General features: G+C 46.4%; 5 protein-coding genes, 1 non-coding gene and 1 pseudogene across 15 annotated transcripts in view; 5 read left to right on the top strand and 2 right to left on the bottom strand.

The window, feature by feature from the left end:
- IFT122 (intraflagellar transport 122) overlaps nucleotides 1–64,661 on the bottom strand; it is a 72,321-nt gene extending 7,660 nt beyond the window's left edge. Inside the window, exons 1-23 of one of the 5 annotated variants that reach the window (XM_042979542.1) lie at nucleotides 64,394–64,661; nucleotides 57,005–57,071; nucleotides 55,574–55,658; nucleotides 50,103–50,181; nucleotides 48,289–48,365; nucleotides 45,616–45,682; nucleotides 44,529–44,675; nucleotides 43,289–43,465; nucleotides 41,071–41,146; nucleotides 35,509–35,700; nucleotides 35,214–35,352; nucleotides 33,827–34,029; nucleotides 32,406–32,543; nucleotides 30,649–30,813; nucleotides 27,838–28,035; nucleotides 22,883–23,023; nucleotides 18,810–18,863; nucleotides 15,281–15,442; nucleotides 11,069–11,235; nucleotides 8,109–8,280; nucleotides 5,987–6,089; nucleotides 3,944–4,084; nucleotides 2,705–2,799 (exon numbers count right to left, since the gene is read on the bottom strand). In XM_042979542.1, the coding sequence (XP_042835476.1) occupies nucleotides 2,705–2,799; nucleotides 3,944–4,084; nucleotides 5,987–6,089; nucleotides 8,109–8,280; nucleotides 11,069–11,235; nucleotides 15,281–15,442; nucleotides 18,810–18,863; nucleotides 22,883–23,023; nucleotides 27,838–28,035; nucleotides 30,649–30,813; nucleotides 32,406–32,543; nucleotides 33,827–34,029; nucleotides 35,214–35,352; nucleotides 35,509–35,700; nucleotides 41,071–41,146; nucleotides 43,289–43,465; nucleotides 44,529–44,675; nucleotides 45,616–45,682; nucleotides 48,289–48,365; nucleotides 50,103–50,181; nucleotides 55,574–55,658; nucleotides 57,005–57,071; nucleotides 64,394–64,434 (2,886 nt within the window). In that variant the 5' untranslated portion in view covers nucleotides 64,435–64,661. Of the gene's footprint in view, nucleotides 1–2,704; nucleotides 2,800–3,943; nucleotides 4,085–5,986; nucleotides 6,090–8,108; nucleotides 8,281–11,068; nucleotides 11,236–15,280; nucleotides 15,443–18,809; nucleotides 18,864–22,882; nucleotides 23,024–27,837; nucleotides 28,036–30,648; nucleotides 30,814–32,405; nucleotides 32,544–33,826; nucleotides 34,030–35,213; nucleotides 35,353–35,508; nucleotides 35,701–41,070; nucleotides 41,147–43,288; nucleotides 43,466–44,528; nucleotides 44,676–45,615; nucleotides 45,683–48,288; nucleotides 48,366–50,102; nucleotides 50,183–55,573; nucleotides 55,659–57,004; nucleotides 57,072–59,678; nucleotides 59,698–64,393 lie in introns of those variants that run through there. The other 4 variants (XM_042979541.1, XM_042979544.1, XM_042979543.1 and 1 more) reach the window with 4 other exon arrangements.
- LOC122236478 lies at nucleotides 50,934–51,588 on the top strand (annotated as a pseudogene).
- Nucleotides 64,662–64,725: 64 nt separating the features above from the next.
- Nucleotides 64,726–73,803, top strand: MBD4 (methyl-CpG binding domain 4, DNA glycosylase). Of its 3 annotated transcripts, none has more exons than XM_015545141.2 (8): nucleotides 64,726–65,012; nucleotides 66,028–66,258; nucleotides 66,860–67,698; nucleotides 70,441–70,515; nucleotides 70,593–70,727; nucleotides 71,849–71,998; nucleotides 72,496–72,599; nucleotides 73,511–73,803. In XM_015545141.2, the coding sequence occupies exons 1-8, from the start codon at nucleotides 64,924–64,926 to the stop codon at nucleotides 73,586–73,588; spliced, it is 1,701 nt and encodes a 566-aa protein (XP_015400627.2). In that variant the 5' UTR covers nucleotides 64,726–64,923; the 3' UTR covers nucleotides 73,589–73,803. The 3 variants fall into 3 exon arrangements, with proteins under 3 accessions (XP_015400627.2, XP_015400620.2, XP_042835480.1); XM_015545134.2 differs by having other exon boundaries at nucleotides 66,860–67,722; XM_042979546.1 differs by lacking the exons at nucleotides 64,726–65,012; nucleotides 66,860–67,698 and having other exon boundaries at nucleotides 66,159–66,258.
- Nucleotides 73,804–76,349: 2,546 nt separating this feature from the next.
- EFCAB12 (EF-hand calcium binding domain 12) lies at nucleotides 76,350–100,016 on the top strand. Of its 3 annotated transcripts, none has more exons than XM_042979539.1 (10): nucleotides 76,597–76,813; nucleotides 77,609–77,714; nucleotides 82,159–82,607; nucleotides 85,477–85,659; nucleotides 87,475–87,631; nucleotides 90,529–90,722; nucleotides 92,318–92,531; nucleotides 96,756–96,915; nucleotides 98,536–98,592; nucleotides 99,467–100,016. In XM_042979539.1, the coding sequence occupies exons 2-10, from the start codon at nucleotides 77,630–77,632 to the stop codon at nucleotides 99,723–99,725; spliced, it is 1,758 nt and encodes a 585-aa protein (XP_042835473.1). In that variant the 5' UTR covers nucleotides 76,597–76,813; nucleotides 77,609–77,629; the 3' UTR covers nucleotides 99,726–100,016. The 3 variants fall into 3 exon arrangements, with proteins under 3 accessions (XP_042835474.1, XP_042835473.1, XP_042835472.1); XM_042979538.1 differs by having other exon boundaries at nucleotides 76,597–76,915; XM_042979540.1 differs by lacking the exons at nucleotides 76,597–76,813; nucleotides 77,609–77,714 and adding an exon at nucleotides 76,350–76,428 and having other exon boundaries at nucleotides 99,467–100,015.
- Nucleotides 100,017–101,340: 1,324 nt separating this feature from the next.
- On the top strand, nucleotides 101,341–106,133 carry RPL32 (ribosomal protein L32). The gene is made up of 4 exons (XM_007075436.3): nucleotides 101,341–101,442; nucleotides 102,929–103,029; nucleotides 103,627–103,808; nucleotides 105,956–106,133. The coding sequence occupies exons 2-4, from the start codon at nucleotides 102,934–102,936 to the stop codon at nucleotides 106,083–106,085; spliced, it is 408 nt and encodes a 135-aa protein (XP_007075498.1). The 5' UTR covers nucleotides 101,341–101,442; nucleotides 102,929–102,933; the 3' UTR covers nucleotides 106,086–106,133.
- On the top strand, nucleotides 102,724–102,863 carry LOC122236818. Its single transcript, XR_006215065.1, has one exon. It is a non-coding gene; the product is annotated as a small nucleolar RNA SNORA7 (small nucleolar RNA).
- Nucleotides 106,134–106,235: 102 nt separating the features above from the next.
- On the bottom strand, nucleotides 106,236–140,257 carry CAND2 (cullin associated and neddylation dissociated 2 (putative)). Of its 2 annotated transcripts, none has more exons than XM_042979536.1 (15): nucleotides 140,144–140,257; nucleotides 135,057–135,200; nucleotides 132,322–132,476; nucleotides 131,507–131,630; nucleotides 127,836–128,101; nucleotides 126,338–126,443; nucleotides 126,018–126,160; nucleotides 123,684–123,976; nucleotides 122,457–122,598; nucleotides 120,623–122,125; nucleotides 118,152–118,247; nucleotides 114,662–114,831; nucleotides 113,234–113,398; nucleotides 111,365–111,472; nucleotides 106,236–109,016 (listed from the first exon to the last, which is right to left on the bottom strand). In XM_042979536.1, exons 1-15 carry the CDS (start codon nucleotides 140,209–140,211, stop codon nucleotides 108,789–108,791), a joined length of 3,711 nt encoding a protein of 1,236 aa, XP_042835470.1. In that variant the 5' UTR covers nucleotides 140,212–140,257; the 3' UTR covers nucleotides 106,236–108,788. The 2 variants fall into 2 exon arrangements, with proteins under 2 accessions (XP_042835470.1, XP_042835471.1); XM_042979537.1 differs by lacking the exon at nucleotides 140,144–140,257 and adding an exon at nucleotides 139,515–139,572.
- Nucleotides 140,258–140,708: the final 451 nt, after the last annotated feature.

Raw genomic sequence — 140,708 nt, 5'->3', positions numbered from 1 at the left:
AAACATGTACATGTAGTGGAGCTCCTCAAGGGCTCAGCCCCGTGCCCCCAGCACCTGGCACAGGCCCTAAGAGACCAGGCACTAACACACATGAATAGGTCTTCTGTACCTAGAGGCTGCCAGAAGCTCAGCATGGTAGAGCACAGGGAATTTTCTATCAGGGAGGGGTCCATAAAAGGTTAAGAATACCATTTTGAAGGAATCTGGCACATTGTGTGCAAACTGAGACTACTGAAGATGACAAGATGAAAGCAGGCCAGCTCCCCCTCAAGCACTTCAATGGTAATAAACTGACATTTCCTGAAGGGTCTTGCTAGGCTGTACTCATCAGGGAGCCAGGAGGACTTAGACCCTAATTGGTCTACATTTGTGAGGACTTGCTTTATACTACTTCTTGGGTTTGGAGCCCAACATTCTCTTGTTAGCTCTCATTTAAATTTCTACAGCCTCTGTTAGTTCCAAGAACCCAAGAAAACCTGAGACTGCATCCTTTTCTGGGTAAGAGCCAGGGAGAAGCCTGCCTCTGGTTACATCGCACTAGGTGTGGAAGCTAAGAAATGTCCCAGAAAGAACAGAATGGGGGGAGGGTCCTCAAGATTAACACTTCTCCTCTGGGAAAGAAGCCATCATATCAGGATAGGTCTGATGCTCCCCTTTCCAGTCTGCTCTGACTCAGAGCTGCTCTGCTGGGCTTTGATGCCAGACCCTAAAATACCACCCACCTCCAGGCCTTTGCACATGCTGTGACCTCCGCCAGGAATGCCATTTCTTCCCCTCCTCTTCCCTTGCCCCATTCTTACTAATCTCCCTCCTCTTTGCTTAGGATCATTTCCTCCAGGAAGTCCTCCTGGTCTTCTAAGCTTTTCTCTTGAAGGAACTGGACTACAACTGCTTGTTCACAGACTGTGAGTTCCTCATGGGCAGGGATGTCTTGTTCACCACTGTGTCCCAAGGCCTCAGCACAGGGCCTGTCACACAGGAGGGATTTGTTGAATAAAGAAATGGCCCAATGAAGAAGCCTCAGCTAGGATGAAAAGCCCCAGCTGGTGTGAAGATGCCACAAGCTCACAGCTGCATGTAGGTCCTGGAGAAGAGCTCAGTTATTACAGAAGGGAGATAAAGAGCTGAGCTCCAGAGTGGCTCAGGCAAACCAACACTGAGCTGGGGTCCTGACTTTCAAGCTGAGTTGAGTTTAGGATCTGTTTTAGGGTGGCTTCTTTCCACATGAGCACCTAATAGAAATGAGGGGCCTTGAAAAGACTGTAAGGGAAGATGAGGTACCTTGAAACCACTGACCTTGGTGTGAGGAAGAGATGAGATGAAGGACTGACAGCTGTCTCTGCCTAATAGAGGAGTCTCTCTTGCCAGACTTTCCTCAGAGACAAAGAACGTGCTGAGTGCCCAGCACAAATGTGGGGTAAAGACCCGGTGTAAAAGGTAGGGCCTTTGAAGATGGGCAAAGAACTGTGAAATGCTTAGCCTGCAGGGGAGAAGGCCCACGGAAAACTGGCTGGAAGCCTCCGCACAGGGCAGGAGGAATAGCTGACACTCATCTAGGGTCACTCTGTGCCAGGCTCTCTTCCAAGTGCTTTTCCAATATTAACTCATTTAATCCTCACAAGACCATCAAGTAGGTACTATTATCATCTCCATTTTACAGAGAAGGAAGCTGAAGCACAGAGGAAAGTAAACAACCTGCCCAAGGTCACACAATGGAGCTGGGGTGTGAGGCTGGTCGTTGGCCTTCTCCACGTTAGAGGGGGTGGAGGAGCAGAAGCTAAGAGCACAGGCTCCGGAGCCAGCCCTTCTGGGCTTGCATCCTGGCTCTCACGTACTAACTGTGGGATCTCTGTGTTCAGCATCTCAGTCTCCTCATCTGTAAAATGGGGATGACAATACTTACTTATCTCACAGCATGATTGAAAGGATTAAATACATCGATACAATAAAGTCTTTGGCACATTGCTTGCTAAGTAGTAAGTATTCAATAAAGGTGGGTTATTGGAATTATCCTCTTAGTTTATTAGCACAGGATAAGCTCACATTGTAGGAGCTTAATCAACATTTGCTGAGAGATTGAGGATACACAAAATGAGGGAACTGATAACAACCTATCACCTGTTCCCCATTGTCAGGAGACAGATTTAAAATGCTTAATCAAAAGAATCAGGGAGTGACTAAAAAGAACCATTTGGGTCTCTGGAGATCAAGCCAGCCCTCGTTTTATAGAGAAGGAAACTGAGAGCCAGAGAGAGAAAACAAATTGCTCAAGGTCAAATTGTTCAAGGTCACATAGCAATTGAGTGGCAGGGCCTAGGAGAGACCTTGGGGCCTTTGGTTAGAGCTGGGCCTTCACCCATCTAGAGTAGAACATCCACCCCTGATCATTTTAGAGATAGCCCTTTGTCTGGCTAACCCAGAGTCTGCCTGAGTTTTACAAACCTAAAGCTGGCAACTAGCAAGGCCCATGCTAGCCCTGGCTTATTAATTCAGAAGCCCACAGCTTGCTACAGGTCAAAAAGTGGCTAACTGAGGAAAATTAAAGTCCCAAACTCTGTCTCCCAGAAGATCAGAATTTCTCAGCAGGACATCCTGCCCAGTCGGTTTACTTTCCATCCAGAGGTCTGCTGCTCTGTAAGCCATGCCTGGGTCCCTAGCTTAGTAGGCAGCACCCTCACCAGACCCCATCTCCTAGCCACCTTACCGTATACTGATGAATGGCATGGTAGCCGTGGTACAGCTCGGCCAAATGCTGGAAGTGGTGGAACTTGTCGAGCATCACATCCTTCTGGGCAGGGTCTGAGGTGTGGAGCAGGAGGGGGTAGGGCAAGAGGGGAAAATGTGTCAAGCCGTGTCTACAAGGCGAGGCAGTGGCAGCATTGCTAGTGTCAGCTCTCCCCCGACATCAGGCTTGTGCCAGGGAGAGTGACATGGAAGTGCAGTGATGGGAAAGGTGCTGCTTAGGAGCTGGGACCATCTCAAGACAGGAAAAGTCTCAGCTGGGCAGAGTATGTAGCCAGGAAAAGTCTGAGGACATTTTTCGAAAGTCCTCCTGGATCCCACACTGCAGCCTACTGGGTCCTTCCACCGGGGAAGTGCCAGCTGCAGCAAGAAGCAGGTGATTACTGGCACCGGACACACCAGAGGAGTCTGGCATGGAGGGTGGGCAGACGTCGGCTTTACTCATCTCACCTCAAGCCTCTTCCCTCTGTGCCATGCCTCATCCAAGGCACAGACCACTGGCCGGACAGAAACATGCCACCTTACACCTGGGCCTGACAGTTTCCAAACTAGAACCACAACTTCGGTAGGCTCACAGCAGCCTTACGAAGGCAGCAGGATAGGATTATCCCCACACCACAGATGGGGATATAGAGCTTAGGAAGAATTTGTGACTTGTTAAAAGTCACCTAACTGCCTCAATTCCAGTGTTTTTCCCATTCCAGCATGCTGGCCTTAGTCCAGTGAAAAACATCTCCCAGTCCCCTCTGCTTCCAGAACTCCCTCGGTGCATCATGGGAAATCTCAAGAAAGCAACACTGAAACTATTTTTCTGCCTGGGCTGAGTGAGAATCTGGAGTGTATTACTGTAAAGTGATCTCTTCTTCATCTTTCTATTTAATTAAGTTTTTTTTAAACCAGTGCTCACCTGGGTCCAGTTATAGGCTCCCAGGTAGCAGGGGAGAGATATGTTCTGAATCAGCAACACAGGGCAGGACCTCCCAACCACAACCCCAGGATGGCCCTCATACCATCATTAAATTTATGGGCAAACTGGAAAAAGATGACACACCAGATTATGCTGCTGCAAGACAGGGTTACGGACAATACACCCAGTAAACAAGCCCAGGGCTTTAATTAAAACGTCCCAGCTCTTTCGATGTTTATCTTGGTGCCAGAGCAGGGCTGGGGAAAACAAGCGGCCTGGCCGATGTTTACTTACCTTGAGCTATATCAAGGCACTGCATGGACAGCATCCAGTAATAATAGGCAGCGTCATTAAATCTGTTCTCCACCACAGCATTGTGTGTGAGCTGCTCCAGCACCTTGACTGCTTCCTGCTGCCGCCCGGCCTTGTGGAATGCTAGAGGGGCAAAAAAAAACACAGTTTGAGGAGTGGGATGGAATTCTGCGGGGCTTGCAAGGGGCTGCTGTAGAAGTAGGACATTCATTGGGAGCATCTGCAGCACTTCGTTGCTGGGATGCGCCTCTCAGGCCGAAGGCTATAAATAGCCAAAGCTACATCCTGAAAAAAAGTACAGTGAGATATATTCCTTTTTGGCAGGGAAAAGGCAGCTGACTTTGGAAAGGCATGGCAGAAGAGAAAAATCCTAGGGGGCAAACTGCAGGGCAAAGTCTGAGGACAGCACTGTTGCCCATCACCAGTGAGGTTTTACCCTCAATCCATTCCAGGACAAAGTTTTGTGACATCTGGGGTGACACTCATAGCACCTGACACTTTAACAGGTTTGGTAGTTTACAGAGTGTTGCTGATTCCTTGATGGAGGATCACAACAGACCTACTAAGGTGGAGGTAAAGTGGCATACCCAAGGTCACAGAACCTAGCTCAACTCAAGTCCTCAGTCTTCAATTGTGTGCTTTTTAATGACAACCTTGAAAAATATGGCGCAGTTCTAGCAATCAAACATTTGTGAAAACATGCAAAAAAATCTCTCAATAGTTTCTATATCCATTTAACAGAAACTTCCTGAATCTTGACTATGTAGACAGACCCTCAGGATATTGGGGGCTGCCAGGGAAGCACTTGTAGCTATGACACTTGCCCACATATGGAGACTCAGATGATCCAAATCCTCTGCTTTAGAGAAGGAAAAGGTCTGGCCTTTGTTCCAGTCTCATCTATAATCTCTTGTCTGAGTACCAAGTTACTATGGCGATGGATTCTTGGAAGGGCAGACACAGACAGATGGATAGGTTGATGTGTTTTGCCCAAACATGCACATACTTCAGCAACTGGGTGCTCTGGAAATGCTAAAGCAGAAGAGAACATGCTGTCTTTCAATGGGGGCTTTTAGCTGAGGAGCTCCAACAGGGAGACATTTGTTCCGCAATGTGTCCGGAGGTGGCAACTGTTACCATATAGAAGTGTAAATGAGATGCTATGGAATATGACACACCCAGCTTCAATAAGAAGACTTCTTAAGTAGGCAGCAAGACCTAGTCACAAGAATCCGGTTCCCAGCCAGCCAGATCCTGGTCCAACCATGGCTTTCTGACTTTGCAGGGCACAGTTAGCCTTGGTGTCTCTGCAGGGCTGCTGGCAAGGTTCAGGGTTATATAGTTAAGCGCCTAACCAGTGCCTGACACAGAGAAGGAAGTCACATTTTAAAATTATTACCACCAATTAAAGCTCTGTGCTTCCTTTCACTCCTATCTCAGATACTGCCATACCTGAAGTACAGTCCACTTTACCAATGGAAATGCCAAAGAGCAGAGGTCACCCCATTTATCTGAGCCAGAAACAGAACCCAAATTCCTATTTGCGGTAGAGGAAAGTGGCAGGTGAGACCATGCCAGACACTCTGTGGGAGTCCTCACATTTTGTCCCCACACCAGCCTGGCTCAAATTCCCTCTCTGCCACTTCCTTGCTGTGGGACTTCAGGCAAATCCCTTCACCTCTTCCAACCTGTTTCTCATCTAGGAAACAGTAGCTACATTATAGGGCTGTCGTGAGGATTGAGTGGGAAGCTATATTTGAATGCACAGTGCTTTGCTCAGAGAAGAGACAGGACCTGTCTAACGTCCGGAAGCAAGTGAGTGATGGACCCAGGTGTGTCCAACTCCAAAGCCCATGTTCTTTCCACTGCTCCCCAGTCTTTCACCATGAAACATGTCATATCCCCAGGATGAAGTCATCCATCATCAAGCCCACAATGGGAGGGGCTTGGTAGCCTTCCTGAAATGTACGCCTTGGCAGTGCCATCTCCTGCCCCTTCTGCAAGGTGGCAGTCTGTGTGGCCTACCTTTCTGGGATTCCTCAAAACGATCGTTCTCTGCTAGCCACTGAGCGTAGGGCACATAGATGTCATCCTTAAACTCAGGATGCTTCTCACCCAAAGCAAAGGCCTGGAGGAAGGAGCAAATGCATTCTTAATAAAGCAGCCCCGACAGCCCCCATGAAAACATGGCACTTGGCTGAATCCATTAGGAATGTGTCATATTTTGCCAGCCTGACAACTCAGAGGGGGAGAGTGCCTCCCCCTACCACCACCCCCAGAAACGCAAAAACAAATCAGCTCTTTGAAAACAAAAGGCAATTAACAGCAATATGCAAGCGACTGGATTCAATAACAACACAGTCTGTTTCTGGACCACAGAAGCGGCACAGAATCGGAAACATTTTATTTTAAGGATTTGCGTGGGCTCCTGTAGGGCTGCAAACAGATTTCTTTTAATTGCAGGCGACACCTAAGGAAACAGAATTGACATTATCATCATCACTGCTTATTAGCTGTCAAAGATGACTGTGGACTTGGTGCTGTATAGGACCCAGTGACTGCTTTATCTAAGCCCCAGAACCACCTGTCAGGCCAGGAGAATTAGAAATGAGTCATGGGGGACAGTATGTGGCAACAAGGAGAAAGTTTGCCTGATGCACAGTTAGGACTGAGTGGTTCGTTCGTTTTCTTTCTTTCTCTTTCTTTCTTTCTTTCTTTCTTTCTTTCTTTCTTTCTTTCTTTCATGATTCTATCTATCTATCTATCTATCTATCTATCTATCTATCTATCTATCTAGGCTTCAGACCCACCGCAGAGCCCAATGCAGGGCTTGAACTCATGACCCAAAGATTAAGACCTGAGCTGAGATCAAGAGTCGGACGCTTAACCGAATGGTGCCCCTATTAATTTTTTTTCTAAGTAACCTCTGAACCCTACATGGGGCTCAAACTCACAACCCCAAGATCTGTAGTCACAAGCTCTGTGGACCAAACCAGCCCGGTGCCCCAGGACTTAATGGTTCTAAAATGCTGTAATATATGCTGCTAAAGAAATCTCCTAATAAATTTATCTTGAGAAGCCATTGTTGCCTGTCCTTGGCCCCACCTCTTCTCATCAGTAACCTTGTCACCTCAACAAATGGAGCCATTCATAAGGCAGATGAGAGTCAGATAACTTTACTCAGAAAAGGTCTTGCTATGGCTCTGTAAACTAGACCTCAGTGGGTGGGTGGGGTAGAGCGAGGACCATAGGTACAGCCTCCGATCCTCTTGGGAATGAATTTCAATCCAGGGCACAGGTAGCCAGTGAGCTACAGGGTGGGAGTCAAGCCACAGAGTGGGCAGCACATCAGCTGCTACTGCCAGCCCGGCCCTAGCTATCTTTGCTACTAGCCCGGCTAATTCTTCACACCCACCCCTCATGCCAGAGATATCCAGGTTAGGAAAGAGCGGAGGAGAAGGAGCTGCCCATGAAAAAGCTCTGGCAGCTTGCACATGGAGAGTATGGGTGGCATTTTCTGTTAAAAGGCACCCAGCAGGTTTTGAATGTTACACATGTGTCAGAGATCCATCAGTATGTGGCGTTGGTGAAAAGCAGTTCAGACCAACAGCAGACAGTGAGGGCTGTTAACTCTCATGTCCACAGTGTGTACTACAGGGCTGGCACAAAGCCAGCAATGCATAAAGATTTTCTGAATGGGGCATCTGGGTGGCTCAGTCAGTTAAGCTTCCGACTTTGGCTCAGATCATGATCTCAGGCTTCATGGGTTCAAGTTCCACATCGGGCTCTATGCCTACAGCTCAGAGCCTGGAGCCTGCTTCAGATTCTGAGTCTCCCTTTCTCTCTGCCCCTCCCTTGCTCAAGCTATCTCTCTCTCTCTCTCTCTCTCTCTCTCAAAAATAAACATTAAAAAATTAAAAAAAAAAAAGATTTTCTGAATGAATGATTGAATGAGCAAATAAATGGAAAGCTCATACTGAAAGGGCCTCTAAGACATTCTGGCTCAGAAAATTCGAGGCTTAGTCTCCTGATTGCCAGGCCAATGTTCATTCCCATGATGAGGGGCAGCTGTTCCCCATACAAACCCCAAAAAACTGACTATGGCCAGGTGGGGCCCCCTGACCCATTACGCAGGCTCTACCCTCACCTCGTCCCAGCGCTGGGTCTCCACGTGCAGCTGAACCAAGGACTTCAGGTCGCCAATCTTCAGATAGGTCTCAGCAGCATAGCCAGGGTTATCCAGCTTCTTGAAATAATGAGCGCACATCAGCAGGGGCTCCCGCTCAGCCTTGTCCAGTTTACGGGCAATGTCGATTAACCTGGAGAGATGAAAGCACAGGGAGAAGATGGACTCCTGTAAAAGGGGCCTGATCGAAGGAAGCAGCATTAGCTTTTGGGTCTTCTTGAGGGTGAGCTGCGTGTCGACTCATGTTGATGTCCCCAGTGATCAATATGGTGCCATGGCCCCTGGTGTCTGATGGGTGGTTATTAAATGAGTGAATACATAATCCAGAAATGTTGCCCAGTGACTGGGAGAAGTCACCTGCTAAAGGACACCATTCTCCCCAACCTTGTGTGCCTTTCACAGAGTCACTATCTATACAGCAGGATCTGGGGATAGAAACAAACATCTACTAATCACCTACTGGTACCAGGCATAGTGCCATGAGCTTTCCCATGTGTGATCTCATTGAATCTTCACCGCCCTAAGAAGTGGTACTATAATTCTCATTTTACAGATGAGATTAAAAGCTACGTGGAAGATGAAGCAGGGTGCTCAAGACTCTGAAGCCATGAAGTGGGAGAATGTTCTTTCTACCACCTTTTCAGGAATTCTCCTAGGAAAGTAGAGGCAGAGGCATGAGAATTCTTCAGCTGATAGGACCTCAAAGGAAGAGGCATGTGTGGGGCTCTGGAAGAAAGGCCCCCAGGAAATCTTGGCTGTGCCTCTCTTGCTGGCCAAGGTGCTGACCACAGGTGAGGGGACACAGGGATCACTGGCCACCACTTCTTCCCAGTGGTAACTGCACTCCCCCCTCCCCCCTCCCCCCCCCCCCCCCCCCCCCCCCCCCCGCCACTACTCATGGGGCAGGAAGGCTGGATGGAATGTGCTCGTTCTTTCTGGTCAGGCGGGATTTGGAGTAAAACCAGCTCTCTCAGAGGAAAGGGGTTCTACCCAGCTTTCTCTTTGTGAGAAAAGAAGGGGAAGCAGCTGTAACAGATCCCTGTCTCATAGACAGGCAAGCTCAGGGAGGCCTGTCAATCTGTACTTAGAATAATGACATCTAAAAATAACACTTCTCAGTGGAGAAAGGTGGCACAGCCAACCCCTAAGAGGCCCCCAGCCCCACCCATCAAACCAAATGTCCCTGGGGAAGAGGCACCTTTTACAGCCAGACCTGGAAAAAGAGGGAACATGCTTAAATATCTCTTTCCCAAACTAGTTAGGTATCTCCAGGATAACCTGATACATGTCAGTTGCAAATGAAAGTGACATGAAAAACCAGAGGGGAGAGCAAGGCCACAAATCTTCCTGGCTTTCTCCTGTAACATTCCTTCTGTGAAAAGAATAATTTGGGGGGCAAGATCTGTTGCCTCTGTCTCCAAGAAACTGTATTCTTGCACAAGAGAAAGATGGGATGGTAGGTCATCCACCAAAGTTCCTTTGTGAGGGGCATACACGCAAACTACATGGTGGAGTTCAAGGAGGTGACATAATCATTAACCAGCCCTCTCCTTCCTCAGGTCCTGCCTAGGCCACTACTGGACCACAATGTGGCTTTCAGAATAACCAAAAGCCTTTAGGGCTCAGACTGAGCCACCCTCAGGAGCCACTCCCTCACCTGTTCTTTGCCAGATATGGCAATGTGCACCTGTGCGCGCGCGCGCACGCGCGCACACACACACACACACACACACACACACACGAATGTGAAGCCTACTTTCCCTGACTGAGGGAGAAGAAAGCCATCCTCTGGAGGTCTGATGCTCTAAGATTCTCAAGACTGAATCCATCCTCTCTCTGGGTGGCCCCACCCCACTCTCACTCCTCTTCTGTTTTCTACCTTGGAAAATGGCATTACTGACCATCAGGCCCAGAGTTCAGAATCGGTCTTCAACTCCCTTGCTGGACCAGCCTCAAGTCCACATCCAGCTGGGTCCTGTCAGCTGTGGCTCCTCCACGTCTCTTTCATTCCTGCAGCCACCATACTTCTCTCTGGTAACTAACTGCACTGGCCATTTGTCTGGCCTGCCTCCCTCTCATTTTCCCTCCATTCTACACCCACTGCCTGAGTGAGCTTCCAGCAGCACAGCCATGACCAGGGTTCTTACTCCTACTGACAAATCTCAATGCCTCAGCTTAGCGCCTGAGGCCCTCCCGAGGTGGCCAGCCCAGATCCCCCTGCCTGCAGCCAGTTGTCTATCACCCTCTTGCCCCCACTTGTGTATTCCAATCTCAGCTGACTCCTGGTTTGTGATGTTCTTTTGGCCTCATACCCTTCCCCTTCCTACCACCTCTACCTCTTAAAATTTATCAAGGCCCTTCATACAAAGACCACCTCCTAGGAGAAGATGGCCACAGTTCTTCCCCTGAGAATTCATGTCTCCTTCCCTGATGTGCTTAGATCTGTTCTTGTTCTTTTTTAGTTCCTACCATTACACATGTTAGGAGCACTGAAATCAGCCAGGTCAGTTTGAAGCCCAGCTCCACCGTTTGCCAGCTGTTTTGCCTCACGTGATCACTTGGTCCTTGAGCCTTGGTTTCCTCATGGAAACACCACAGCTTTGGGTACGGGAGAGAATCAAATGCCTGCAAGATACTGCAGTGCCTGACTCCTAGGGAGGCTCAGTCAATGGCAGCTCTAATGCCTGGGTATCTCCCCCTACTTTCCCCCCACCCCCGACCCTTTCCCCAGGGACTCACTAAGCTCCTCAAAGGCAGTGCCTGCCTTGTTCAATCTCTGTGTCTCCCCCAAACCCAGTCACTATAACATTTGGATTATATATTTAGAGAAAAACTATTTTTTCCCTTGTCAGTCAAAACCAAGAGGTGACATGACATGACATGCTGCCAAATGCTTCTTGGGGCAGGGACTGAAAACCCACGTGTCGACCCAGCCATGGTCACCGCTGATCTCTATGGCCTTGACATGCTCTCCCGCTGAGATGTACATCTCCACTGCAGCTTTAGGCTCGTTGATATTTCTAGCCCAGTCAGCCTGTTTGGTGATTAGCATCTTTGTTTCTTTGGGGTCTCCAGATTCAAGGAAATCCTGAGGAAGCACAACAAACAAAAACACTCCGGATTAGAACTTCCTGCTGCCAGCATTACGTCAGGCTGCCGAAAGCTGGAGCAAGGAAGGGCTCTGTTTGGCTGAAGTAGGCAATCAGGATGCAGGCGTGAGCCCATCCCTGCATGGCTGACTGGGGGGGGGGGGGGGGGGGGACGGGGGGCGGGGCGCAGTCCCAGGTATCAGGGAGGAATGCTCACAGGCTGCTCCACAGGTGCTCCTTGGGGGTACCGGAACGGTGTCAAGGACTGTAGCCCTCCATGTTTCCTGCCCCTCCCACTAACAGACATTTGTCTTTCAGTTAAACAAGACTTTCCTGACTCTCTCGAGTACTGTACACAAACTCTGCAGTGCTGGGGTTTTGTGATCAGGTAGCTCTGTCTGTCTCTCATATAGAGTTGGCTATTTGTGTGACTATTCCTATATGTGACTCCACAACCTGGTTGCCTAATTTCAAATATTCAGATCTAGGATCTTTATTCAGGTAATAGGAATGATACCATGTGCCTCAGAGTGAGGCTAAGGACGTAGTCCCATAAACTTAAATGGACAAAATGATGTACAGAGTTCTAGGGGAGCCTGCCCTCTCCTCAACTACCACACCACACTGGAAGTACTGTTTCCATCTGTGTTCTGATTCTGTTCACACTCTGTTGCCTGAACTTAGGGTATCATCCCATTGGCTTTTTCCTCAGTTACGTGGCTAGGGCAGAGAACACTCTGTTCTGGATATCAGGTCTGTAGGGAGAGGGACAGCAGGAGGCCATGGTAGGGTGGGGTCGGGGAAGAGGCCTAGAGAGAACCCAGAAAGGAAGAGATGTCCTTCCACCACAACAGGAGGCCTCTGAAGCTCTATGCCCAGCTTCCCTGGGTTGGCCCTGGAATGCATGAGAAACAGCCTCAGAAAATCACCTCTTTTCAGGATATAGTTACCCCAACTATATGCGTGGGAGTTTGCCATAGTTGAGAAGCTTTGGTGCTGACATTTTTAAAGGTGGGGCTTTTCAAAAAGGGAAATTAAAAGCGCTTAGAAGCAGATCTGCATTACTAGTAAGAAGCGGTTTGTCTTAGGAATAATGTACCCTGCAGAGAGTGCGCTGTGTCAACCTCATAAAGTATAAAAAAAGCACTCCTTTCCCCATGATTAGCACTCATTTGTCAGGAAAGTACAGTCAATGTATGCTAAAAACCCACTTGAACAATTAGCTCTCCTTTTTTTCCATTTGCTTTCAGGGTAATTGTGTAGCCCCTAAAATAATACATTAGGTTGGCCTAAGACAACCAACTGTTGTAAGGGGAGGAAAGGGCATCATTTACTCTGATGCTGGAAATCCAATAAAATACAGGCCCATCTTGCTGGCATCTGGTCTCTCTGGAGTTCACACAGAGAAAGAAACTTGGAAACAATCACTGACTATCTGAAGATGCCTAGTTTGGGCCGTTACACACACAGCCTTTACAATGCATACCCTTTATGCCAGTGCAAAGTCAGAAACACTGCTAACCTGGTTGGTTAGATGAAGTTAGCAACTGGAGAAAACAGGCATCCTAAGAGAACAGAAATATCCTTCAAAGTGAGTGCTCAGTGGACTCAGGGCGACTACAGTGAGAAGGGTCAGAGGCCACGAGCAAGCCATAAATTTGGATCATCAACAAGGAGACCAGCCAGGCACACAGCTCACATGCTTGAAGCAGCCACCTCTAGCCCAACAGCCCAGCTCCAGGAGCTCTGACATAACTGAAGCTGAGTCGAAATGGTTCCTTCAAGGCCCAGCAAACTCAGTTTTCAAAGGTTCTTTGGTTCCATGAAGCTAATTTACATGTTATCTGGGGCCATGGCAAAGACTGTGTCCTGGAGTGGACAGAAAGAGACTGTGCTGAGTGATGAATGAGACTAAACAGTGTTCTCATGCTTGGTGATTTTGATAAGGACATACTATATAAGAGTTAAGAGCATTATAATTCCCTTTATCACCATATAAACATGTCACTTATCCGGAAAGCATACAATTTATTTGTACGTGGGAATGTAATTTAAAAATTTTCCAAAAACCAGATTGAATCCTGGGAAGCAATTTTCAAGTAAACAAAAACATGCCATGTTAATAAGCACTGTATTCCGCACCCCCCCCCCCAACATAATGTGTACATACACATTTCCTCAAAGTCAGACTACTGGGGGGTGGGGATTGAAACAGAACCAACTTACTTGGAATTGCGATCAAACACTAAAACCAAAACAACCCCCAGAATATTTACCTTCATAGAGAGGCAGACCAGATGGAGTGTGTAAGTGGGCTGCATTTCTGGATGGGAGACTGTGGTGCCAAAGCCCAGCCGAGGTGTGAGGAGGGGCCTCAGCGCAGGGCGAGGAGTGGGGCTGGCCGGGGAGAGGCCTAAAGAACAGCCAGTCTGTGCTCATGCTAGGCTCCTCATATGTTCCCAGCCTTTCTATAGTTTGGTCTTTACAAAGGGCTTCCTCATACATTATTTTGTGCAATTCTGAGCTGAGTTGTAGCTATGTTAACCTCTGAGAAGAAAATTAAGGCTCAACGAAGTGAAGAGGCTTTCCCCAGGTCACCCAGAGGAAGGACTAGGACTTTCTCCAGCTCTGCAGATGCCAAGGCGAGCACCAGGGCTGCTGACTAGGAGGTTTCAGAAGTTCCAGGAGAGGCTGCTGGCTCTGAAGAACAACCACACCCCATTGTTCCTAATGCCTAAATTTCACTCCTAGGCATTTAATCCTTTAGTTAAGGTTTTGTCCTCAGGTTATGTTGTTATCCCTAGAAAATGATGCACTGATTTAGCTGTTCTCAGTATGAATGCGGTGTTCAATCATATGTACATGGTGGGAGTATAAGGAAAGGGTAAAAGAGTGGAAGAGGGCAAAGTGGGGGAACCTCAAGCACTCCGATCTGACGGATGGAGTAAAGGGAGCACCAAGGTGAAGAGGCAGGCTGGGACCCAGGTGCTCATTCAGATATTGATGATGAGAAACCCCTGAGCCACATCCCAGTGACTGAGATGCAACCTTCAGCCCCAGGATCTCACAGGTGGAAGATAAAAGAGCATAGCCATCTTTGGGAACAGCAAAGGAGGAAAAAAATGGGGAGGATTTTCCATCTTGAACTTGTGAGCTAGATAATTACCATTAATAGCCACTAATTGGTTGTAGCTGATGACTCATTTAATAACATTCTGAAGTGTCTTTTGACAGTACCAGGAAAGGCAGGTTAACAAAAGCATCTCTGCGGAAGGAAGAGCCTCATTGCTCGATGCACCCAAGGCTCTTTTCACCTTGCATTAGGCTAAACTACAAATGTCTTGACGGCCTGGGCTCCCCAGTGGGACTCGTTCTCACACAAACCATCAGGAGCCTGCTCTGGGAAGACCCCTGTCATGTACACAGACCGACTGGAAACTAACCAAAACAGAGGATCTACAAACGCAAGAGGAAATCTCCACCATCACCCTTACAGATACATCCTTGGGGTGACAGGAGGCACACTGTACTGGAGGGCAGGGACTCTGTCACGGTGTCTCCAAGGCCTAGTGGGAAGCCTGGTAGCAATCTGAGAGCAGACACTTAGGAAACCGTGGCTGAAGTGAACCATATTGTCCTGTATGAAAATGGTAGAACCAGCTCATGTCTGAGGATGTGGGTTCTCGGTGGCTTCTACAACAGTTTAAGAGAATTTGTGGGAGAAAGACCTGAAACCCTGAACCCTGAACAATTAATGAAGGGACATGTTGGTTCAGACTCACAGTCCAGCCAGCTCTGGCACTGACAAAGGTTTGAACTGTCATACTCTTGTCCCTTTGATGTCAGCCTGAAAGGTCAGTTTTAGGTCAGCCTGAACCAGTGGCCATTGATGGTTCCTTTGCCAATTTGCCCAAACCCTTTCTAATAAGGCAGTTGCTATTTTCCATCTATAACATATCTTAGGGTACACAACTTGGGCACCATGGTGGCAGAACACTGGTGGGTTCCACATGGCAGCTTGGGCCCAGGATGTGGCTGGATTACCTTGGCATACTCAAACATGCGAAGGTCGGTATACATGTCGAGTGCGAGGTTCTCGTGCCCACTCCTCTTGTACAGTTTGGCAGCTTCGTGGAACTTCCCTTGGTAGGAAAACACATCTGCCAGAAACAGGTCATTGTTGGTCTCTCCCCGCTTCTTCCTCTCCTGGAAAAATTAGAAGCACAGGAAATAGCCTCTGCAGCCATGGCAGGAAGCAGCCTTTACAAAGGTTAGATGTTGCTATTTCAAGTTAAGCCCCTGGGCTTTTCTACTGGAACCTCCACTTGGCTCCTGGGCTGTTGTGTCTCTCCCCTAGGTTTCTGGTGGGAATGCCTGACAACAAAAGCAGATTTTTTTTCCCCCAGATGAGTGAAGATCAAAAGTAACGCAAACTTTTGTTTGTTTAATGGAAATTCCTCAGGGCTGCTTTCTTGTATAATCTTCCAAGGAAACAACTGGCTAGTTAGGATGGTGTGTATTACCCACTCTTTGGTGGCCCCCAAGCTCTCAGGATCTCCCAAGTCCCCAGGCCTGGTTTGGCTGAGCTGTGACTCATGATGATGCAGACAAGGAGAAAGCTTAGGGTCTCTTCACAAGGAGACAACAAAATGGGATAATGAGTCTTAATATGTCCCTGTCTCTAAAGAGAAGGCAAGTAATGCCACATGCTGAGCATCTGCTAGGTGCTGACAGGACCCACAGGTAAGTGGTACCACTGAGAGAGCTGAGATTCAGAAGAGGAGCAGGTCAGGGTCATAGAGAACTGGCATTTGGACTCAGTCTGTCTGACTCCAGATGCTCTTTGTACCACATAATACCACCTTCAGAAACATGTGACAGTCCCCAACAACATACCTGCACAGGCACACACACAGACGAGCAGCACTGAGGATGAAGAGCATAACTGACATATTCCTTCCTCTGGTGTTAGGGAACATTCATTAGTCTACAGCTCAAGTATTTGTAAACACTCCATAGCACCCAAAGTCTCATCCCCAGCAGTTTCCTTTTGCTTGTTTTCTAGCAAGTGTATCACAGTGGGGGAAGATGAGACATTGAATCAAACTCCCAGACAAGCTGGTGAAAGTTTTAACAGCTGGAGGCAACATGCATGCTTCCCCACTGACAGAAATAATTTTTAAAAACCAAAAAAAAACCAAAAAAACAAACAAAAAAAACCCAAAAACCCACACCCAAAATTGAAAAATAAATTTAGCTAAACTATGTGTAGTTTAGACTAATTAATCAAATAAACTAACTACTAACTGTATGGAGTGAATCAAAATCTTGCCATAAGATTAAAAAAAATAGGTCTTACTAGGCATGGAATTTAGGCCTGGGCCACAGAATATCACCATGATCAATAAAAAATGATTTACGTCTATTCTGTATGTACGTAGCCATATGGGCAGATTCTCTTCCTCCTGTTATCAGTATAGTTACATCTCCCCTATCCCAAAGGAGCCTAGCATGGAACTCAGTTCTCTGGAATGATGCTGAATGCCTAGAAGCAAGCTACTAAGGCTTCAGATCAGCCCAAATGGCTCAACGCTTGAAGGCAATTTACTCTTTTTCAAGAGGCAATTCTTTTTTTTTTTTCAAGAGGCAATTCTTACAAGTTTAACCAACTGCCCAGCTCCTCATAGCACACTAGAAGAAGCAGTGAGACATGATAAATGGCGAGAGGTGGTCCTCACAGAAGTCAGTTACCTTTGCATAAAGAACATATTCCATGGTTTCATGTTAAGGCCTCTAGATCCAGACCAGTGGATTCCCAAATGCCAGCCCCTATAATAAGCAGTACTGGGCATTTCAAGTAGATGGCTCTGAACAAACCCTTCACCATGCAGGTAAGTAAGCTCCTTAAGACAGTGCTGGGGTGGGGGTTATAGAGGCGGTGCATCAGAAGCAACTTAGATGGCAGCAGGAACTCAGGTAAAGATAGCGTGAAGGGCACCTGGGTGGCTCAGTTGGTTGAGCGTCTGACTTCAGCTCAGGTCATGATCTCACAGTTCGTGGGTTCGAGCCCCGCATAGGGCTCTATGCTGACAGTTTACTCAGAGCCTGGATCCTGCTTCAGATTCTGTGCCTTCTTCTCGCTCTCTGCCCCTCCCCCATTCGTGCACTGTCTCACTCTGTCTCTCAAAAATAAATACATGTAGAAAAAAAAGAAAAAAAAAAAGGTAGCTTGAGCTTGGGAATTAGAACTGGCTTTGAATTCCAACCAAGCTTTTGCCTCTGGACCCTTGGGGATGTGGCATAGGATTTCTGAGCCTTAGTTTCATTATTTATCAAACAGGGATAAGAACAATATCTGCTTCATTAAGTCACTGTGAGGATTTAAAATGCAGCTGACCCTTGAGCAACAGGGGTGTTAAGGGCACTGACCCCCTCACAGCTGAAAACTGAGGTATAATTTTTGACTCTCCAAATTTTAACTACTAATAGCAGTTAGTCTCCTGTTGACTGGATGCCTTACTCACAACATAAATAGTTAATTAACACATACTTTATAGGTTGCATATATTATATACCATATTCTTATGGCAAAGTAAGCTAGAGAAAAGGAAATGTCATTAAGAAAATCATAAGGAAAATACGTTAACAGTTACTGTACTATATTTACTGAAAAGAAAATCCACATATAAGTGAACCCATGCAGTTCAAACCCGTGTTGTTCAAGGCTCAGCTGTAGTATACACATTGATCGTGCATGGGGCCCAGAGCAGGCACTCAACAAGTGGCAACTATCATTAGGCTTAGCAGTCTGTGAGCTCCCACAGGCCTCTCTTCCACTCAGCTCTTTGCCCACTGGGCTCAACACAAGGCTTGGCCCATGACAGGTGTTTATTATGCTGAACTGAATCACAAGGACAAGACATTTGCTGATTTCCTCACTACTTCCATATGGGAATTCAAATGTATCTCACATTCCCCTAGCCTCACAATAAATCTGTTCAGGAGAAAAAATATGTACGCCTTTTTACAGACAGTCACAGGAATTAAGAGTATTGTCTACTGCTACCCAGCAAATGGAACCCATAGAACAAGCCTTTTTTGCCCACCCCACTACACTGGCTCCCTCCCCAGGTCCCATTGCTGTGGATGGGGCGTAGCTCATGTGAGTTTGGAAAATGACTCCTGTACTGGCACATTGTTGAGCCCTACAGGATGGTAACCACCTAACAACCACTACAAGGATGAAAACCAGTTACTAAGAACCTATTTAATCCTCCTAGCAACCCTGGGAAAACAGCCCATTTCACAGATAGAAAACAAAGCTCAGAGAGATTAGGAACCCACCTGCCTTACCCCACTACCAAGTGACAAATGGCTTTCCTTGCTCCCATGTGCTGTCTCCCTGCCCCCACAGCATTCTGTTCCCCCAGGCCAAGGCTGTGGCCCAAATACCCAGACACCAGTAGGCTCTATTTGTGTGCCCTTAACGTTCTCGCCTGCTAGAATAGCTCCCTATAAGCCATTGACTGCGAGTCTGTGCTTTCTTGAGAAGGAAGAACATTTTGTCATTTACCTCAATGCTGTTGATGAGCTCTAAATATCGGAGGTCTTGTACTCTGGTGAAGGCCTACAGGGGAAGAAATAAAAGAATGAAATCAACTGCCCTCTGGGCTTCAAAAGTGGGTGATTGGCTGGGGGTGGGAAGTCAAGCATTAGAAAGTGAGCCAGTAACGAGGGAAAAGAAGCAAGCATTGATTAATCGCCATGTGTTCAGGAGGGTTATACCACCCAGTGAGGCACGGCTTTATCCCTGGGATTAGTCCACACAAAGAACAGCAAAGAAGTCTCGGTTGCATCAATCACTTTGGGATTAGTTAAAACAAAACTATGATACTGCAGTCTGTGATGGTGCGTGCTTGGAGAAATCTCTATGCAAAAGAAAAGAACAGGGCGGTCTGATACTCTGAGGCAGTGGCATTGGAGTGGGAGTGGGGAAGGTGTACTGACTGAAGAGACACTGCTATGCATCTAGATGACTGGGACGGAAAGTGGGAGACAGCTAAGCTTACCAACTGTGCATAAACACAGGGCACCCAAAGCCCACAGTACTGGCACAGAGGAGGAGGAAGCGGGGGGGGGGGTGGGAGGAGAAAGTTAAGAAGGAATAAAAATGGTTTCTAGATGGGAGGGGGACGTTAGGGAATAAATCACTCCAAGTTCCTGGAAGGCAAACTCTTATGTAAATCCTAAAAGTGTAGCTCTTGCCTTCCACTCACAGTAAACCCAGAGACTTTAACCCATAGGTTGCTACAAGTTTCTAGGCAGCCTTCCTCAGGAAGATTGGTGTTAGGTAATTTTTTTTTTCTGCCTTCTGATTCTGCAAGGGGTTTAGAGAGGAACCTGACCCATCATGTCAGGCTGATCTTCAGGTGGCTTTGCTGTCAACATTTCTACCCAGGTGTGCTGCTTTGCACTGTCCCATTTGAAATGGACTGAGATACACCTAGATGAGACAGCAGGTCCAGGAGTCCTTTGAATATGAAATGCGGAAGAAACACCCTGACCACTTGCAACCTCTACTTTGCTGCATGATGCCCTCCATCCTAAAAAGACTTGGGGAAATGATCAAGTCATCTGGCCTCTGGTTGCCTCGCAGATGACCACAATGTGACTTCATCTTTTCATCCTGCAGGGCTACGCATCCTATCAGGGACTGAGGATCCAGAGGTGAATGTGACCTGTACCCCTCCCCATTTCACTGGTCCATACTCTAAAAGGAGAGGCAAGCAGATTAAACAGATCATCAAATCTCTGTGAGCTAGGAGCTATACAAGTATGAACTAGATACTCTAGAGAAAACAGATTCACTGTCTGAGCATGGGCAGTGGCAGGAGGCAGGATTAAGAAGAGTATCACAGAGTTGGAACCTGGCAAATGGGTATTCTTGAAGAGGAATTCTTTGAAAGGATAAAGTAGGCATCACATGAGCAAAGGAGCACCAAGAGTTCTTGTGTTCCTCACTGGAGATCTTATAAGCTCTCTTCTGGATCAGGGCTTCCTTAAAACCATAGGAAAGGGGAAAACCTGGAATGTCCACAAAGGGGCAGAGAGGAAAGAGGGAGCATTCCAGGTCTCAGTCCTAGCTCTGAGACTTTCCAGCTGGGGGCCCCTGAACTTCTTCCTTGCCTCTAGGCTCCCAAGTCTGCCTTATGGAAAGGGGCAAACTAGCGATGTCTTCTCCAAGGTCTTTCTAGCTCTGCTCTGCTAGGATTCTAGGATTTGCCACCTTGAGAAATCTGCTTCAGAGTTCCTTCGACCCTAACACATTCTATAGAGTCAGAGGTGCCCTGGTCTGAGTGGTCAGAGTCACAAGGTCCGTGAATAACCTCAGAAGAGGGAAGGAAGCATGGGAACCGGGAAGCATCTGCAGTTCTGCTCAAGGCAGCAGTCCCCGGTGCTAAACAGCTCTCCTCTGCCATCTAGTGAGGGCACTACTTTATCTCCCGCACCACCCTCCACCTCCTGTTTGCTTGAGTGAGTTGGCAAAGCATAAAAGGAAAGGCTGGGGATTCGGGATTTGGATAAAATGGTCAAGCTCAAGTCTATGGTCAAAATCTTGTGGGTTTAATAATTTCTATTTCCAGGAAGTGTTTGGGGAATACAAGCTTGGGGTTAGTGTTAAACAAATGATGGTTCATTCCAGCTTTGTTTTGATCCATTTAAACATTTGCTGAGCACCTAACCCCATGCTAGGCAGTGTTGGCTGAACTAAAATGAGGTAGGTGTTTAGTTCTTGGGTATGAGGAGATGACAATCTATAAGGAAGACTTTAAATTTCATTCCAGGCTAGGGGGACTTGGATGGCTCATTCAGTTAAGTGTCCAACTTCAGCCATAATTAAGGTCACGATCTCCTGGTTCATGAGTTCAGGCTCATGTGCTAACAGCTGAGAGCCTAGAGCCTGGAGCCTGCTTCAGGCTCTATTCTGTCTCCCTTTCTCTCTGCCCCTCCCCCGCTTACGCTCTGTCTCTCTCTCTCAAAAATAAACAAACATTAAAAAAAATTTAAATTTCATTCCAGGCTGAAAACAAAACATAGTCTAGGAATACTTTGTTATTCTTCATCCCTCCTGGTATTTTGGCAGGGAGGTTTGGGGGAGGAGGGGGAGGTGGGGATGGGGGACAGGAGAAGGAAGCTCCCTCCATAAGAATGTTTCCTCCTGCCTCTGAATTCTTAAAGCCCTCCTCTATTACCAGTTTTCTGACACTTAGTAGATCTAAAAACATAACATAATTAAATAACAGAAATTTTACTTATTTTAATAACAGCTAGCATTTGTATAACCATTGCTAGTTCTAGAAGCCCTTTTACAATGTGGTAGGTAAGCCTAAGGACCCTGTGTCAGGAGGGCAGGGCAGCTAGTGCATTCACCATCCCCACTGCAGACATGGGAGGATGGAGTCTCGGAGAGAAGCAGCTAGCACAGGGCCATCCAGTCTATATATAGCAGAGCTGGTATCTGGCCTCAGATCCTCTCTCCTTTCATGCCTAGAAGTCTGGACCCAACACAGGGCAAGCATCACATATTCCTGTAATTCCTTCCCTGAATGCTCAGTAATATGGACAAAGGAGTATTTGATTAATTGGCTATGGAAAGATAAAGAGGGAAGGGAGGAGTAGGGGAAAGGGAGTTGAAGGCCATTCCTTCTCCCCACATCAGGTTCCAGATGAAAACCCAATTCAGACAGAGCTGGGCTTTTTCTGATGTGTAGAAAGGGGTCAAATGTTGTCAGCCAGTTTCTGTAGCTTTAATATACTGGCCAGTAAATGACACCATGTATCAAGGCCATGAAGGTATGTGGGGAGTAACACTGCTGTCAGAATCAGAGAGCTTGACCATCTCTTCACCATACCTAGTAGAGTACCATGAAAAATAGCATTGTGTAATTAATGGCTAATACCAATAAGTATTACACCAATAACAAAACACCAATAATAAAAACTACCTTTGGGGGGCCTGGGTGGCTCAGTCGGTTGAGCATCCAACTCTTAATTTCAGCTCAGATCATCATCCCAGGGTCATGGGATCAAGCCCTGCATTGGGCTCCATGCAGGGTGTGGGGCCTGCTTAAGATATTCTCATTCTCATTCTTTCTCTCTCTCTCTCTCTCTCTCTCTCTCTCTCTCTCTCTCTCTCTCTCTCCCCCCGCCCCTCCCCCACTCATCTGTGCTCTCTCTAAAATTAAAAAAAATTTTTTTTAAAGCTACCCTTTAGTATGTCCCTATTATTGTGCTAGGCTTTCAGCTAGGTGCTTTACATAAATGATAGCTAATAAGAGTGACAGCTAAAATCTATCCGATATTTCTCCTATATCTGGCCTTACAGACATTATCACATTAGACCCTTTGAACTTTGTGAGGATGAAGCCAATCACCACCCTATTTTTAGAAACAAACAACCTTAGAAATGAGTTACTTGCCCAGACCCAGTTAGGAGATAGCTGAGCTGAGATCTGAACACAGGTCAGCCTATCTCCAGAGCTCTCTACTGTATGCATCTGCCTCTCCATATGTTACCTGGACTCACTTTTGCCTCAAGGGACCCTCCAAGGGTCAGATTCTAGCTCATGCTGACTAGATGCTTACCTTCTTTGCTGTTTCAAACTCTAATCCTTCTAAAGCTTCCATGGCCAGCTCACGCCAATCAGTGTCTGTCACACCCAAGCAAGCAATCTGGTAGGCTTCTTTGAACATTTTCCTATCCAGGTACTGGTACATTGGAGCAGACTGCAGGATTTCATCAAAAAGAAAGAAGACTGAGACAATGGAAAGAATCAGATTCATACAAAGCCTGACTCCAGATGTGTGCACTGACTTAATTACAAATGCCTATAGAGGAATACTATAAGGAGTAATCAGTACCCTTCTCACCCCAAATGCCTTCCATTTGTCACTCCTTTTCATAGCCAAATAATTGTGTTCAGCAGCACAAACTTCTTGCTTATCCTTCCCTCCACCACTAGCTTTCCCCACCTCCAGGTCTGTTTTACCACAAGGTATCAACCCTCATCTAGAATGCCCTTGTTCCTCTTCACCCACTGGAAAGTACCTATTTGGCTTTGAGGGTCCTGTTAAAATGTCACCTCTTCTGGAAAGTCTTTGCTGACCCCTCAAGGAAAGGAGTCTGAGCTTTCTCTGCCCTTTATCCAGAAGTCAGTTGTGTTATAATGACAAGCCCCTCTCCTCCACAAGTCTGGGCACAACCCCTGAAGGCACTGGTGGGCTTGTACTCACCTCCCCCAGCAGGCCTTCAGTCTCTGTTTGGTGGAGGAAGGAACAACGTTACTGTGAGGAAGGGGTCTGAGATGGTCTCTTACAAAGAGGGCCAAGAAACCAGCTTACCCAAGAAAGGTAAGTGATTTGTTCCAGGTTACCTGGGAAGGCTGGGAACCTTCCTGCCATCCCTCCTCCCAGACGGGGCTGCCTCACTGTGATACCTGTGAATGGTTCCTAATAATTTCTCTTCTTAGGTTTACACATTGCTTTTGCATCTGTCCCAACAGGTCTGTGTTGCAGGTTATTATCACTCTCTGATTACAGTCTGAGGACACATAAGTGGCACAAGGAAAACAAAAGGAAGAGCACTTTCCTGGCTCTTGGATGTGGGGTACATGAATGTGTGCACACAAGAACAAGTCTGAGCTGGATCTGGCGTCCTGAATAAGAAGGCCCTGCCCTTGTTTTAAGCCAGTGTGCTGAAGGGAACTGAATCTCTCTGGGGCAGTAGAGATCAATCAGCCAGTACCTTATGCTAATGGTTCTCAAATGTGGAGCTGGAAGTGCTGTTTTCTCCATTTGGGGTCTTTATCTTTGAACTTTCCTGTCTCATTTTTTAGCTTCAGAGTTAAAGCTTTTTTTTTTTTTCTTTTTCTTTTTAAGCCATTCTGCCCTCTGACAGCAAGATGTGGCTGTTTAGGAGTGCTCATCTTTTCTATCATACCATTCCGTCTACCTTTCCTTCCTTTAGAGGGGTAAAGGGGTACGGACAGGGGAGCAGCTGAGCCAGAAGCCAGGCCTGGCTCAGTCACATCCTAGCTGGGTGCTTTTTTGGGTAAACTGATTAACTTCTGTTTAGATGCCCTGCCCAGCTCACAGACTACTATGGGCAAACAGGACATGATCAGTACATCCACTGTATTTTCTCAGCACCAGCTCCTCGCCATCTCCCCAACTCTCCAGACTTGTTCCTACCTCTACCTTTCTCTCTGAAACACCCTTGCTGCTCCTCTCTATGTTCCCAGACCTTTCAGGGCTCAGATCAAGTGTCACCACCTCTTGGAAGCTTTCCACACTCCCTGTGCACAATGAGCTTTCCTTTCTAAACTCCTTAGTGAGCACCCTGTTCCAATTTAGTTCTGTTTCATAGCATTTGTACTTTAAGATTGCTAATAACAATAACAATAGGAACTGGGCCAGACAAAACCCATAAAACAGGTATATTAACCCCACTGCATAGAAAGTGAGGCTCCAAAGAGTGAAAGGAGTTGCTCAAGATCCCAGCTGGTTCGGGCAGCAAAGTCAGAACTCAAAGCCAGTGTTCTTTCCCCTAAACTGCACACTTCTCACCATGATGAATACCCCATGAGGACACAACAGGCACATGAGAATCGAGGAGACGATGAATGATTAACATTCGGGCTTGCTTGGGAAGTACAATCTGAGAGTGGGAATTTTAAAAATATCCTAACTGAACAAATGCCCTCTGAGTTCTACTTTATCTCACTATTGCATTCCAAGCATGAAGTCACCACTCACCCCAAGAAGCCTGACAAGGGCTTGCCGCCCTACTTGGCAGCACTAACAAACCAGTTCTTGCACAAGATGATGTAAATTTCGAAAGGAAACCAGAAATCCCCAGAGTGGTCTGATGCTTTCTCCCTCCTTTCTAGGCCAAAACCACAGGATGGCTGGAGGCAGAGGCAACAGATAAATAGCCTTTGTCTTGAGGCTGCCTTTCCTAACCCTTGGCAGTTCTGACCTGCTGCATCAGCAGGATGGCCTTGGTGAAGCCATGGGGGGCTGGCGGGGGGGGGGGGGTGAGGGAGGGATGACTCTGACTTCTGAATCTTAAGGGCTTGGCAGAGGAAGCCCCAGGCCCCCCTTTTGGCTCTTCTTGGTCAGCCAAAGTCAGGGAGCAGCAAACTGCATTTGTCTTTGAGGTTGGGATGGCAGTCTTGGGAGAAAAACTTTCAGTCGACATAGTGTGTTTGGCATGATTAAGAAAGACTAGGTTTCTGGTGGATGTGGTGCATGGATCTGGGACGGGGGGCAGATGAGGACTATTAGGAAACAGTCCAGTAGGGGCTATTCTTGCCCCTCCTCCTGACGCCACTTCCACCCACCTCTCTCCTTCCTTTCTTTCTCTTTCCTTTACCTCAAATCTGAATTCCATTAATGTTTACCAAATAACTGCTCTGTGCCAGGCACTAATAATTTCTGCATAATGAGTAGCAAGGGTATCAACAACTTAGAGGAAGAAGTGGACTCCAGCCCCACCCTTTGTAAGAAGCCAGGCCAGGATTTTGGTGACTATAAAGGTGGGGAGATCTTGGCCAGCCTGAGGACGTAGGATCTCACTGTCCTGCCAGCCCTTTGACCATCCTCTGAAGCCCCTCAATAAAATGGTATCATGCCCTCCACCCTCACCCAAAAAAAAAAAAAAAAAGAAGGTGAGCCGGGGACAGTGAGCAGGGCACGTGTGTGTGGAGGGCAAACACAGACTGATGCAGTCTCTCTGAATGGCAATCTAGAAATGTGTCTAAAAATCTTTCAAATGTATGTGGCGTTTTACCTAGCAATTTGACTTCAAGGAATTCATACTGAAGAGCTAAGTTGGGACAGGTACAAAGACTTAGCAAGAAAGATGTTATCAACAATAGCAAAAAAGCTGTAAGCAGTGTAAATGTCCAACAAAAGATAGTGGCTGTGTAAGATGTGGAAGGAACATCCATGTGATAGGACAAAAAGCAGTCATTAAAAACAATGTGGGGGTGGGAACAGCAGGGAGTCAGGAATGGTTATAACAAAAGGGCAGCCCATGGGGCACCTGGGTGGCTCAGTCAGTTAAGCATCTGAGTTCGGCTCAGGTCATGATCTCACAGTTTGTGACTTGGAGCCCTGCACCAGACTCTGTGCTGACAGCTTGCAACCTATAGCCTGCTTCAGATTCTGTGTCTCCCTCTCTCTCTGCCCCTCCCCCACTCGTGTTCTGTCTCTCTCTCCTTCAAAAATAAGTAAACATTAAAAAAAAAAAAAAAGAAAGAAAAGGCAGTCCAACATTAGAGATCTCATGGGTTGGTGGTGGGAGACACATGAACCTATCCAGGTAATACATGTGTACTATAGTTTTGCAGACTGCTACCAGTGGGGAAACTGGGCAAGTTGTACAAGGGATCTCTGTATGGTTTCTTATAACCATAAGTAAATCTACAGTCATCTTAGTATTTTAAAAATGCTAGGAAAGTATATTTATTGATGTGGAGCCATGTTTCCAGTAGACTGCTGAGAGAAAAAGCCACACTGCTAGCTGACAGGCAATAATTCATATAGTGATGGGCCGGCAATATGTAAATGTTAGGTTAAATTGGAAGACAATGATAAAGGAAGATGACTAAAAATCTCTCTCTTTTATAGTCCACATTCAGTAAAGGAAGAACAGCAAATCTGAGGTTTCATCGATTAGATTTATAATATTTACAGTAGATTCCACTTTTGTTTACAATGTTCATATAAAATTATATACTCCTAATTGTATGTCCTGCATATATTACATATACATATAGAAAAAGCCTGGGTGGATATGTTCTAAGACGTTTAAGAGTGATTCTCTTGAGGATGGGATTCTGAGAGCTAAGTCTTTCCTTCATGCTTGCCTCTATTTTAGGGCATTTCTACAATGGGCATGATTCACTCACAGAGCAGACAGGCAGCCTGGACAGCTGGGATTAGGCCAGACCAGACTTAGGTTGTCAATCTCTGCCCTCCTGTGTTTCTGTCCTCCTGTTTGTGGCTCCAGGTCCCCATTTCTGTTCTGGCCTCCTCCTAGTTTGAGAGACTTGTGCATAGTCCCATGCTCCCTTCTTGGCTCACACACCTCAGCGCCCCACCCCTCCATCCGACCCACATTCTCTTTCCCTCACACACACTACCATGCTCACACATCTGCGCATATACCCAGCTAGACTCCCAGCTTTGCTGGCTTGCTCCCCTCTGCCCCATGCACGGCCCTCAGTGAAACAGACTCTGTCTGCAGACAGACAACCCTGAATACCCCTCCCTGTCCCAACCAGGAAAGGGAGACCAGAAAGAATTGGAGGCTCAATAGGGTGGAGCTGTTTGTCCAAAGACACACAGGTTGTATAAGGTAGAGACAGAGTTTCAGGTTCTCGTCCAGAGTACCTTCCATGACATCATAACTGCAACTCCTCTCTCTTCCCTCTCTCCTCACCATCCATCCCCCACCCAATACACAAATGCGTAGCCTGGCTTCCTGGGTCTTGTCTGCCCTGCCACGGCTGAGAGCTGACAAGCACCCTGGTTACCTGTGGCACCTCCACGGCCGACATGGAGAAGACATGGAGGCAGAAGATCTTGGAGCCATGGTAACCAACCACAAAGCCCTGTAGCTTCTGCTGGTGCACAGGGAAGGTGCTGGCTTTGATGTTAAGGTAGCCTCCTCCCGAGAAGCAGAGCATGTCCTCACACTGGGTGTTCCAGGCCACGCTGTTGGCATTTGGCTCCTGAAGAACAGGAATAGTAAGGATCCTTTGACAACCACCCTGGCCTTTGCCACCATTCCTGCATTCAGCTAGGCACTTTTTAAAGCCTGAATCAAACTAAATTGCTAAGAGTGGGATGGGGGAAAAGGGAGGAAAAGGGAAGCAGAAGAAAAGGATAGAAGCATAGAAGCAAAATCCTCTATGCCTCTATGCACTTGTTTATGTTGGAATTTTTTTAATAAACAAGCATTACTTTTGAAAAAAAAGTATTATTATCCCAAATATTAATCATTACCTACTGAGAGAATGAGCAAAGTGGCTTTACTTCTGTTACAGAATGAGTACACACAGCTATACACAGATTTAAAGGGATATGTTCCAGGGCTCCTGGGTGGCTCAGTCAGTTGAGCATCGGACTCTTGATTTCAGCTCATGTCATGATTCCACAGTCATGGGATTGAGCCCTGCGTCAGGCTCCGTGCTAAGCATGGAACCTGCTTGGGGTTCTCTCTCTCTCTCTCTCTCTCTCTCTCTCTCTCTCTCTTTCCCTTCCTCTTTCCCTCTCTCCCTCTCCCCAACCCACATGTGCACCTGCTTTCTCTCTCTCTAAAATAAAACAAACAAGCAAGGGTGCCTGGGTGACTCAATTGCTTGAGTGCCTGACTCTTGACTTCAGCTCAGGTCATGATCTCACAGTCATGATCCTGTGGTCATGAGATAGAGCGTTGCGTTGGGCTCCACACTGAGTGTGGCACCTGCTAAGATTCTCTCTCTCCCTCTCCCTGCCCCTTTCCAGTGTGTGTGTGCTCTCTAACTCTAAGTAAAAACAAAAATAAAACAAGCAAACAAAAATAAATAAAAGGATATGTTTCAAAGAATTAACAGTGATTGTTTTGGGGTGGGTGGAATTGTGGGTGCTTTTTCATTTGTTATGTTTTTTGTTTGCCTGAAATTCTCTTTTGATCATAAACATCTATTATTTTTTATAATAAGGAAAAAAACTTATTTTTACATTATAAAATAATATATCATCTCTGCATTTACAATTCTCATGCTGTAGAAATACAGTCACCCTGGGGGGCACTCCCTCTCCTATACATTTTCTGCTTAGCAATGGAGCCCCAGGGAGCAGATGTTCATACCTTTCTGCCTAGAATCTTTTACAATGTCTGAATCTTTTATAATGAGCATGGATTACTTTTATACTAAGCAAAAACAATAGAGCTGTTTTAATTTTCAGGGGGCAGGGGCAGTGGAGAGAAAAAAAGATAGTTGGGAATGCTTATATCTCCTGACAAGGTCTGAGAATTACCCTCCCTAGCTACTACAGAACCTTCAGTGGAGATGGGGAAGGACACACACCCTTGCATTCCTATATGGTTCTAGGCTCAGACACAGATTCACAACTGGAGGCCTTGCTAACCTACCTACAGGAGTTAGTGTTGAGGCTGAAGAGAGGAAAAGTAACATTTAGGGCCATGTTTTGTAAGGCACTGAGCTACTTACTGTAGTCTCTTATTTAGTACTGTAACAATTCTGTGAGGGGGCAATTACAAGTTCAATTTCAGAGAGAATAAAAAATTCAGGTTCAATGAACTGTGCTAACTTGCTTGACATCACACTGTAAGTGGTGAGGGTAGGACTGGAGCCCAAGTCTGTCTGAAGACAAAGCCTATGCTCTTTCTTTCCCCTTAACCACTCTGCCTCCACAGTGATATAAATGAGTTGTTATCTACTGGAACCACCTTGGGCTAGCAGTAGCCAGGTGGCCCCTTCTAACTGACTGAGGCAGCTCCCTACACTCTAACATCCCTCTGTCCTGCTGATTCTGCTCCCAGGGACAAAGAAGAGCCCTGAGAAGGGGACCTCAATCTGCCAATTAACACTGGGAGACTTGAGGCTGAAGAAGCCAGTCAGCTTTAGGGGAAGCTTGCTTCAGGCAAATGGGCCCTGACCTCTTATAAAGCCCTATACAGGCAAAGAGTGGCACTGAGTCTGGCAGAATGCCAGCCAGGTGGTGGGCATGAAGCCTTTGGGCTCTCTTCTCCAGTGACACACTTCCACCGGCCACAGGACCAAATGGTATGTAAACAATGCCTATGCCCCCAAACAGTTCACATTTTGCTGGCTCTTATAGCATCTTTGTGAAATAAACAGAAGGGAGGGCTTCCCCCATGCCTTCCCTTCTTTCAGATGACAAAACTTGTCCTATTTCTTTACTACGTCTTAGGTCACTCATAGATACAGGCATATCTCCAATAGGTGAGAAGCCCTTTTGCAAAAGAATCATCATCTCATTGAACAATACACTGAGACCCTATCACATGCCCCACTGATATTTATTATTATTTCTTTACTGTTCACAGAAAGAAAAGTGTTATTTGCTCATCTTATCTGTGAGGAAACCAAAGTTCAAAGAGACTTTTTCCAGCTCCTGCAGCTCATGTGTGGGAGGGGGTGGGCTGTGCCCTGGGGCCACTTGGGCTCTGCACCCCTGCTCAAAGCCTATACCCCTCCATGTCACCACTCCTCCCAGAGATCTGCCTGGGAGCCAGAGCGTGAGTACCTCCTGCAGGAACTAGGAAGCTAAAAAAGAAGTCAAAGGACCATGTCATGGAAACTCTGGGATTTCACCTGAAAAAGCAACTCTTTGGTATGGATGTCATACACCAGGCACATGTCATTTTCATCCACCACGGCCAGCTTCTTACGGGAGGCACTCATGTCCAAACAGCGCACAGCTGTGGCCTGCTTTAGCAAGACGATGGCAAAGAGATTGTCCACAAAGATCTTTAGGATCTGGCAAAATTTCAGAGAGAAAAAAAAAAGTGAGTTACCATGGCAACAAGACTCTGGAACTCTGCCAGGTATTGGAATCCCATGTGTTCTACAAGAACAACTCCCACTAACTTCAACAGAGGCTCTGTGCAGAGAAAAGAACTCATCAAAAGAAGGGAGCGGGGACTTATCCTTAGGAAACCAGAAGTACAGTTCCTCAGAGGTTGCCAAAGTAATGACAAGCCCCAAGATGCAAGAAACTCTCTTAAATGTCTGCTTGACGGGGATTTGTTAATAACACTACCCAAACTTCAGAGTTGGGAGATCTGAGTCACACTAACACAGGAAGAGGCTACTTTATTTATTTTATTTTTTTAATGTTTTATTTTTTATTTTTGAGACAGAGAGAGACAGAGCATGAACGGGGAAGGGTCAGAGAGAGAGAGACACACAGAATCTGAAGCAGGCTTGAGACTCTGAGCTGTCAGCATAGAGCCTGACGCAGGGCTCGAACTCACGAATCATGAGATCATGACCTGAGCCGAAGCCGGACGCTTAATGACTGAGCCACCTAGGCGCCCCAGGAAGAGGCTACTTTAAACACTGACAAGACATCTGGTGTAACTACAGCAAAATAATGATGATGATGATGATGATGATGATGATGATGATGATAAGGATGACGACAGCTATCAGTTATTGACTATTTTTGACAGCCTTATGCAACATGAAGCATTATCCTGATTTGTAAAACCTCAGTCTCAGAGTGGCAATGTGACCTGCCTAGGGTCATACAGCCAGTAAGCAGCTAAGCACAAACATGACCCCAGGTTGACCTGCCCCCAAAATCCATGTTCTCAGGTCTCACAATGGAAGTGACAGCTGACCGTGAGAAAGAAGCAGACTTTCCACCCTTTGGTATTGCTACCCTGCAGCCCGCACTAATTCATACTTCATGACTTCTGTCCCCAGGAAAGGCCTGATAAGCCTCAGCCACAAGCCATCTGCTAGACAGCTTGGCTCTCAGGCTAATGCGGTTATATTTTCACTTTCAAATTTCCATGTAGCCCACTTAGAACTTTTCTTATTTTGAGCAAAGAACACACACACAAATCTGTTTAACTTTGTATAACCTAGATTTTCCACATCTATATGAGCAAAGGGCCCAGTTTTCTTACAATATCTAGTAATAATTGCCTGAAGACCAGTACCCTCTAAGACACAAGCTGAAACTCACTGCCTTAATCCATTCATTGCCCTAATAGGGATCTCACCTAAGAATGAGCTATGCCTCCCTCCTTAGCAAGCCACTGAAACTGCACCTCTAACAAATCTCCCACCTTCTGGATACCCTTAAACCCACTAATCCACTCTACAGGCAGCCCAGAGGCCACAGTGCCAACCCTGCCAGGATGCGCATGCTAGAAGTCTTTGGCCTGAAGCTGTTCTCAAAACATGAAAATCTGGGTTGCCCTCCAATGTGCCTATGGCAAATGTGGGGTGGGGGACACCCTTTTTCCTGCCCCAAGAAACCATTCAGGGTCGTAATGAGACTGGTCCCTGTGTCGGTACACAGATTATCAGCCTGATGGGAGACACATGAGAACACTCACCTGTCCATTCTTCAGGCCTACTAACAGACCTTCCCTTCCTGGAGGGCCACCAATCACCTTGATATAGCGAATAAGAGACTCCATCTGCCACTCCCGCTCCTTCACTCCACTGAAGGACAGGCACTGTAGCCGTTTCTCCTAGAAAGCAAACCCAGTTCTGCATGGATATTTGACAGAGTAAGTGTTCCCAGCCCTCCCCAGGAGGTGTTCCTGCATGTGAGGGATGAAAAATACCTCAGGGTCTATTGGATCTAGTCCCCATGACTGGCATTGTTCGTTAATCCTTCACACAGCCTTCACCACAGAGCCCAGCTCAGCCTCACATCTTCTGTGCAGACCTCTAGGCAGCCACAGCCAAAGGCAGCATCCAAAAGCATATCTTTTTGCCACATCTATCCTATAACTTGTTGCACCTCAAAACTGCTTTTAGTTCTAGACATAAGAGAGATTTTAATTGTATTTTACATACAGTGGTTTTTAAGTTTATTTATTTTGAGAGAGACACAGTGTGAGTTGAGGAGGGGCAGAGAGAGAGGGAGAGAGGCAGAGAGAGAGAGAGAGAGAGAGAGGGAGAGGGAGAGGGAGAGGGAGAGGGAGAGGGAGAGGGGGAGGGAGGGAAGGAGGGAGGGAGGGAGGGAGAGAGAGAGAGAGAGAAAGAGAGAAAGAGAGAGAGAGAGAGAGAGAGAGAGAGAGAATCCCAAGCAGGTTCCATGCTGTCAGCACAGAGCCTGATGCAGGGCTTGAACCCACAAAGCTGTGAGATCATGACCTGAGCCAAAACCAAGAGTCAGACACTTAACTGACTGAGCCACGCAGGTGCCCATACATACAGTGATTGCTAAAGGATTTCTTAAAACTTTATCACTTCCAACAGGCCTACTTTTATGAATCCAAATCTACCTCTACTTCCAAGAAAGATGCTGGGCTGGCCTTATCTCAAAGTCTTTCCAAACTTCTCCTGGCATTGACTTAGACATTTTCTAGGAAGCTCTAAGTTGAAAAATTTTTTTCTGTGAAAAAAATCTCTCAAAAAGTAAAACTTCCTTTACTATTTTTGACTTGATATCATAAATATTTTTGTTTAACAGATAGTAAAATATACATGTAATATATATATTACATATATTTACCAAAAAATTGATCATTTCTATCAGTATATGCTTTAAGTCATTAAAATATGTATGATCCTAGTATAACAAAGTGCTTTGCAATACAAAAAGGTATTTTCCTAGTTATGGTCCATGACTTTCCGGTAGAGTCCAACTCCTCTAGATGTCAATAAAATGAAAGCAATGAACAGCTACTGAGTTTGAGGGAAAGGGACTTTCTTGGTGTCCAACTTTAAAACAATGAGTTGGGTACCCTATCCTTAGAGGAAACATGAAGAAGATTCAGCCCGATTCCTCCAACCTGGTGCCCACCTGGCAGAGGATGATGTGATCGGCACACACCACCAGGAGGTTGCATTCAAACTTCTTGACAATCCTCTCCTTCACCCGATAATGCATGTCTGACGAGTCGTCTGAATATAACTCATAGATGAGGATTTTCTCTGGCAGTTGGATAGCTAATCGATTTTTGTAGATGGCAATTTTCTTGACAAGCTCTTTGCATTTAATCCGAACTGTCAAAGAAAAAAAAAAATTCCAGCTCTAGCATGACGTTAAGTAAGGTAGAAGGCAGAGAAATTAAAAGCTATCATTTAATGGCAATTAAAGGAGACACTTTCATCAAAAAAAAAAAATCTTTACAGACTGTCTAATACGTACAATCAGCTCTACTAAATATGGGAATCCAAAATCGTATACAATCTTTGTGGTCCAAAGCTTACACCTGAGTACGGAAAGTAAAATTCTTAGCATTACCATCACTTACTGAATATAAGTTTAAAACTCCTCTGCACAGCATTAACAGCCCCTGATGATCAGAAGTCCATCTGAATAAATACCCACATCTCTGGCCACTCCCCACCCACCACCCACAATAACAGGGAAATGCATGTAGTTTCTGTATACACTAGGCTCTCACACTCTAACTGCAGACCAGGTGGAGAAAGTGTCCCCAATAAGGGAAACTGGGGAACTGCCCAAGTAGCTATACCCTCACCAGCACAGCTGGAATCTTCAAACAGAGGTGCTCCCAGATGGGAACCAAAGGATGCCACTGAATCTGTAAGACAACCCTCAGTGTGCATACCCACACACAGGCACCAGGCAGTGTGCTGTGGCCAAACATCTGTATATGAATACATCTGAAATAAGTGGATCCTTAGCCCATTTAATCAGCATGGCTACTGGGTGGACAGCGGAGGAGGCTGAGGTTCAGACTGACTGTGCTAGGCCTGGAACCCAGATCTTCTAAGCGTGTGATGACCCATTATCCCTGCTTACCTCTGGGGTAAGGACCCACCAGGAGGCAAGTGGAGATGAAGGTGAGAGAGAAGCATTCCAGTATATCCACACCAGAGAGGATACACATCCACAAAGACTGATGCAGCTCAGCCACCTTGGCTCTGATGTGTCATACATTATCCTTCCCTTAGTCAAGAAGTCCACGTCCCCCTTGGAATTGGCAGCAGCAAAATTATGTGAGTCTGTGCCTTTTTTTTTTTTTGAGACAGAGGGTTTATTGCTTTCTTTAGATTCTCAAAGACATGTACATCCTCCCCTTACCCTCAGAAAAAAAACAAAAGAAGAACCAGTAGTCCAATGTGTTTCCAAAAGACTGAGGAGGAACATTTCCTATCATTTTACTTGCTCTGTCAGCAGTCCTCTCAACCTATCCCTCTTCCCAAAGTCTGCCTTTTACCTTTCTGCTCAGTGATCAGGTGCTGCACGATGACATCAGTCATGCTATCCCTGTAGGCATACCGGTCCTTGTAGAGACCGTGGACAGTACTGAAAATAAGCTGGTAGAAGGAAATGGTGCCATCTTGGCAGCCTACCACCTGTAGGGAAAGAGAGTTGTCAATTCCCAGCTCTCTCTGGAGAAAGAGTCTGCCCTCCCATTTGTCAGGAGCAAATGTCAAGGATCTGACTGGCTAAACATGGCTGATGTCTGTGCCTAGTCAGGCAACAGCCCAACAGAATGGACTTCTTCTTACCACGTAGTTGGAGTCAGGTTTCACTTTACACGTCCACACCCAGGAGTTCTGCTCCCCAACAGTCCCAAGCCGTACTCCGTCCTTGGTGAAAAGGGATACTTGTTTGTCTGACCCTCCCAGCAAAATGTACTCCCCTTTAGTAAAGTAGCTGAGGCAGCAGGGGTCAAAGTTCAGTGACCGATCCTTCCCAATCTGAGGAAAGAGAACACACACCAAGGGAAAAACCACTCCTAAATCCATACTATTCACAATACAATTAAGGGCTTTTCCTAATGACTTTAATGGGGCGAGTCAAGAAGACAAGGGCAAGCTGGCCAGAGTTAACTCCTGTGTGATTCCATCATGAACACAGGCCAACCTCCTCTGGAGCACCCTACTTCTCCCCTCCACACAGCTGAATCCTCCACTGCTTGAGTTGGCAGTTATCTCCCGGAGTCCCACTAGGTGCTCTAGGTGTGTATCTTAGCTCCTCAGCCAATCTGGACCCTCCTCCCACTCGGACTTTCTCCCACAGGCCTCCTCCACACACAGCATTTGCAAGGATTTCAATGGTTCCCCTCAGGTCCGTCCTTCCTTCCTTCCTTCCTTCCTTCCTTCCTTCCTTCCTTCCTTCCTTCCTTTCTCCCTCCCTCCCTCCCTTCCTTCCTTCTTCTTCTCCTTCTCCTTCTCCTTCTTAAGTATTTCATAAAGCTAAATTCATCTGGTTTAAAAAACTGTCCTCTATTCTGAAACTACACCCATCATACTTCTCTTTATAACAACCTTACTGAGGTATAACTCATATACCATACAATTCACCCACTTCAAGTGTATAATTGGGATGCCTGGGTGGCTCAGTTGGTTGAGCATTCGACTCTTGATTTTGGCTCAGGCTCCCTGTGTCAGTGCAAAGCCTGCTTGGGATTCTCTCTCTCCCTCTCTCTGCCCCTCCCCTGCTTGCTCACCTGTATGTGTGTGTGTGCACGCATATGGTGTACACATGTGTGTGCATTCTCTCAAAGTAAATATACATTAAAAAAAGCGTGCAGTTAATTATGCAAACAGCATCACTAATTCAGAACATTTCTATCACCCCAAAAAGAAACCACATACCTGGTAGCTGTTGATCTCAATTCTCTTTTCTTTCCCTCCTCTGTCAACCACTAATCTACTTTCTGTGTCTATAGTTCTGCCTACTTTGCAGATTTCACAAATCTCCAAATGGGAGATGGGATCTCACAATTTATGAATTGGATCACACAATTTGTGGCCTTTTGTGACCAACTCATCCATATTGTAGCGTGTATCAGTACTTCATTCTTTTTCATTGCTGAATAATATTCCATTACATGGAATCCATTACATGAATATACCACATTTTATTATCTATTCATCAGTTAATGGCCATGTGTAATTTTTGACTATTATGAATAATGGTGCTATGGATATTTGTGTACAAGTTTTTATGCAGACATGTTTTCATCTCTTATGGATACATATATCCAGGAGTGAAATTGCTGTATCAGCTGGTAACTTTATGTTTAACCTTCTGAGGAACTGCCGTATTTTTCAAAGTGACCCGTAACATTTTATATTCATACCAGTAGTATGTAAGGGTTCCAATTTTTCCAGCCCAGTGGGTATGATTTTGATTTGCATTTCCCTGATGTCTAATGATGTTAAGGACCTTTTCATGTGCTTATTTGGCCACATGTATATCTTGTTTGGAGAAATCTCTATTCAAATCCTTTTTCCAGTTTTTAATTGGGTTGTCTTTTTATTATTGAGTTGTAAGAATTCTTTGTATATTCCAGATATATGTCCCTTATTAGATATATGATTTGTAAAAATTTTCTCCAATTCTATGAGTTGTCTTTCAGTTTTGGTACTGTCCCCTTAGCTTTTAGGATGAAGGTCAAGCTCCTGAGCTCTCAGCTCCCTTGGCCAAGACAAACATCTTATAGTTTGCCAAGCAGACCATGCTCTTTCAGACCTTCATGTCCTCACAAGTGCTATTCTCCACCACCACCCCAGCCAGAACTATCCTCCCTCTCTCTCTCTCCACCAGGTGTCATCTCCTACAAAAAACATCCCCTATCTCTTCACCCTACCCAAGGGTGCTCCCTCCTTTGTGCTCCCATGGCCCTGTGCTCACCTCCCCCACAGCACTGCTCTCAATGCTCTGTAGTTATAGGTTTAATTTGATGTCCTCTCTCCCCTTTTAACCTGTTAAAACCCAAGCTCCTTATTGTCACTGGAGTTTTTTGCTGCCCTGAGGGTGCTTTTCGTAAATAAAAACACTATTTATGATTACCATTGTTAAACTAATAGTCAAAAAAAAAAAAAAAAAACCTCACAACAACTAACAGTTTATTAAAGAAATAATCCTAAAAACCTGGTTCTTCATTAAGTTTTTAAGTTCAATTTACAAATATTTTCTATTTATAAGTCTAGCAAAAGTAAACAACTAATTGAAAAGGGGCCTCTGATTATCATTTACTGAATTAAATTTTGAACAGATTTTAAAATCCCTTAGTTTAAGGGATTTTAGTTGATTCCCTTAAACTAATTTAAATTGCAATAATTTTGGGGCACCTGGGTGGCTTAGTTGGTTAAGCATCTGACTTTGGCTCAGGTCATGATCTCATGGTTTGTGGGTTTGAGCCCCATGTCGGGCTCTGGGCTGAGAGCTCAGAGCCTGGAGCCTGCTTCAGATTCTGTGTCTCCCTCTCTCTCTGCCCCTTCCCCACTCACACTCTGTCTCTGTCTCTCAAAAATGAATGTTAAAAAATTGTTTTTAATTAATAAATTGTAATTATTAATTTTATATATTCAATTTTCCTTTATAAAAATTTCAAATGCCTAACACCAAAATTCCCCTAGCACTTATATAATGATAGTAAATCCCCTAGCACTTACAGTAATGATAGTAAATGATAGTAAGAAAACTAAAAAAATCTTATGAGTCATGACATAGAAGGTTTGCAGCTTCTGGTAATGGCTCACTAGTTCCCACTAGGCCAACTCTCCTGCAGGTAACAACTATAAATGCTGAACCAACTATAAATTACAACCACCTGAAGGCACTACAGAGCAACCAGAAGCAGACAAAAACTGAAGACACATGAGCATTTGGAAGAAAGGCCTGGCCCTAGGTGAGTTTCTCATTTTTTTAATGGCTTTTTGCCTGAGGGCAGGCCCTATCAGCACCCTGTTGGATGAGCACAGAATTTCAAGCCATGACAGCTTAAAAATGAGGTGGGAAATCCCAGAAAAGAGACATGCAGAGGGAGAGCCAAAATTCTGCACATACACTCTGTTGAATATCTGGAGTTCCCTGAACTACACACATGTGGGGCAGATGCCAAGCAGCCCATCAAGGCTAAAGAGCTGAATAGAGACTTCAGCTGCTGCTCACACTAGAAAGATGGAGTTTGAATGTTGAGTCCAGCAAAGTTAACTACCTGTTTTAAAAAAGCTCAACTACAGCGTGCTCTCTCTCTCTCTCTCAAAATAAATAAACTTAAAAACAAAAAACAAAAAACAAAACAACTACACAATAATCCTCAGAGGAACATGACAGAAATTAATCCCTATGATGTATCATTTACAATGTCCAGAATATAACCCAAAATTCCAAAAAGCAGAAAAATATGAACCATATTCAAGAGAAAAGACAATGAGTAGATACTGACCCCAAGATAATTCAGATACAAATTAGCACATAAAAATGTTAAAATAGCTATTATACTATGGCCAAGGATATAAAGGCAAATATACCTACATCTATAATGAATGAACAAATAATAAAAAAGAATCAAATGAAAATCTAGAACTGAAAAATGAAATAACTGAAACAAAAATTCACTGGATGGGCTTAACAGAAATATTACAGATGACAGAAGAGTCAATGAAGTTGAAAACTGAGCAACAGATCAGAGTTGGGGGGGGGGGAGATTTAAAAAATGAAAAGGGCCTCAATGACCTGGAGAACAGTATCAAAAGGTCTAATGTGTAATTGGAGACCCAGAAGGAAAGGAGAGAATGAAGAAGAAAAATTATTTGAAGAAATAACAAAGAATTATTCCACATTTTCTGAAAGAATAAAGACATAAATATATAGATTCAGGAAGATCAGTAATCATCCCCCACCCCACCCCAAGACAGAAAATATAATGAATCTCTTTAACATTCCAATATTACTTAGGTACTTACTAAAAATTTCTTACATCTTTCAATTTAAAATCGGACATATAAATTGATTACTCAATTACAACTTCTAAATGGTCATCACAAGACAGATATGATAGATATTCTAGTATGGATTCTAGCATCAGTCTGCCTGGGTTCCAAACCACACTTGGGCACTAACTATACTGTATGACTTTGGGCAGTCATTGAACCTCTCTGTGCCTCAACTTTCTTACATGTAAAGTGGTGGTAACAGTACATACCTCACAGAGTTGTTACAAAGATTAAAAGAGTTAACCTTATAAAGAGTTTATACAATGCCTGAAACCCAATAAATGTTAGCTATTATTATCATTAACCCAGATACCCTTAAACATTATAAACACTTAAATAGCTAAAAATACACAAATTATATATACCTAAGACCAACACAAAAGTATAGGTTTGATTTACTTCATCATCCTATATTTAATTCTAAATCTTCCCAGATTTAAAAGACAACCACTAAGGAAACAATTTTACTGTCCCAAACCAAGTGGGTTATCTCAGCAGTTAGGTTGCTTATCATTCAAAAACTCTGGGCCACAACATGAGCTCTAGTGCTACATACATGCAAGATATTTCCCATGGCCCTGACCACCAGGTCAATTTCTTTTTTATTGTCACTGTAGCAACAAGACTCCATTCTCTCTCTGTGTACTGTGGTTATTTGTTCCCAAGAACTTCCAATACCTATGCCCAGTGCCTGGTACACAATAGATGTACCAATAAATATGTGTTGAATGATGATATACACACATCAAGTGGATGAACAGATAGTCCAGGGCTAAATACAAGATAATTAAAGTGAGGGTTTGGGGAAATCAGCCATGGGAAACTCAGAAGACACTTCACTATTTTTATCTTGTCTTTACTCAACTATGAAAAAAAAAAAAAAAAAGACAAATGATGAGGTAGAAAAGAAATGGCCCGCAAACTAGGCTACATAACTGAAACCCCTCTTAAGGACTAAGAATATTACTAAACAAAGGCTCCATTGAACAGGCTGTATTTCTCACCTGTTAGGCTGTGGTACCTAAGCCATCCCCACCACCTTCAGTAGTAATGAGGTGTATAATCTTTATTTGGGTATAATCTTTATTTCATGTTCTGAGTCTTGTCTACTCGTTTCTAAAAAGTTAATAACCAGTGTACCTACTTTGCAGGGTTTTGTAAGAATTAAATGAGATAAAGTATGCAAAACCTGGGCATAGTACCTGGTATCAAAGTAAATGTTCAATAAACAGGAGCCAACAAGAATAATAATGTATAATTACCAAAAATATAACCTCTAAAAGTGAACAAGCATGACTGCAATTGTATCTCCCACTGGGTTTGTACAGAACTACATACCTGTTTTCCACTCAGTTGGTAAAAGGATAGTTTCTGTCCCCAGTCAGCTACAGCCAGGATGTCATTATGTTCCTCTCTAATCAACAGAAGACAAAAGAGGTTATGTGGGGCCATGGCCTGAGAACTGTAGCCCCAAGGGTTTAACAAACAACAGGAAAAAGAAACCCCTGGCCAGACTGTCAGATTACCAAATGTTATATAGCAATACTGAGGCCAAAAGTTGTAACATGGGCCAACCCATCAATCAGTCCAGTGGGATGAGGCAAGGTGATCCTTCTTGGATCTGTTATTTCATTGAATGCCCTACCATAGGCTGTTGGTGCTGGGCCTCTGCCACAGTGAAGAAGCTAAACCCCTCATTTCAAAGCTTCCTGAGAGCAGTGCTAAGAAAGCACAAGGTTGTAGAGCCAAGAGTGCCTTTTAATGGACAGAGAGGAAGTTTGCTTGCGCTTCCTGAAGAGGGAAAAATCAACACCTAAAGATCAGTTCTCTCACAGTTAGGGTCCTCAAACAGGTGAAATGGTTTCTGACTAGATGAATAAAATATAGTGTGCTCTCTGAAGACCAGCAATTGCCTTTGAAACTGACCACCTATCAGAATCAGTGCCTTGGGACTAGGGCCGTAGGACCAGCACACCGGAGAAAGCTCTTCAGCTGAGGCTGGGGATCAAGCTACTTGGGAATCTAGTTCAAGAGACAGACATTCTCAGCCCTTGAGACCTGGTCTTACTCCACCTAATGTTGCCTCCTCTTTGTTTATTAATTTTCAAGCCCAGGGCCTGAGGTCATCTGGTAGCACCATTAGATATGCAGGCAAGGCGGGGTGCAGCCTCACCGGCAAAACATAGCCAAGGGTGGCAAACTGGCAAATATACGCACTAATTCACAACTAAGGGAAAAAAGATGAAGATGGAGAGGGATGTTAACAGGAAGGGACCTGCAGGTGAACTCTGTAGGATTCATATGAGGTCCAAACACAGTCCAGGAACCCAGCCCATGGTGAACCTTCTTATGGAGGTCACATGTATCAATTGGGTTGATAGTTTTCAACCTCCTTTTTCCCTTTTCTCTTTTTTATTCCTGGAAGTGGGACAAAATCTCATGTCAAGCAATAAAAGGGGCCGATCTGACTGAAGCAAAAATAGGGACCTGAAGCCCACCCTTTGCTCCTTTCCTTGTCCCTCATCTCCCACCTCCTTCTTCCAAGGAACCCCAGATATCAAAGAGCACAGTTTGCAAAGTCCCAAGCTAGATCACTTTTGCCCAATCAGAATATCCTGGCTACCCCAGGTTTCCCCATTCCAGTATGCCAATGTTTTCCTTATAGGTAAACTCGATCAAAAACAAGAGAGAATGCCTAGACAGCCAGGATTTGGGTGTGAGGATTGTGGGTAAGGCAAGGGCTTCCTCTCCGATACATGTCCTGTCAAATACAAGGTAAGGTACACTATGGGAACAGGCTAAGAAAGGTGTCTAGTAATAGAGGAAGTGTTAAATGAATTATGATGCATCCACACAGCGTATCCTATGCAGGTATTAAAAATCCTCTTTTTAAGAGGACCATTAATGTTACCAGAAAGAGACTGCTTTATGGCGGCTAAGTGGAAAAAAAGAGTCAGATATGATTTTTTTTTTTTCAACGTTTTTTTTTTTTTTTTTTTTTTTTTTTTTTTGGCACAGAGAGAGACAGAGCATGAACGGTGGAGGGGCAGAGAGAGAGGGAGACACAGAATCGGAAACAGGCTCCAGGCTCCGAGCCATCAGCCCAGAGCCTGACGCGGGGCTCGAACTCACATACCGCGAGATCGTGACCTGGCTGAAGTCGGACGCTTAGCCGACTGCGCCACCCAGGCGCCCCGAGATATGATTTATTTAATCATATGAACACACTGAAAGACTGAGGGGGAAATACACTGAAATGCTAATAATGATTCCCTCAGCGGATAGGGTTTTACAAAAAAGTTGAACCTTTTTAAAAAGTTGAACCTTTAAAAAGTTCTCCTTTAGATTTTCAGTATTTCCTAAGTTTCCCAAAGAATCATTTTATGACATAAATTATAAGGGTGGGCTCTCCCCCTTGCTGGGGGAGCTTTCACCAACAATTCCCCCAACCCTCTTAGAAAGGAACTTCAGAGCAGTGTCTGCCTGGCAGGTCTATGCTGGGGCCTCGACCCTTCCAAGGGGGGAGGGGGGCTCTTGCTCCTCAGGACACACTCACGAGTTGTCGTCCCTGAGACTGTCGTCCTCTTCCTCTGGTTCTTCCTCCTCTGCCTCACTACCCTGACTACTGTACACTGCTGACTTCAGAGTGGAAGGGATTTCCTGAAAATATCTGTCGACCATGACTTCCTGGTCATCCTCGTTTTCTCTGTTCATCCAGAAATTCTCCCATCGGCTGTAGATAGTAAGTGGTTGTTCACAATCATGTTGCCTAGAACTGCACTAAAGCTATAATTTCAAAACCTGTCAAGAAGCCCCTGAACCCTGCCCGGAAGAGGACAGCAACCAGGTATACTGGGCATCCTGCTTCTCATGAATTAAAAATGGTACCGTGCAGCCACAAAGTCATCTGTGGCCACAAAATCAAACAGCAGGAACTCTGGGGTAGGCTAATGGCCTTTGAAGGCATTAGATATGCATGGTACAGCCCTGGGCTGGACACAATTATTCAGGAAGAAGCATAATAATCTGGTGTAAGAAAGGCAATGGAATCAAACAACCTTGTAAATCAAGTAGGTACCACCTGTAAAATGACATTGGGCTGGTAAACAATTAAGTCCTTTACTTCAGAGGACTTTGTGGGGGATACCAGGAATTTAATAATATTAGAGGATTATACAAATAGCACCTAAAGTTATTAGTCTACCCTTAAAGTCACATGGGCAGAAGAGGGAAAGTGTGTGTAAGGTTTGAGAAGGTAGATGCCAATTGTTTGTGGAACTATAGGCTTTGAGGACATTTCTAGACTTAATTTTTACTTTTTTTTTGGCAAGGGCAGCAAAAAAGGCTCATGAAACAGCTATTTATTATTGGGTGGGCACATGTTCTGCCCAGAATTGAAGGGAAGAAATGAAAAAGGGAAAAGACCCAAATAAAGCCACAGCAAACAGGTGAGCTATTAATTCATAAAGAAATGGGCTTTCTGTAGCATATGCACACACAAACACACAAACATACACACACACACACACACACACACACACACATGCGCGCGCGCGCATGCTTTGGGCTGGCCTAGATAGTTCATCTGCTTAGCTAAAATCTCTGGGATTCATTCCAAAACTCAAGATGGGCTCTTAAAAAATTCCATTCAAATGGAATGGGTTCCAAAACAGATCAGTCAAATGAAGTGAGAAGCTTTTGAATGGAGGGACACCTTAGGAAGAGAATTCAGCCTGCTGAGAAAGCTCTTTTTCTTAATAGTATTTGTCCTAGAAGGAGGACAGCTATAAGATTACCTTGAAGGGTTCCAGCAGATGGACCATATGGGGGAGAGGGAGCCCCCTGGCCGCTCAATCTTCACTTTTTCCTCACCATTTTTGTTCCGTATGCTGATGATCCCATTGAACATTCCTAGAGCCAGGTACTGACCATCATTTGTCCAGCTGTTCATACAACCAACGAAAGGGCATGGGGAGAGGGAAAGGAACACACAGAAGGTAAAGCCAGTGAGGAGGATGCCCTGGTCAAAATATAGTCTAATGAGGCAGCAACAGAAGGGCTCATCCTGGTCCTGATATAAAAATCAGAGGACCAAACATCAAGCCCCATTTATTTTTAAAATCGACAGTGAGATGTGAAGGCAGTATCACCCTTTCCTGAGCTCCCACGGTTTTCTGTACATACCTCCATGAAAGCCCTTAGCTTGTGCTTGCAACACTGAGCCAGCCTCTATTCTCCACTCACCATTTCAACCTCCTCCTACTATAAGAGCATCTAAGAACAGAATCTGTGTCTTGGTGTATACCTAGCTTCTCAAATAAGTAGTTGTTTAACAGATATTGAATGAAAGAATGGCTACACTCAGAATCTGCACAGCCAGAATAGCTCCTATTTATAGAGTCTTTAATGCATCAGGTACTGTGTTGTTTTATACTCAGTTTGTGCACATTTCACAACAGCCCTATTGAGTATTTTTATCTCTATTTGTAAAATGAGGAACCTCCTAGGGTCACAGAGCCTATCAGTGACTAAATCTGGATTTAAATCCAGGTCTAGTATCAAAGCCTATGCTTTCTCTTAGCACACATGCTGCCTGGACAAGGACAGCCTCGCACCTCCAGAAAACCTCCACTGAGTATAGCTTTCTAGCTGAGGAGACTTATTACTAGATAATTACAGGAAGGCAACTTGTAGTTCTCTTTTGCTTGATGATCAAAGGCACAGGTCCTTCCCATCAAGGAGACAGTAAAAGAAAAGAGAAAACATAGGGGCCCAAACCAACTAGGTCACACAAGAACTTTTCCACTGTGTGACCTAACCAGATTCTAAGAGTCTGTTTAGAAGAGGAGGGAATATAAAGCTTCAGAGCTGCCTTTAACTCACCTGCAGCAAGTGATCTTGCTACTGGATTTATGTTTGGAGACAGACTTCTGTTCAGGAGACCACAAGCCTTCAACACAAAATATATAAAGGAAGATAAGATTAGATGGAATATTACTCAGCAATAAAAAGAAACAAACCATTGATACACCTCCAGGGCTTTATGCTGTATGAAAAAGCCAATCTCAAAAAGTCATGTACTATATGCTTTCATTTTATAACATTCTCAACATGGCAAAATTCTATACATATGGAGAACAGCTTAATGGTTACCAGATGCCAGGGATTAGGGATAATAGGAGGGGGATGGAGATAAAGGAATGTCTTTGTGGCAATGGTAATCTACACACGTGATGAAATGACAGAACTATATATACATGTTGTGCCAGGCCTCATTTCCTGGTAGAACTCTACTATCTTTGCAACTGACAGCAAATCTATAATTATTTCAAAAGAAAAAGAAAAAACAGCAAGGTAGATTGGTGAATTTCTAGATTGGTGAATTTCATTTCTTTTTTTTTTTCTTTTTTTTTTAACGTTTTATTTATTTTTGAGACAGAGAGAGACAGAGCATGAATGGGGGAGGGGCAGAGAGAGAGGGAGACACAGAATCGGAAGCAGGCTCCAGGCTCTGAGCCATCAGCCCAGAGCCCGACGCAGGGCTCGAACTCACAGACCGCGAGATTGTGACCTAAGCTGAAGTCGGACGCTCAACCGACTGAGCCACCCAGGCGCCCCTAGATTGGTGAATTTCAGAGGTTTAACTCAAAGAAATGGCAACATCACAGTTCATAACTATTACATTACAACCAGGGTACAATCAGCATCCAAAGTAATGAACGATGCTTCCTAAAAATCAGTTTCCTCTCTCAGGCCTCACCAACAGCACATGACCCTGTCTAGACTGTGCCTTGTCCAAGGCACACTGGCCACTTTTGGTTTACTGCCTCTTGCTAGTGGCTCAGTGCCCTACAACAGGCGTACATCTAGGCAACACGAACAAGTTCTACTCTTTGCCTGAGCCATGAAGTATGATCAAGAAAATAAATCCAGGGCAATAATATACTTACATAGCAAGGTGCAACATCAAACAAGCTATTTGTTTCTCCCTCTCCCTGGTCTAGAATGCCTCCTGCAAATGTTCAACTTTTATACATCTTGTCTATGCTCCACTGAGCCTGCCTGGAGCCTCCAGCAAAGGAAACCTCTCCCTCCTGGGCCTCCCTCAGCACTATTTAAAAGCAGATCATGCCTTAGATATAATTGCATGGCCGAGGTCCAAGCCCTGGTTCCACCACTTATCAGCTGGGCAACCTCAAGTGAGTCACCAAACCACTCTAAGCCCCAGTTCTTTTTCATCAGTGGTGTGGGAATGAGAATATCTGACCTTAGGGGTGGTCATACAGCTCAAATAGGAATTCATTTTAACTCTCAGTACAGTGCCTAGCACATCACAAGCATTCAACAAATATTTTATTATTATTATTATTATTATTATTAATTATTATTATTATTATCATTATTATTACTTGATATTCTATTTTTACAAATTCTACCTCTCCACCTGCCCCAAACCACAAGCTCTTTGAGGGCAGGGATTCTATGTTGTCTTTTTAATCACAAAAGTAAGCACAAAGGGGCATCTGGGTGGCTCAGTTGGTTAAGCGTCCAACTCTTGATTTCACCCAAGTGACGATCTCATGATTCATGGGATCAAGTCCTGTGTCAGGATTCTCTCTCTCTCTCTCTCTCTGTCCTTCCCATGTTCACATATACACCTGTATATGCTCTCTCTCCTTCAAAATAAATAAATAAACAACAAAAAAAGTAAGCACACAGACCAGTGCCTCACATAGGGGTTAACATTTTTAATGAATGACAGTCCCTTTCCCTTTTATACAATGTGCTTTCAATTATATTCTCTCTTGAACCTCAGATCTCTGTCACTCTGGCAGTGAGGTACACAGGTAGGATAAGGACCGTGAAACACTGAGAGGGATTACATGGTCTCTCACTCCTCAATAATGGCTGTTCTGTTGTACCCACTGTCAGCAAGGAAGACAGAACTGATGAGCTGAAAGCAAAATTGGTCTTGACAGAGATAACCTAGAGGCCTCTGCTCCTTCCCTCCCTGCCTCAAGGGCCATTTCACTGGCCTCTCCTCTGTGTCAGCACCATGCCAATGCCATGAGTGGGGCCACAGTAATCTCCTCAGGGTATCCAGCCCCTCAGGAAGGACAGCTACAGCCACCAGACAAGTAATGGTGACACACTACACAAGAAGCACAAGTTGAAATAGTGAAGAATTTCACACATACAAGGATGCTGGGGGACACAGAAGTGGAGACAATCACTGGTTCCTGCCAGGTGAGGTGGGAAGGTTCCCCAGAGGCAGCAGCATAACGTTATGTCTGTGCTCTCCCACCCTTCTTACCATTTCCCTCCCTGGGGCCCTTCCTGCTGTCTCCCAGATTTTGTACCAGATTCAATGTCACCATTCACTCTTTTGGTTTCTCTACAATTTAAAGATAACTGTCAGCCTCCCCTCAGCTATTAAAGGCAGGGAAGTAGCATGAACTCTCTCAGGACAAAACCACCACATTCTGGATGGATTTCAACATTTTTTGCCCAGATTTTCAGTAACTCCAGGACAAGACATCAGGAATCAGAACTTACCAAAGTCACTAGAGGAACAAGATGCCAATTGGTGGGTAACAGGGTTGTAGGAGACACACTGGATAGAATCATTGTGCCTAACAAGTAAACAACTATAGATTATTATGCAGCAAACCACAAATGCTTCAGTGGCAACAAATGAAGATTTTATGATGAGCCCACAGTCTCTCTGACTACACACTACAGGCTCTTATGCCAGTGATCAACAAAAAGCACAGGGATGAATTCTCCTCTGCTGGATTGCCCCTCACCCACCATTTTCCTCTCTTAAACATTACCCACCAGACTGGCCTGGTTTAAATGCAACCTCCTCCAGGACCAGCGCTCTTGATACCTCTGGTTTGTGAGCTGATAAGATAATGATGTACAGTACCTAGCCTAGCACCAGGTACACAGGAAGTGCTTTATTCACAGCTGTTAATTATTGCTTTGTGGAGGCCTGGAAATACAGGACGGAGATGCAATGAAGATGTTACAGGCCAAGATCTGGAAACACGGCAAATCCTGAGACAATAGCGAAAGCTGAGTGAGTCACGTATGTCATCTCAGCCTCTATTTTATTTCTTCGCTTCTAGGTAACGTTTTGCTTATAACTTCATTCATTCATTCGTTCATTTATTTATTCACTCATTCAAAAGTTGTTCATTGATGTATATACCCATGTACACAACAGCATTATTCAAAATATCCAAGAAGTAGAAGCAACTCAACGTCCATCAATGACAGATGAATGGATAAACAAAATGTGCTATATCCACACACTAGAATATAATTCAGCCTTAAAAAGGAAGGGAATTCTGATACATGGATAAACTTAGTGGACTTTAGGCTAAGTGAAATAAATCAGTCACAAAATGACAAATACTATATGATTCTGCTTACATAAGGTGCCTAAAGAAGTCAAATTCATAGAGACAGAAAGTAAAATACTGATTGCCAAGGGCTGAGGGCCCAGGGAATAGCAGTTGTTTAATGGGTACGGAGTTTTAGTTTTGCAAGATGAAAAGAGCTATGGAGGTTTTATATAACAACATGAATGTACTTAATACAACTGAACTGTACGCATAAAAAAACGGTTAAGATGATTAATTTATGTTATGTGTATTTCATCACAATTAAAAAGAAAAAAATCATTTGTTAAGTACTGATTATGGGCCAGACATTGCACTAAGCACCAGGAACACATGGGTAAGCAAAAATAGATGCAGTGTTTGCCTTCACAGAATTTACAGGCTGATGGGAGACAGCCATCGATCACCAGAATAAATGTAAAACTACAACTGTGAGAAATACCAGGAAGGAGACCTGACTGAGTCTAGAGGGGCAGGAACGGCTTCACATAGAAGCAACACATGAGCCTAAGATCTGCAGAGCAAGTAGGGTTAACCTGGCGGAGGAGGAATGGGAAGAACGGGAAGAACATGAGCAAAGTCTCTGCAGAGAGGAAGCCTGGTGCACACTGACTCCAAGTTTCTGGCTGTTGAAACTGGGTGGATGTGACGCCATTCCCTGAAATGGGGGCATTAGAAGGGGACAAGTTGGACTCAGGTGGAATCTGTGGTGTCAGAGTAACTAAACTGAGCTATATGAAAACACCTAGCTCAGTGCTGGCCAGGCTAGTTGTGCTCAAATGTTCATTCATTTGTTCATTACCCAACTTTCCTATACCCACCATATACTCCTATCTATAACTTAACCTCAAATTCAATTGCAGAGAAAAAAAGTTCTTCCTTATATTATTTCTAAGGGGCTTTTGCTACAGTAGCTCAATCAGAGCCAAACCAATAATACTGCACACCTAAATGGTTACTTACGTGTATTTCAGAATGCCTTCCAATTTTGAGGTCCAGATAATAACACTTTTATCAGCCGATCCAGAAGCAAAGCGCTTGCCTAAAAGTGTTTTAAAAAGAAAACTCATATTTGTTTTAAACCAGCATTTCTCAAAGAGTATTTCCTAGAAAGGAGTTTCTTAGAAAACTAGTTCTTTAAGGTTAACTAGCAAGTGTCAGCTGCTTCTCTACTTGTTTTTGTTTTTTTAGAGAGAGTGGGGGGGGGGAGAGGAGCAGAGGGAGAGAGAGAAAGAGAGAGAGAATCTTAAGGAGGCTCCACACTTAGCATGGAGCCCAACATGGGGCTCAATCCCACGACCCTGGGATCATGACCTCAGCCAAAATCAAGAGTCAGATGCTCAACCGACAGTCACCCAGGCGCCCCTCTACTTCTTTTTCTTATCAGTACTGGGTGGCAGTTCAGGAAGTTTGGGTTCAAATTTTACTTTTTCTGGCACTGAGTAAACAAAGATGTATTGAGGGCCTACCACATGTTAAGTATCATGTTCTGTGCTAAGGATTAAGTAGTAATTAAAGCACATGTAATCCCTACCTTCACAGAGTTTAGTGTAGTGGGAAAAGTAGGCATTGAATGAATTTAATCTAACATGAACATAATGTGCTAAGAAATGAAGTGAGTCCTAGGAAAGAGAATAACTGGGGGACGTAATTTAGATGAGGGAAAAGCTTCTCAGGAGGAGAACCTTCAGTTGAGACCTAAAGGATGAGCAAAGCTTAGCCAGGTAGAGGCAAAAGACCCATCCACATGGATAGAAAAGATATACAAAGGCCTTGAGGTAAGAAAAGCCTGGTATGTCTGAGTGGCTGAGAGGCAGCAGCATGGAATACCAAGAGCCAAGGGGGAGGTGGGTAGAGGATAGATCTCTAGCAGCTTCAAGGCCATAGTCAAGATCTTGTTCTTTAACTCAAAGAAAGGCTTTAAGCAAGAGCAACAAATGAGATTTTCATGTCCACACTACTTGGGCTTTATGAAAGAATGGACTAGGTCTCTCGGGTGGTGCCAGCTGCACGCTCCCTTGTGCCCCTCATAGCCACGCCTTGCCAAATTGAAGAAATCAAGGATTTTCTGCTCACAGCCAGATGAAAGGATGCCAAATCCATCAAGATCAAGAAAAATAAGCATGGGGCGCCTGGGTGGCTAAGTTGGTTGAGCACCCAACTTCGGCTCAGATCATGATCTCACAGTTCTTTGAGTTTGAACCCCACATCGGGCTTGTTGCTGTGTGCACAGAGCCCACTTTGGATCCTCTGTCCCCTTCTCTATCAAAAACAAATAAAACATTTTTTAAAAATAGAATAAATGAAATTAAATAAAGATAAGGATAACATGAAGTTTGATGTTCGATGCAGTAGATACCTTTACACTTTCGTCATCACAGACAGAGAGAAAGAAGAGAAACTGAAACAGTCCCTGCCCCCAGGTCTGGCACAGAAGGACCTGAAATGAACCTGGCACACTGATTTGAACTGTATTAAAGTTTTTAAAATTCTTTGAAAACCATGAAAGAATGGACTAGAGAGGCAACATATAATAAGTAATTACTTATTAATTACATTGTTGCAAATTTGCAAGTAGTACTTAAGAGGTGGAGCAGAGTATCAAGGCGCAAACAATAAGGAGTCTTCACCTACTCTGGAGAGAGATAAGGAAGAATTAACCATGATAATTCTGAGTGAAATAAGTCAGGCAGAGAAAGACATCATATGTTTTCACTCATATGTGGATCTTGAGAAACTTAACAGAAGACCATGGGGGAAGGGAGGGGGAAAATAGTTATAAACAGAGAATGAGGGAGGCAAACCATAAAACACTCTTAAATACAGAGAACAATCTGAGGGTTGATGGGGGGAGTGAGGAAGAGGGGAAAATGGGTGATGGGCATTGAGGGGGGCACTTGTTGGGATGAGCACTGGGTGTTGTATGTAAGTGATAAACCATGGGAATCTACCCCAAAAACCAAGAGCACACTTTACACACTGTATGTTAGCCAATTTGACAATAAATTATATTAAAAAAAAAAAAAAAAGAAGAAGAATTAACCATGGGCCAGATTTTGTAACCTTTGTTAAGGATTTTTAGACTTTGTTCTTAAGGCAAATAGAAGTTGACCTGTTTTCTGAGCAAGTCATTGTTTTCTGAGCTTCTACATCTGAAACAAAAAGGGGTAGTAACACCTTCCTCAGAGACTTTGTGCAGGGCGACAACTAGGATGATATTTGTAAAACACCTTTCACAATGGCTGGAACAGTAGATATTTGGGTGAGCCATATGATACTGCTGCATCTATTAAATACACAGAAGCTGCATGTATGTATGTATGTATGTATGTATTTATTTTTCAGAAGCTGCTTTTATTTGTTATTATTCCTGTCACTACTCCCCCAACACTGGCAGACAGTAAGACATGGTGTTGAAGAGTATGGGCTATGGGCTCAGAGTCTGAGTTGGAATTCCCAGTGATGGTACCAGCTGCCGGACCTGAAATAAGTTCCTGAACATCTCCATGCTTTCATTTCCTCATCTGAAAAACGGCTGCAACAATAGTATTCACCTCACAGTTGTTGTGATGATTAAATGAGATTAAAGTATTTCAGACAGTACCCAGAATATAATCAATGCTAAAAAAAATATTAGCTACTATTACAATTATTTCTTCATATTGTCATGTTTTTCTTGAACCAAAAATAACTAGTTCTTACATACCTTTATATCATGGCTGTTCATTAAGTATTTGCTAAACTTAAGGGAGACACTGGAAACAAGCAAACTTAAAGAGCAATACCATAATTGAGAGCATTTCCCTTTCTAGATCCAAGGAGAAAAGGCCGATTGAGAGGAATTAAAAGACTTCTCAATCATTATGTGTCATGAAGAGGCAGCATGAAATACTAGAAGGCATGAGGGCTCTGCAGTCAGGAGGATCTGGGGCAGGCACATATGTGCCACCGTCACCGGCTGCCACTATGACCGGCTGCCACCGTAATTGCTCCAAACCTGTTTTCTCCTCCGTGAGAGGAGCTGAGAACTTCTCTGAGTGCTCCAGAGGGTTGTTGGGAAGATCAAATCTGATGATATGTGTGACAGGACTCTGCAAATGCTGACAAATGCCACTAATGGCAGGCCACACTCTGACACCCTCAAGGGCCCTAGTGGCATAGTAAGCCAAAGAGTCCCCAGGCTTATAAACTCCAGAGGACCCCAAGGCCTTCTCATGGCATTACTCTGAATTTGAACTCAAACACACACATAAAAACAAAACAAAACAAAACAACCAAAAAAAACCATGGCTACTGTGGCACAGCACACTTGACTATGAGGCAAGAAATAATGTTTTTGCCACTGACTTGCTACATGACCTTAGCAGGTTACTTGACTTTTCCATGTCTTTATGATGGGCTAAAATGAAGACATTGGGCTAGATGACACTAAAACTATACCCACAAAATCGTGTGTATATATGAAGAATGTGCACTTTTCTACGAAGAGGTCTATAGCTTTCATTGGATTCTCAAAGAGGTTCATCATCCAAAAGAAGTTAAAAACCTGGAACCTGACTGATCTCCAAAGTTTGTTCAAGCATTGTAACATTCCAATTTTGTGCCTTCTCAGCAGTGGTCACAGAATGTTACCTCTCATCCTATATCCGTTTGACACATGAGGAAATTGAGACTCAAGAAGACTCAATAACTACCTCAAACTCCCAGAACCTTTGGGATTGGAACGTAGAACCATCTCATTCCAAAGTCCATGTTCTTTCCACTAATCCCACATAGAGAATGCACCCATTCTCTGACTGCCACCTCTCCTCTTTGTCACCTTACCACATCCAATAACCCTCTTCAAGTCCACCAGAACCTCTCCACTGCCCACCCCCCTGTGGTCCTCTAATCCCTCATTACAATGGCCGACAGTTCAAAGTCACTGTATATGATCACTGCTTCACATACATCCTCCACTCCCTTGCCCTCTTATTTCATCTTCAGAGGTGCCTGCAAACCTACCAACCTGGTTAAATCCAAGTCTCCACCACCCCTGTCCCTGCATCTATGCAGCTCAAGTAGTGGAGAGAAAGACATAATCACACCAATGAATCTCATTTTCAATTCATAACCAGCTTCAAGTGGGCCCTTCGTATTTCTTGGGATTTCACAGTACATTTACTCAGCCATTCTCCTAAATGGCAATTTGCCAGTTTTTCCTTTCTCCTCAACTCTGATACCTCCCTCCCCATCCTCACTCTCAGGTGACATTGCTTCCTACTTCACTGAAAGAATGGAAAAGAATTTCCATTAGATTCCTAATACCACATGCCCCCACTTGCCAACATCGTGGTGGTACCTTCTACCTTCCCACCATGTCCCATCTAGGTCATAGATCCCATCTCCTCTTGCCAACTCAACAACTCTTTCCTGGCAAGTCCTTCCCCTCTCCCCTCCAGCATCAATGTTTCTCGAATTCAACATGTCCTAAACTGAACTCCTGATCTTCCACTGTAAGTTTTTCTACCTGAAACCTTTCCCATCTCAGTGGAAAGCAACTCCAACCTTTTCAGTAGCTCAGGTCAAAACCCTTAGAGTCACACCTGACTACTTTCTTCACACCACACACACCGTCTTTCAGGCAATCCTGTTTGCTCCACCTTCAAACCATATCCAGAATCTGACCACTCCTTACTACTTCCTTTGCGCCCACAGATCTGAGCCACCATCACTAGTGTTACAAAAGTTGCCTGGATGATGCTTTCTTCACTCGTCTCCCTGCTCCAACCCTTACCCCCTGCAGACTGTTTCTAAAACATCAGCTAAAGGGATCCTTTTAAAAATATAAATCAAATCAGATCTCTCCTCTGCTCAGAAGTCTTTAGTGGTTCCCCATTTTCACTGAGAATCTAAGTCAAAGTCCTTATAACAGCCAACATGATCTGGCCACCCCATCCATACCTATTACCTCTCTATCCTTATCCCCTACTGTTCCCCCTGACTCACTCCACGAAAGCCCCTGGAAGGCACACTCCCACCTGAGAGCCTTTGCTATGGTTTTTCTTCTTCTGGATGCCCACTATCAGAATCTCACTGCCTCTCCACCTTCAGGACTTTGCTCATCTGTCCCTATCTCAATAAGCCCACCGTCACCACCCTTTCCTTTCCCATACCCATCCCCTGCCCCATCCAGCATTCTCAATTCCCCTTATTCTGCCCTACTTCCAGCATACTGTTTAATTTACTTCATTATCTCAAGCACCTAGAATAATACCTGGCACATAGATGGCCCTTATTGACTTGAATGATTGAAATAAAGTAAGAAACTTAACTATCTTCTGTGATTGTGAGTTGTATGTCAGCTTACTAACACTAATTAAGGAGTGACTAAGGAGAAAAATGAGCAGCTATGAGACCATTACAGAGGGTATAAAACCAGAGCAGCCTCTTACCATCCTTTGCATACGCCACACAGTACACAGTATCTTTGTGTCCCTTTAGGGGCTGAAGTAAGGTGCCATCAGAGGTGTCATAAACCTGGCAAAAAGACACAAAATTACACATTATCCACATGACATCTATTAGTCAGAATTCCTGCAGGTTGCTGCTGCTTTTTGTTGTTGTTGTTGTTTAAATGACAAAACATTTGTCAATATTCTAAATTTGCATCAAGTAAAAACTACACCAAAAAAACCCAGAAAGAATGTGACTCTAAGTGGAGAAACCCAAAAAGTAGAGGTCCCAACTCTGTGAATTACATGGCCAGGAACATATCATTAATTCTTGAGAAATAGAACTTCACTCTGTGGAACTTCACTACAAAGTTCATTCATCTTATGTGAATTTGGATATGTGACCAATCAAGCTAAACCCTCCCAAATAAAGCCAACACACACAAAGAGTCTGCTACAACATGATTAAATTTTAGTTCTAGCCTGACTCCAGTATCAACATAATAGAGAAATGTTTCATATTTGCTATCAAGAGTTTGAAAGTCATAGACCTGAACTCCAGGTTTACAAATCAGAGGAAGTATTATAAAACCCAGCTGTAACATGGATTTAGGATATTTTGTAGCACTGTAACATCTATAAATGTGTGGATATTTAAAAAACACACTATCTGAGTAATCAAGGCAAAACCCTCCAAAAACAGTGTTAGAGAAGATAACCTATGAAAAAAAAGTAAAAGAATTTGGATTGTTTACCCTGGCGAGAAGAAGTCTGCAGAACAATGTAACCAAGGCTTTAAGATTATGTAGTTACCATAAAGAGAATGGAGATCAGTCAGTGTGCATATCTAGAGACAACAGAGCAAGGGGAAGTGGACTTACGCAGGAGGAAGGAGAGATCATACAAAGGTTTTTAGGTCAAACATAAAGAGTCCTCTGAAAATTACTTTTATATACTGGGATAAGTTCCAAACTAGCTATATTCTTTGAAAATATGAAAAAAGGACAGCATCCATATGGAATTGTTTAGGTAGGCCAATGCCTAAAAGTTGGGGTCAAGCTATCTGGCTTCTCAGGGAGGGAAACCCTTCAATCTTGTTGCTTAAATTTTTCAGGGGGACAAAATGTGAACTGACACTAGCCCAGTTTCAAAGGCATTTTGATTAATTGTTTTCAACTCTTTCATGGGTGTCTCAAAGTAAAAAGGGAAAGATTAATGACTCCAAAGGAGGTATTGTTCACAGGTTCCTATCTGATAGACAGTTTACTTACCTGTTTTAAATAGCCCATTTCCTTCCCTATTAAAAAGTAATGACTGGTTTTTCCGCCCTTGCCTTTTTTATCTTAAAAAATAAAGGGTCAAATTTCAGAGCACTTACAAGAGGGAGAGGGGAAAAAAGCACTTAAAAAGGAAACTCAGACAAAATCCTACCAGTAATCTGTTTCCTGCAGCCAAAATCAGTTGCGTTCCATCGGGCTTAAATGCGAGGTCATATATACTAAACAGGAGACAAGACAAGACAAAAGGACAATTAGGAACCAAAAGGGTGAGGTCTGCTAATGGCCAGGAAAGCAAACTTTATTTCCATTATGAAATACTGCTTGTGTATGAGAGAGAAAAATAATGGCTAAGAATTGCATTTGGTTGCAAATTCCGTTCAGCCACCGCACCTTGGCAGTCCATTCAATCACGATTTACTTGGCAGTTAGCTTCATGTCCCAGTTTCCACTTGTCCAGACGCCAGAGATGATTCAAAGGGTCAACAGTTGAAGGCACTAACTCTCCTATAAAGACTACACAAACTGAGAGAATGCGTGAGGGTTACTAAATCCGCATGTCTCTGAAAAACTGGTCATTTATTAAAATATCATTATTGGGGCGCCTGGGTGGTTCAGTCGGTTGAGCGTCCGACTTCCGCTCAGGTCATGATCTCACAGTCTGTGAGTTCAGGTCCCACGTTGGGCTCTGTGCTGACAGCTCAGAGCCTGGAGCCTGCTTCGGATTCTGTGTTTCCCTCTCTCTCTGCCCCTCCCCCACTCACGCTCTGTCTCTCTCTGTCTCAAAAATAAATAAAAACATTAAAAAAATAAATAAAATAAAAATATCATTATTATTTCCAACCAACTGGATATTTAATGAATGCCTTTTAGGTGCTAGGCAATAGTAACTGATACAAAATGAGTAAATCACATTCGCTCCCTGCCCTCAAAGAAATCCCATCCACTGGGAAGATATGACTCAGACACGTTCACAAAGAACTACCATATGTCATCAACTCTGAAGCATACATTTTTTTCACATTTTAAAATCTCTGAGGTTGGGGGCGGAGGGTGTGCCTGGGTGGCTTGGTTGGTTAAGCATCCGACTCTTGATTTCAGCTCAAGGTTCATGAGTTCAAGCCCCGCATCAGGCTGTGCACTGACTTAACGAAGGCTGCTTGGGATTCTGTCTCCCTCTCTCTATCCCTCCTCTGCTTGTTCTCTATCTCTCTCAAAATAAAATCTCTGAGGTTATGTATCTTATAATTGATGATGTGTCAGCTTAACTGGAAGCATTTTTTGGTTTTTTAGTGGTACTTAAAATAACGGTATTTTACAATCAGTGACCTCTTAGATTAGATGACTACAGAATAATACTGTGTAAAGGTTTTAGGAGATACATTAAAACATATATTACAGGATTCAAATGAGGAAGATGCAGAAAAGATTTGGAGAAAGGATGAGAAAAAGCTTCATGAAGAAAAAAGTATGTGAGAAAAATAGGGCTTTTGAGACATGCAGGAGGAGATTTGGAGGGTGCAGCATTTCAGGCAGAGAAAACAGAACAAGCAAAGACATGAAGGTGGGGAATAGCATATAATCTAAATAATCAAATTTGACTGAAACTTTGGCTATATGTAAGGCAGTAGGGGGAGATCAGGCTAGAAAAACAACAGGCTGGAGCCATATTGCAATGATTCTTGAATGCCCTCGGCAGGGGATTTCATTAGTTCAGGTGACTCTAGTAAAAATGTGCTAGATAGCACTGCCAAATCAGCCTACTGCAAAGGTTTAGCATGGGATAAATTCACCTGATACCTGAAGTCATCTAGAAATACAGACCCCGGGTAAGAGTACTTGGAGCATTTTGCAGAGATACTCTGTGCTGAGCTCTTCCAATGCATTATTTCATTTCATCCTCACAATTCTATGAAGTAAGAATTATTACTCAGTTTTGTAGTTGAGGACACCATAGCTCAGAGGAATCAACTATCCCACCCAACATTACACGACCAGCAAGTGGCAGGGCCAGAATTTCAACTTGGGTCTGACTGTAGAGTCTGTGCTATACTACCTTCTACTCTCTACCTTCTACTTGAACTATTGTCAAATATGACAAATCTCTGTTATCTTTAATACTTTAACAATAACAGTGGATAACATTTATTAAGTACATTTATTTACTATGTGTGCAAGTACAATTTAAATGTTTTACATGTATCAGCTCACTTACCCCTCACAACCCTATACCTATTTCACAAATGAGACAAATTAAGACGGAGAAGCTAAATAACTTGCCAGGAAATATACTGCTACTGAGTGGAGGTGGAACCAGAATTCAAACCCAGGCAGTCTGTCTCCAAAGCCCAAAATCTAACCACTATGATCTGTGGCCCTTATTTTCATTATTATTAGCATATGTCACAGTCGATAATATAATAGCAACAGTTTCCATGCTTTATCAATGGGGGAAAAAAGGCATTACATGTAGAATCCAAAAAAATTTTTATATAGGCTCTGTGGACAACAACAGCCTCCTTTAATAAAAATAATTTTTAAAATAATAGTAATTCTTCACATATATTCAACAGCTGGCTGATGAATATTACACCCTTTCCAGTTAGGCATCCCTCTTGATAGAAGCAAACACAGACACTGAGTTCTTCAGCTTCCTCCTATTAGTTGGTAACAGATCTGGGCCTTACTGTTTCCTGGGCTTTCTTTCTCTGAACCTATGGGGAAATGTGCTTGGCATGTATCACACTGAGGAGAAACAGGGTGGTAAAATGAAAATCAGAAGGGAGTTGGGGCTAGAACTGATGCCCTGTCCAAGCTTTAGTCCTCACCTACAACACAAGGCAAGAGAGCTGCCATCCCACCTCTGAGTGCACAGGCCACCCTTGTGCAAGCACCTGACACCTGTGGGTTGCTGTGATGAGGTACCAGATTTTGGAAAGGATCTGCACCACTCTTCTACAGTCATCCGTGGTCCTGTGGCTCCCTTTCTGCAATGTAGATAATGTAAGCTCATTAAAGTGGTTCCTGTGGGGATCTTCTTCATAAGGATCATTTGGGGTTGAATTCTCAGAAAATCATTTGAGTGTCTGATTTGGGCCAAGTCTTAAACTGTCTTCCTCTCAGATATGAAAATTCATTTTCTCTAAATGTCTTGAAATTTGGGGCGCCTGGGTGGCTCAGTCAGTTAAGTGTCCAACTTTAGCTCAGATCATGATCTCCTAAGTCCAGAAGTTCAAGCCCCACATCTGGCTCTGTGCTGACAGCTTGGAGCCTGGAGCCTGCTTCTGATTCTGTGTCTCCACCTCTCTCTGCCCCTCCCCTGCTCACACTTTCTCTCTCTCTCAAAATTAAACATTAAAAAAATGGGGGGGGGGCATGCCTGGGTGGCTCCGTCGGTTAAGCGTCTGACCTCGGCTCAGGTCATGTTCTCACAGTTCATGAATTCGAGCCCCACATCAGGCTCTGTGCTGACAGCTCAGAGCCTGACGCCTGTTTTGGATTCTGTGTCTCCCTCTTTCTCTGTTCCTCCCCTACTCGCACTCTGTCTCTCTCTCTCTGTCTCAAGAATAAAGATTTTAAAAAATTTTTTTAATTTTTTTAAATCAAACATTTAAAAATAAATAAATAAAAAATAAACGTCTTGAATTTTGCCTTCCTAAAGTACAACATAATGTTCAATTTACCCCAATCTAAACTCTTAAGGTACTTAGGATCTGTATAATTTATCATAGCTCTGAATTACATAATCGTCTATATTTTACACTGTTTCAAATACTATCTTGTCCCCTTAATTACAGTCAATTATAGTCCCCTGCAGTTTAAGGGCAAGGACCCCGTTTTAGACATTTATGGGCCTTTGGTGCATGGCATGGTCCTAGACACAAAATGAATATAACCAACAACCTGACAATGTTTTATCTTGAACCCTTCAGACTTTAATTACATCATGAGACTATGAAACCAAATAAAGGAAACCTCATTTAAAATGGAGCTAGGAGGCCAGAAGGGGGAGCTCTCATGGTGTACCTTTATTGCAGCCCTTTGAAGACTCAACAGGAAGAAGCTTATGCCTCATCACCACCCTAGATGAAGGAAGATTTTTCTCCTTGCCCAGCAACAGCCCAGCCAATGAGAGACTGTCACAACTCAGCCAATAAAAAGCCACTACACTTTGAGCTCCCAGTTTAATGGACTTTTTGTTTATAACAGCCCCTCCCAATTCCCCTTTTTCCTCTATAAAAGAGTGCTCCTCTGTTTTCTGGACTTACCTATGGTTCACCATAGCTTGCTTGTCCCAATTGCTGTCCTGCTTGCAACTGCTCTCCTACTCCTGAATAAACCCACTTTGCTGGCAAAATAACTGGCTGTTTTATTTTCAGGGTTGACAAGAGCACAGAAATTCAGAATTGGGAAAGACCCTAGAACTTGTCATGTAGTCCAACTCCCCCACCAAGGCAAGAATTCCCTATGGATGGCCATCCAGCCTCTGAACACTCCCAGGGTTGGAGAAGTCACCAGTATGCAGAGTTTATTACACTACAGGATGGCTCTCTCTACACATCTGCCACCTTTTATGAGAAAGATACATTATCAAATTACATTGCAGAGAGACAGAGAGCAAGTCCTGCAAATTGTCCTCTGCCAACTTTGTGCCCACCCCACTGTAAATGAAGTCCCAAGGTCAAGGTGCCTCTCCAAATCCTGCCCAACCTGACCCACCCCAACTTACCTGCTTGGAATCTTAGACAAATTATGTTACTTTAAGTCTCAGGTTCTTCACCTGTAAATAGGGTAATTATTCTAACCTCATAGGTTGTGTGGAGGTTAAATAAAATAATGCGTGTAAACACTGTCTGGCCTATAGCAAGTACTCACTAAATATGAGCTAGTGTGACTGAAGGGTAATAGCAGATGCTGTCCTTACTGGAATAAGGCAGTCTAGCCAGAAAAGTCACCATGGTTGAGGGAAACCTGGAGCAGTGGTTTTAAGGAAAAAATGAGGGAGTTCAGAGAATAAGACAGCATCTAGGAAGGAGCTTTGGATAGAAAAATGGAGATTTCAGCTGAACTGGAAAGCATAAATTTAAATGTTAGCAAGCAGTGGGGGAGGAGGGATGGTAACAGGACCACCTAGTTAAATGCACAATCTGATTCAGAAGGGAAATGGGAGTCAATCTAGGATTATGCAAAGTAGAATAATGGATCACAGCAGCAGGACTCAAAAAAGAGAAATCCTCCTGCCATGGGAAGGTTAGACTGGAAGCAAAACAGCAGACCAGGAGACAGTGGCTGGTTCAGTTGTGGAGGACTAATCTCAGATATTTGGGATCTCTTAGATCTACTACCTATTTTTTTAAATAGTTTTTGTTTTGCTTTGTCTTATTCTGGGCTACCAGCTGGCATATGTTGCTGCCACCAAGATCGCTGGTCTATAGAACCCCTACACTGCCTATTCTAAACAGTTGTTTTCAAAGCTGTAATGGGTCAAAACCCAAATAACCAACCTTCATTCATCATTCTTTCACTCATTCATTAATTCATGAGTACATATATCCATCAAATAGTCACACCAACCACTGATTTGTCTAATCTGGAATATGCCTTTGAAATGAATAAAAAGTAGCCCTTGCTTCTGAAGGGTTTATAGACTTCTGGGATAACGGATTCACAAATAACTCTCATACTAGACAGATTCTAAGTACCACAAGAGAGGAATGAACAAAATCTATGCCTGGGGTTGAAAACTGGGAGCAAATCAGGCTGTATTTGGCCAGCAACTGTTTTGTTTGGCTCACATGGTGTTTTATTTCAGTTTTTTTAAATTAGTTGCCAACACTTAAAAATTAGGGCATTTCACATAAAAATCCGTAGCTTCTGGTGGAAACAGGAAAATCTGAGCACTCGAGGCCAAATTCCTGCAGGGGAGTAATTGGCAGGAGCTGAGCAGCAGCTGCCCCTTTTAGGCAGAGCATGAGATCTCTAGTTTGCCACACTCCTTGCCATTCCCTCTTACTCCCTGACCTCAAAGCCAAATGTTCAGTTGCTAGTTTTCAGCAGCTTTATAAGAAAAAAGTAAAAAGAATTTTTTAAGCTCAATTTTCTATTAAAAGAAGTGAAAGATATACTGCGAAGGCTATCTGTTTCAAGAGAAATGGGGTGTAGAAAAGCAGAATCCTCCTAAGACAGACAGGCAATTCTGTGAGTTTAAGATGCAAATAAACACCTCCCATGATACTGCCTGCCTGACTCCTGCAGGCATGTGAGTTTGCAGTCTCTGTAACATGAAGAAAATTAATGTAGTAGCTAACAAACAGCACTGGCTCTGGAGTGAGGAAAAAAGCTGGCCCCACCACTCATTCACTGTGTGACCTTGGCAAATTAATGACCCTCTCTGTGCTTCAGTTTCATGTAAAACAGAGGTAATTACAGTACCTACCTCAGAGGAATGTTGTGAAATGACTGAGATAAAAGACATAATTCTCAGCCAGTGCCTGGCACATAGTAAGCGTTAGCTATTACTAGTGCAGAATACAGAAGAGGGAGAAACCGTCTCTGAAGGGAGCCTTACAGAATGTTCCGAATTTCAGTGTGAGGAAATGAGAAAAGAAGGCATGCTAGCTTCACACAGAAGAGACTAAGCAAAGACAGAGAGGGAATGGCAAGGGCCCTGTTCCAGTGGCCAAAACAAAGGCTGCACAATGAAGCTTGAAAAGACCATCTAGGAAGATTTTTAAAGTCAGGCTGAGGAGAACGATCCAGTAAGTCAGCATTTCCCAAAATGTTTCATTGTATGATGGATTTCGATGATAAAAATGGAATAGAACATTAACATCCGCTCCTAAGGCGAGAAAGTCATTCTCTGGTGATTCTCTTTCAAGCCTTCTAATTAAGCACAGGAGAAAGTCTTGGTTTGACGCTATTCATCTCCAGCACCTCTCTGACGGCGCTGGATAAATTTCCTTCCAGTTTTCCAGACTATAGACCAGGGGCTTAAAGGCTTCCTAGTTGCCAGTATCCAGCTACAACTTAATAATACCGTTTTGTTTCTCGCTGCTTTAAGTTTCACAGTTATCTCAAAGCAAGTGGTACTGATTTTCAAATACGGAGCAATAGTTTCCTTGTAAAATCATATTTGAGTGAAAGTAAGTGAGACAATTTAGAGAAAAAACGCCAAAGAAACAAGAGTATGGGTAACATGTGGATGTGGCAAAGATCGTGACGTTCGAGAAACACTGCCGTGGGTGTAAGCTGAACCCAGAACGGACTTGGACAGGGCCAGACATTGATTCTGTCTGTGTAAAACGGCCTCGACAGGCCACTACCTCACGCGTGGTACACCCCCTTGCTCCCGCGCCAGGCCTCAGTTTCTCCATCCGCAAAGGGGTGGGAGGGCGACCCTGCAGTCGCGCAGACCCGGGGTTCAGTGCCTTCAGCCCAGGCCGCAGGCCCGTTGCCCTTGGCAACCACGGGGGTTCCCGCAACGGTTCCCGCACCCCCGCCAGGGTTCGGCCTCCCGCTCCTCCCGGACCGCCCCGCTCCTCACCAATGCTCGGCTTTATCTCTCCACGTCAACACGGCCCTCATCGCGGTTTCCCTCACGCCTCAAGCCCCTCCTCCCGCTTCAGTAACAGGCCCTATTCCCCTAACGGCTTTCGTTACTGCGCTACCCCTGGCAACACACATGCGCAGTGAGCCTCGGGCGCGCGGCTGAGTTCCAAGTGCGCAGGTCTAAATGGAAAGGCTTAAGAAAGAAGCAAAAGCGAAGATGGAACGGGGCCTAAAAGGTGTCTGCGCGACTAGCGCTCGCTCTACTGGTCCGAACGCGCGGAAGGCGGTACGTCTTCCTCGACGAAGGATTTGATTGGCTGAGCCGTGGAAATGGCGCCTGTGGCTGAGGGGGAGGTGAGGGAGCTGCGGTGGGATCTGACGGACATTCACTCTCTTCGGCTTTGGTTTCAGCTTTGCTCTGCGAGCTGAAGAAGCTTCCGAATCTTATTCTGCTCCACTCCTTGGTTGTCGTACCCTCTTGGCCAGTTGCTGCCGCCGGAGACCCCCTTGAAGGGCACGGCTAGGATGGAGAGTCCGAGCCTGCGGGACTACGGAGCTGCCCGCTCGGTCACTTCCAGTGAGCGCCTAGACCCAGACCGGCCCAATGACCTCCGGCAAGTCATTGTCCCCTTTCGGGACTCATTTTCACCAACTATAAAAGGGGAGCGGGCTGGGGTGGATAGAAGGCTGGTGGTCCTTTCTAACCTAGGATCGACAGAGCTCGAGACCCACAGGGTTAGTTTACTCGGAGCAATGGCTGTGGCTCAGATATTCTCTGTGAGGTTCAGCCCTAGAGTGCTCCCTACTTCGTTACCCGAAATGACGAGGGAGGTGGAAGGAGCAGGGAGGTTTTGTGCAAGGGGAGCAAGGAGAGATCTGCTTGGGTTGCAGGGTCCCAGGAAAACCTTGTAGGAGATGTCACGTTAAGCAGCCAGCGCCGCTGACCCCAAAATGGAAGTCCTATAGGAAGTTCCAGAGGAAGCCACAGTCTTGTTTCAAGTACAGTACTTGTATATGTGAGATACGGGGTTAGGATGATTTATCTACTGATTTGTTTTTTTCAAAATTTAATCCCCAGAACTACCTTTAAGAAAGTATTACCTCCTTTTTACAGGTGAAGAAAGGAGACTTTAAGAGGTTAAGTAACTTGCTCTTGGACGCATAGCTGGTAAATCGCAAGAGCTGCGATTTGAACCCAGTTCACTGACTTTAAAGTTTGTGCTGTTTTCATCAGGCTTCAGTTTCCTTATTCCTAAAATGTGAACTATATAATTTATTAAGACCCACCCAAACCCCCAAAATTATTAACCCCAAAATATTTCAGAAGAACTTGGTTCTAATTCTAGTTACTAACTCTTGCTTAGTTTCCCTATTTGTAGAAAACAATCTGGGTTAGATACCTCTATAGATTATACAGAGATTTCCAATCGTTTTTAACCCATGTTGCAGGACAGAGAGATAATCACATAGCATAAGACTGGTCCATACTGATTTTAATCTCTCCTATAATCTAAATAGTCCATATGGTTCCTGCTCTGTCATGGATTGAAATTGAATAAGCAGAGGAAAATAAATTTTAAGTAAGCCAATCACCTGTACTTTGTTTTTGTTTTTTGTTTCTTTGTTTAGTAAGAAAGATGTTACTCTGGAATTGGAAAGAGTGGGAGAAGATGAAAAGCAAATGGTGATAAAAAACAGCAGTGAGTGGAATCCCCTGCTGCAAGAATCCATTGCTTCCAGTCAGATTGGTGGTAGTACAATGACAGAATGCCGTAAGTCTGTCCCATGCGGATGGGAAAGAGTTGTGAAGCAAAGGTTATCAGGGAAAACAGCAGGAAGATATGATGTATATTTTATCAGGTGAGCATACAATGTGGTACCGATAGCACAGCCAAATCATTTTATCTAGATAGGTAGCAGGAAAGCATAACAAGAACTTGGCTTTTTTCTATTTTTATCATAACAGCCATTATGGATTCTGTTCTTTGAGTGTCACAGGTTAGTTATATCAAGTGATTTGGGAACAAGTACGTACTACATACTTCTACTTCAAATGGGTGCCTTTAAATTTGTAAGTTTGTAAATATTTATAAAATTATACTATCATAGAGAAAACTATTTAGAAGTACCACTTTATCACTTTTTTAAAATTTTAAATGACAAATACCCATGGCAGAGAGAGAAAGAGTACATGCAAGTGGGGGAGGGGAAGAAGGAGAGAGAGAATCTTAAGCAGGCTCCACGCCCAGCGTGGGGCTTGATCATGACCTGAGCTGAAATCAAAAGTTGGACGCTTAGCAAACTGAGCCACCCGGGCACCCCGTGCTTTTTAAATTTTCAATGACAAATACCCATAGCAACATTTGGAAATTATTAACTAAAAATCTGAAATGTGGTCCAATTCTTTGTAAAACTCATTTTTATTTACTACCAATAAGTTTTCTTTAATATCATTTTCTAGCCCACAAGGACTGAAGTTCAGATCCAAAAGTTCACTTGCTAAATATCTTCACAAAAATGGAGAGACTTCTCTTACACCAGAAGATTTTGATTTTACTGTACCTTCTAAAAGGGGCATCAAGGCCAGACATAAAGATAACAACATAGCGCCTCTGACATCCCAAATGCAAAATGAAAGGAGCAATTCAAACTGGAACCTCAGGACACGAAGCTGGTGGAGAAAAGGTGTCTTTCCCCTGCCAAGTGGTACTTTGGAATCGCAAAATAGCAGAGGACCATCTAATTTTAAAGAAGATGAGGGTGTTAATGATGTTGACTCCAGAAAGGTTAGAAAGTCCAAACGAAAGGTGACTATTTTAAAAGGAATTCAAATTAAGAAAACTAAAACAGGGTGCCAGAAGGGTCTTCCCGAGTCTACTCAAAGTAATAGGAAAAGAGAATCTGAATATAATAAGGCAGATGCTGAAAGTGAACCTGTTGAGCAAAGAAGTCAGCTTGATAAAACTTTCTCCATTTCTGATGCTGGAGCAAGCAACAAGACCCTCAGTGTAACCAATGAAGAAAAGAGAATTGTAAAAGAAAAATCACTGAGTTCAGGATCAAACTTTTGTTTTGAACAAATAACTCCTGGCATCATAAACAAATTATGTTCAACCGAAGAAGCAGAACACAGCAAGAAGTGTGAGGAAACCTTTTTAGAATCTGAGGAAATAAGAACAAAAGTAGAAGCTGGGGAAAGGAAGGAACATTTGCATGCTGACATTTTAAAATGTGGCTCTGAAATGGATGACAACTGCTCACAAACGGAGAAAGACTCTATTTCTGTGAAAATATGTCAAGGTATTCAGAGCGCTGAAGCAGCTGGTAAACATGTGATGAGTTTATACTCCCAGACAGTATATTTCATGCCGGTACCCAGTTAGGATGTGGGAATAGAATGAAGAAATAGGGCCAAATATCAGATATGTCCTACCAGTTGTTCCTAGTACCTCTGTTAACCAATCTTCAAACCCATGGCATAGAGGGAACTGGCTGGCTACTGCCTTGATACCCCCAGCAAAGGAGAATTGTGCCATTAACAGCTGCTACCATCTCTTCCTGGTTCAACAGCAGGGACTCTCCCCGACAGTGCATTCCCTTCTTCCCATCTTCTTTCCAGCCAATAATATTACAACTTTAGGGAAAATAAAAAAGCTCCACTTGAGAAAAGGTTTGGGGAAGAATCTTGATGTGCATAAACTGGTTGTGAATAGTCAGTGTCTACTCTTTTGCACCCCTTCTGTTACTTATCACTGATGTGTGACTTCCAATTTCATTTCGTACATATCATAGTCATTTTTATCTTCTATTATAATGTAATGCTTCTCTAAAATGCTTTAGAGCTCTAAATAATTCAAAACTGTAATCACATAGTTCATCTATTATTTGTAATATGCTCTTAATACAGAGTTCAGAGCTTAGTAGTTTTGCCTTTATAATACCTCAGTGAATAAGAAATAAAAAGAAGACCTTTTGAGTAGCCCTGTATTATATATTCATTATGCCATTATGGCATAATGAATAACTCCTTTAAAGAAGACTCCTTTAAAGTCCTATGGGGAGACAGCCTGGACAAATGGTGGAACGGGGTTAGACTTGATTCCTGTTCTCAGCCCTACTCATGGTTTTATGTCTTTGCTGTGCCTGGAATTCCTTTATCTTTAATAGAAGCTGAACCATATATACCTAGGAAGTGCTTCTGTATATATACCTTGTGCTTCATATATACGTAGGACAAGCCTGTCCTTTAAAGACTTCAAGCTTCTTAGAATCTTAAGGTTTATGTAGCTTTATTGCTAGTATAATGGGTAAATAAAATATGAAAAACATCCTTTTGTGACCAAAATGGAAGTATCCTATTTGTAAAGAAGTCTAGTTCTCAACACCAGGTGAAGTAGCCTTAGTTTAAGAGGTGTCCAATGGAATAGTAAAGACTTTCCCATTGGCTTAGTTGGAAATTGCCAGGTAAACCGAGCTTCAGTCTCCTAATAATAAAAGAGGCTAGTTAATAATTATTTGTAAGAGCCCACAAAAGAAATGGAACTAATAAGAGCAGTTTCCTTTGTTCTCTTTTTTGACTTTACATTAGGCTTTGCCTATTCAAAATAGAATAGCAAAAAACAGCTAATTATCTTGAGAGCTGGATACCTATCCCAATCTATAGTCGATCCCATTCTCATTTTGGGATGGCTGTTTTATTTTATTTTTTTAACTTTTTTATTAAGTAATCTCTATGCCCTAGGTACCTGGGTGGCTCAGTCAGTTAAGTGTCCAACTTCCACTCAGGTCATGATCTCATGGTTCATTGCTTGGAGCCCTGTGTGGGCTCTGTGCTATCAGCCTAGAGCCTGCTCTTGATTCTGTGTCTCCCTCTCTTTTGGCCCTCCCCTCCTTGTGCACTGTCTGCCTCTCTCTCTCTCTCTCTCTCTCTCTCTCTCTCTCTCTCTCTCAGAAATAAACATTTAAAAAAGTAATTTCTGTGCCCAACGTGAAGCTCAAAAACTCATGACCCTGAGATCAAGAGTCTCATGCTCTTCCTGACTGAGCCAACCAGACACCCCAGGATGGTTGTTTAATTTCTAAGCCTTAGTTTGTTTATCTATAAAATGGAGGTAATAATCCTCACCAGTCCTGTGTTTCACATCAAGAATATTACAAAGTAAAAGGAGAAGTGAAAAAGATGGCTCACGCTATACAAATAGCAAGATATTATTAACAGACATTCAAATTTAGAGGGTAACCTTATGGAGAGTATTAAATGTGATGATTTTAAAAACTTGGGAAGCCCAATAATGCTGGTCAAATGGTCTTTCTTAAATTAACTGAGCTTCCCAGTAGACAGTGGTCAGTATTCCAAGGTCCAAATCAGGTTTTTCGGCAGGTTCTGTTTTGTCTGGGTCCTTTCTTTAAGCGTAAAGTGTTCACCACAGAAATTTTGGAAAATATAGAAAATTAAAGGAGAAAAGAACAATTAGCAATAACCATTATACCGGTTTGGTTTTTTACATTCTAATCTTTTTTTTTCTTTTTTATTAAATTGGGATCATATGTAGAATATTGTGTTTTTATTTAAAAGTTAAGAACATGGGGGAAGCTATTCATGATATAGTCTCAAAATGGTTTAATGACCACATTGTACAAGTATGTCCTAATTTAAAATATTCCATATTCTAATTTTTCAGTACTAAGAACTCTGAGCATGTCTTAGAATACTAGTGTAACACAGTGGTCAAAGTTATGGACTCAGGAGCCAGACTGCCTAGATTTGAATTTCAACTCTGTCACTAGCTGTGTGACCCTGAGCAGTTTACTTAGTTTCTCTGTACCTCCGTTTCCTTATTTGTAAGGTAAAAGTAAATAGTACCTAGCTTGTAGGTCCATAGTATTAAATTGGTTAATTTTTGTAAAGTGCTTTGCTTAGAACAGTACCTGGCACGTACTAAATACTTTATAATAGTAGTGTGTTATTGTTATTTGTACCCCTGAGTATTTCTTTAGCCTAAGCCATAGCTTCTATAAACAATGTTCACCCTTCCTTTTCAGAAGATACCATTCCACGGACACAAATAGAAAAAAGGAAAACAAGCCTATATTTTTCCAGCAAATATAACAAAGAAGGTATCCCTTTCCCAATCAGAAAATCCGATCTTAAGTCTGTTTCAGATGTTCAGCTCTGATGCAGTGTGTTTGTTTAGCCCTTAGCCCCCCACGACGCAAAGCGTTTAAGAAGTGGACACCTCCTCGGTCACCTTTTAACCTCGTCCAAGAAACACTTTTCCATGATCCATGGAAGCTCCTCATCGCTACTATATTTCTCAATCGGACCTCAGGTTTGTGGATTATTTTAATCTTTATCTTAGAGACAGTGCGATGAGGAGAAAGAACACTGGATTGATTAGGAGCCCTGGGTTCAAGTTGAACTTTGAGTCTGTGTGACCTCAGGCAAGGACTTCTTGCAGCCCTGCAGCTCTTCAGCTATGAGGAAGTTAGACTAGATGACAGCCAAAGCCTTTTTGGCACTAAGGAACAGATAGATTGTCATTTATTTTCTACTTCCAAACTAGTTTTGGTCATAGTGAAAATCAGTTACTTAACATTCTTCCACCCTCTGTCATGTGTAAAAGCATTTCTTTTTCATTGAATGCTTTCTTTAATGTCATTGGCACTTTGTGTTCTGTATGCTTTTATACTAGTTATCTGATGACTGGATTATTTGAAAACTAATATCATGTGGGGCGCCTGGGTGGCTCAGTTGGTTGAGTGTCCGACTTCAGCTCAGGTCATGATCTCACGGCTCGTGAGTTCAAGCCCCGCATCAGGCACTGTGCTGACAGCTCAGAGTCTAGAGCCTGCTTCAGATTCTGTGTCTCTCTTTCTCTCTGCCCCTCCCCCACTCATGCTCTGTCTCTGTCTCTCTCTCTCAAAAATAAATAAGCATTCAAAAAAAATTAAAAAAAAAAAAGAAAATTAATATCATGCAAGGCCAGGTATCAGCATGATTTAAACTCTTAGCCACATCAGGGCGCCTGGATGGCTTAGTCGATTGAGCGGTCAACTTCGGCTCAGGTCATGATCTCGCGGTTTGTGAATTCTAGCCCTGCATCCAGCTCTGTGCTGACAGCTCAGAGCCTGGAGCCTGCTTCAGATTCTGTGTCTCCCTCTCTCTGACCCTCTCCCGTACATGCTCTGTCTCTCTGTCTCAAAATAAATAAATGTTAAAAAAAAAAAAATTTTTTTTAACTCTTAGCCAAATCGTCAGGAGTATTGGTTATTGACTCTGAAGGTGGTTACCAGTTCAAGTAATGGCTTCTCATCAGGGATTTAAAAAGGAAAACAAAACAAAACAAAACAAAACAAAAACCCCTCTGTATGAGATTTCTAGAGAGGAAGTACCTGAACTTAAAAACAACCCATCAGGAGGCTTGTAATCACAGTTACTTTTACTTCCCAGGTAAAATGGCAATCCCTGTGCTCTGGGAGTTTCTAGAGAAGTACCCTTCCGCTGAGGTAGCAAGAACCGCAGACTGGAGAGATGTGTCAGAACTTCTTAAACCTCTTGGTCTCTATGATCTTCGAGCAAAAACCATTATCAAGTTCTCAGGTACTTTCCCATATACCCAAAGGAAAGAACATAAACTATGCCTATTTAAGAGAGTCAAACCTTAAACTTTAATGTTCTAGGATGCTATATTAATAGAGGTCATTCAGCTCAAGGGCTAAGAGCATGTGAAAACAATCCACTTGCCCCAAACCAGTCTCCCACTGACCCAAGCAGTAAATCTTTGCTCAGCACTGGGGCAGGCCATCTAGGAAGGATGAAGAAGTCAGCAAAGCAGAAGGCCCTGTTGACCTCAGGGACTTTACCTTTGTCTAGTTAGCACAGCACAAAATCACAATGGTTACTAAGTGGCAGGTGAGAGGTTTAGACAGGGGTGTTGTGGGAATTCAGAAGAAAGAGCCATCAGAACTGGGGTTGTTAGGAAAGACTCTTTGCTGTCCCTTCCTGCCCTTCTCACCATCCAGCTCTGCATCACCACATATTTGGGGAAAGTATCTTTTCTAGAAGCTGACCTGATAAGTGAGGTTTTATCTTTGCAGATGAATATCTGACAAAGCAGTGGAGGTACCCAATTGAGCTTCACGGGATTGGCAAATATGGCAATGACTCTTACCGAATTTTTTGCGTCAATGAGTGGAAGCAGGTGAGGCCCACCCCCAGCCATAACATCTCCAGCACATTTTGTCTCTGAGGCAAAATACACCCATCCAATAGCCAAAACTGTTTCTTGGGCACATGTGCTGCCACCATCACAACTAGTTTTGTTCCAGGCTTGAGGGGCAGTGATGGCATGGGGCTGTTGGCAGAAGGGAGAGGATCCGTAGACACTCCCACCTCCATAAAGACTCCTTGGTGTGGCCTCTGACTGACCTCCAGCAGTTTATCACTTCTGGCCCTGTAATGTCATTCCTATTCATGTGTGGTCTCTAAGCCTGATGTGGTTCTCCTCCTGTCATAGTCATATTAGCCTTCAAAAATGACACCACTGAAGGAAAGCAGGCAGGTTTGGACTTGGAATATATGCTTGTGGGGGTTTCTCCTAGTGGTCCCAGACTGCTTTTACAGTAACTGGGCCCTACTTCAGCTACCCATTCAAATGAGTGTCCCCTGTCCACAGACATCCAGCGGGTGTCCTGGCAGCTGGTGGGTACTGCCAGGTGGCCTGGTACACTGCCCTCTTAGTCTGTGACTCACCCTGAAGCATTCAGCCAGTAGATCTGGCTAAGCCCATCCCTGCTCCTCCATTTATTGTGATAACTCTCAGGGTCTATAACCTTCTTCTGAAAAATGGCATATTAATACTTGACTCATGTTGTCACCAGCCCACGTGCTAGGTCATGTTAAAGATCAGTACTAAATTGGAAAGTACTTTGTGAAGGATTGCCTTAATGTAAGATAGAGTTTTAAGTACTCATGAATCTAATTAGGTTAAAGGTTTTAATTTGCAGGAATATTACAATAAGGTATTGTTCCCCTACTGTACCTTTGAAAGGCCCATTTTAAAAATGTATTTCTGACTAACTTCTGTCTCCCAATGTGTTGTATTTCTTCCAGGTGCACCCTGAAGACCATAAGTTAAACAAATATCATGACTGGCTTTGGGAAAATCATGAAAAATTAAGTCTGTCTTAAAATTGTTTGAAGTTTTCAAACTCAGTTTTTATATCTTTGTACTTAAGTAAGTTAAGAGCTCCATTAAGCACAGGCATATAGATTTTAGTTAGTCCAACTAGAAACATGATACAGGTTTTCTTAATATGTGTAACACTGGTAGATCTTTGTTACTGAATGTACTAGAACATGTTTTGAGATTTTTTAAAAAATAAATTATTTGACAAGAAACCTAAAAATGTAAATGATTTTCCAATAATAAAATATGATTTGAAGTTGAAAAAAAATCTTCTGTCAACTCTCAATTATACAAAGCAGATTTCTATCAATCTTGCTTAAGGAAAGATTAGACTTTCAGTTCTCTTTCAATAAAAATGGAATTACACAGTTGTTATGTAGGAAGCAATCAAAGAGTTTGCAACCAAAAATGTAAGAAAAGATATTACAGGGTATAATAGGCAGCTAATAATAGGCAATTAGTCTTTTTACTAAAAAAAGATAACAGTAAGTTACTTTTGTCATCATGTGTTCTTGATGACTCTGTGCTGGCTTTTAGTAATCAGAGATTGGACCCCAGCATCCAATTGATAACCTGTGATTATCTGCCTGCCATTTTGTTTCAGAGTATCAGCTTCTGGCTCATGCACCTTGACCCCATTGTGAAAGTTTTTAAGTTTTGTGCTGTTCTTAATACAGGCATCATAATGTTGTAGCACAAATACTGAAACGTTTACCTTAGAAAGAACTCACCAAGCAACAACAACAAAAAAATCCCAAGTTACTAAGTCTCAATTACCAATTGCCATTTTAAGGTATAATTTGAAAATAAAATTGATTGAATAAATGAAAAATAAATTGTTAGGGAAACTACCTTTGTTGTAGGGTGGAATATGCTGCAGGGCTAGTGGGTTGTTTCCACATTAGTGAGCCAGTTTTAGTTTTTAGAGAGAGAGTTGAATTTTGACCAGAGAATGGGAAAACTGGCCACATCCCTGCCACCCCACAAGGCAAATGTCCATTTTATAGTGTCCCATTACATCTTTATTTAACAAACCTCAAAGTAGCATTTACTAAGTGCAAAGCTCTGTGCTGGAGGACAGATGAAAAAAGATAAAAAGGTTCTGTAGAGCCTTTTCTGTAGGTGCCTGGCTGGCTCAGTAGAGCATGTGATTCTTGATCATGGGGTTGTGAGTTTGAGCCCCATGTTGGGTGTAGAGATTACTTAAAATCTGGGGGCACCTGGGTGGCTCAGTCAGTTTAGTGTCCCACTTCAGCTCAGGTCATGACCTCACGGTTTGTGGGTTTGGGCCCCGCATCACGCTCTGTGCTGATAGCTCAGAGCCTGAAGCCTGTTTCGGATTCTGTGTCTCCCTCTTTCTCCCCCTCTCTCTCCTCCCTGCTCGCACTGTCTCTGTCTCTCTCAAAATAAATAAACTTAAAAAAATAAATAAATAGGGGCACCTGGGTGGCTCAGTCAGTTGAGCATCCGACTTCTGCTCAGGTCATGATCTTGCGGTCTGTGAGTTCGAGCCCAGTGTTGGGCTCTGTGCTGATAGCTCAGAGCCTGGAGCCTGTTTCAGATTCTGTGTCCCTCTCTCTCTGCCCCTCCTCCGCTCATGCTCTGTCTCTCTTTCTCTGTCAAAAATAAATAAACATTAAAAAAATTTTTGAAATAAATAAAAGTGCTACATTAACGTGACTCATAGGGATGGTCTGAATGACAACCTCAGGTTGAGAGGGTCACAGAGATAATGCAATTCAGTGAAGGTACTTTATACAGAATAAGCACTCAAGTGTTTGTTTTTTTAACTTCTTTCATTGAGACAATTCACATAATCTAAAATTCATCACTCAATTATGTTTAAATATACAATTAAATGATTTTCCGTATACTGACAATGTTCTGCAACCATCATCACTAATTCTAAGACATTTGCAACACATTAAGAAGAAACTCCATGCCTGTTAATAGTCAAACCCAAAGCCACACACCTCACCTCCAGCCTCTGGCAATTATCAGTCTGCTTTCTGTGTCTATAGATTTGCCTATTCTGGGCATTTCTTATAAATAAAATAATATGTGACCTTTTGTGTCTGGCTGCTTTCACTTAACGTAATGTTTTGAAGGTTCATCTGTGTTGTAGCATGCATCAGTGCTTAACTCTTTCTTGTGACTAATATTCCATTATGTGGATAGAGCATGTTTATCCGTTTATCAGTTGATGGACATTTTAACTTTAATATTCCTGGTATCAGGTTCTCTATTTCCAAACGGTGGCATCCAGTCATTAGGGAGCAATGCATATCAAAAACACAGGCCTCTTGTTGGCCAAGATTCTCTTGGGTTCCTACAATCCCTCCGGAGGAGGCAGGGCCTGTTCCTTGGATGAAAATGAAATACGTGGAGATCGGCTGAAGATCGTACAATTTTCAGGAAAACCTGTGATCTATTCCTCCAGATTCAGGGGCCACTGGGCCATACTAAGAATCCTGTCTTTCTCCAAGCCAGGAATTCTGCCCCTCTGCGACTGCCTCCCAGGACCCACAAAAGGAACAGGACTGTCAGGCAATCGGGAGTGGGAGGGTGCTCCCCCGTACCCGCCTCCGTCCCACAGACGGCAGGAGCGTGGCAATGCTCAGCCAATCAGCGCAGGGCGTCTGTAGTCCTGGCAACAGTTGCTTCTAAGCTCGGGGGCGCATTGAGTGTTTCTTGCAAAGTTTGGAATTACTGTTTTTTGGTACCCTGACACGCCAGCAAAAACCAACACAGACACACACACGCTCTTCAACACCCGCTCCCGACGCTGCGACCATGGAAGATTCGTACGAAACATCTGAGGCTCTGTACCTGTCGCTGCTCGGTAAGTTCCCGGGAAGCAGCGCCGCCTCCAGAAAGCCTTCAGCCCCGTGCAGACGCGTGCAAGTGGGGTGAGGGCAAGCACGGGAGGCGAATATCTCATTGTGCCGTACTGGGTGCTGGGTGAGGGGTTGCCAGGGAGTCGGGGGCGGGTCGTGCACATTTCTCAGATTTCCACTCCCAGGCTGGAGGAGTGGGCCAAGTTGCCTTGGTCTGAAATCAGGGGTCCAACCCGTGTGCCTGGGAAAGGCATCCACGGCCCTCTGTCTCGCCCGCCGCGCCCCATTTCTCCGCCGGATATTAATGTGCAGGGTACTGGAGAAGAAGCATGTAGAAAACCAGCAGTGTTTGGTGATAGCCTGCTGCGGGAAAACCCTGCAACTTCAGAGGTGAAAGATAGGCAGATAAACGCATAATTACAGAAGAAGGGGTGGATGCCAGGTCTGGGGGTGACACCCAGAAGTAAGAGGTCTGCTAAGTGTAGTGGACAGGTAAGAACAATTCTAAGGTTCTGGAAGAGCTCTTTACACTTGGGCTTAAATTAAGGATATAAAGAGTTCTCCATGCCAAAAAGGGGAGGAAAGGCATTCCAGACCAATGGAAGCACATGCAGAGAAGCTCAGAGATACAGTATCTTCAGGAAACTGCTAGTAGTTTGAGTATTGCCAGGGATGAGAGGCGAGAGAGGTCAGAAGGGACAAGATCATGAAAGATCTTGGGAGGTAGGAGATGGAGAAGCTACTGGAAATGGCAGTATTGGGATTGGGATTATCAGCAAATGCAGAGTGAATTGGCAGACTTGAAGGCTGAAGCCAGAATCATGAGCTCTTGGGCTGCCTGAAATGTCCAGACCAAAGGTACTGAGAGGTGAGGGAGAGTGGCCAGGCTAGAGGGGACTAGGGGGATTTGAGGGCTGACTGAACAGGGAACAAGAAAAGGACAATCAAAGATGATGCTCAGGTTGGTAACTAGGATGACCTAGAGATGGAGGTGCCTTTCACAGGGATTGGGAACCTACCAGGAGGAACAGGTTGAGTGAGAACAGGACATGGAGGCCAGTGCAGGCTTAGTTGGTTGAGACTGAGATCCTTGTAGGCCATCCAAGTGGAAATACTTTAGGAGAAACTGTATGTAGAAAGTTGGAGCTAATTTCAAGTCATAAATATTGATATGGGTGTCCTCAGCATATAGAAGACCACAGAAACATGAGAGTAGAGGAGATTGTTTGGAAAAAAGAGGAGGAGAAGAAGAAGAAGAAAAGGGAGAAGGAAGGAGAAGGAGAAAGCCCAGGTATGAACCTAGAAGGCACCAATTTTAAGGGATGGGCGGGAAAAGAGGGCCCAAGTAGCAAGTGGCCAGAGAGGTAGGATGGAATTGAGAGAGAGATTTGAATCAGAGCCAAAATAAAGAGAGTTGAATTGTCTCCAGATACTTGGCGAGCTGTCCCAGGAAAGAGGGAAGGAATGCGTTTTCTGGAGCATTGGAGGGGAAGACTAGGACTAAAGGGTAGAACTTCCAGGGAAACAAAATCTGGGTCAATATAAGGAAGTCTTTTCTAAGAATCAGAATCAGGCATCCACAATGTGAGAGAAGAACACCCTATCAACCAGAGGCGTATCCAAGCAGAGGCAAAATCTGCCAGGGGCATTTCAGGAAGAGATCCCTGACCTGGGAAGGCAATGGAGCTAGTTGGCCTCTGGAAGCTGTCCTCACAGTCCCTTGGGAACATTTTCACACAGTCTCTACCCACCTCACTTTTCTATAAATGGACACAGAACCCCAAAGATCACTATAATGGAAGCTCCATGGTACAGTGGGCATGCGACCTTCAATAGGGGAGTCAGGGTGACTTTGAGGGGAGTGACACTTGGGCTGAGAACCATATGGTGAAAAGGACTCAGCCAACAGCAATCTTGGGGAATCCCATGCCCTTCATAGGGCATGGCAAATGCCAAAACCAAGTCAGGACAGAGCTAGGAGGGTTGGACAAAGAGAAAGCAGGCTCATGCAGCTGGAGTGAAGTGAGCAGAGGGAGGGGGCAGGGAGAGATCAGGGAGGAGTGGGGAGCAGGGTGCCAGTGAGGGCAGTGGTGGGGGCCATTGTAGGAGGGGCTTGTTTATTCTAAGGGCACTGAGAAGCCATTGCAATGAAGCCATTGAAGGGCTTGGTGGGGAGTGACCCTTCTAGCTAAGGGAAGATCATGGATTTGGGGTCTTGGGTGGGCGGAAGTGACGGTGGCAAGGCCAGGGAGGAGCATGTTTTGAGTGTGTTCCCAGGTCAACAGGATAAAGTTTAAACCCCTTAACCTGGGGCGCCTGGGTGGCGCAGTCGGTTAAGCGTCCGACTTCAGCCAGGTCACGATCTCGCGCTCCGTGAGTTCGAGCCCCGCGTCGGGCTCTGGGCTGATGGCTCGGAGCCTGGAGCCTGTTTCCGATTCTGTGTCTCCCTCTCTCTCTGCCCCTCCCCCGTTCATGCTCTGTCTCTCTCTGTCCCAAAAATAAATAAAAAAACGTTGAAAAAAAAATTAAAAAAAACAAACAAACAAACAAAAAAAAAAACCCTTAACCTGGCATTCAAGATGACTCCAGCTTTATTTCCCATAACCTCCTCCTTCATGCACAATGTACTTTCAACTTGTGGAACAATTTAGTAACCCCCAAATCCTCAAACTCCACCCCTGACCTTTCCCCATGCTGACCCCTCCACACCTTGAAATCTGACTCATTCTTGAAGGCACATGTCAATGCCTCTTCCTTCATGATGACCACCCGACTCTCTCCATCAGCACTTCTCCTCCGACTGAGGGCATACCCCTCTGGTTACCCCACCTTGTTCCACTCCAGGGCTCTGCGGTTGGGTTTCCAGCCTCGTTTGGATCTACTGAATGATTCTCAGTAAATGTTGGTTGGATAAATGGCTACATTCTCAGTTGTACCCAGCATCTTGTTCTCAAAGAAATGACACATGGTTTGTTGAGAAGTGCCCACTTCCATCCACATTGATGTATTATTTTCTGACACATTATTTTCTGACCATGAAGGAAAAACACAGGCATTGTAAAGAGGCTTAACAAATGGACTGAATGGTCACTTTGTGCCAGGCTGGGCACCAGGGATACATGGAAACTGAGACACAGTCCTTGCCATTGGAAAACTCACAGGCTATTGGGAAAGAAAGACCCAGAAAGCATCTTCATCCAGAAAAAACATGGTAAATGCTATGATGGGGATGAGCACAGGGGCTATGGGAAACCAGAGGGGATATGAGGGAGGGGGTGGGAGGGCTTCAGGGCATGGTGATGCCTGACCTAAGTCTCCAAGAGCATTCCAGAGAGAGGAAACAGCACAGGGGCAGGATGAGGTGACCAAGGAACCATAGTCAGCTCAGTTTGGGTACAAATACAGGGTGAGGTCAGAAAGAATAAGAGAAGGAGCCCATTAGGCTGGCAGAGGTGGGTGTGTCAGGTGAGGCCAGGTTAAGGAGACTGAATTTTATTTCGGAGGCAACAAAAGGGTTTTAAAGCAGAGGCGGTGTGGGTTTTAGAAGGGGAATGATGGTGACAATATTTTTAATAATAATGCTATATCCCTTCTGAATTTTAGAACACTCACATATCTGTTATTCATTTGATCTTCATAACAGCTTCAGGAGGTACTTAGAACAGAGTTTATCATTTTAGAAATAAAAGAACTGAGACTCAGTCGGATTAGGTGACAGCCTGTGGTCTTATCAATTAATGGCTAAGAACCAAGCTCTGGGGCCAGGCAAACCAGAATTCATATCCCAGCTCTGCTACTAAACCACCGTGGAACCTTGGGCCTCTCTGGGCCCTAGTGCCCTTCTCTGTAAAATGGTATAATCATAGAGCTGATCTCTATGATGTCAAATAGTCTGTCCACTTGACATCCACTCATTCGCCAAATAATTACTGAGCTCCCACTGTATGTTGGCACATGGAGGTGCCGGGGCTCCAGTAGGCAACCAGAGAGAGGAGGTCCAGGTCCATAGTCCATTGAAAAAATAAACACCAACCAAGTAATTATACCAGAGATTTCAAACACAAATGTCTGCCTAAAGTAGGCACTTAATAAATGAACTGAGCTGCATGTAAGACAATACAGAATGGGGGCACGTGGGTGGCTCAGCTGATTGAGTGTCCAACTTCAGCTCAGGTCATGGTCTCCTGGTTCGTGAGTTCAAGCCCCTCTTTGGGCTCTGTGCTGACAGCTCAGAGCCTGGAGCCTGCTTCAGATTCTCTGTCTCCCTCTCCCTCTCTGCCCCTCCTTGCTCTCTTTCTCTCTCTCAAAAATAAACATTAAAAAAAAAAAAGACCATAGAGAATAATTTGGGACTACAGCAAGCTGGAGAGGGCATGCCCTAGCCTAAAGTAACTCAAGGTGGAAAATTTTGACCAATGCGTCAAATGAAACAGGATCCCAAGCCTCATTCACCACGAGGGTCACCATTTGCAGCCCCCAACTTAAAACCCTGTGATAAGTTTTAAGGGGATGGCGGGGGGAGGGAGCATTCCGGCAGATAGAACAACACATGCAAAACCTTTAGGCGGGATGTGCTTGGACCATTCAGGGATCATTCAGGGTCAAGGCGTGTGGGACCTGTAAAGAAGGATAGGCAAGGGATGAGGTAGGAAAGGTTGGCAGAGAAGGGATGTTATGTTGAGGGCCGTGGAAAGTGATAGGAGGGTTTCAAAATAGGCGAGGAGCAAGTCCATTAAAAAATAACAGTGCAGGGGTGCCTGGGTGGCTCAGTCGGTTAAGCGTCTGACTTCAGCTCAGGTCACAATCTCGCGGTCCATGAGTTCGAGCCCCACGTTGGACTCTGGACTGATGGCTCAGAGCCTGGAGCCTGCTTCCGATTCTGTGTCCCCCTCTCTCTCTGCCCCTCCCCCGTTCATGCTCTGTCTCTCTCTGTCTCAAAAATAGATAAACATTAAAAAAAATTAAAAAAAAAATAACAGTGCACTTTACCATGAACAAAGCAACTTTAAGATGGGCTGATTCTAACCATCTCCACCTACTCAGTAAAGTAGGTACCATCTTTACCCCCGTTTTACACATGAAAGACTGAGACGGAGAGCCCAAGTGACTTACCCAAGTACATGCAGCCACTAAGCAGCAGAGCCAGGACACGGCTGAAGCATTCCAGCTTCAAAGCCTCTGCTCGGATGATGAGACCAGATCAGGATGGCATTTTTTTAAAAGATCATTCTGGGGGCACCTGAGTGGCCCAGTCCGGTCAAGTGTTGGGCACTTAATTTCGGCTCGGTTCTGCGTCAGGCTCTGTGCTGACAGTGCGGAGCCTGCTTGGGTCTCTCTCTCTGCCCCTCCCCCCACTCCCTCTCTCTCTTTCAAAATAAATAAATAAACTTTAAATAAATAAATATATATGTATATATATATATATATATATATATATATATATATATATATATAAATTCTGATTGTCGATAAGGAGCATTGGGGTGAGGGTGGGGTGGAGTGGAGGAGGAATAAAATCTGAGAAGGTTAAACAAGAGAAAATATACAAAGACCTTAGCATAGTGCCTGCCATCAGGAATGCGCAATCATACTAGATGTGATTACCTTCATCATTATAGCAAAGCAATGATAACACCAGGCCTGGGAACCCAGCCTGGTGCTGTAGCATTTTTCCTTCCTGACTCCGTTAGTCCTCTTCCTGAAAGAAGCTCACCTCTTAACCCTCTTTCCCCAAGGGCTCTGCCAGTCTGAGACCTCAAGTGATGACGAAAATGCCAGCAAGGGCCCCACCTTCGATCCTGAACTGGTCATCGCCCACTGCTTCAAGCAGTTCAAGCAGGAGGACTTCCACCTGCCTCAGAGCCGCCGGCGGATCATCATCTTGCCTCAAAAAGAGGATCCAATGCCTATCAATCTCATGGCCCAACCCCAGACTCCCCCACAGCCGATCTCCAGCTTCCAAGCCCTGGGAGCTGGGGACATCCAAGGCCAACCAGACGACGTGAGGACCTGGCTGAGCCAGAGGCTGAAGCTTCGCCAGGACCTGGAGTCATTTGGTAATGTAGAGAGGTGGCTTCAGAACAAGCCCAGCCTCACACCTTCAGAGGCCAAGGTCTTGCACATGATCCAGAAGGAGCAGGAGGACCAGTTGTTAGACCACCTGACTACTATCAGAGCCACCAAGGTGAGTAGCCCCATTTGCTTATGAAGACGCTGAAGGTGTTAGGGGCATGCTGTCCTTTCATTCCCTCAGATTAGTCAGGATAGGGGTCATTCACCCCATTTCCAAAGGGAGCAAAGAGAAGCCCCCAAAGGGAGGTGTATGGGGTATTTATTGCTGCATAACACATGCCCCCAAACATTAAAGCAACAAATGTTGATTACCCCCACTGTTTCTGAGAGTCAGGCGTCTGGGAAGAGATTAGCTGGTGGCCCTCATCTCAAATTGTTGGCTTGCCATAGATAACTCAAGGCTTGACTGAGGCAGGAAGATCCGCTTCCCAGCTAGCTTGCTCACGTGGCTGCTGGCAGGGGGCCTCAGTTCCTGGCCACAGGGACTTCTCCATAGGGTTGTTTGAGCATCCTTACCACATAGCAGCCAGCATCTCCCAGAGCGAATGGTCCAAGAGACAGAGCAAAGAGGAGGCTGACACGCCTTTTATGACCTCATCTCAGGCAACCTGAGTTTCAGGAGAACCACATTATCACTTTCACCATATTCTATTTGTCAGAAGCAAGTCACTAAGTACTGTCCACACTCAAGGGGAGGGGAATCAGGCTCCATCCCAGAAGGGAGGAGTTAAAGAATTTGTGACTATATCTTAAAACCACCCTAGGAGGGATAACTCCTGGAATGCCATCTATGGGGCATTTTAAAAATATGCATTCCTCATTCATTTGTTCACTGACACGTGTTTGTTGAGGGCCTATATGTGCCAAGCAGGTGCTCGTGGTGGTACCGTGAAAGTCACAGTTGTGAGGCTGGAATAAAAAGGAGGACTCCCTTTTATAAATACAGAAATAGAAGCTCAACGAGGCCGATAAATTGTCCAGCCCCATAGAGGTAGTCGGTGGCAGTCAGTACCAAAGCCCTTGTCCCCCAGTGCTTACCTCTCTGTGACATTTTCTGGTAATGGAAACACTTGAAATTTCTCCCAGTTCAGGTGAAGTTGGGATAAGAGGTCAGATAACGTGGGTTTAAACCAGCTCTGCTATTTCCTAGCTGTATGATCCAGTCCTCAGTTTCCCAATCTATTCAATGGGGATAACCATTGTACTGACTTCCTAGGGTTGCTGTGACTTCTAAATGGAGTAGGTGCCTAGGACAGTGCCAGCCATATAGTGAGCACTGAATATTACGTTTGCCATCACAAAAATTTTTTTTTAATATTTACTTATTTCTGAGAGAGAGAGAGAGAGAGTCCCGGGGGGCAGAGAGAGGGAGACACAGAATCCGAAACAGGCTCCAGGCTCTGAGCTGTCAGCACAGAGCTCAACGCGGGGCTTGAACTCACAGACCGTGAGATCATGACCTGAGCTGAAGTCGGATGCTTAACCGACTGAAACACCCAGGCACTCCTATGTTTGCCATTTTTACTACTACTTTAGTCTCACTGGTGCCAGACTCAGTCCTTGGTGTAATCAGAGTCCAAACCGAAATTTCCTAGGCCTATCACACCCTTTCCAGACAGCAGTACAGTGTCTATGAATAAACACTGAGCCTGGGGTGGGGGGTGGGGGGCACCTGGGTGGCTTAGTTGGTCAAGCATCCAACTTTGGCTCAGGTCATGATCTCATGGTCCGTGGGTTCAAGCCCTGTGTCGGGCTCTGTGCTGGCAGATTGGAGCCTGGAGCCTGCTTCACATTCTCTGTCTCCCTCTCTCTCTGTTCCTCCTCCACTCGTGCTCTGTCTCTCTCTGTCTCTCAAAAATAAATTTAAAAAACATTAAAAAAAAAAACAACCAAAACACTGGGCCTGGATTAGAAACCTAGCTCTATTGCTTATAGGCTGTGTGACCCTGGGTAAGTCATTTCACTTTTCTCAGCCTGTTTCCTCATTTGTAAAAACGGAAAGTAGTATCTAATACCTATTTTACAGCATCATTTATTCATTCATCAAACAATTACTGCCTATCTGCCTAGGGCTGGGGGGCTTGTCCAGTAGATGAATAGGAGGTAGAGGTATGTAGCTTCAAAAGACATTGTCTTGCTTTCAAAATGTTCACATGTTAATGGGGGAGGCAGACACATCAGATTGGTGGCTACAGTTGGCCATTAATAGAGGTGGATCCTAAACACAGAGCAGCTACAAAGTAGGGAACAGAAAGGCCCTTTGTAAACTGTCAGGTGCTGCACCAAGGTAAGGGAGTATTATCCTGAAATATTCCCGATGACCTGGAAGTAAAGGAAGAGTAGGAGTTGGACAGGTAGAGAGAGAAGGAAAAGTTTTGGGCAGGAGGCCGAGCAGGAGCAAAGGCTGGGAGATGGGTGGATTAGAGAGCCCCATCTGGTTCCAGGCAGGGGCATATGTTTTGGTGCACTGATCGCCTGGTGTGATTTTAATCCTGACATGTTTGACAGGAGAGATGTGGGTAAGAATGAAATGTTAGTTCTCATCATGTCCAGCCCGGTTGTTTCTGATGGAAAAATGGAGGCCCAGAGATGCAAAGTATCCCTGGCAAAATGCCTTTGCCCTGAATCTAATGCTCCTTAAAAAAAAAAAAAAAATTATTTTTGAGAGAGAGAGCATGCAACCAGAGGAGGGGCAGAGAACAAGGGGGACAGAGGACCTGTCTGACAGCGGAGATGCTCGATCCGGGGCTTGACCTCATGAACCGGAGATCACAACCTGAGCCGAAGTCGGATGCTCAACCTGAGCCACCCCGCCACCCCTGAATCCAATGCTCCTTGCATTCCATCTTGCTGTCTGTTGAGAGCTGCTCAGCCCCCCTCTCTCTCTCTGGGAATCATGTTCTGTCTAACTCTGGGAATCACATTCCAGTGGCCTGTCTCCCCCGAATTCTCTCCTCTGCTCCCTCTCTTACCTCTTACAGAAGAGCCCCCGGCCCTCCCGCCGACTGGTGCCCCAGCTCCGATTGCCCAAGCCCTCTGCTTTATCAGCCTTGTACTCCTACCTGCACAGCCGCAAGATCAAGATCCTGGAGATATTTAGCAAAGTGGACGGGGGCGAGCACCAGAAGATCTCTAGGGAGGAATTCGTTGTGACTCTGAAGGCGGTAAGTGCCTCCCATGCTCCCTCCAGGCCGGCCTGAGTGAGGAAGACGTGCATGCATCCTGCCCCCACTGCTGCCTCCACCCAGGTCCTGGACCAACGAAAAGTAGATCAAACCATCAGCCTTGTTACTTGTTAAGCCAGATTGGAAAACGTGACATAACTTGTGGCCACATCAGACCCCTAAAACCACTCCTGCGTGAGTCTGATCTTGAAAACCCCTACCTGAGTGGAAAGTCTGCAGAGCCGACCCCATAACCAGTCAGTACCTGGGGAATCACTGTCTTGCCCATCAGACTCCAGAACTGGGCACAGAGATTGCTGGGCCTTCTGTCTTGCCTCTAGAACCCTCTAGACCTTCTTCAACTGTCATTGGCAGATAATCCCATAGAGATCTTGTTAAAATGCAGCTTCTACTCAGTACCTCTGTGCAGGGCCCAAGTTGATACATTGTAACAAACTCCCAGTGATGTCTATGGCACTGGTCCACAGGCCACACTTTCACTGACTATCCAAAAATTTTTAATTAATTATAAATAAATAAAATTTAAAAATCCGTTTCCTCGGTCACACCAGCTACATTTCGAGTACTTAGTGTTCACATGTGGTGAGCAGTTCCTCTATCGGCCTGCACAGATATAGAACATTTCCATCATTGCAGAAAGTTCTGTTGATCGAGCAGAGGTCAGCTAACTATGGCCCAGAAGTCAGATCCAGCCTGCCTCTGTTTTTGTGAATAAACTTTTATCGGAACACAGCTACACTCACTTATATGTATTGTCATGGCTGCTTTCATGCTATGATGGCAGATTTCAGCAGTTATGATAGAGATCATATTGTTCATGGATCCTAAAATATTTACTATCTGACCCTTTATAGGAAAAGTTTGCTGACCTCTGGTCTGGATAAATCAAGCCTTAATATGTTTTGAATACAAGATACCTCTTGGAAATACTTTAGGAAGCTGCCTGCTAGGTCTTTATGGTTTTAAATCATCACCAGTTTTCACACTGTTGTTTCATGACATGTAGTTACCTAAACAACGTTTCAAAACATTAAATATATATATTATGTATACAGGGTGTGTATATATATACATATATATGTACATGTATACGTATACGTATATACGTATATGTATATATATGTATATATATACAGGGTTCTTAATCATCATAACCAAAAAGAGAAAACATGAAGTCCTCTAGAACCAGGAGAGTTCTGACCCTCTTTAAGGAAAGCCCAGTGAACACTGACTACCGTCTAAAGAAGCTGAGGAAGAAAATTATATTTCCTTAAACACTTTCCTTCTTGAATATTCAGTATTGCTGGCAAGCATTATACTCCTATAATGTTGCTTACCATCCCTGAAAGAGTAATGTGTATTGTACTTCTGATCTTATTTTTCTTCAGTTAAGGAAAGCTGATGTGTTTCTCGTGGGCAAGGATGGTAGGCATGAAATCCTTTTTCCAAAATCCAGTGTGGGAAAGTTATCGTTGAGATTGGTATGGAGTGGGGTGGCAGCCCAGAAGGAAGGAGTAGCAGACTCTGCAAAGATAGTGGCATATCTAGACTGGATTTTGAAAGAGGGATAGTTCTTCAGATAGAAGGAGGAAGCGCCCGAGTAAAGGCAGAGGGTGAGAAAGTGCAGGGTGTGTTCAGGGCCTTGGAAGAGGCTCTGAGCTCCTGCTGAGGTGGGAGTGGCTGTGGATGAAACTAGATAGGGGAAGTAGGGCCAGGCTGGTAAAGCTTTGACCGTGCAGGTAGGATGTTTGGATTGGAGCCTGCCCACCTTGGTGGCTTCTCTTCTCTCCTTAGGTTGGAGTCCCTCTGAAAAACCAGGAGGTGGAAGATGTTGTGATCTATCTCAGCTCTCTGGGAAAGGACAACAGCATCACCACAGATATCCTAGTCAATACCTACAAGCAGTGGTGTCTGGCTCATCAGAAAAGCACCCTGGCAACTGCAAGGGAGTGTATGTATCCAGTCCCACCCCCATGCCTCCACTTCCCCATCCTGGGAGCAAGCATGGTGGAGGCAACCTTGGTTTACTTCCTGAGTGTGTTCTCCAGCTTTGGGTTACCATGGATGGGCCAAGACTCTGGAATCCCCAAGCCCAGCGATCAACTAAGGAGCAAGGTATTCTCTTGAATGCCTAGCTACCATGTCCATCAAAGATGAATGAGATGCAGCCCTTGTCCTTAAAGGAGGATTCTCAAAAGGTGGTTTCAGCCCACCAAGGCTTACCCGATAGACTGAGATCTTGTATGTGGGTCCAAAGCCTTCTTGCTATTAATCTATATTTTATTGATAAAAAGTTAACTAAAAGTCGGAAACCAGAATTAGCGCATGTTTAGAGTTTACTGGAAAGCCTACGTTGATATTCTATGATCAGGGATATTAGCAGGGCTGCTATGAACAGTTGTATGAGCTGTGCAACAGCTCAAGTTCCATTTGCCAAGCCATGTGCTTGTGGAACCACATCTGTCCAGACATAGCATGGAGGCAAATTAGAAATGGACTAGCCATAGTGCTGGCTATGAATTTACAACACAAGGGCGCATCATGGTTCTTTGTAGCTTAGTGGCATTGTGGTGTAAAAAAAAAAAAAAAAAAAAAAAAATTAAAATTGAACAACTCCAGATAAAATTAAAGCCCTCTTTTAAACCTCCATCCACCATTCCAGAGCCCTCCCCAAATGTAACCAAATATAATAACAATATAGCATATCCCCAAATAGAACCCCTTTCTTTTTCTAAATAAAACAAATCTTGCTTTGCCTGCACCCATCAGGTTAGCAGGAGTTTCATTTCACACACATTGGTGTGGAGTGTTCCTCAGCCTCTCTGAGGTCATGTGAGAGCCCTGCGGGTTAGAGGACAGTTTCCTTACGTGGGTGAAGATTTGGCGCAGGCTTCTGGTCCCACTGAGCTGGGCGCTCCATGTCCTCACCAGCGGGCTGTTTGGGAGGCAGCCGGCAACTCCCATAGACAGGCTGTTCCCCTGTCCTCCAGAACTTCACCCACAGTGCAGCACGTAAATTTCCAGCCTCTAGTCTCATCAAGCCACTGGGCAGAGGCCCCGTCACCCCCCAGGCAGTGTCTCTGCCTCTCTCAGAGTCCCAGGGAAACTGAGCACCCCGACCCCGGTCACCTCCTGCACACATCACTACCCACAGTCATAATCTCTGGCAACTTTTATGTCCAGCTCGTGTTCAGAGCTGCCTCAAGTTGGGCCTGCTCTCTCATCCATGACCTTTTCGCCTTTTCGTTATCAATTACCAAAGCTCACCATTATCCACGTAGTTGGCCGTGAGCTGTTTAGTGAACGACCACAGTGTGCCGTGATGCATATTTGCAGCAAAGGTATTTGGGGCCTATTATTTCCCAATAAATAGACTTGAAGCCAGGAGCAAGTATTTGCTTGCCAGGTGCCACCTCGGTGTCATCACCCTTTTCTCTGGAGAACATTCCAGGGTAAATGGACTTGGGTATCTTTTGCTTTGCCTAAAGGGGCAGCAGCATCAAGAGTCAACGAGACTCTTGGGTGGCAGGCTCACGAGAGAAGGCAGTGGCACTCGGGCTGGGTAGCCTTACCCACAGCAGGTAGCTCAGTTTATCCTTCAAGTCCCTGGAGGTCAAAGCTACAACTCACGCTCTACAGGAGGATGCTATAAAGCTCAGAGCGGCTAAGCCACCAGTCTGCAGTCTCAAAACTAGAAGGTGACTGAGCCATGACTTCATTTCAGCCCAGAACAGGGCAGGCCTGAACCAGGGCAGGGGCAACGGGATGCTTTCATTCACTCGGTTCTTTGTTGAACACCTCCTACGTGCCAGGCATACTTCCAGAAACTGGGAACTGGGAACACAGGAGTAAAGAAGCCAAGGCCTCTGCCTTCAGTGAGCTTCCAGGTAAAGGGTTAAGCAAGATGATGTCTAGTAGGGATTAATGCCTTGAAGACAATAGGACAGAGTGAGGGGGTGGTGGTCACAGAAGGCCTCTCTGCAAAGCAGCCATGGGAGCTGACACCCAAGTAACAGATGAGGAGCCCATTCTGGCAAAGGGCACCCTAGACAGAGGGAGCTGCAGAGGCAAAGGCCCTGACTTGGGCAAGTTTTCAGGGGACAGAAAGAAGTTAGGGTGAGGGGCGCTTGGGTGGCTCAGTCATTTAAGCCTCAGACTTCGGCTCAGGTGTGAGTTGGTTGATGAGTTGGAACCCCCGCATCGGATGAGCTTGGGCTCCCCACTCTCATTCTCTCTTTCTCTCTGTACCTTGTGGGGTTCTCTCTATCTGCTCCTTGCTCACTCACTCTCTCTCTGTCAAAAATTAGTAGGTAGTAAATAAGTAAATAAGTAAATAAATAAGAAATACACCTGTAGTCAAAACAAAGTTAAAAATGGAAGAAAAAAGTTAGGGTGGCTCTGGGGAGTCGGGGAGGGGTGAGCAGGAGGAGATGGATCACGTGGAGGCTGAGCTGAGACGAGACTCTGCAGAGCCTTGCAGACCAGGAGGAGGATTCTGGGCTTTCGTGTAAGTGCTGAGGGAAGCCAGTAGAGAGTGTTAGGCAGGGGAATGAAGTGATTATATTTTTCACAGGTCCTATTTAGTGTTCAGTGGAGACAGGATGCTAGAGTATGAGAATGGCAACCGCAAGGTTGGGGCAGTGGTGCGGGTGAGGCACGAGGTGGCCTTGCACTGGGCAGGCCATAGTGCAGACGGAGAGAAGGGATACCTTCAAGGTCCGTCTCAGGTGGCCTGATGAGCCACGTGGGAAGTGAGCAGAGGGATGGCCGGCACCTGCTTGATCACATGAGTTAACCGCTTGATGGATTCCTTAGCTGAGCCCCCTCTCAGGCTCTCTTTCCTTTCAGATTATAGACCTGCCAAGATCAGAGTTTCCCCATCGCATCTGTCCAAGAAGCAGGTGAATTTAGCCCCACAACCGTGCAAGATGGACCTGCTGACTGTGCCCGTGGTTGACACCCAGATGGAGGCGCGGCCCCTGACTCTGGAGGAGATGGAGGACATTGGCAAGCGGTACCGCGAGAGGAGGCGGAAGCACAAGGTACCCCGGTCAATGGGAAGGGCGTGGCGCTTGGCTCCTAGGCAGGCTCAGGTTCGAGTCCGCTGCACCTTCTAGCTGGGGAACTCCTGGGAGCAGGCCCTCTTTTACCCCTATGTTCCCTCATCTCATAATAAGAACAACACCTACCTCACAAGGTTTCTCTGAAGATGTAATGAGATCATGTTTCCAAAAGTATATGGAGCTCCTCTCTTCCCATCCTTTGACTGTGACCTTGCATCCTGAGACCAGGGCTGAGGGCCATGTCTTCATTGTGGCTGGAATCCAAATGCCTGGTACAGGGCCTGTCACTGAGCGGCCACTCCAGACATACATGACCAGTGAAGGCAGGACTGATTGTGGGAATTAATTCACCCAAAAATATTTATCAAGAGACCACAAAGTGCCAGACGCTATTTTAGGTGTTATAGAGAACAAAACAGCCCCTGCCTTCAGGAAGCCAGATAATATTAATATTATACTATATATAAATACATTTAAAAAAATTTTTAATGTTTATTTTTGAGAGAGAGAGAGAGAGAGACAGAGTACAAGCAGGGGAGGAGCAGAGAGAGAGGGAGATGCAGAATCTGAAGCAGGCTCCAGGCTCTGAGCTGTCAGCACAGAGCCTGATGTGGGGCTTGAATCCATGGGTCATGAGATCATGACCTGAGCCAAAGTCACTTAACTGACTGAGCCACCCAGGCACCCCTAAATACGTATTATTATTATTATTATTATTATTATTATTATTATCATCATCATATAATAATATACTAGGCATTGTAAGTGCTATACCAACAAAGATCTGATTCAGCTGCATGATAAGAAAACCCAAAATATTTGAGCAGAGGTCAGCAAACTTTCCCTATAAAGAGCCAGATAACAAATGTGTTAGGCTTTTGGGGCTTTATCGTTTCTGTGGCAACTACTCGGTTCTGCCTTTGCGGCAAAGAGCAGCCACGGACAACATCTAAGCAAATGAGTGCCTCTGTGTTCCAAAAAATTTTCTTTATAAACACAGGTGCCGGGCCACATGTGGCCTGTGAGCTGCACTTTGCTGATTCTGGTGTTAGAGGCCAAAAAACAGATTTTTGTTTCCTTGTAAATAAATAAATGAGAAGGCCAAAAGTGGCTCCACATTCCCCAGGCCTCTTCCACTTTGCTCTGCCATCCTTGACATGTGCCTTCCACCTCAAAGGCACAGATATCTGCGCCCAATTTAAATTCTTGTGCAGCCAAACACAGATGTGTTGTTTCAGTAGGGCATCTACGTTGTTCCCTACCGTATATGTTATACAGTGATATATGTACAACCACATACGGGGCTGTGCACACAGAACCGCGTGGCTTAACCACTCAAGTGCCCTTCAGGGGTAACCTTGACCATGTGTGATTTTTCTCCCAAGTCACTGACTTCAGAGCCTGAACTTTGGTCCCACCTTGCATGCTTTGCCATCTCCCCTCCTGGGGGAGAGGTCGATGAGGCTCCATATCTGCCTTCTGGTCGGGAGGGGAGAGGTCGATGAGGCTCCATATCTGCCTTCTGGTCGGGAAGAAGGTGGAGGGAAGTGGGTGCCAACCTCTTCTCCTTGCAGCTCAAGATCCCCTCCATCCAGTACACGGAGCGGTGCCGCCTGGTGCGCAGCGGGAATAAGCACTTTGATGAGCACTGCCTCCCATCCACCATCCATGGGGAGATGAAGGAGCTCATCAACAAGTCCCGCAGGGACAACTTTCTGGTCTACCTGCAGTGCTGCAAGCTCTGTGAGTCCTACGGCCTCCCACTGACAGAGGACATCCTCGTGAAAGGTAAGAGCTTTGGCGCCTGGCCCTTGGGAAGTTGCCGAGAGGGCTCAGAACCCAAGTGAACATGGCTCCGCCTGAGGTTTGTCCTTCCCCAGCAGACGTGCATCCAGCCAAGCCTCTGTGGCCTGTGGTGGGGATACTGAAGGAGCAGGGGCAGCCCAGCCTGTTTTGCTGTTACATTTGATTCTACATTCTAGAATCCTGGAGGTTCACAGGCTCCACAGGTCTAGGGGTCTGGGTTCCCCAACTGAGCCTGCTGAGCATTCTAGAGCAGGAAGCTCCAAGGACAGGAGTTCTGGGTGAGGGAGCCCTGAAGTTGAGCAGAAAGGAACAGTCCCAATTTCAAAGAGGGACATGTGATAGGGGCGATAACTGCTCTGCTGTAGTGGGCTTTTCTGCAACCACTTCCCCAGGCCAGACCTGTTTCTTGGTTCTTCCACGACACAGAGGTAGGAATGCACCAGGGGACAAGTTCTTCTGACACCTTGGCTCTCTGCTCAGACCACAGGACTCAGCCTTGAGATTTCCACACTGGTCTCACCCTTTATTTGAGGGAGAATTGTGTTTTCATATATCCAAGCAGATCTGAACCCTCCCCATCTCTGGGTAGAGTGTGTATTTCTGAGAGATGGGGACAGGAGAGGGCCCCATAACCCCAACGACCACACACCAATGCTGGTGTCCTAAATTCGTGAATTTATAACTTTAATGGGCAAGTTCCTCTTTGTGCTTTCAAAACACAAAAGGACAGAGGTTTTCCCACAGGAACGTCACAGGAAGGAACCATGGCCAAACTGGGAAATGTGGCTTTCAAAGAAAGGGGCACACAGACAATGGGGTGACTTACCTAAGAACAAGTTCACCATCACAACTGACTATTTCCGTCTTTTTTCCAAGACAAGGGGAAAGAAGGGCAGAACGTATAGGGCCATGGGTCTTGTATTAAAATACTGCCACAATAAAATACCACAGACCAGGTGGTTTAAACAACAGAAATTTATCTTCTCACACTTCTGGAGGCTAAAAATCCAAGATCAAGGTGCCAGCAGGGCCAGTTTCTCCTCAGGCCTCTCCCCTGGGCTGGCAGATGGATGGCCACCCTCTCGCTGCCTCTCCACATGATTTTTCCTCCGTGCCCTCATGCCCCCTTGTGCCTCTCTTGTGTCCAAATTTCCTCTTACAAGGACACCAGCCAGATCAGATTTGAGCCTACCAGCACAGCCTCACTTTAGCTTAATTACTTCTTGAAAGGCCCTCTCTCCAAATACAAATTCTGAAGTTCTGGGGGTTAGGGCTTCAACATATGATTTGAGGGGTGGGGGATGCAATTCAGCCCATAACAGGTCTGTACAACAGTGTACGGCCAAATGCCTTCAGGAACACAGGCAAACCACCCTAAGTGATCATTGTCTCCTGTGCATGCGGCACCCTCTCACATATGCGGCCACTTGCTGCCCACCTGGTCTGGGAGGGCAGTGACAGGAAATCTCTTGCGGCTCTCAACACTGACTTTTCACCAAATCATCCTTCCTTCCATCTTCCTCAGCGAGCCGCATCTTCCCTGATTGTGTATATTCTCTCGTCTCTGCTCGTGCTGGAAATGCAGCTAACTGTCTTCTGAAATGCAGGCAGGCTTGCCAGCACCCTGGACTGCCCTGTGGGTTAAGTCTTTCCTCTGGATGCGCTTCCTCTGTCCCCACCAGGGTGTTGAGCCACTAACTGATTCCCACCACCACTAGCTTTTGCTAGGTGCTGGGTCAGGGAACCTCACCTGCCAGCAGGATTTCACACTCACAGGCACAAAGCAGCATCCGTGGGTGGGCTTCCCTTTACTTCTGACGGTTCTAGATGGAAAAAACTCGAGTCTGTCTCTGACCGCTCTCCTGGCCACTATCCATTGGCTGTCTCTTTGACAGAGGCCAGCTCAGCTATGAGTAAAGAAACTCAACCACCGGGACTTCTGGGTCTGTGTTCTAGACTAGAGCTTGGTGGGCTCAGAATCCAGGCCTCAAGCTCAAGGGCCATGTTCTAAAACATCAAGGCCTTTCCCAACTCCCCAGTGCACATAGCTTTATCATTTTACCTCCCCCTGATTTCACAGATAACACTTGCTCACTTACATTTTTTTTGAAAACATAAAAATAATGATCCCCCCAGCTGGGGGCACCTGGGTGGCTCAGTCCCTTAAGTGTCGCCTTCAGCTCAGGTTATGACCTCATTGTTCTTTTTTCTCTCTCTCTCTCTTTTTTTTTAAAAAAGCATTTTTAAAAAATGTTTATTTATTTTTGAGAGAGAGAAAGAGCACTAGCAGGGGAGGGGCAGAGAGAGACAGGGGGACAGAAGATCTGAAGTGGGCTCTGCTCTGATAGCAGAAAGCCTGATGTGGGACCTGAAATCACAAACCATGAGATCATGACCTGAGCCAAAGTCAGATGCTAAACCGACTGAGCCACTTAGGTGCCCTATGATCTCATGGTTCTTGAGTTCAAGAGTCTGGCTCCATGCTGACAGCTCTGAGCCCGCTTTGGATTCTCTCTCTCTCTCTCTCTCTCTCTCTCTCTCTCTGTCTCTCTGTCTGTCTTTGCCCCTCCCCTGCTCACTCACTCTCAAAAATAAATATTAAAAAAAAAATCCCCCAGCTTGAGTTGGCACCATTAATATTTTAGGGATTGTCCTTTTATAGATCTCTTTTTCTTTTCGATTTACACAAAATTATTTATGTAAGTTATTTTTAAAGATATATATACATATATTGTTAATGTAGTTTTTTAAAATTCTGTATATTGGCACCTGGGTGGGTCAGTTAAGTGTCCGACTTCAGCTCAGGTCAACATCCCACGGCTCATGAGTTCGAGCCCCATATCCAGCCCGCTTCAGATCCTCTGTCCACTTCTCCCTCTGCCCCTCCCCAGCTCATTCTCTCTCTTTCAAAATAAGTAAATAAGCTAAAAAAAAAAATCCTGTATATCTTTTAAAAATGTTGATGCGGGGCACGCTGGTGGGTTAAGTGTCTGACTTTGGCTCAGGTCATGACCTCACGGTTTGTGAGTTCGAGCCCTGTGTCGGGCTCTGTGCTGACAAGCTCAGAGCCTGGAGCCTGCTTCGGATTCTGTGTCTCCCTCTCTCTCTGCCCCTCCCCCACTCACGCTCTGTCTCGGTCTCTCTCAAAAATAAATAAACATTAAAAAAATTTTTTTTTGAAATGTTGATGCTGCATCTTCCCCTTCCCTCTCCCCTCTTATCTGCACAGTCCCTGCCCTCCCCTCTCCCCCTCCCCCACCCCAGGTAACCAGCATTAATAACCTGGACTGTAACCTTCCATTACTTTTTCTAGAACATGAGCTAGTCATGTGTTATCATCGTAGGACAAGCACTGCTCCATGGCTGCAGGAAGACAGAGCCCCTAGCCAGTGTTTTTTATGCTCCAACTTCTTAGAGCAGTCTCCTGAGGATATCTATGGGACTAATTCTAAGCAAGGAGAAAACCTCCATCAACTAGGTCTAAGTTAACCTGGTGAAGCCTTGGGTGAACCTCCCCTCCTTCTTGTGGCCTCGTGACCAGCATGACCCGTGCAGAGTGGGGTAGGGCGCCGCACACTCCATCCTAACTGCACCCAGGCTTTGGGGCCAGGGCTGACCTGGTTACAAACCAGCTCCCACAGCTCTAGTCCAAACAGCAGTGCTGTACCAACCCCACTTCCTAACACTGCACTAGGGTTATGTGCCCTGTCGCCCCTGGGGGAAGCTGGGGGAAGAGTCTAAGGGACCCTCTGCACTTCGCAACTTGCTGTGAATCTACAATCATTTAGACATAAAAAGCTTAATGGGGCACCTGGGTGACTCAGTCAGTTAAGCATCTGACTCTTGATTTTGGCTCAGGTCATGATCTCGCGCTTTGTAGTTCGAGCCCCACGTCAGGCTGTGCACGGACCATGCTGACTGTGCAGAGACTGCTGGGGATTCTCTCTGCCCCTCCCCTGTCTCTCTCTCTCTCTCTCTCTCTCTCTCTCTCTCTCTCTCTCTTTCAAAATAAATAAACTTTTTAAAAAATCAAAAAAAAGCATAAAAAAGTTTAAAGTGTATATCTAAGAAAAAACATTTGCAAACAAAAATGTGGACTTATATATATATATATATTAAAAAAAAAAAATCCTCCCCTCTGCCCCAAAGGCTCAGGGCAGGGAGGGGTGTTGGACTGAGAGTCCACATTTCTCTTGCTGCTTACAGCCCTGCTGTACCCGGGGGACAAGATCATTTTTCAGAAGAACCAGGTACGCCCAATCCGGCAGCCAGGAGGCTACTACTCAGATATGAAGATCTTCAGTCCAAATCTGGCTCTACTCAAGTTCCAGGGCTTCAGCGATGTTGTGGCTAAGAAGACTGACAAGCTGAGTATCAGACCCCCTCTCTCCCCCCTGCCATTTGCATACCAGCATACTTGAGGTGACATGTTGTGCCAATTCCTGTGGCCAAGCGTGCCCAGCATGTCCAACCCAGCTGGTCCCCAGGGACTGGCCAATTTCCAGTGTCTGAGGGCGTTAGCCTCCTTGCCTCGCTCCCAACCACATCCTACGTGATCTCAGCCTCTCTACAAAAGCTTAAAAAGAGGGCCTTCTTAGGGAAATAGGCCCCTTCTCAAATCATGGGTTGGCTGGTCAGGGGCCCTACAGAGGACAGAGGTGGCCATCCCTTCTTTGTCCTGCCTTCTCTGGCAAGAGGTGGGCTTGCATCAGGAGGAGAAAGGAACTCTGCAATGGGGCCTGTCTCTGGCCCTCAGACCAACCTGAGTGCTAAGGAAATGTCCTTCTTTGGGAGGAAGTGACCCATGGGCAGGTTATGAGCCAGCATCCGTGGGTGACTGCATATTGGAGAGCAAGCAGCATCCCTGCATCCCTGAGGACGGACAGGGCTAATGTGGGATGAGGAGGGGCCAGCTGACCACAAGGGGGAGGGGACCGGGAACTGCCCACATTCTAGATCACTGCCAGCTGCCCACTGCGGTGGTATGGCCAGAACAGCTGGGATGAGATACAGCAGAGCCAAGTGGAAATCCCACAGGCTGCAGGTTAAACGGACAAGCTACTTCACTGTCTGAGCCTCAGCTTTTCATCTGTTAAATGAGCGTAACAGCCCCTCCACACACAATGAGGATCAGATGAGAAATGCATATAAACTTCCTAGCATGGTGTTTGGCAGATAGTTAGCCCTTGGAAGCAGTGATAGTTGTTGTTTTACCTGTCCCATCAGGACAATATCGACTGAAGGCATGGGTCTGGGCCTACAGAGGGGCCTGTCCACAACCCTGGGGAGGCAGAGCTGAGCACGAGTCAGAAGTCTGGTGGCCTGGAGAGCCATTTCTGATTACTTAGTGACTGCCAGCCCCTGGGTGGCTGACATCCATTTCTGCACCGGGAACCTAGGGAGTGGGTGGGAGCCTGAGAAAGGGACTCTTGTCCCTGGTTAGGTAGGCCACAGCCATAAGGGATAAAGAAAGGTCCCTAAGGGCAGGGATGGACATTTGTTTTATCTTGCTACTTGGACTGTGCTGTCAAAGATTCTGAGGCCAGATGCAGGCCTGCTGGGAAAGAGTGCCGTCTGTGATTAATGAGTGACGTCTGCCAGGCCCAAGATTTGGGGAGTCAGTTTTCACCACCCTTGTTCCAAAAGCTGGCTTTGGCTCTGGCAGGGAAAGTGAGAGTCAGGGGCCCCCAAACAATTCAGATCATTGCGCATCTCTCAGCTACCCTGGGAGGTCTCTGCTCTGGGAAATAAAAAACATGAGGCTCTGAAAAGGGAAGTGACCTGCCCAGAGCCACACAGCCAGCCAGGTTGGGAGCCCAGGCCTGGCTGACCAAGCCCACCCCAGATAGAAGAAATGCTCCTTTTGGAGCTCTGGTTTGGACTCACTAGACAGGCCCACCCCCATGTCCTCTGACCTACTACCTGAGGCCCCATTAACATGGATTCCCCCAATCCTGACAAGATGCCTTTCTGTCTTCTCTACTAGGAAGACACCAAAGAAAATCAAGAAGATACACTTTAAGGAGTTTGAGGAGTTCACCAGGTCTGTAGCATCAGCCAACTCTGTAAGCAGGTCAGGGGAGGGAGGACCAGCCTCACGGTGGAGGAGGTGCCTGGGACTCTGCATGTTGCACGGCGCACAGTATCTAGGGCTCAATGCCCGGAAACTGAGAGGCAGTGAAACTACTTAGAGTGCCAGGCAGACACCACTGTGGGTGTGTTCCCATGTTTTAACTCAGTTAAATCCTCTCAGGAACCCTATAAAGTTACTCTTAGCATGCCCACTTTGCAGAAGGGGAAACTGAGGTACAGAAAAGTTAATTATCTTGCTCAAAGTCACACATCTATCAAGGGGCGGAGCAGGGATTTGGACCCAGCAACGCTAGCTCCAGAGGCATTAAAATGTCTCAAGAGAACCAACGGTGTACACTTAAGAACTTGGGTTTTGGGGGCGCCTGGGTGGCTCAGCTGGTGAAGCATCCCACTTTGGCTCACGTCATGATCTAACGTTTGTGAGTTTGAGCCCTGCTTCGGGTGAGCTCGAGCCCCGCTCCAGGCTCTGCACTCTCTCTCTCTCCCTCCCTGCCCCCCACTCACTCGTGCTCTCTCAAAAATTAATTAATTAATTAATTAATTAAAAAAAAGAATTTGGGGTTTCAAGGCAGCAAGTTGGGAGTCAAGCCCACATCCTACCACTTGCTCGCTGTGTGGCTTTGGGGGAAATAACGTATCCTCTCTAGGTGTTCATGTCCTCCTTGGTAGGGCAGACAGCAGAACAGGACCTACCACATGGAAGCAAAGTGCTTGGCACAGTGCCACACCTCCACTCTGGTCACACAGTTGCTTAGCTCTGCTCAGCAGAAGCCCCAGCCCTGGCGGGTCTGCCACGACAAACTTCCTATCTTCTCATTTTCCAGGAAGCTGCAGGCGAAGAGGTCCAGGGGTTCACTGCGAACTCACCCCAATTTCTTCTGGCCGGGTCACCTCCTGGACAAGCTGCAGCTCTATCTGCCCACTGTGGCCATGGACAGGAGCCTGGCACTCTTCAGTTGTGTCCAACCCCAGCCCCATGCCTACTCAGCCACCTACCACCCCAACCACTGCTGGCCTATTGGGAACATGAACTACATGACCTGTGCCTATTACGATGCCTCCAAGGTCTACTACATCGACTAGAGTGGCCCAGGTGTTGTCCAACCCAGCCATCCTGGGGCTGTGGCCAGTGCAGCTAGCAGCCCAGAGCCACGGACACAGCGGGAAGTGTAAAGAGCCAGATAAAAGAAATCATTTCAGTGTGATGGCCTGGAGCCAGCTCTCTCTTGAGCAAAAATGTCCAGTGTCTCAGAGGGCAGGTGTATCTAGGGAAAGATAAGCAGTTTCTGAGTATTTCCCTGTCTTGACCTCTGCCCTTTTGAAATAAACCAGATTGGAGTTTTTTTTCATGTCACCTGTGATCCAGCTGATGTGATTTCTTGCTCAGGAGCTGGGGCCAGAGGAGTGTTTGAAAAGCTGGGGTTCTGAGCCCAGGGCACTACTGCAGCTATGCTTGCCTGGCACCTGTAGCATCTTGTCCTGGGATCTCAGTGCTCATGGGAAAGCAGCAGGCAGTGTGGGTACCCTGTGCCCTTCTCTGTGGAAACGGTCACAGCCGGTCTCTCGTCCCCCACAGACTGAGCCTTTTTGGTTACTGCTTCCAAATCTCTTGCATCTTTCACTGTTAGAGGCATGCTCTCTGTTTCCTGAGCCTTCTGCTTGATTAACCCACCTGACCCCATCAAGACCTTCTCCCTTCACAACACACATAATGTGGGCTGCTGTTAGCACAGTGCTTTCATTCTCTGCATCCCATCTGACTTCCCAGAGCCGGCTGGCTAAGCAGGATTCATGAGGTGTGGTGTAGTCACAGGCACAATAGGGTTCCAGTCTCAACCTTATCACTTGTGAGCTGTGCGACCTTAGACAAGACATTTCACATTTCGCTCCTCTGGGTCTCTTCAAACTCCTACCCTTCACAGTCAAAATCTCAGGAAGGAGTTGTCAACACTCTTCCCTTCTCACTTCTCATCCTGTCAACAACACAATCCAGTGTAGCTTCTGTCCCCATCTGGCCCCTGGAACTACTATCAAGATCAGCGATGACATCTGTATTGTGTTCAAATTGTGGAATCAATGCACAATTTTTTCGTCCTGAAATTTGATTTTTTTTTTTTTACAATAATCTTAAATACAAAATCTAAGCAAAACAAAACCATCAACAACTATTTAAAACTAGGCAGGTTAGCTGAATGATCAGAAGTGTGGATTTTGGAGTCAAATCCCCAAACGTCGCTTTCAACATAGGCAAAATGGGGAAAAAATAGAACTACCTTGCAGAATTGTGGGAAGGATCGTGAAACCCATGGAATGATAGCTGTTACGGTTTCGTTCCTATCTTACTCTGTAAATTCACGTGAGGGAAATATTAGGAAGACTCTGTTTTGTTCCCTCCTGGCCACCAAGAGGCGCACTTAATAGCAGAAGAAACGCGGGCGGAAATAATCTAAAAACTGGATTGTTCTCCGGAAGAACGGCTTCAATTTCTGGCGGAAGTGGATGCCCCCACCAGGTCTTAAAAGCTCAGAAAGAATTCCAAATATCCTACGTAGTCCTACGGCAGGTATGAAAACTCCCCAGCAGTACTTCTAGATATTAATATATATTAAAACACATGTATTCCTCGACTTTTTTACAGTATTTCTCTGAAATGTCTTTCTTTCCTTTGAAGGACCAAGCTCAGTAAGTGCTCTTTTTTTCCCTGACAGGACCCAGAAGTTAAGTCCCATCAGCCTTCGCGCGCGACCTTCCACTCTCTTCCTCGGCGCTGCCTGCGGAGGTGGCAGCCATCTGTAACTCGGTAAGTTTTAATCGTTGGCCATCCGCATCTCTGCGGTCTTCATCTGGTATTGTCGCTTCGTGGTGAGGAGGCCTGCCCTTCCGAGCACTTGTCTTGGTGGGCTTTGTCCTTGTCGGTTGGCTGGAGCACGTACAGGAACAGAACGAAGCGGCCCAGCAGATGATGGAGGTTTGCTTTCCAGGGCCACTTGGCCGCCCTACGGAGGCCGCCTTGTGTCTCTCAGAGTTGCCGACAGTTTGTTTGAGGCCTGGCAGTGAAGGTCGCCCTTTCGGGTCTAGGCAGCGCGGGCTTGTAGGGACTGTGGAGCCACCAGAAGTTTCCAGTCCGAGGGCAGGAGTATTCCAGTTTTGGTCAGCGTTGTGTTTCCGCGTGTATTTTGTTCACGCCGACCGACGCTCCCTCCTCTGCGGTTTTGGTCTTGGGGTTGCTGCTGCGGCCAGACCGCCAAAACAAAACGATCGATTGCTGCTAGTCGATCGGTTCAGTTAACGAAGGATCTCTGAGAATATAAAACTGCATCCTTGTCTGCGAGGAAATAATGTTTCGGGCGGAGGTGCGTTCGTTTATCGAACACAAAGTTCACGGAGTACCGTGTGCTGAACAAAGGAATCGAAGCAGCGAAGAGAACAAAAAGGGTGCTGCAGTAGGGAAAAAAAACTAGGGTAATCGGGAAGGCCGGTCCTCGGATGATCTTCAGGTAGAACAGGAAGTTCCAAGGCCTAGAAGCATCTTATAAGTACATTATGGTTTTATAGGTCTGTTGTGAGAGAATTGTAGAGCAGCAGCACTCTAGGGGAAATAACAGGTTTCTCTGCTTCCAGTCACTGCAAGCATTCAACGTGCAGTATCCTTTCCATTTTACAGGTGAGAAAACAACTAAGGCTCAGGTTCTTGTGGATTGTCCAAGTTCTGCCTAACGAAAAGGAAATTGGACTGTCTGGGGTTTGGGGCGCCAGGTGTGGGATTTGCTCCCCTGTGCAAGCTGAGAACTTTTGGGGGTCCATTTGTTTTAATTTTTTTTTTTTAACGTTTTGATTTATTTTTGAGACTGAGCATGAGCAGGGGAGGGGCAGAGAGGGAGGGAGACACAGAATCTGAAGCAGGCTTCAGGCTCCGAGCTGTCAGCACAAGAGCCCGATGTGTGGCTCGGACTCACGGAGTGTGAGATCATGACCTGAGCTGAAGTTGGATGCTCCACCGACTGAGCCGTCCGGGGGCCCCCATTTGTTTTAGATTAGCTGTTAGAGCGTGCTTTTTTCTTCAGTGTATGAAGTGACTGCTGACCTCCCAGGATCGCATCTGGAGAGTGGTTCGTATTCTGCCAGCTTCGGAAACGGGAGGGAAAGCAAGCCTGGCAGAGGTACCCATTCCATTCCCAGTTTGCTCAGTAGCTGGAGATTGGAAGACACTCTGCAACAATGTTCAAGGCCTGAGCCGGAAAGCTTCCTTCTAGGACTCTGTCACCATCTCTGCTTCTTTCTTGAAGGCATCATGGCTGCCCTCAGACCTCTGGTGAAGCCCAAGATCGTTAAAAAGAGGACCAAGAAGTTCATCCGGCACCAGTCAGACCGATATGTCAAAATTAAGGTATATATGGTCCTGGGATGGAAGTGTTTGTTGGGGTGGAGAAAGGAGCCCCTAAATGGGCTGTTGGATTTATGGTATCACCTGGTCAGAAGATCACATTTGGCAGATGAACCAGTCCAGTTAGTGGAAGAGCTTTCTAGAAACTTAGGTCTGAGTACGCCTTATTGGCATTCAGTCACTTGATTATAGTATGAATTGGACGTTTGGCTGTTTTGACGTGTCTAGAGGCTTGTATCATTTTAGGTGGCCTTAAGAGGTTATGAGAAGTAGATTACCCGTATTTTATGATGAGAAAACTTGTATCTTGAGTGCAGTGCTAGAACCCATGCTCTTCACTCTTTACCTTACTGTATACACAATCCCCTCACATTCTATCTATCAGTCTGTAGTTTGTTTTTCCTTTATTTGGGCGTGTGGATGTGAGTCTATATTCCTGGTGCTCAAAGGCAGGAGCCCCTATTTTTCTCCACCAAATAAAGGTGAACTGTAACCCAATGACAGCTGTTGGGGCATGTTTCCTTTTCATTGGGTCCCCCTTTTTTCCTCTAAAAGGAAGAGGTGTTGGCAAAGGCACTAACCCTCCTGTGTTTATTTCAGCGCAACTGGCGGAAACCCAGAGGCATTGACAATAGGGTGCGCAGAAGATTCAAGGGCCAGATTTTGATGCCCAACATTGGTTACGGGAGCAACAAGAAAACAAAGCACATGCTGCCCAGTGGCTTCCGGAAGTTCCTAGTCCACAATGTCAAGGAGCTTGAGGTGCTGCTGATGTGCAACAAGTGAGTTGGGCCCCACTTCTGGGTTCAGGTGTCAGAAGTCTGCATCTGTGAGCAATTTTGGTAGGGACTTGATAGAATGCATTTGGAGGAGTTGTATATTCTCTAGGGCTTAAAGAATGCTTGTTGGGGGCTTAGAAAGGTTTCCTTCGCTGGAGCAGGGTGAGGGAACTTCCCCCGGTAAGTATAGAGACCTGAGACCTGGAAAGACAGGACTTTGCCTGACAGTAAAAACGCTGGAGGATCCTTTTGGCAGTTCTTTGCAGAATGGTGGCTTTATTTATGTGGAGGTATGGGGGATATAGTGTAGCCCCTTCCAAAATCTCCAGGAATAGACGAGTTGCTGTCTAAGAGCTCTGTGATCTGAGGTAGAGAAAAGGAGGAAGGCTTTGCAATCAGGATGGCTCACAAAGTTGTAGAGATGCTAGAGTGACGGAGGATTCACAGCATTCCTTTCAAGGGTTTTGAGAAAGTTAGACACTTTATGAGCTCTGTGAGAGACTTGGTTTGCTTAGGCCAAAAGGGGGACAGTGGGATGAGAAAACATTTAATGTGGGAAGTTATTTAGATGCTTTGAATTTGGATTGGAGGGAATGGTGTTCTTATATTCCTATTAAAGATACTTGGGCAGCAAACATGAGTTGCAGATGCTGCTGGATGCCAAAGAGGTACTTTTTTTTAAATAGCTTGACAGTTTGTGTAAAGAGCTATAGAAATTTTTGGAATTTGTGACCTTTACACCACAAGTTGCATTTCTGGATATTTGTCCTTAAATAAACTGAAAAGCAGAAAATCTTTGTAAGGCTGATCATTGCAGCAGTAACTGAAGGATTGAAAGTGTAATTTGTGAATGGTGGGAGTACAAGCACCGGGTGGAATGTTATATATACACTCAAAATGGTGATCATGTGGGGAAAATGCCTAGGCAGAGGGGAAGGTATTTAAGATGATTCATATGTTAAATATATATATGGACGAGGACCTGAGGAGTTATCGAGGGGGGAAGAAAAGATTTAAGTGTTAAGAACAAAGATGGAAACATTTCAGGATATAGCTACTTTGAGCTTGAGTGAACCTCCTTTATAGAAAATGAAAAAATTCTTTTAGTTTGCTTGTCTGTTAAGCTATTTTGCTGGAGTTCTTAAAGAGAACTCAGTATGCCCCATTGCCTTGGTCACTTCTTAAAGTCTTCCTTTGCTGAAATTTCTCCTAGAGTCTTTTTTTTTTTTTTTTTCAGGATTTTCATTTTTTTTTCTAATGTTTATTTTTGAGAGCATGAGCAGGAGAGGGACAGAGAGAGGGAGACACAGAACCCAAAGTAGGCTCCAGCTGACTGGGGTTCAAACTCACAAACAATGAGATTATAACCTGAGCCAAAATCAACAGACACTTAACTGATTGAGCCACCTAGCTGCTCAAGATTTCATTTTTAAGCAATCTCTACACCAACATGGGGCTCAAACTCGCCTCCCCAAGATCAAGAGTCAGATGACCCACCTAATAAGCCAGCCAGGTGCCCCTACAGTATCTTTTCTTAATTAGCTGTTGATGGCGTCATAAAATGCTTCGGGCCAGTTTGTTACCAAACCAGGGTATGGTGCAGCTGTGAGGAATGAGTAAGTTGGAACAGTATCTGTTAAGCGGGTTAAAGTATAGCTATTTGCTGGGCAACTTCAGGCAATGTTACTTCTCAATTTGAATTTTGTCAGCAGCAAACAAGTAAATTAATGTCTGAGCCAGGAAGCTCCTGGTTTAATCAGACTGTTGGATTCTGCTCTTGGTTACTTTGCAAAGAGTTTTAAAACTTCATGGGACTAGAAGGATAGAGGAGGACCTTTGAACTTGGAGTCTGGGTCTGAGCCATGATAGCCCTGTCTGTTTCTATGTATCTGACTTGGGAATTCATTTCCACCTTTAAGAGCCATGGTTTGTCTGTAAGATGGAGGCAATACATGGATCATAAAGCTGCTGTAAGGATTAAGTGAGAGGGAACAATGAGAGTGCTTTTGTCACTGCCTGGGAATACTTTAAGAGCCTTACTGCTGGTACCATAGATTTTAAGAGAGTTGGGATTCAGGGCTGTGCAGGTCTTGTTCATCAGCCATTTACCAGCGCCTCCTTACTCTACTCACTAACCAATTCTCTTCCAGATCTTACTGTGCAGAGATTGCTCACAATGTCTCCTCCAAGAACCGTAAAGCCATTGTGGAAAGAGCAGCCCAGCTGGCCATCAGAGTCACAAATCCCAATGCCAGACTGCGCAGCGAAGAAAATGAATAGACAGTTTATGTGCACATCATATTTGTGTTAATAAAACCATAAAACTACCATCTGGCATTTCCCTCTTTGGTTTTACTCTTCAATTTCCTACTCAGACAAGTTGTCACAGATGTTTTTTTACTGCTGGTTAATACTCTGGAATTTTCCATTTGGAAGAGGTTTATAAAGGATATTTTATTCTTCATAGGGCACAGGCCTCTGGTGCCCAGATCAGCCTTGTCCACTCCATTTGGGGGTAGGGGAGACTTGGCCTTCAGACCAAGGTGGGTTCCTCCCTTAACTGGAGGACCTTGTAGCTCAGAGCAAGTAGTCATTCTTAGGTTTGCTATGTAAAGTTGGATGACATTTACTCTATGTGGTTCTCGTGATTGAGAAACTGCATGAAAGAATCCAGGTGAATCCCTTACTCCCTTATTTGGTGCTGAAATAGCATCCTGTGGCTTCTGTCCTAAACCATGACAGGATGACAAAAATCCCTCTACTATATGATCAGCCTTGGGTGTCTGAAGATAATTTGCAGTCTCCCTTTTATAACCTTCCCCCTAGCTGGCTGCTTCAGGTAATTGAACAATTTCTGAAGATGTGGGATCCTTAACATGATATAGCCTCTTGATTGGTATTCAGGATTTAATAATCAAGCTTCCTTTTCAACTACAGCCCACACTCTAGGCAACAATAGCTAGAATTTAGCCCTGTTAATTACAGGTATGCCTCTGGAGGCCCAGGCTTGGTTTGGTTCCAGACCACTGTGATAAAGCAAGTCACACGTCCGACGCATTTTCTGGTTACCCAGTTCATATAAAAGTTATGTTTATACCATACTCAAATTTATTATGTGCAATAGTTTACCTAAATAATGTGCATACCTTAATTTAAAAATAACTTTATTGCAAAAATAACTGCCTGAGCTTTCTATGAGTGGTAATCTTTTTGCTGGTGGAGGGTCTTACCTCCATGCTGATGGCTGTTGACTAATGAGGGTGGTGGTTGCTGAAGACTGGGTGGCTGTGGCAAGTTACTAAAATGAAGACCATGAAGTTTGCTGCATTGATGGAGTCAAGAATGCTACTTCTCTGTAGCATGTAATATGAGCACTTTACCCAGAGAGCTTTCAAAATTGGAGTCCATCCCCTCAAACCCTGCCACTGCTTTATCAACTAAGCTGATGTAATATTCTTCAGTTCTTTGTCATTTCAACAGTCTTTAACAGCACCTTCACCAGGAGCAGATTCCATCTCAACTCCACCGTTAAAAGTTTTCTCATGAGATTATAGCAATTCCGTCACCTCTTCAGGCACTAATAGTAACATCAAAGATCACAGATCATAACAAATACAATAATGAAAACGTGAACTGAGGAAAATATGACACATGAGATGAGCAAATGGTGTTGACAGACGTGGCTGGACGCAGGATTCCCACAAATCTTCAATTTGTAAATGCAGTATCTACAAAGCATGATAAAGTCAGGCATGCCTGTGTAAAGTTAGGGTACCACTTTACTAAGAACTGGTAGCAAGTGGCAGTATATAGTCCTGGGATATGGCATGTAGACTCCAGAACAAGACAACTGCATACAGGGTGTTTTTCCCTACCAACCTGGTCAACTGAGCAGAAAGAACTACCCTGGTTATAATTTTCTTGGCAGGCTAGCCATGAGCGGTTTTAAGTCCCTTAGAAAAAGGTCTTACAGGTGGGCTGCCTCCAGTTCAAAACCTAGTCTGAAACATTTGAGTAAATGTTGGTCATTTTCATGATTTCTTTAAACTGACTTGGGGAAACATACGGATGGTGACATGCCTAGTAGAGGAACTGTGCAGAGAAAAAGTAACAAGGATCTCTTATTAACCTGGGACAGTACAGAAAATTCTTTTAATCTGTCGCTTAATATTTGTGTCTTCAATACTAAAAACTAGGAACATGTTCAAAGTCTTCCTCCGAAGGACACAAACCAACTGGTTACACCTATAGGAGGGGTGGCGTGAAGAGGTGGTCTTGCTTCCTTTGTGCTTTCTGGTTTCCCATTTGACTACATAAGCGTTTTGAAATTAGAAAAAAAAAAAAAAAAACAGATCTAATTCTCTATCCCAACCACCTCCCCTGCAAAAATACCAATTTCTGAATCATCACTACCAATTGGAAAAGGAAGCATTTTGAATTCTAAAATGCAAGAAGCTCAGAGAAGTAGCTTTAGTTTTTCAGATGCCCAGCCGAAGCATGAATTTTTGGCCTATCAGATCAAGTGAAGTGAAAAGTGGGAGAGGTGTGACACTGGTGGGAAAGAAGGCCAGCCGGCTGCCTCCTAACCTTTCACAGCTGTGAGCACAAGAGTATTTCTAAACACTACTTAGTCCTCTGTAAGGCAGGGACTCCCCAGTTTGAAGGTGTAGACTGCCCAGTGTGAAGTCACATATCCACTATTTGTGCCGAAGGGCTTGGAAAAACGTCCATGCCCTGTTGCTTTGAATGACTGTCCTGAGTTACAGGGTCCAACTGTTGGCAGCCTTGCAGCTCCTGCTGGGGGCCTCGAGTTGGGGTCCCTGGAGAAGGCACTGTAAGCCCCGACCAGGAGCAGGACGGCCCCCCAGTGAGATGAAGAAAGGGCAAAAGCAGAGGCCTTTGGCCAGCATGGGGACAGTGAGGCCTCAGGCTTGGGTAGGCCCCCTTCTCTTGGTAAGGGCCCACCTGGGGACTGGGAAAGCACTAGCTGAGCTCCATAGAGTCTGTGCTGGGGGCTGAAGCAGAATCCTTCTGGATGCTCTCAAAGAGGGCAGCAAGTTCGGGGTTGGATCGGATTTGGGAAGAGAAGTCAGCCATGATGGGGCTTTTCCCTACTTCCGGGATGGTCAGCAGGGCGGCCACAGCCCTCATGGCGGAGCGTTTCAGCTCATCTTGCTTCTCAAACTCCTGCTTCACGGAACCAGCTTTGACCTAAAGTGGGAAAAAAACGAGCCATCCTTTACTGAGCCTGACCTGGCCTGGCATCACAGCCTCCCTCACTAGTCTCTGGATTCCTCTCAACCACCTGTAGTAAGCTTTCCCAGTTTAAATCACAGCATAACCCCCTACTTCAGTCTCCTGTCCTGAGATTTCTCCTGCACTTTTACACTGGTAGGTTTCTCCAGAGGGTGATTCTTTGTCATTCAAATCAACTTCAAAGTCACCTAGGGGGCCTCGGACCAGCCAATCTAAACTGTCCACCTTTCTTTTCATTAATAAGTAATTTGATGGGGGCACCTGGGTGGCTCACTCTGTTAAGCCTCCGACTTCATTCAGCCCATGTCATGATCTCCGGTTCGTGAGTTCAAGCCCCGCATCAGGCTCTGTGCTGACAGCTCAGAGCCTGGAGCCTGTGTCTCCCTCTCTCTACCCCTCCCTCACTCACACTCTCTCTCTCTCAAAAATAAATAAACATTAAAAAAAATTAAAAAATTAAAAAATAAATAATTCAGTGGTGACAATTGCTATAAAGTGTTAATTGTCTCCTGCCCCTGATAGGAGATTCAGCCTATGTTTATTCACTGTGCTTAAAAACAGACTCTTGGTATCATATGACTTGGTGGTACCATCTGACTTAATTGAATGAATGGATCACTATGACAGTCATCTAGCTGGCCTGGCTTCTTCCCCCCAACTCAGGTGCCTGGCCCTGCAATCTCTTCGGCACAGCAAATACCCAAAACTGCCTTGTCTGCCTTGTTTTTCATCCCCCACCCTCTTCCACTTATTTAGAGGATCTCAGAATTCCCCCCACTGCTTATGGAATAAAGTCCAAATTCCTCTCCATGCCCCTGACTTCACCCAAAGACTCTTTCCCTTGAAGAGTCCGGTGTAATGGTTAAGAGCTTGGCATTGGGGTTGAACAATCAGGTTCAAATAGCTCTGCCCTGTAAGAGCTGTGACTTCAGGTGGTCATTCTAAGCTGTACTTCCCTTTCTATATGTAACAGCCTCCTTTCCATAGAGTTGCTTTTAAGGATTAAATGACTTAACACAGTGGGGCACCTGGGTGGCTCAGTCGGTTGGGCAGCTGACTTTGGCTCAGGTCATGATCTCATGGTCCGTGGGTTCAGGACCCGCGCTGGGCTCTGGGCTGACAGCTCACAGCCTGGAGCCTGCTTGGGATTTTGTGTCTCCCTCTGTCTCTGCCCCTCCCCAACTTGCGCTCTGTCTCCCTGTCTCTCAAAAATAAACATTAAAAAAAATAAATTAAAAAAAAATAAAAAGCTTTTGGTTTCCAGAGCTTTGTAGGTTTCAGTGGATGAGGGATCGTGGACTTGGATGCAGCAAGTTTTCATCATAGTGCCCCACACACAGTGCCCTCTGGGCAGCCAGAATGAGTGGCCTCTGTGTGGGCCTCAGATCAAAGCTCCTCTTGCCATCTTAGCCGAGTGGAAGGGTGTCCTGATGCTGCAACACCATTTGCAGCCTTTCCCTGTGAACTGGGATTTTTCTCCATGCTGTATAGCTCCAAGAAAACTAGAAGTGATTTGGCCTTTGAATCTGTCAAGACTGCAATGGCCCTGCAGAACCACTGTTTTCTATGACTTCATACCATGCATAGGTTTACAAACTGAAGCTTAAAAGGTAGGTTTCTATTAAGAAATTACCAATTTTATCTGTTTTAGCCACAAAAGATTTCATTTTTTTGGAAAAGGTTTTGCTCTTTTGCAACTTGAAAATCACTGTTCTATAGATCTCTCTCCTCTTTAAGCTCCAATCTGAAATACTCTGCCCTTGTTTGGTTAATTCCTACCCTTTCAAAACCCAGATTAGTTCTTTCAGTCAACAGATAATTACTGGGCACCAGGCTCTGTTCCCAGTGCTGCAGTTTTCCCCCAGGCCTTCCACTCCAGATCCCTCCCCTGACCCTTGAGGCACTCCAGCCTAGCAGCAACTCTGCCCTGGATCAATCACCCGATCAATGGTTTCTATCTTTCCAAGAGAATAACTCAGTGTTCCAATTAGGATGTGGGAGTAGGGAATGCACCATGTTCAATGTGGTATCCCTAGTACCTTGCTACAAGGGCCGGCACCCAGGAAATGTTTGATGAACGAAAGAAAGGTGGGTGTGAATCCCAGCTCTGCAATTTACTAGCTGGGTAGCCCAAATCAATAACTGCACCTCTCTGAGTCTCTGTTCCTCTGTGTATACAGTGGTGACAATAAGAAGTACTTTATAGGGTGACAACAACAGTTAAATGAAGCACTTCATATACAACCCATAAATGGTAACTGAATAATCTGTAGGTGTGCCCAGGGCTAGGCAGGAGGGCTTACCTTGGCGGTGCAGGTGGCCCTGAGTGGCTCAATGAGCCGGTCCACCCTCTGCAGAACAGGTGCGGGACACAGGGTAGCCAGTCGGGCCAGCATGATGAAGGTCAGCATCTGCCCCAGAGGAAGGAGACAATGTTCACAGTGAAATGGCCAAAAGGAGCAGAGCCCAGGGAAGATCAGAGGATCTGGTACCAATACCTGGAGCTCAGGTCCAAACTCTAGCACTAATTCCTGCCAGGGCCCTGCAACAGTCTCTCCCACTCTGGGCCTCAGTTTTCTTATCTATAAAATGTGAATGGCAGTGGGCGCCTGGGTGGCTCAGTTGGTTGAGCGTCTGACTTAGGCTCAGGTCATGATCTTGTGGTACGTTAGTTCGAGCCCCATGTGCTGACAGCCCAGAGCCTGGAGCCTGCTTTGGATTCTGTGTCTCCTTCTCTCTCTGCCCTTCTCCTGCTCATGCTCTGTATCTCTCACTCAAAAATAAATAAACATTAAAAAAATGTGAATGGCAATACCCACTACGCCAGCTACACTTGGCTGAGGAGGATCAGATAAGAAGAAGCACCAGGGAGGGGGCTACTCTCAAGCTCAGATGCTTACAGAGCCAGGCAGACACTGTCCATGAGTGAAGAGGGCCAGATGGCAACTGGGAAGGAGTTAGGAGTCCACACTCCAGACAGCAGCTGTCAGCTCCAGCCCGTTGTGGCCGTGGGAATGTGGCCCAGGGCTCATGCACTGTTTTCAAAAGAAACTGATTTTCATGTAAAATCTCTCAACTTTTAAATACTGGCACCCAGTTAAAAAAAAAAACAAAAAAAAAACAACTGCTCTATGAGCCAACTAAACACATCTACAATCCTGGTCCAGCCTGCAGGAGAATAATGGTGACCTCTTTCGAAAATGGTGAAGTTCCTACAAACATGCATAACGGATGGTTGTCTGAATTCTACACGCCCTACCCATCCCTACCAGATGTCCACCCTGCCCTGACCCCCCCGCAACCCACAGCAAAGGAGGGGGACCAGCAAAAAGCATGGCATCACACAGCACATGCTGTGACCCAGGGCTCCTCCATTTCCCAGCTGGTGCCCTGGAACCACACAGCTCTCTGGCCTCTCCCCTGTAGAGTGGGCATCATAAACCCACTCTCTAAGGGTGTGGTGCAGACTCACCCTCCTCAACCCACCCTCCTCAACACCAAAAGGAGCCTGGACATAGGAGTCCAAATGTTGCACTGATGCCCAGGCCTTGTCCTGTGCTCCCTGGAGGGCAGGCAAGAGGGCCGTGTGGCCAGAAGGGGTAAGAAGGGAAAAGCATGGGGGAAATGCCTGTAAAAACTGGCTTTTATCAATCAACAGTGGGCCTTGGGCATCTCTCACATCAGTGCAGAGGGACCTGGCTCACTCTTCTTAATGCTGCTAGCATTCTAAGACCAGAGGTACCCAGTTTATTGAGTGAGCTTCTGATAGGTGGACATTTGGGAAGCTGCCAGCTTTCCCCAACTCTCAGAACAATCTAGAACATAAAACTCCAAACATGTTTTTAGGTGTCAGTCTAGAGGCTCTGTTCACAGAGATGGAACTGCTAGGTCAAAGGTGGGTCTCAATTCTAAATTTTTCTAGCTACTGCTAAACCGTCCTCCAAAGAGCTTGCCCAAAGATCAAAGGGGAGCTCAAAGAGCTTGAGGAGAGTGTAGACTCTCCTCAAAGGTGTTTGAGAGGCTGGTTCTCTTTCTTATTGAAAAAGAACAATGCAGTTATTTATAGGGGTGCCGGGGTGGAGAGTGGGGGACAAACAAGCAATGGGCCCCAGTGGTGCCTGCTCTCCCCTTCGTACAGGGTGGCCATAGGTTTGGCAGGGAGCCCATCCTACCCGGATATCATAGTGGTCCTTCAGGCCATCCTCCACGTGATTCAGGAACTCGCAGATGTCCAGCCGGCCCAGGCAGCTCTCAAGCAGCGAGTACATGCATTCAAAGGCTGCCTTGCGCACGTCCAGCCCATCATCCACTGTGTGCTTAAAGGGCCCCATTTCTACCTGCAGGAGGGAAGGGTGACAAGGGTTATGGGATGTGACTCTAGGGTGTAAGAACACCTCCCTTAGTTCCTGCTGCACACCCCACCTCTGTTGTTCAGTACTGTGTTCTGTCCCCAATCTCTTGCCTTTGCTCAGCCTGCAATGCCCTTTGATAATAACAGTAACAATAATTATTATAGTCTACTGAGCAGTTGTAATGTGCCAGCCACTGTGCTGAGTACTTGACAAATGACATGTTACTCAAGCATCACAACAGCCCCAGGAAGACAGTGTTATATTAACCCCACGTAACATAAGAGGAAACTAAGGCTCAGAAAGGTTAATTAATTTCCCCAAGAACACACAGCTAGTAAGCGACTGAACTAGAATTAAAAGCCCGGGTCTCTGAAGCTTTTAACCACAAGGCTCTGTTCTTAATGGTACTCTCATGTTCACCCCTCAAAGCCCAGCTTAAATGCCCCCTCTTTTGGGAAACTTTCCTAACCCCTCTAAACATAGTCGCTTCCTCTTCAGCAATGCCAGGTGGTTTTTTTGTTTGTTTTTTTTTTTAAAGAGAGAGAGAATGGGCAGGGGAAAGACAGAGAAATAGGGAGACAGAGGCTCCAAAGTGGGCCTGCACTGACAGCAGCAGGCCAGATGTGGGGCTCAAACCCACGAACCATGAGATCATAACCTGAGCCGAAGATGAATGCTCAACTGAGTGACCATCCAGGCTCCCCAAGACATTTTTATTATACTATGTGATGATAGCTGTTAAATAACTTTTAATCTGTGCCCCTTAAATCCTTATTGCACCAAATAGGCTCTATCTCAGTAAATAATCGGCAGAATGGGTGTCTCTATCCTTTAGGTGGCCGTGAGCTCCCTAGTGGCAGCTCTGATCCAGCTCTGATCCTGGCACTCTGACACAGTGCTGGTGCTCAGTGAATGCCTGCTGAATGTTGAGCGATAATAAGAACCACCAACATTTACTGAGTGCCAACTGTGTGCCAGGAGCAGCCCTGAGAAGCTGCAGGACATAACTCATTGAATCTTGTCAACAACCCTATGATGCAGACACGAACTATTTTCCTCATTTTTCCCAAGAAGAGAAACAGACTCAGAGCAGATTAAATTGTCCCTAGGTCAATGTGCCCAGGGTCACACAACCTGGAAGTGGAGGTGCAGCATTTGACCCAGGCCACATGGCCCACGTGCCTGCTCTGAAGAGCTTGACCCAAATCCTTGTCGCAGCTCCGCCAGTCAGGCCTTCACTGGCCTTACCTCTCGGATGAGGTCCCTGCGGATCTTTGTCTCCTGGTAGAGGAGGGGCAGGATGTCATCCAGCAGGTCCCGGACCAGTGAGGGCTTATTGTGCACAGCCGAGTTGAAGAAAGCCAGAGTGGCCCGGCGCACATTCAGGTCTGGGTCCTGCAGGCTCTCCATGAACTCTCCTGAAAGATGAGAGGGTGTATGAGGGACGGCTCAGCCAAGACACAAATCACCTCTACCCCAACCTCAGTTACCTGATTACTGTGAGCTGGGCAGACTTGGCGGAAGGGGGGCAAACGTGTTCTGAGCATCTACTTTCTTACCAGGCACAATGAGTCCTCAAAGCACAAGTAAGAATGTGAACTAGAGTCTGGCCTGGGTTCAAATCCAGGTTCCACTATTTCCTAGCTATGGGACATTGGATAGCCTCAATGTCCTCATCTATAAAATGGGGGTAACAGCAGTACCCATAGTGTAGGACTGTTTTCAAGATTTAAAATGTAGTGATATCTATCTATCTATCTGTCTATCTAATATACCTAATCTATCTAAAATACCTAGCAGAAAGCTTGGCACAGAGCAAGGATTCTATAAACATTAACTTGATATCATTACAGATAAGGATCTTGAAGATCAGAGAGATAAAGAAACTTATACTTTCACACAGCACTTCTCTGAATATACCTTTCTGTATAGTTTATAGACTTTTTAAGGACTATGTTAATGTCTCATTTGCTCTATAAAGAAAATCTAGAATGAGCGGAATCCTTAAAAAAACAAAAAACAACAACAAAAACTGCGATCCTAACAGTATTTCAAATGATTAACATAACCACCAGGTTAGGAAAGAATGAAACAACTCACCCAAGTAATTTCCAAAGTATTTTGACTAGTTGCCCTCCGGCTAATGACAAAAGACCTATAAACAGATACTGACTATTCACAGAGATAAAAGTTAGCAATTGTCAGTCTACTTTCTGTGTGTTCCAGGATTAAGCGTATAAATATGTGGTAGACAGCAGGAACTGGGCTTTTCCCTGTAAGAGAAGGGTATGGAACGGAAGAAGGCTAGAAGCAGCCCTGCAGTACTGGACTGGAAGAGCAGGTAACACATGTACATGTGTGTCTGTGTACATACATTCACACATTCACATACTTCCTAGTTCTGTCTGTTAAGAGGACCTTGAAGCAATGGCACCCCAGTAGCAATTAGCACACCTAGTGTCTAGATCTTGGATTCTAAGTACCATTCTCCACTAAAAAGAATCAGGGCTCCCTGAACAAAGGACTGATTCCAGAGCTGAGGCAGCAAAGGTTCAAGGTAAGTGTAGGGCATCTTACTGTGCCAAAAAGTAAGGATATGCTCAAAGGATGATGGAAACACATCAACAGAACATAGGAACCAGTCCGAAGGGCTCACACTGGCCACATCTAAGACAAGCTTAAGAATCAAAATAAATGAAGACAGTAAATAGTTATAAGTCACTGAATAAAACAGGAACCCATGAGTCTATAACGATATGAATAAATCAATGAATAAATAAATGGGGGATAAGGAAAAGTTCTTCCGGAGAACAGAAAGCAATCTAACAAATATGGAAGGAATGCTGAAATTAAAAGTCACCATTTGGCAACTGTCAGAAATCACTGAATCAGGAAAGAAACCACAATGGATGCTAAATGTGGTGGGCAGAAATTTGATAGACAGGATGTTTTGACAGACTCAAAAATACTTATTCATTCCAAAGGAAAAAGTAATTTTAGAGTGGAGAACCTGGAAGTCTCCACCTTAATCAGGTTATCAGAGTTACCATCACCAGTCATGGGGAAAACTGCCATGCTGTGCTTCCCAATACAATGCTCTGGGAAGAACATAAAGTCTCCCAGCAGAGCAGGATTCAAATCCAGAGCCGGTAACCTCTGGGGCTCTTCTACTGTGTCCTGGTGGGGAACCTGGCAAGACTGGAGTTCAAGTCGCCTCTCTGAATCTCTGCCTCCTCATCTGTAACATGCGACCCTCAAGCAAGGGAGAATGAACTACGGTGAGGTATACCAAAGGGCCTAGCCTTATATCTGATATGCAGTGAGAGCACGAAAACTGTGGTTCAACCATACAACAAGAAACAAACACCTAGGCAGAGGTCCTTAGGACTGCTAGCCATGGACGGCTCAGGCAAGATGAGGGAATTCAGAACTAGGGGCAACATATGCCCACTGGGTCAAGGGATGGGATGAAGTTGCTGTTGATATTGCTGTGGCTTCTAGACATGTTCTCCAATTCAGAGTGTGGCCACACCTGCTGACCCCTGGTCTCACACAACAGTGCCCTGGCAAGTGTGGATCAGAATCCCCGTTTTAAAATTTTTTAAATATTATTTTAGAGAAGGGGAGGGAGGGACAGAGGGAGAGACAGAGAGAATCTTAAGCGGTACTTAATCTATGCTCAGTGTGGACCCCAATGTGGGGCTTGATCCCACGACCCTGGGATCATGACCTGAGTCAGACGTTCAACCAACTGAACCACCCAGGCACCCCAACACCCCCGGTTTTTTTTAATTTTTTTTTTTTTTACATTTATTTATTTTTGAGAAACAGAGTGAGACAAAGCATGAGCGGGGTTGGGGCAGAGAGAGGAGACACAGAATCTGAAGCAGGTTCCAGGCTCTGAGCTGTCAGCACACAGCCCGACATGGGGCTCAAACCCATGAGCTGTGAGATCATGACCTGAGCCGAAGTCGGATGCTCAACTAACTGAGCCACCCAGGCACCCCGTCACCCCCGTTTTAGAGCTGGGGATGAGATGACCTGTCCATGCTCACACAGCCAGAGAGTAGCAGAGCCAGGCTGTCAACCCAAGACTGGCAGACTTCAGAATCTCTCCACATTCCACCAGGCTGTGCTGCCTGTGTGAGAAGGGCCAGACTCCCAGTGTGATCCAGTTACAGGCCTGCAGGCTCAGAGCTGTGAATGTATGTCTTCTCTAGGAAGAGCCTAGTCCTGCAGAGTTCCAAAGAGAGGGCTCACCAATGAAGTCTGCTTGGGCTCCTAAGTCCAGAAGACTCCTAAGACAGGGTATGAGCTGGGAGCCACTCTCCCCAATTCCAGTAGAGCTCTACCTAGCTTGAAGCCCACTGAAGCCAATGCACGTGAGAGGCTGGTGGTTTTCCACGTGTAAGAGACTGTGTGTTCATGGAGTACCTTCCCCCCAGTAAAAAATGGGGCCTCTGAATCAACTTAGAACTTGCAGATAAGGGTTCTTACCCCCTTACACTTTACAGATGAGGAAATGAGGCTCAGAGGTAAGAAGGGGCATGTTAGGCTCACCCAGCAATTCAGTGGCAGCACAGGGATTTGAACCAGGCCCTGCTGCCCATCATAGAGGTGAGGTAGCCTCCTGGGCCTCAGACTCCCCTTAGCTAATGTGTAAGAAAAATCAGCCTGGACTCAAAGGCTGGGAGGAGGGGACGAGCAGGGCCGGGGGTAGAGGAGTGGGGGTGCTCACCGATGAAGCTCTTCAGGAGGGGGTCAATGGGATGGGGCTGGTCAGAGATGAGGAACTTGACTGCTGTGATGACAGTGCTCCGTGTGTGTGGCCGACCTGCAGGACAAGAGGCATCAGCTTGGTAAGCGGCAGGGACAATCCTAGACACTCAGTAAATGACGGGGTCTCTGAATCAACCTTAGAACCTACAGTTAAGGGTTTCGCACCCCCATTTTACAGATGTTGAAACTGGGACACAGGTCAGAAGGTGTTGAGGCTCTCTGCCTCCCTGGGAGACAGAACTGGACCCCTCCCCATTCAAAACACCCATCTTTGGTGAAGTCAATGCCCTTCCCCTTGGCAGTCTAAAATGCATCCCTAAATTCTCCTGTGGTGGCTGAGAGGAAAACTGCCAGTTCTCAGGTAACCACACTGCAGGACGCACACAGGGAACCAAGAACCCAAGACAGTGGTCAATCCATAGTCCAAAGAAAGCCCTTTGCTCAGGCCTTGGGGCTGCGTTCTACTTTTCAGACACATTATCCTCAGGATGGTCCTATTGATTAACAATAAATGGTAATATAAATCAAAACGTTTCATAAAAATAATTATTAATCTCTGACTTACAGATGAGGAAAAAACCCCAGAAAGGTTAAGTTCATATCTAAGGTTACACAGCAGATCCAGAATTCAACGGCTGAATCTGAGCCCTGGCTGGGCCCTCCTCCTCAGGCCTGCATTCTCTAAGCAGGCGGCAGGTGTGCTCCAGGCAAGCTGAAGGCCAAGGGGATTCCAACAGAACTCAGAACATCCCGAAAGCTTGGGAATGGAGAAGTTACTTACTTTTCCGCTTGCTTTCTGAATATAGAGGCTGAAAAAGGGGTGGGGAATACACTTCCCATTATGGTGAAACAAAGAACCCAGCAGCTGCTCCCTCCTCTCTACCTCAGCACCCAACAGTGAGGGGTTAAGGTTGTTTCCGTCATTTAGCCCTTACATTCGAGTCAGAAGAAAGTTTACACTTTGGTCCCAAGGTGTGAAAACGGAAAAGAGTTACTGACTTGAGACTTACAGTTCTTTCCTCTTTCTCTATCCTGACTGGCTTATGACAAGATTCAGTGTGGCTCATGAAGACATGGACAACAGAACAGGATTAAGTGAATTTAAGATAAGAAAAACGAGGGGCGGCTGGGTGGCTCAGTCAGTTAAGCTTCCGACTTCAGCTCAGGTCATGATGTCACGATTCATGGGTTTGAGCCCTGCATCCGGCTCTGTGCTGACAGCTCAGAGCCTGGAGCCTGCTTCAAATTCTGTGTCTCCCTCTCTCTCTGTTCCTCTCCCGCTCATGCTGTCTCTCTCAGTCCTTCAAAAATAAATAAAAACATTAATAAAAAAATTTTTTTTTTAAATGAGAAAAACGAGGCCAAGGAAAAACACAGGCAAGGAAGTGAAAGGAAGACTAGAGTGAGGGCAGGGAGAGCCACCTAGGAAGTCCCATGAACTTGCTGGAAGCAGGCCATGAGTCTGGCTCTAAGCTTCCAGGCAGTTGGTGGTAAAAAGGCAATGTGACCGCTTAACTGGTTCAACAGGGTGCATGAGGCAGAAGTGAATCAGGGCTTGGAAATGGCGGGGCTGCTCCTCATATCCTAAGACTCTGGCCCCTCAAGCTTCCTTGTGAAGAGCCCTGTGAGTGTAATAGGCAATGTCCTCAACACGTTCTTCTCGTCCATGCAGTGGTGTGAGCCACCAAGCTGCTTCTTATAAACCCAGCAGCCCAGTGAGGGCTTAACTGTGATCACGAACATAACAACAGCAGTTTTTACTTAGTATTAATTACATACCATATGCTATACCAAGCACTTTGCCTTCGTTATGTGAATAAATACACCCTCTGACTCTCTCAGAGGAGCAGCTGGCCAGCTCAAGGCCTGGAGGCCTTTCATTCCCAGGGGCTTTCACTTACCCAAGAGCCCCACAGCCCCACCTGTCTGCTTTCTTCCTCCCTGAGTTTCAGAGAGCCCTGACGTGCCCTTACCGAACCACACAAAACCTGCCCCTGGTTTTTGCTGGACCCTCCCCAAACCCTATGAGTATGGCCCCCGGTTCCTACCTAGTCTATACTGACATTTGCTCCTGGCTCAAACAAACCCAAGAGAGCTGCACTCCCTGCAGGCCAAGAACTCCTTTTATTAACTTGTGCCTGGAGCATGAGGCTGCTGTCCACACCAAGGAGTATGAAGGCGGCATCATGAAAAACTTATTTTTTGTAGGGACGTATTAAGGATTCTGTCTCCTCCATCCCAGAGAGCCCCCAGGAGGGGGCCTACACGTCTCAGGAAACACTGTGTTTTTAATGGCTTCTCTGCCTTTGCCTTATCCACACCAAGACTCTTCAGATCTAATCACTTGAATTAGCTCCCTGTGAGTGAGCCACTTGGGAGAAACTGCCCACCTCCGACCTGGACTGCCTTTGCCCACACCTGTGCCCCTACCTGCAGCAAGCTGCTTCCGCAATCGGGGCAGAAGGAATGGAGGGTTCACGAGGACCAGCTTGCCGATGCACTCAGCCACCACTCCCCGGGTGCCCTCCTCGGCACCCTCACAGCGCTGGAACAGCAGGGCCCAGATGTCCTCGGCGTAGGGCTTCAGGCTGTCGGGCTGGGCGGCCCCCAGGGCCTCCCTGAGCGAGTGCAACAGCAAGTACTGCCGCCGGGGCTCAGCCTCGATCTGCCCCAGCAGGAAGGGCAGGAAGTCAGGCAGGTTCCCGGCGCCCACGCGGCCCAGTGCATAGGAGGCGGCCGCCCTCACGTCCTCACTGGGTGACCCCAAGGCTTCCAGGAGTACTGCCTTCAGCTCCCGCTGGGGGCCTGGCCCGGCCACCTGGCCCACCTCAGCCAGTGACAGGAAAGCCAGGACCTTGACCCCTGTGCTCGAGTGGGGCGACCTGGCATCGCAGACCAGGCGGTTTGCCGTGCCTGCCGCCTCCTGGGGACAAGCGGCCGCAAGGGCTGCCACACACCGAGCCAGAGAGTGGAACACCTGCTTGTGCAGGCCCGGCCCGCCGTCCGCAGCCTGTTCGTAAACAGGCGCAGTGAGCATGCTGATGAGCTCCTCGTAGTCCACGCACGGGGGGCGCGTCCCCACCAGGGCCTGCAGGAAGCCTTCAGCAGCTGCCAGCACACTTGCTGGCAACAGGGGTGAGCGTAGCAACCGCAGCAGCTCTGAGAGCACAGGGCCGCTGACCTTGGCCAAAGAGGCCGGCTGGGCCTGGGTCACCGTGGCAAGGAAGTCCACAGCCAGCTGAGCCACATGCATGTCGTTCTCACTGACCAGGGCAGGCAGCTCGGCCAGCACGGCCTGCACAGCACACGGAGGGAGGCTCAGTCCCTGGCTCTGGGTCAGGGCATCCAGGGCAGCCAGTGTGGCCAAGCGCAGCGCCCGTTGGTTCTTTCGCAGAAACGAGGCCAGAATGGGCAGTGCCTCAGCCACAATGGGCTGCAGGTCAAGCCGCAACGGGGACAAGGCCACCAGTGTCAGTGCCTTGACAGCAGGCAGCCGGGTGATCTCATTCCGCAGGCGGTCCAGAAGGAGCAATAGCGATGGCTGTAGGTCATCCCCAAGCCGGTCACCCAGGTGGGCCACGAGGTGGCCCATGCAGGCAATGGCGCGCTCCTTCACCTCCTGGTCCAGGTCAGTGGCACGGAGCCGTGCTAGGGTGGCTGCAGACATTTCTCCAACATATGGCTCAGGGTCCAGCGTCCGAGGCCTGTCCAGTGGCCACAGGGCCCGCACCAGCTCCTGGAGCACCAGCAGGGCCTCAGCTGCGATCTTGTAGAAAGGGTCAGCCACGCAGGCCATCACAGGTGGCAGGAGAGTCGGCAGGTGTGAATGGAAGGCCTCAGCTGGCTCTGTACTCAGCAGCCCCTGCAGGAAGGCCAGGGCATCCATCCGGATGGTGGAAGAGCTGGAACGGTCCGCCAGAGAGAAGACGATGCCTGTGGGGTGGGTGCAAAGGTTAGGGAGCCCCAGGCAATCCCTGGATATGGGTGGGGGGGGAGCACCGGCAGGCATGTGAGCTGGACCCAGGCCCCAGGGCTCTTATGTTGCAGATCCTGAAAAATCAGGGCTTGGCCAGGGCTGAGGGACACAAGGCCAGGAAACTCCCCTGAAACCAGAAAGAAGGGCCTGCACCCCAGCTTTGTTCTCACTGCTGGCAGTGGGGAGCCACCATAGGCTGCTGAACAGGTTACCCATGGGGATTGAGGCCTGGGGTCTGGGTTCTGGAAGAGCCCAGGCTGAGAGATACCTGGTTGTAGTCCATCCTACCTGCGACCAACACGGGCATGTGCTCTGCAAGGCTGCCAGGGAGGACGCCTGCCAGCTCAGTGAGGAGGCTGAAGCAGCCCTGGCGGGCCCTGACACTCCGATCCTTAAGCTGCCGCTGCAGGGCCTTGATCACGAGAGGCACCTGTGGGCAGATTGAAGGAGAAACGTGACCACCCAGGAAACCAGGGCGTCCCACCGACCACTGGGGAGCTTTGCTGGGGCACATGCCCATGGAGGACCCCCAGTGTGAGAGGATCACTCCATCTCAAGCTTTCCATCACTCGCTCCATACACAGACCCTCTGTGGTAGGAAGTATTCCTGGGCTCTTTACAGATAGGGAACAGGCAGAGAGAGGTTAAGTGACTTGCTCAAGGTCACCTGGCAGTCTGGCTCTCACCCATACACTCCATAAGGGGGAAGCAAGGAGGCCCCTTTCCCTTCCCTGGGTAGATTCTCTCTCCAGAGGAGCCCATCTGTTCACTGAGCTTCAGATTCCAGTGAAGCAAAGACTCCCAGATCTCCATCTTCAACACCAGATTCGTGTGCTAACCGCCTGTCTGATCTCAACGTGGGCATCCGAGGACCTGGAACCTTAAATGTCCAGAATGGAACTCTAGATATTCCCTTCTCCACCAGGTCAAGGAACTGCAGCCCATGTTTTAGCCAGACCCTGGAACTCACATAGACACCTTCCTGTCCCTCACCCTTCACATCCAATTTGACATCAAGACCCAAATACTACTCCTCCAGTCTGACCACTCCTCTTGCCCCTACCCCCAGCCCGAAGCGCCATTCCTTTCACCTGGACAGCAGCAACGGCCTCCTGTTGGCCTCCAGCATCTATTCTTTCCCTCCCTGTGACAATTCATTTCCCACACAGCAACCAGAGTGAGCTCCTTCAAATGGGAATGGGATCCTGTAATTCCCCTCCTGTGGCTTCTAGGCTCTTAGAATAAAACTGAAACTCCTTCTTAGGGGGCTGGAAGCCCTATTTGGGTTGTCCATCTGCCCCTACCCTGTGTGGTCCAGGGGCCAGGCCTTCACCTGCCATGCTCCCCACTATACGCAGCACCTAACACAGGGCCAGACACACAGTGGGTGCTCAGTGCACACATCTCACTGGGTGGACAGATGGTGCGGTGGTGGAGGGATGGAAGGGTGAGCAGGTGGGAGGGTGAGTCATGAGTGCAGGAGTAAGGATGGGAGACAGGAGGAGGCATGCCCACCTGGCCACGCAGCATATGCAGGTTGCTGCCTGTTTCGGTGGGCTCCTCCATGGCCTCCAGCCACCCCTTTGGGGGCCGTGTCTGCCGCAGCAACACAATGTAAGCCCCGAAGACGTCAGCCTTGACATTCTCCTCGCGTTCCTTGAAGCGGTGGATGAGTGCAGGCGCCAGGGTGCAGTGGAAGTCAGACAGCAGGTCGGGCCGAGAGCCGATCAAGGCGGCCATGCACTTGGCCGCTGCCCGGCGCACCTTCCAGCTCATGTCATCATCATCACTGTACTCGTCCTCACTCTCTGGGGCATGAACAGGACACCCATGTGTCCTGGCCCCACTCAGGCTGTCTCGCAGGATGGGGAAGTGACAAGAGAGGGGGCAGGGAGGAGGGAGTCAGGACTGTTTCATCTTTCAATTTTGATTTACACACTATTAGGAATGTTACCTGCCATTTAGTGAACACCTACTGCGTGCCAAACGTGGTGCCAAGCACTTCAGATCCACAACCTCATCTGAGCCTCACAACCATCTTGTAAGACAAGGATTATTTCACCCCTGTAGAAATGTGGAAACTGGGGGGAAACGGCTCACCCCAAGTTACATGAGCAGGGATACAGTTGGTGTTAAACCAGAATCCTCCCTTTGTCTCCAGACCCTTCATTGTTTTGCCTACGTGAGGGACAAAACTAACTTCCAAGTCATCAGTGAGGGTTTAAGACAATCCATTTGGGGCACAAAACCCATCCTTTCGTTTCAGAACTGGCTGTGTGAGGTTTCACTTGTTGGGATTCCAGAAACGACAGTTGACAGGGCCTCCCTTTGGCCTCCTCACTTCCTCCACCTCTGGCCCCAGCCTCTCAAGTCCGGATTCTGGCTTCCAAGCAGGACTACTAACAAGGAAAAGCTGTGTTTGTGTGACTTTCTACTCTTCAAGCTTTCTACTCTCCAAGTACAGACCTCATCAAGTATTTTACCACGCCTCAGGAATGAGGGTGCCTTGAGCCCCATTTTATAGATGACAAGAATAAGGCTCAGAGAGGGTGAGAGACTCTCCTGAGGACACACAGCTAGGAAACAATAGAGCTAAGATTCAGGCCCACGAGGTCCACCCATACATCTGGAGAGACACACATGAGGCTAAGAAGGGGACAGTCCTAACTAGGGACAGTTAGTGTGTAACACACACAGACCCAGTGTGTTCTTTCTATCCGTGCCGCTCTGCAGATGACTCAGACTTTCAGAGCACTGACATCTGGAGAAGCCACAGTGGGCCATGTGGATGGTCCCATGGATGTGTCCTATCAGCACTGCAGATATCCTCGGATGGATCGTTGTTTGTTATCTCCACCCTATGCCACCCAGGAAGAAAAATCCATAGCTCCCTGCTACTGACAAGAAAATGCTCAACCTCCCTGGCTTGGCATTTGGGCTTCAAAACGCCTGTCCAACCTTGTCTCCTACCATCCCATCTCACCCTGAGTGAGATCAGGCCCTAAGTCCTTTGCCTCCATCAATGCCCTACAGGCCCAGGGCCATCAGTGACAGCTAGGACCATGGGCACGAATGGAAAAAAGCCACTGCGTCCATTCCCCATCCAGGTATCTCTCTCCCCCTGCCAGTACCTATCATTCCACTACTAGAGTTTCACTCTGCTGGGTGAAAGCTTCATCTCTTAGAAACTATTACTAAGCAGGTACAGATATGGCAGCATAGAGGTGGAGACTGCAAGCCCAGTTTTGCCACTTCCTAGCTGTGTTATCGCAGGCAAATCTCTACTCTAAGTCTGGGTTTCCTTGTCTAAAAAAATGCAGATAATAAGAGGCACCCGGGTGGCTTAGTCAGTTGAGCGTCTGACTTCGGCTCAGGTCATGATTTTGCTGGGTTTGTGAGTTTGAGCCCCGCGTCGGGCTCTGTGCTGACAGCTCAGAGCCTGGAACCTCCTTCAGATTCTGTGTCTCCTCCTCTCTCTGCCCCTCCTATGCTCATGCTCTGTCTCTGTCTCTCAATAATAAACGTTAAAAAAAAATTTTTTTTTAATGGGGATAATAATAAACACCTGGTTTTCTAGGGTTATTAGAGTGACCATGAAATGAAAATGCTCAGCACACCAGTAGATGATCAATAAATGACAGGAATTACTATCATTACCTTGATCTGTGCAGAGGGTGGGGGCCTGTGGAATCCAGATTATGGAGGTCAGGGCTAGAGAGTGAGGAAGGCTTAAGACCACGGTGGAGGTGCCAGATGTGGTCTTGTCTCTGGCTGGGGGGCCGAGGGGGTGTCCCAGGAAAGCTGCACCCATTTCCGCCTTCTAGCCCCAGTGACCAGTTGGCCACCCACCTTGCTCACTGAATTCATTGTCTTCTGTCTCCATCTGCTCTTCATCCTCGTCACTGTCGTAGTTATAGTTGGGGTCATGCTTCATGTACTGGAGGCAGAGGCTGGTCACATTGGGCACATGAGGACCCATCTCCTTGGGGCATCTGTTGGGGTGGGAGTGGGGAGGCTCTGCTGGACAGGCAGGACAGGGTAGCAGGTGGGCCCGGTGGTGAGTCCTGAGATCTTAGTGCTTTGAGGCCAGCATCCTGTCCCACCCCTTCCCCACCAACTTCCCAAAGAAACCGTGGGCCCCCCTCTCCTGGCACCCGTACTGCACCTACTTTCTCAGGAAGGCCTCAAAGGCCTGGAGGCAGGACTCCCGGAGCTCATCGTCATCCAGGTTGCAGAATTCCTCCACCAGGGGCATCAGGCGGTCCAGGTGGGCCCCTAGAGAGCCAGGTGTATCACTGAGGGCAGGACAGACCTATCCCCAGGCTCCCTCAGCCCACATCACTCAGCTAGTCCCTGCACCTGCAGCCCTGGCCACTGCAAACTCAACTCAGCAGCTTCAGAGTTGAGCAGATGTGGGTTCTAGCCTTGTCTCTGCCACCTATGACCTATGCAACCTTGGACACAGCACAACACTTCTCTGAGCTTCATCTACTCATCTTCCCAGTAGGGACAGCAATGCCTACCAGGCAGAGATTTTGTGAAGATTAATGACATGTTGCAGATAAAGAGCTCCACCTAAGTCTTGGCACAGGGGAGGCACTCAAGTAGCATCTGTTGTTGAAACTATTATTCATGCCCTCCTCTTATTTCCTGCACTAGGTTGTAGCCCTAGGTGGGAAAAACAGAAATGCAGGCACTGCCCTTATGTACCAGGCAAGAGGTGCCCACCTCTTTAAAGGGTTCTGTCCCAGCCCTTCTCCAGTCACACCCTTTCTCATTTTCCTGCCCAACTGACCATGAACCCTAGTCTGACCCTGTGCAGACATCCTTCTTGGGTTCATACTCCCAAGAGTGACCAACAGGTAGCTGTTGTTTGAGAGAGGATGTGGACAGAGCATGGACTTCAGCCTGTGTTCCCCATGTGTGTTCATAAAGTCCCCTGGAGTGAGAGAGCCAGAGAGGAAGGAGGGGTAGACCGTGGCCAACTCTACCCACACTGCCTTGTTCCAGCCCAGAACTCTGATGTGCTTGAAGATAAATTCAACCCCGACTGCAGGATTCCATTTCTATAAAGCTAACCTCTGGTGACAGAAAGCAGATCAGTGCTTGCCTGGAGTGGGGCAGAGGGAGGGTCGGACTGGAAAAGGGCACAGAGAAACCTTGGGGGGTGATGGAAATGTTCTGCACCTTTACTGTTGTAGTAATTTCACAGCTGTACACATAGGTCAAAACACACCTAATTGTACACTTTAGATAGTGCAGTTTACTGTATGTACCTTATCCCCCAGTAAAAATTTTTAAAAATTCAAACCCAGCTTATAGATTGTTACTACAGCATATCTGTCAAAGTAGGACGATAGAACATATTGTATTTAAGTTTGGTGGCATGATTTATAATTACCAGGGAGACTCATAACAGGTAGGTAAGGCTCAGAAGCATGTGGAGCTCAGGGCCCACCCACTGCCTGTCAAGGTCCGCCCTCCCCCTTTGAGATGTTAGCCACGCTCCCTTACCTAGGAGGTGGCTGACACTCCGGCCCCACCCCTCTCCCCAGTTCCGACCCTGCCTGAGCCACACCCCCTTACCTAGGCTGCAGTCCGCCCCAGGCCCCGCGGCATCTCCCCACTTCGGCCCCGCCCCCTTACAGAGGGACTCCACCCCCTTACCGAGACGGTGGCCTGCCTGCCGGCCGACGCTACCCAAACACTGGATCAGAGTGCGGATCGCGGCGGGGCTGGCGGGCGCACGCGGGCCGGGCAGCCGATCCAGCAGGTGGTCAGCGAGCTCCACGAAGAGGTCGGTGCTGCAGGCGGCCGCCAGGTGGCCGAGTGCCCCGACTGCCCGCTTGCGCACAGCCAGGCGTGGGCTGCTCAGCTGCGGCAGCAGACAGTGCAGGAGGCTGGCGTGGAAGGCACCCAGAGGGGCGCCCAACCTGGGGAGTCGGAGGGGACGTCGGACGGGGCCCACCCAGAGGGCAACCTGGGCCAGGCAGCTCTCCTTCCCCCAATCCTCTCCTGACCTCCTCGCCAGAATTATGACAACCCAATCGGCCTTGGTATAAGGAAAGGCGCCCTGCAACTGTGTGGAGTAATTATTTATTCGTATTACACAAGAGAAGGAGAGGGGAGGGACTTTCTCAAGACCACTCAGCCAAGAAATACAAGGCCAGGAGTTGAATCCAGATGTCCAGGTTGCCAGCCTGGGGAGAAGGCCTGATGGTAATAGAGTTTGGGTGTCTCCAGTGAGGCTGATTTCCTTGGGAGTCTGGGCTTTGCCTCTAGGCACACTCTCCAAATACCCTGACCATCCATCCCCTTTACTGAGATCACAGTGGTCTAAAACCTACCTCTGACCTGGTCACTCCTCTGCCTAACTCCTTCAATGGCTCTCCAGTGCCCTTTGGATAAGCTGAGCTCTGAGATCAAGGCAAGAGGCAAAACCAGAGAATGCGCAGGTAGAATACAGCCCCTGCTCACTTCAGCAGCTTCTATCCTCACCTCCAAACAGGCCTGTGCATTTTCTGTCCCACACATATCCTGAGACCTTTTCTTCTCTCACTCCACACAAGCACATTGACCTCACGCTCTCATATCCAGGCCAGCTCGCTGGATTTCATTTATTTATTTGTTCACCTACAATGTCATAGGGCCTGTGCTGGGAGCTCAGGTGAGCCTAGGGCCTGCCTTCATGGAGTCTTTGGTTGAGTGGGTGCCTCCCAGGCACTTCAGATTCAACATGCCCAAATGAACCCATCACCTTCTTCCCCACACACCTGCTCTTTGTTCCCAGAGTGCACCCCACCACAGCCAATGGCCCTATGTCTGGGCCCCCACTTAGTAAAGCCAAACGCCTGGGTGTCATCTTTGAGTCTTTGCCCCTGACCCACTCCAAGTCTATCTCCCTGTGGAGTCTATCTACTAAATATAACCTGAGTTCACCTGCCTGCAGAAGCCTCCTAACCAGTCTCCTTGCCCATTCAACCCCTCCCATCTACCATGCACACTGCAGACAGGAAGAGGAGTCTGAAGCACACAAATATACACAAGGCATTTCTGGACCCCTGCCCTGACCTCCACCCCACTCCTCACACATTCAGTGTGATCTAAGCTCTTGCCCAGCCCTCTCCACATTACACCCGAGCGCCACACCTATGTTGTACAACCCCCAGGACCCCACGTCTTCTCCAGCCTCTGGGCCGAAGGCAGTCTCTCCTACCAGGGTCCCCTTTATGCCCACCCAATACTGGACAAGTCCTGCCCATCCTTGAAGGCTGAGCTAGCAGGACCCTCTCTAGGAAGGTTCCCTACCCCCATCCAGGTTAGGGGCTCCTCCTCTGAGCTCCTAAAGACTGCTCTTTTCCTTACTGTTATTCTTACTCCCCTTAGTTTATGTGTCTGTGAGCTCCTTCCTAGGAGTGCCCCAGACTCCTCCATCTCCACATTCCCAGTACCAGTTCAGCACCTGACATTTTTCTGGGTCGTGGAGTAGGTGCTCAAGTCTTGAAGGGTGAATGAATGGTTTTAAAATGTGCAATACAATTTAAAATACAGGCCCAACAAAAATAGACACTCAGATCAATGGAACAGAACAGAGAACCCAGAAATAGACCCACAAACATATGGCCAACTAATCTTTGACAAAGCAGAAAAGAATATCCAATGGAGTAAAGACAGTCTTTTCAGCAAGTGGTGCTGGGAAAACTGGACAGAGACATGAAAAATGAACCTGGACCACTTTCTTACACCATACACAAAAATAAACTCAAAACAGATGAAAGACCTAAAATGTAAGACAGGAAGCCATCAAAATCCTAGAGAAGAAAGCAGGCAAACACCTCTTTGACCTCGGCCGCAGCAACTTCTTACTCAACATGTTTCTGGAGGCAAGGGAAACAAAAGCAAAAATGAACTATTGGGACCTCATCAAAATAAAAAGCTTCTGCACAGCAAAGGAAACAATCAGCAAAACTAAAAGGCAACCAACGGAATGGGAGACGATATTTACAAACGACACATCAGATAAAGGGTTAGAATCCAAAATCTTTAAAGAACTTATCCAACTCAACACCCAAAAAACAAATGATCCAGTGAAGAAATGGGCAGAAGACAGGAATAGACACTTCTCCAAAGAAGACATCCAGATGGCCAACCGGCACATGAAAAAATGCTCAACATCTCTCATCATCAGGGAAATACAAATCAAAACCACAATGAGATACCACCTCACACCTGTCAGAATGGCTAACATTAACAACTCAGGCAACAACAGATGTTGGCGAGGATGCGGAGAAAGAGGATCCCTTTTGCACTGCTGGTAGGAATGCAAACTGGGGCCGCCACTCCGGAAAACAGTATGGGGGTTCCTCAAAAAATTAAAAGTAGAACTACCCTACGACCCAGCAACTGCACTACTAGGTATTTTTCCAAGGGATACAGGTGTGCTGTTTCAAAGGGGCATATGCACCCCCATGTTTATAGCAGCACTATCAATAATAGCGAAAGTATGGAAAGAGCCCAAATGTCCATTGATGGGTGAATGGATAAAGATGTGGTATATATAAATATATATATATATATACACATACACACAATGGAGTGTTACTCGGCAACCAAAAAGAATGAAATCTTGCCATTTGCAACTATGTGAATGGAACTAGAGGGTATTATGCTAAATGAAATTAGTCAGAGAAAGACAAATGTCATATGACTTCACTCATATGAGGACTTTAAGATACAAAACAGATGAACATAAGGGAAGGGAAGCAAAAACAATATAAAAAGAAGGAGGGGGACAAAACAGACTCTTAAATACAGAGAACAAACTGAGGGTTGCTAGAGGGGTTGTGGGTGGGAGGAGGGGCTAAATGGGTAAGGAGCATTAAGGAAGACACTTGGGGTTAGCACTGGGTGTTATACATAGGGGATGAATCACTGGAATCTACTCCTGAAATCATAATTGCACTATATGCTAACCAACTTGGATGTAAATTAAAAATAAACAAACAAAGGCTCAGCTATATCACCCCAAAGAAGAAAAAGAGAAAGAAAGGGGTGAGAGAGAGGATGAACATATACAGGCTTCAGGGCTTGGAGAGACCTGAATTCAACCCCAGGTTCTGCCATTTACTGTTACCTTGGTGCTGACAGTGACTTTGGGCAGAGACAGAGACTACAGAATTGAGACGAAGGAGTTCTCCTTCCTAGGGCTGCCAGGACAAGTAAGGGACCCCAAGCACAGAGCCTGGTGTGCAGTGAGTGCCGGCTCTGTGGATTTGAGTCCCTCTCTGTCCCCTTGCCACCCTCTCCCGGTCTTCCTTGCCCAGGGTGGCCTCCTGTACCTGCTCAGCATGTCAGAGAGGATGTCCAGGGCTTCCAACTGCACAGCCACATCCTCTTGCTGAGCAATGGCACTGGTGAGCTGGCCGGTGATCTTCCGGCACACGTTGGTAGCCAGGCCAGAGCCTGCACGGAGCAAAAGCACAGCACAGTGAGGCTAGGGCTGGCCTCCACCTTTGGTCAGCCTTTGCTGTCATTATGTTCCTGAGCTCACATTCCTGAGAATCCTGCTGACCCTACGTGGTCCAAGGTTTGACCCAGAGTCTGAAAGAACTAAAGGGGGTGGCTAAGGAAGCTGAATTGATGGCTGACCTGTTGGCTGATTCACCCCATATCCAACACCTCTGCCTTCTACCTTCTAACTAAGGAGGCAGGAGAAGCTCCTTTCCTAGATGCTCTTGCTCTTAGCAGGGGCCAAGTGACCATGTTTTGGGCAGTGAGCTATAGGTAGAAGACTTCTGAGGGCTTCTGGAGAAACATGTGCTTTCCTTATAAAAGACAAAAGACACAGGCAGAGACCTCACCCTGTCCTAATTGAGCTGCTAAATGAATTGCTACAAAAGTGGAATGGCTGATCCCTCCAGAATTATGTGAGAAAAGCAACGCTGTACTTCTTCAAGCTGTCATTAGATTTTGTTACTCGCAGCTAAAGCATTCCTGACACAGAGCCATGAAGTTAAACAGAGCTGGGTCTGAATTCTCTGCCACCTACTAGCTGGCTGGTCTTAGGTAAATCCCTTCAACTCTCTGAGCCCCAGTTTCTTAACTGTAAAGTAGCACAAATGATGATAGTGCCTAATCTCTGGGGCCTGGGTACCTGTGGCTGCAGGGGGGAGCTCCGACAGGACAGTCTTGAGGCCGATGCCAGCGATGTCTCGGAGCTGCTCCTTATCTGACCGCATGTTGGCACAGAGGGCATCCACGATGGTCTCCACCTGGTACTCCTTCACTTTGCCCACCAGAGGACCCAGGCTGAGTAGGGAGAGAGGGAGGGATGGGGTCCAAAAGCCCCAGGCTCAGCCTGAGTCACACTGCTCCTTAGGGTCCCCTCAGGCCCACAGGGCCACATGTGCTGAGGAAAAGGCTCCAGATCAACAGGGGACTCCCTATTTTGCCAGAAGGAGAGGCACCCTATTGCTCTGCCAACATCATTCCTGGCACCTCCCAAACCTGCACCACCTCCTGGGTTTTGCATCTCAGTGTATGGCCAAACCAGTGAACCCAGTAACCTCAGCTGGAAACCAAGGAATGCCTGAGAGCAGCAGTTCTCAAACTTGAGCGTGTATGAGAATCTACTGAAGGACTTGTTAAAACTGACTTCTGGGCCCACCCCAGATGTTCAGATTCAGAAGGTCTAGATGGGGCCTGAAAATTTACATTTCTAGTAAGTTCTCAGTAGATGCTGATACTGGTGGTCCAGGGACCACACTTCGAGAACCTCTGCCTTAGAGCATTGCTTTGCCTACTGTAGTCACAGATCAGCATCATGAGTGTCACCAGCATCACCTGGAACTTGTCAGAGACGCAGAATCTCAGGTCCTACCCCAGGGCTACTGAACCAGAATCTGCATTTCAACAAAGGCCCCAGGTGATTTGAATCCACATTGAATTTTAAAAATAGCTACACTAGACACACCAGTTCTCAGCCTTAACTGTGCATTACCATCACCTGGGACCTTTAAAAAATTGTCACCTGGGTGCTAGCCCCAGAGAATCTGAGTTAATTGGTTTTCAGGTGTGGCCTGGACATTGGCAGGGTTTTTTTTTTGTTTTGTCTTTTTTTTTTTTTAATTCCCTAGGTGATTCTACTGTGCCATTAAGGTTGAGAACCTCTGACCTAAATGAGTGGTTCTGAGATGTTGGTGTTCATTAGAATGCAGATTCCCAGGTGCTGCCTTCTCATCTGCCTACCTCAGCCTCCTCTCCCCACTCCTCCCAGTCCTGAATCTGAATCCCTGGGGAATACATAGCTTCAACAAGGGTCCCAGGATACTCCAATGCATACCAGTTTGCAAACCCTGGCTCTCTTGATGTTTTTCTCCATCAGTTCCTCCATCTAAGTAATCATAGGGTTCCCGTTTCCACCTCCAATAGTTCCTGATTGGGGTGCAGTGCCCTCAGGGGTGTTCTGGAAATTTATGGGGGCCTTTTTTGGTCATTGTAACTAATAAGATGTCGCTTCTGGCTTTTATTTTGGGGGTGGGGGGTGGCTGGGAAAGACAATATTGCAAAACAGAACATATTTCACATCCTGCTGGATGTGTTCTAACATCCCACTGGGCATTCGTATAGGAAAAAAAAAAGCCTTTCTATAATTATCTGAGTCCAAAATCTACTTTCAATTTACATATAAACACAAAGTACTTTTTATACTATTTTAATAGACTCTAAATTTTCCAAGCATATAATTGTGTAGGTAAATTAAAGGAAGACTGTACTTGGTTTTTTGGGAAACTACCAGGAGATGTTCGCCGTTTCAGAAAATCTTGTCACTAAGAGCAACGCTGCTTGTGGTATCTGAGTCCCCAGCATCCATACCTGTCTCTACCTACCAGCTGCCATGGCACCCACAATGAGCCTACATTTAGAACAGGCTTCTCATGACTTTATCACTTCAGTCAACGGGCCCAAGCATTTACATACCGAACACATGCTACTGTGTTACTGGTTCTGCTACTGGGAAACCACCATCCACCCTATCTTATCGCTACTGCATGGCCAGAGGGATACTTCCAGACGACAAACATGACCACGTCATGTTCCTGCATAAAACTCTACTGAATTCCCTCTGCTCTTAGGATCAAATTGAAATTCATTAAGACGACCCAGAATGCCTGGGCTTAGCTCACAGAGTTCGAGAGGCAATGCCCCAATTCTCAATGACCCCTGCCATTCCTCAATCCTCCACCTACACACACATGTGCCCTGCACATACCTCATCTTGCTTTTTTAGCTCTAAAGGTACTCTCCATGGTCTCAGGACTGTAACCTCATAGTGCCAAGGGGAAAGACTTTTGGGGCCCCCTCTCCCTTCAGCTCTCACCACTCTTCTGCATGCCAACATGACCTTCCAGCTGCCAGCACATGCATCTGTACCTCAGGGCTTTCTCTGGCTGGAGGCATCATGGAATACATAACCCTCCATGCTACCTTGGGAACAGCCTCAACAGGACTTGACAGCTGGCGGGTGGAACACTCCACAGGGTGTCCCCTACAACTGTGTCCCAAAGGCCCCCAGTAGGGTTAAGCTCCATCTGCCCATAGCAGTATCTTGTTTGATATTTCACACCTTATTGGTTTTCTTCCTTCCCTACCTCATTTTCCTATTCTCCTACTGGAGTTTTCTGAGATCACTTCCCAAATAAACTTACACTTGAATCCTTGTCACCGGGTTGACTTCTGGGGAAATCCAGACCACGGCACTGTCCACCTCCTCTGGGGCTTCAAGAGCTGCTCAGCAACTATTCTATCAGAAGCTGCACCCCAAAGAGGCAATCCCTGGGGTTCTGTCACACCTGGCCTTGTCCCATCCATACCAAGGCCAAAACTTACCACTTGACGGCCAGGTTCTGCACCTCGCCATTCTTGTCCTCCAGGAGCCTGAGCAGCATCTTTACCACCTTGCGCTCACTGTCCTCGTCCAGCTGGATGGAGTCCTTCTGCAGCTCTGACATCAGGTCACTGGTGGCCATGAACCTGGGCATGAGGGCAGAGGAGGATTACTGAGCAGCTCCAGGCCCCCAGTAATTTGGGAGGTATCTCAGCGTTCCCCCAGAAGCAGACCTTGATACAAAGATTCAAGGGCAAGTAGATTATCTGCACTGTAGGCATGGTCGGGCTACAAGGAGACCCATGTGTAAGGCACCAGCTGCCACATGGTGGCAGACTATGAGTGGTACAGCACCCTGGCCAAATGCTGAGCGCTTTGAGGTTGGTGGCTCCTGCTTCTGCCATTTATGTAAATGTGAACTTGAGCATGTCACTTCACCTCTCAGAGCCCTAGTTTACCTGTCAGAAAAAAAAGGGGGGGATAAGAATAGCACCTGCCTTGCGGGGTTATATGGAAGTTAAAATGAAAGAACGTATGTGATGGACTTAGCATACAATGAGCACTCAGTAAGTAGTACTTCATTATAATGGCATGTTACATCATTCACCTCTCATTCATGGTAGAAGGTCGAACAGACACCTCTCTACCAGACAGGTGGAGTGGGGCTAGCCCTGCCCACCCCCACCTCAGAGAACCCACTCAGCCCCTGCCTTTAGACCAGTGGTTCTCAAACTCTAGCTGGCATCAGAATCACCCACAAGGCTTGTTAGACACTGCTGGGCCCGACCCCCAGGGTTTCTGGGATCAGGTCTGAGACGGGGCCCAAGAATTTTCATCTCTAACAAGTTCCTGGGGGTGGGGACCCTACCCTGAGAACTACTGCACTAGGCCATGCTGATGGGCCACAAGCACATCTTAGACACTAGTGTCAACAGCTGACCAGTCCACAGCCATGGCTCCCTGGTCCAGGGTGGGCATCAGAGCCACAGGTGGGCAGATCTGTGCAGCCTGATGCTGTGTCCCAGGGAATGAAAACTGCAGTGGGAGTCTTGAGTTGGAAGGCCATGAGCTGGGGCTGCAAGGGCATCATGGAGCACTGCTCCTGCCAGGATTAAGAAGGCAGAGCAGCCTTACACTGGCAGCCCTCGGCTGTGTCCACCTTGCAGATGTTTTTCAAAAATCTGATTTATCAGCATTTGGGAAACTGGGAAAGTTGATGTAAAAGTTGTGATTTCCAGAGTCTCTTGAAAATAGAGTATTTGGATACAACTGGGCCAACATCCCCTGGTGACAATAACTGGCTGGTCAAGGCATGGCTGCCCTCATTAGGTAGGACACTCTCTCCAGTCCACCAGGTTCCCACCAGGCCCACTGCACCTGTTCACTGGCTCCCGCAGGCACTTATGAGGACAGGCTGGAGAAGGCCAGAGCGGCAAGGAGAGATGCGGCAAAGTCAGGGCCAGACGGTGGCAGCCCCAGAGAAAGCCTCCAGCTTTTGGTGACCCACCAGGCCACTCTGCCTCCTCACACCAGCTTTGCTTTTGGGCTTGAGCTTGCTCTGTTAACAAGAGCCTCCCCCACCCCTCCCAAGCCTCCTGTGGCAAAACTGATCACAGTCGGGATTCTAGCCTCATCTTTGCAGGTTCAGACCTGCTGCATGATGTCACGGGGAGGCCCCCAGCGCCCTGTTACCGGGAAGGCACTGGTCTTTGTCACTGCTGTTTATTTTTAACAGCTGGGATTAACCTCAAACTGCTGAAAGGAAGGAGGCTGGGCTGGAGGCCAGGAGGGAGTGGCAGGACTGACTGTGCCCACCTCTGGGCCTCCTCATTGCAGATGCAGCCAAGGTAAGATGAAGGAGAAGGTTTGCAGTTGAGCCAGGCCAAGGCGTGGGGTAGGCACATGCATTCCTAGGTCTGCCCGGCTGAGGGGACATTCCGAGATGGCAGCCAGGGTCTCTAAGCTGCATTTCTGCTGCAGTTCATGGTGACCCAGCTCACCCTGGAAACTGAAAGAATGTGTTCCTTTGCCCAAGATGAGCCTCCTGCCCCCCCTCTTTCTTCTCTGTTGAACTCCTATTCGACTGTCAAGGGCCCAGCTCAAATGGCCCAGCCTCAGGGATGACTCCTCTGACCACCGTGCCCTATCCCCAACCCACAGTCTCTAATCATGCTTGGCTCCCCTGGATAGATTTCTGTGAGAGCACTCTGCACTCCTCATCCTTCATTACAAGCTTGGTCGCCAGCGTGTCTCCTCATTAGATTGTGAACTCACAAGGGCCCATCGTGTTCATCCCTGGGACTCCAGACCCAGCAAAGAATAGTTCTGGAGAGGGCCTGGAAGGCAGGGCAAGGGCAGGAGGGAAAGGAGGGAGAGAGCCAGCCCCTGACAGCCAAGCAGTGTGTGGAAACCCGAACTAAGAAACCAACCCTTCTGAGAGATGCCTCAGCATTTCAAACACCCCCGAGTTCCTGCAAATACCCGGCTCACAGAGAAAGAAAGCCGTATTGTGTACATGGATGTGGTGGTGGCAGTGGGGGATGTAAAGCATGTAATTTGGTAGATAAGAGCTTTAGCACTGAAGTCTGGCTTCATTTATTCTAGGTGAACTTAGGCAACTGACCCCTCTCTAGAGTCTCATTTTTCCCACCTATGAAAGGGGAATATTCTTTGCTCCACTTCATAACATCCTTGGGAGGTTTCAATAGGACAACCAGCTCTTCTCATGAGGCAGATGGGAAAACCAGGCTCAGAGGGGTTGTAGGAGCTGTCCAAGGACACACAGCAAGTTGGGAGGAGTCTCCGCCCACCAGTCAGGTCTCCCGGCTCCTCAACAATTACTATTATGTTTTCAAAAAATGATTTGGGAATTCCTGCAAGACCCCCCAGTTTATCCATCTGGCTGCTGGAGTCTGAGTGGGAACTGAGCAGCCTCCTGCCCAAAGAGGGACAACATGGATCAAAGGTTTCCTTCACCCTGCCTGGGACTCCCACTCGCTGTCGCCACCTGCCTCCAGAAGCCAGAGGACACAGTTCCAGTTTCATTCCAGAGAAATCCTAGAGGCAACTCAGCTGAAATACTCTGCCACATGGGCACCTGGACAGTTGGTCAGCAGGACCCAGCCTTCCTGGTATTCGGACTTTAAAAATAGACACCATCCTCATATGCTTGGGTGGTTTTAAGTGTTCTCAGGCAGAGCAGACTGAAAGGGCTTCTCTGGCTCTAGATGGCAGGGCCAACTCCCTCTCTTGGAGACTGGACCTGGGGCCCAAGAGACAGTGGTGCAAATCCCCTCGGCCACTAGCCGACTATGCGACCTTGGGCAAGTCACTTCACCTCGCCAAGCCTCTGAAGAACAGGAAAGACAATCATACCACCCAGGCAGAGGGGTGGACTGACTGAGACTGCACTGGACAGCACAGCAGGGAGCCTGGGATCCAGAAAACATTCACTGAGCACCTTCTGTGTACCTTGAACAGACTCTGGGATGCAAAAAGGAAACACACAGGCCTGGCGCAGGGGCTAGAAGTGATGCAGTAGAAACATGGGGCGGGGAAGGCGCTGTGGGAGCCCAGGGGAGGTGCCCAACCCTGCCTGGGTGTCAGGAGGCATCCCAAAGAGGTGACAAAAGAGTAGGGGTGAGCCAGGTGAAAGGAGGAAAGAAAGGGGGTGGGGTTTACAAGTAAAGAGTGGGCAGAGGGCATGGCAGGTTTCTGATGTGCATAAGTAACGATTTATTAAGCACTTACCTGGTGCCAGCCACTAATCTAGGCATTGCACATGTTATTAACTCTTTTCATACACACACCAACCCTCTGAGGTGGGTTCTATTATCATCCCATCTTATAGAAACAGAAATTGAGGCTCAGAAGTCCACAGTCATACAGCCAGTAAGTGGCTGGGGCCAGGCTCTGAATCCAGCACTGTGTTCTAAAGCTCTACTCAGAGGCACTTGAGGGGTGCTGAGGATTGGGTGTCAGGAGAGGGCAGGAGCCAGACCAGGAGAACAGGGCCTCAATCTCCTCACCTGTCAGAGGGCTGGAATCAGATGGCCTTGCTGAGATCTCAGTTTCTGGCTTAAGACTGACCTGGATTTGGACCCCACGTCCTCCACTTCATAGCTCTGTGACTGCGACTAGCCCCTTCATGACTCTGAGCCTCCATTTCCCTATCTGTAAACTGGGGATAAACTGACAGAATGTTCAATAAGTGGGTTATGTTGGTCTCTGTGGGCTCCTTTTAGCTCCCAGGGTCCAGAACTGGCTGTGTGACCAGGGCCAATCCCTTTGGCCTCCAGGGGCCTCAGTTTCCCCCTGAGGATGAGGGGGTTGGATGAGAGGTTTCCTCCTTTCTTTCCAGCTCTGTTCCTGTGTGGCTCAGAGATGTCTGGCGAAAGGGGAACAATGATAAGGGGAGTGGCACCCAAACCCTAAAAGCCCCCACCCCAACCATCACCTACCAGTGCCTGCAAAGCCACTCAGCCCAGCCCCCTCCTTAGGACTGTGTCAGAGCAAGCCTGGGAGGAGAGGGGAGGAGAGAAGATGCCCTGATGAAGTGCAGGGAGGAGGCCTGGGATGACTCTGAAGAGAAGAGGGCGATGCTGAGGGTATCCATGGAAAAGTCAGTCCCTGGGTCGTGGGCCCGACAAGGGACTGAGTTCCAGTGCCGGGAAGAAGAGGCAGGCGCTGGGATGCCCAAGGAGGGGCTGAGGGCTTCACCGTGGGTCGAAGCTGGGGGCCTGGGCGCATCAGCCACGGGGAGAGATGAGGGCTGGGCAGAGAAGGAGAGGAGGCAGAGGAAAGGTGCAGAGGGGCGGAGCCGGGGCTCCGCCGACCAGGGGACGGTGGCTGGGGTCGAAGCGCGCACGGTGGGAGATGAAGCTGGGACTGTATAAAGGGCAGGGCAGCGACGCGGGAAACAGGGAAGCCGGGGAGGCGGACGCGGGGGTCAGGGGAGGGGTGGAGCTTTACGCGGGGAGAGGGACAGGGGCTGCACGCTCGTGGGGGATGGGCCGGCGCGACCAGAGGCGAAGAAGGCCCGGGTTTCAGTGGAAGGCGGAGAGACTGGGGGCCGGGCAGCGGGACGCACCTGAAGTCCTTGTCGCTGGACGTCATCTTCTCCAGGAGACTGGAGATGTGGAAGGCGGCGGTGCTCATGGTGGCTGCACGCCGCGGGGCCGGCCGGCGGGAGGGAATATGGCGGCGCGGGCGCCCCCTCCCCCGCCTCGCGGCGCCGGCTGCGCTCACCGGACAGAAATAGCAGCCCCCGCCCCGCCCTGGTGGCGCTGCGCTCGCGCCTGGGCCGGGGCCGCCGCGGCAGGCGGAAAGGGGCCTGCGAGAGGCTCTATGGTCTGCTCCCGGACACCAGCCACTGCTCTGTGCGTGGCCTAGACCGACTTGCACACCTCCAGAGACGGGGAGCTCACCACCTTTCACCGGTAAACGCCTCCTGATTCCTATGGGTCCCGACTCTGGTTGCGTGGCACTCGCGTGGGATCAGAGAGTCTCTGGTTCAGATCCCAATTCTCCTGGCCAAATTACTTCACGTCTATGAGCCTCAGCTTTTTCATCTGTAGGCATTCAAGCAACAAGAGCTGCTATTGTGGGTCAAACCAACCAAAGCACTTCCACCCCCACCCTACTCCTCATGTGGC

The sequence above is a fragment of the Panthera tigris genome, chromosome A2 (assembly GCF_018350195.1).
Source record: "Panthera tigris isolate Pti1 chromosome A2, P.tigris_Pti1_mat1.1, whole genome shotgun sequence".
NCBI classification, from domain to species: domain Eukaryota; kingdom Metazoa; phylum Chordata; class Mammalia; order Carnivora; family Felidae; genus Panthera; species Panthera tigris.
Note: the sequence above shows the minus strand (reverse complement) of the source record. Positions and strands in the feature narration are given on the sequence as shown.

Coding starts and splice junctions, on each gene's coding strand:
- RPL32 (XM_007075436.3), top strand. CDS start 102,934: ATGGCTGCCCTCAGACCTCTGGTGAAGCCCAAGATCGTTAAAAAGAGG. Junction 103,030..103,626: donor ACCGATATGTCAAAATTAAG/GTATATATGGTC, acceptor TGTTTATTTCAG/CGCAACTGGCGGAAACCCAG. Junction 103,809..105,955: donor GTGCTGCTGATGTGCAACAA/GTGAGTTGGGCC, acceptor ATTCTCTTCCAG/ATCTTACTGTGCAGAGATTG.
- MBD4 (XM_015545134.2), top strand. CDS start 64,924: ATGGAGAGTCCGAGCCTGCGGGACTACGGAGCTGCCCGCTCGGTCACT. Junction 66,259..66,859: donor TATGATGTATATTTTATCAG/GTGAGCATACAA, acceptor ATCATTTTCTAG/CCCACAAGGACTGAAGTTCA. Junction 71,999..72,495: donor AACCATTATCAAGTTCTCAG/GTACTTTCCCAT, acceptor TTATCTTTGCAG/ATGAATATCTGACAAAGCAG.
- CAND2 (XM_042979536.1), bottom strand. CDS start 140,211: ATGAGCACCGCCGCCTTCCACATCTCCAGTCTCCTGGAGAAGATGACG. Junction 128,102..131,506: donor CTCTCTGACATGCTGAGCAG/GTACAGGAGGCC, acceptor CCGACTCCCCAG/GTTGGGCGCCCCTCTGGGTG. Junction 118,248..120,622: donor GCGGAAGCAGCTTGCTGCAG/GTAGGGGCACAG, acceptor CTTGTCCTGCAG/GTCGGCCACACACACGGAGC.
- EFCAB12 (XM_042979538.1), top strand. CDS start 76,859: ATGCCAGGTCTGGGGGTGACACCCAGAAGTAAGAGGTCTGCTAAGTGT. Junction 87,632..90,528: donor CCTGGCAACTGCAAGGGAGT/GTATGTATCCAG, acceptor CTTTCCTTTCAG/ATTATAGACCTGCCAAGATC. Junction 92,532..96,755: donor AGAGGACATCCTCGTGAAAG/GTAAGAGCTTTG, acceptor TGCTGCTTACAG/CCCTGCTGTACCCGGGGGAC.